At 39.7% G+C, this 121,896-nt stretch overlaps 9 protein-coding genes, 2 long non-coding RNA genes and 1 other non-coding gene across 21 annotated transcripts in view; 6 read left to right on the forward strand and 6 right to left on the reverse strand.

Moving 5' to 3' along the window:
• Positions 1 to 1,938, forward strand: part of LOC145553893 (uncharacterized) — a 6,193-nt gene extending 4,255 nt beyond the window's left edge. The window contains exons 2-3 of the long non-coding RNA XR_014089936.1: positions 922 to 1,242; positions 1,735 to 1,938. This is a non-coding gene — a long non-coding RNA (uncharacterized LOC145553893). The remainder of the gene's footprint in view (positions 1 to 921; positions 1,243 to 1,734) is intronic.
• A 110-nt stretch (positions 1,939 to 2,048) lies between these two features.
• On the forward strand, positions 2,049 to 3,734 carry LOC145553806 (uncharacterized). The gene is made up of 2 exons (XM_081612812.1): positions 2,049 to 2,393; positions 2,538 to 3,734. The coding sequence occupies exon 2, from the start codon at positions 2,745 to 2,747 to the stop codon at positions 3,297 to 3,299; it is 555 nt and encodes a 184-aa protein (XP_081468938.1). The 5' UTR covers positions 2,049 to 2,393; positions 2,538 to 2,744; the 3' UTR covers positions 3,300 to 3,734.
• A 6,082-nt stretch (positions 3,735 to 9,816) lies between these two features.
• On the reverse strand, positions 9,817 to 12,660 carry LOC145553846 (uncharacterized). The gene is made up of 3 exons (XM_081612866.1): positions 12,307 to 12,660; positions 11,682 to 11,771; positions 9,817 to 10,849 (listed from the first exon to the last, which is right to left on the reverse strand). The coding sequence occupies exons 1-3, from the start codon at positions 12,658 to 12,660 to the stop codon at positions 10,835 to 10,837; spliced, it is 459 nt and encodes a 152-aa protein (XP_081468992.1). The 3' UTR covers positions 9,817 to 10,834.
• An 8,594-nt stretch (positions 12,661 to 21,254) lies between these two features.
• On the reverse strand, positions 21,255 to 32,454 carry kifc1 (kinesin family member C1). 2 transcript variants are annotated; one of them, XM_081612914.1, is made up of 17 exons: positions 32,330 to 32,454; positions 31,254 to 31,343; positions 30,990 to 31,092; positions 30,836 to 30,889; positions 30,660 to 30,734; positions 30,131 to 30,308; positions 29,872 to 30,037; positions 26,929 to 27,096; positions 26,714 to 26,827; positions 26,532 to 26,618; positions 26,229 to 26,426; positions 23,659 to 23,823; positions 23,436 to 23,574; positions 22,377 to 22,516; positions 22,223 to 22,296; positions 21,993 to 22,068; positions 21,255 to 21,770 (listed from the first exon to the last, which is right to left on the reverse strand). In XM_081612914.1, exons 2-17 carry the CDS (start codon positions 31,335 to 31,337, stop codon positions 21,726 to 21,728), a joined length of 1,866 nt encoding a protein of 621 aa, XP_081469040.1. In that variant the 5' UTR covers positions 31,338 to 31,343; positions 32,330 to 32,454; the 3' UTR covers positions 21,255 to 21,725. The 2 variants fall into 2 exon arrangements, with proteins under 2 accessions (XP_081469040.1, XP_081469041.1); XM_081612915.1 differs by lacking the exon at positions 32,330 to 32,454 and adding an exon at positions 32,138 to 32,156.
• An 894-nt stretch (positions 32,455 to 33,348) lies between these two features.
• Positions 33,349 to 46,339, reverse strand: znf384a (zinc finger protein 384 a). 8 transcript variants are annotated; one of them, XM_081612905.1, is made up of 12 exons: positions 46,181 to 46,334; positions 45,382 to 45,439; positions 44,539 to 44,606; positions 43,637 to 43,955; positions 41,281 to 41,403; positions 40,978 to 41,141; positions 40,821 to 40,897; positions 40,519 to 40,743; positions 37,995 to 38,162; positions 36,853 to 36,931; positions 36,597 to 36,755; positions 33,349 to 35,746 (listed from the first exon to the last, which is right to left on the reverse strand). In XM_081612905.1, the coding sequence occupies exons 1-12, from the start codon at positions 46,331 to 46,333 to the stop codon at positions 35,345 to 35,347; spliced, it is 1,995 nt and encodes a 664-aa protein (XP_081469031.1). In that variant the 5' UTR covers position 46,334; the 3' UTR covers positions 33,349 to 35,344. The 8 variants fall into 8 exon arrangements, with proteins under 8 accessions (XP_081469031.1, XP_081469033.1, XP_081469037.1 ...); XM_081612907.1 differs by having other exon boundaries at positions 40,978 to 41,126; positions 46,181 to 46,333; XM_081612911.1 differs by lacking the exon at positions 45,382 to 45,439 and having other exon boundaries at positions 46,181 to 46,339.
• Positions 46,340 to 47,155: 816 nt separating this feature from the next.
• Positions 47,156 to 54,762, reverse strand: flot1a (flotillin 1a). The gene is made up of 13 exons (XM_081612918.1): positions 54,572 to 54,762; positions 54,051 to 54,114; positions 53,715 to 53,790; positions 53,189 to 53,279; positions 52,117 to 52,260; positions 51,893 to 52,012; positions 51,709 to 51,804; positions 51,359 to 51,511; positions 51,092 to 51,273; positions 50,887 to 50,932; positions 50,366 to 50,503; positions 49,840 to 50,004; positions 47,156 to 49,754 (listed from the first exon to the last, which is right to left on the reverse strand). The coding sequence occupies exons 2-13, from the start codon at positions 54,091 to 54,093 to the stop codon at positions 49,734 to 49,736; spliced, it is 1,275 nt and encodes a 424-aa protein (XP_081469044.1). The 5' UTR covers positions 54,094 to 54,114; positions 54,572 to 54,762; the 3' UTR covers positions 47,156 to 49,733.
• Positions 54,763 to 56,971: 2,209 nt separating this feature from the next.
• Positions 56,972 to 59,117, forward strand: LOC145553861 (tripartite motif-containing protein 16-like). Its single transcript, XM_081612917.1, has one exon. It carries the CDS (start codon positions 57,047 to 57,049, stop codon positions 58,766 to 58,768), a length of 1,722 nt encoding a protein of 573 aa, XP_081469043.1. The 5' UTR covers positions 56,972 to 57,046; the 3' UTR covers positions 58,769 to 59,117.
• Positions 59,118 to 60,051: 934 nt separating this feature from the next.
• Positions 60,052 to 67,357, forward strand: LOC103472951 (tubulin beta chain-like). Its single transcript, XM_008422830.3, has 5 exons — positions 60,052 to 60,217; positions 62,448 to 62,556; positions 63,977 to 64,087; positions 64,173 to 64,417; positions 65,274 to 67,357. The coding sequence occupies exons 1-5, from the start codon at positions 60,161 to 60,163 to the stop codon at positions 66,084 to 66,086; spliced, it is 1,335 nt and encodes a 444-aa protein (XP_008421052.1). The 5' UTR covers positions 60,052 to 60,160; the 3' UTR covers positions 66,087 to 67,357.
• trnai-aau (transfer RNA isoleucine (anticodon AAU)) lies at positions 62,706 to 62,779 on the reverse strand. The gene has a single exon. It is a non-coding gene; the product is annotated as a tRNA-Ile (tRNA).
• Positions 67,358 to 71,914: 4,557 nt separating the features above from the next.
• LOC103472979 (uncharacterized) lies at positions 71,915 to 103,673 on the forward strand. Its single transcript, XM_081612585.1, has 10 exons — positions 71,915 to 72,353; positions 78,120 to 78,181; positions 78,456 to 78,476; positions 78,554 to 78,829; positions 79,393 to 79,480; positions 80,487 to 80,713; positions 81,605 to 81,892; positions 83,821 to 83,999; positions 91,332 to 91,424; positions 94,095 to 103,673. Exons 2-10 carry the CDS (start codon positions 78,136 to 78,138, stop codon positions 94,527 to 94,529), a joined length of 1,653 nt encoding a protein of 550 aa, XP_081468711.1. The 5' UTR covers positions 71,915 to 72,353; positions 78,120 to 78,135; the 3' UTR covers positions 94,530 to 103,673.
• Positions 103,674 to 107,128: 3,455 nt separating this feature from the next.
• On the reverse strand, positions 107,129 to 108,096 carry LOC145553787 (uncharacterized). Its single transcript, XR_014089839.1, has 2 exons — positions 107,978 to 108,096; positions 107,129 to 107,688 (listed from the first exon to the last, which is right to left on the reverse strand). It is a non-coding gene; the product is annotated as an uncharacterized LOC145553787 (long non-coding RNA).
• Positions 108,097 to 108,353: 257 nt separating this feature from the next.
• tcf19l (transcription factor 19 (SC1), like) lies at positions 108,354 to 117,796 on the forward strand. 2 transcript variants are annotated; one of them, XM_008422831.3, is made up of 5 exons: positions 108,354 to 108,636; positions 110,292 to 110,461; positions 111,181 to 111,568; positions 112,083 to 112,575; positions 114,172 to 117,796. In XM_008422831.3, the coding sequence occupies exons 1-5, from the start codon at positions 108,354 to 108,356 to the stop codon at positions 114,512 to 114,514; spliced, it is 1,677 nt and encodes a 558-aa protein (XP_008421053.2). In that variant the 3' UTR covers positions 114,515 to 117,796. The 2 variants fall into 2 exon arrangements, with proteins under 2 accessions (XP_008421053.2, XP_008421054.2); XM_008422832.3 differs by having other exon boundaries at positions 111,208 to 111,568.
• Positions 117,797 to 121,896: the final 4,100 nt, after the last annotated feature.

Genomic DNA, 121,896 nt, shown 5'->3' on the forward strand with positions numbered 1-121,896 from the left:
GGATGTGTTTCAGTCCAGTAATTTGTAATAAATAAACTGGTTGATAGTAAACTGCTGTCTGAACCCGAGTAAATTCTGTTCTTTGGTTACACTTCCATTATTATTTTTGAGATACTTGCATTTACTTTATTTATATGCATATTAAAATTACCTTTTCTAAATACATTTCACTCAAATATCTAAACTTACTCCAATCTGCCTTATTAAAGTTTAATCTCTCCCCACTCTTTTTATACTAATTTCCAATTATTCCTACCCTTATAATTATAGGATAATGATCACTTCCTACTGTATTTCTTTATCAGTCTTGTGAAGTCTCCGAGAGAAGGTGAAGTCCTTCCCACTTCCTGCGTCACACGCACCTGTGTCCAATTAAATTAGCTGTTAATTGAAAAGAGGTGGGAGAGGAGCAGGAGTTCCTCAGACACAGACAGACAGCAGAACAGACAGTCGCGGCACCACAAACAGTCTCACAAAAAGGGTAAGTTTTTATTTAATGTAAAATGTGATGTTTGGAATAGAAGCGGGTTTAATGTGCAACTTTACCATTCAATGGGTGAGTTAATGTAACTTTGAAAGCAGAAAACTTTCGAATTTGTAACTGTGGAAACACCTGTTTGCTCCACGATACCTTGCTACCAAGTGGGCTGGTTAGCACATCCAGGGTAGCCCGCCAGCTGCTCACTTGGTAGCAAGCTACCCTGGATGTGACACATAACTGTTATGCTTAACAAATACTTACAGTATGTTTGTTGATGACAATTAAAAATTGTTTCAGACTTCTGTGAAATATTTGAAGTATATCTGCACAGGGGATAATAGAACCTGATCCAGCTGCTGTAAAAGAATGGCTACATTAAACAATTCTGTCAATTAAAAATTGATTTCATTTGTCATTGATTGATCAAATTCTTTTTCAAGAATGTCTTTTAGATGCCCCATCTGTTTCAACTGCACCTCGAAACTGGCTCTTCACCTGAAGACAGACCATTGTGTGGAGAACTTGGAGAGGCGGATCCTCGTCAACTACGGGTCAGGGCGACTTAACAGCCCTGTCCCGTAGAGGGGTGCGGCTATGCCGCATTCCGGCTTGACATCCACCTCTCCGAGTTGGCCAGGTCGCTCCTCAGTGACATTATTCAAGGCGTTAAGAGGCACGTCACTGAGGAGCGCCTGGCTGTCCTCCGTGCCGCCAGCCCTACAGTGCCCATGATCACCACCTGGGACATCGACAGACTTCAGGTACATTACACTGAATGAAAGGTTCTGAGTGAAACTCTAGAAACTGACTGCATGTTTGTTTGGATTAACAGGAACATGAAAAAAGATTTGACATGATCTAGTAATTATATTTAAATCCTATCTGTGCTAAATATTTAATATTTACATAATTAACGTTATGTTTTTGACTGTTTGGATGCAAAGTGGTAATTGTTTTGTAGATTTTCTTTTGATACTATACAATATTTATGTTCTTCAAACTACTTTTCATTCAAAACTTAATTCATGTCGACATGTGTCAAGTTTATTTTAAACTAGAAATGAAAAATAAACAAGTTAATATTGTAGTAGTTGGATTATCTGTGTGCTTAGATTTTCTAACTCCTCTTGTTTTTTGTGTCTGTCTTGTAAGATTTTAGTCTCCTTTCTTCTGCCAGCTAACCAGCAGCTGACTCTTTCTTTTCTCTTTTGTGAGTTCTCTATTTTGACCGGTTTTTTGTCCTCTGTCTTCAGCCGAGTATGTCCCAGCGGCAGTCATGTCATCGAGGAGCGTTCTCACCAGCAGCAGCTCTGAGAATTCCCTGGACATGTCTCCTCTTCAGGTTTGTGATAAAGACTCTTCCTACATCTCAGTTTGATTCTGTCAGAAGCTGTAGAGAAAATACACTGCTCAAAAAAATAAAGGGAACACTTAAACAACACAATGTAAATCAAACTTCTGTGAAATCAAACTGTCCACTTAGGAAGCAACACTGATTGACCCGACGAGGGTCTCTGTTAATCGGTGTTGCTTCCTAAGTGGACAGTTTGATTTCACAGAAGTTTGATTTACTTGGAGTTGTATTGTGGTGGTCCCTTTATTTTTTTTTTGAGCAGTATACTTTTTCAGTTTTTTCATAAGTTTGTGTGCAGTTTGTTCATGAACCAGTATATGTTGAGAAAAGTCGAGCTCATACCACTTCCCCATGCTGGAGATTTTTAGTTTAATAGTAATAATAAATAAAATTACACAGGGGACATCAAGACCCAACAGTAGAGTCAGACGGTAATAAAATTAATCTGGTTGTGTGTTATTGTCCTGCAAACTTTGCTTTAATTCTACTTTTTTCTATTTAATCATTTAATCACATTTAATCACTTGACATCCACCTCCCCTCAAAGCCCACTCCCAGGTGAGACTTGTGGATGCAAGTTGGCCCACTATGCAGCTGAAGGACTTGAACCACAACTTCAAGCGGTGGATCAGGCTCTTGGAGCAGGTATGTAAAAATCGATGACCACATTCAATGACCTACCTGTGTTCTCCTTTCCTGCAGGACTGACCTGCTTCTGGTATTGACTCCTTCCCTTCCGGTAGTCTGGCTGCCATTCCCCGCTGGTTGAGTGGCTGACGTCCGGGAGCGGTGGGTCCTGCTGGGGAATGGTCCCGGCAGGACCCGCCGCTCCCTGATGGAGGCGGTATCCCAGCGGGTGTGAGCGCTGGGAGACGGCAGCCATTGGGGAGCGAAGGGTCCTGCTGGGGAATGGTCCCCGCAGGACCCGCCTCTCCCTGTTGGCGGCCGTCTCCCAGCGAAGAATGGCAGCCAGACTACCAGAAGGGAACGAGTCAATACCAGAAGTGGTTCAGAAACTACCACCAGGGACTGAGAGCTTGGAGCCATGGGAGGTACCCACAGAGCCATAGGTCCAGGAGGGACCTGCCTCTGCTCCAGAGCCCGCCGTCCAGGAGGGACCTGCCTCTGCTCCAGAGCCCGCCGTCCAGGAGGGACCTTCCTCTGCTCCAGAGCCCGCCGTCCAGGAGGGACCTGCCTCTGCTCCAGAGCCCGCCGTCCAGGAGGGACCTGCCTCTGCTCCAGAGCCCGCCGTCCAGGAGGGACCTGCCTCTGCTCCAGAGCCCGCCGTCCAGGAGGGACCTTCCTCTGCTCCAGAGCCCGCCGTCCAGGAGGGACCTGCCTCTGCTCCAGAGCCCGCCGTCCAGGAGGGACCTGCCGCAAAACTCATGTCCCCTCCTCCTGTCCGATGACTGCAGTCCGTTAGAACTTTTTTTGTCCAGCGTCGACGACGACGGTAGACGGTAGAGGAGGCGGACGAGCAACTTGAAGTTCTACTTTAAGGAAGTAGAACTTCCTTGAACTTTGTACGAGTGGCTTTTGTAACCATTTGTTTTTTGTTTTTTTTTATCATGTGAATTTCCCCTGCACTTAATTTTTTTTTTATTCCACTTATTAGGTTTGAAGTCTTTTTTTTTTTTTTTTTTTTTACGTTTTTGCACCTTATTTTCTTTAATATTTTGCACTTTATTATAGTCCATCGAGTCTTTGTGTGTTTCATTTTTTCATACAAGTACTTGCATTTCCTTTTTTGCACTTGTATTATTTTGAGTCTTGTGTTTTTGTTAATACATGTACTTACCATGTCCTTTTTTTGCACTTTATTTATAAATAAAAAAATGTGTCAAAATCAAAACTCTATCATTTAAAATGGCAACAATCCGGGAGCATTGTGTCGTGTTGGGTAAGTGCCTTCCTTCCTTTCCAAGACTTTTTTTTTTGTACATGAAGGGTTCTCTGCTCTGAGCATGTGTACCTCGAACCGGGGACTCCCTGGCGGCAGTGGCGGAGCTAGACTTTTAAAGTTGGGGGGGGGGGCCAGGACTACCTCTGGGGGGGGGAAATTTTAAATGTGTGTGTGTGTGTGCACATATATATAATTTAAAAAAATAACTGAATATTTGGTTAGTTTTTAAGCCCCTCTGTCATTTGACATGTTATAATTAACACCTTTGACTGGCGCACATGGAGACATGATACGCAGAGTTCATCACAGAGGAAACTAAAATCAAATTAAAGATCCTTTCTGAATATCATCTCATGGACACTGAACTAAATGCGTCTTTCTGACCGGGAGCTGACAGCGTGTTGAGTTATGGACACCTTGGTTAGGAAGCTCTGATTGGACAGATAATTTGACGGGTAACAATATTTCGGGTCGCACCAGAATTATTTGCCTGATGGTGGTTCGGGCTTCTGATGAGTTTACATTTAATGAGTTTGGAGCACACAGAGAAAACCTAAAGAGAATGTGATCTACTTATTGTAGTTTATGTAGAGGAATAACAGCTGACTGTTGAGAGAGGAAAGAAATTAAAGTGCAGATCCGTTAGGCAGAAACAAGCGCAGAGCGCTGGGCAATAAATGCACGTAAATGCTCCAATTAATCACACATGAGATGACAAACGCCAAATATACAATATATAGTTACACTGCTTACGTTAATGGTGTTTTAAAAACAAAAGCAGTAAAAACTTAACCTAGTTAATATGTCAGATTCCCTCCTCACCCTCATCTTGATGAGAACAGAGAGCAGTTCGCTGGTTTCTGTCCAGACTGTGATCAGCTGACCACTTGGTGCGCAGACAGTTTCAACTTTACGCACAGAGAACATCGTGGAGCTCATTATTAATCAGACTAAGAACAACATCAGTCAGAGGATCATCTCTGATCTGGACGATTTAACGGACCAGAGGCTTTGGAGCTCCTAGCTCAGCTGATCCGCTTCTTCTGTTTTTTCTCCCGCAGAGGGAAGTGATGCAGGATCAGGAAACGATCAGAGTTCTGCCGTCTTCTAATCACGTCATTTTGTGAAATGTTACCTGATTTCAAAAACGTTCTAGCAGAGAAATAATAAATGGGGGGGCCAATCAGAAGACAGGGGGGCACTGGCCCCCTGGCCCCGCCTCTGGCTACGCCACCTGGGGGGGGGACATGTCCCCCGAAATATTGGAGAGAGACAGAGACACATTCGTCCCCCCCAATAATTTCACCGCAGTTGCGAAGAATTTTAAAATCTTCCACTCGCATGCTTTTATTTTGAAGGCGCACAACAGCGCATTCAGCAGAGCGCTTCCTCCCCCTCCCCCCTCTGAACGGCTCAGAGTAAAGGCAGCAGCAGAGGAGTCAGAAACTCCGTTTGAATCAAGTAAACTGTCTGTCAGGAATGTTGCCATGAATATCGCTCGTTTATAACATCTTGTTGTCAGTTTACTTTTATATATAGAACTAAATCTTTTTGGTTAAGCGGTTTTAATTCTGGAATAGTCACATGTTCAAAATGTTACTGCTTAAAAGTTAGCTAGTTTAGTCACAATGATTTAGAATGAGACTGAAACAGCAGCAAAATTAGCCTTTTTATTATTTAAAGTGAGCAACACCTGATCATACTCGACCACTTAACATGTATTTATATTGAATTATATTATATTATTTAGATATTTAGGAGAACAGCAGAGCTAGAATGATGTTGAAAGCTGATGAAGCTCTGGCGAGGTCTTCATCTAGTTTATTGAAATATGTATTAACTGTTTTTAATTTTTAAATAAACTAAACTATTTTATTATGAGAGGAGCAGGTCAGGGAAGACATAGGAGAGCCAGGTGGAGTTTCAGAGTGTGAAGATATAAAAATTATATTAATTTCAATAAAACCAGAAAGGAGAACAGATGAAGACTGATGTCAAGTTGATTTCTTTCAATGTTTCAATTTTTGTTTTCATTATTTCCACACTATAAGGGTAATGGTTAGGAGACGATAAGAAAAGTGCTGGAGGAGAGGTTTAAAAATAAAGTTGTGAACATTTTTGCTACACAGTAAATAGAGTTGAGATGTATAATAATGTATACATCTGAAAATGAAGTTGTTTAAATTCTCATTCTGTATGATAAAAACATACTTTTTATCTTTAGTTCACATTCTGACACTGTACATTACTGTAGTGTCTGTTGTAAATCCATGAATCCATGCAGGAACATCAGGCTGCAGAGAGTCAGAGGGAGGCAGAGACAGAAACACGTATCCGTAGATATTTTAGTTAAATGTTTGCGGCTGAAAATGACAGGAAAAAAACATTTTGGTTTTTTGAATCAGCTTTTATGGATCATGTTTGGTAAGTTACTGAATGCAGAGCTGGAAAGTGAGACTGAGTTAACAGTGAGGAGCTAAAGGTCTGTTAGACGTGAAAAGTATCATTTTAATTTATTTTGTAGATCAAACTGTTGCACTGATGTAGAGAGATGTTCAAGAAGAACAAAACTTGTTTTTTAGATTTTATTTTTGTTGGTCAAACTGATGTATTGAGTTTAAAACTGTCGAGTCCTATTTTAGCTGTTTTCTACTTTGGTTTTAGAAAGAGGTAGAACCAGTTCAGTTACCAGTCAATTTATATCAATGCATTTTGACCAATAATCAAATGTCTTTTGACCAATAAGATATATCAGAATCCGGTAGCCTGTCTGTGCTACCAGAGTATTTATCTTTCTAGTTGTGAGGAACATTCTAAAGCAGGGTGTCAAACTCCAGTCCTCGAGGGCCGGTGTGTCCTGCAACTTTTAGAAGTGCCTCTGCTGCACCACACCTGAATAGAATAATTAGGTCATTAGCAAGGCTCTGGAGAACTGAGGAGGTAATTAAGCCATTTGATTCAGGTGTTTTGTACCTGTGGCACATCTAAAAACTGCAGGACAGCGGCCCTTCAGGACTGGAGTTTGACACCCCTGTTCTAAAGTGAGTGTTCATCCTGGAATGATGGTCATTAAACTATGCATAACTTTAATCCAATTATTGGATTGTAGAATATTTGTTACTGAAACAAGGGGTCAAATTAGAGTAACGCATTACTGATGTGATGATGGAATAATTGTTTGACATTTCAAATCTTTTTTCACGTTCCTGTCAATCCAAACAAACATGCAGTCAGTTTCTAGAGCAGTGTTTCTCAACCCTGGTCCTCAGCGCCCCCCTGTCCTGCATGTCTTAGGTATTTCCCTTCTGCCACACACCTGAATTGTATCTCTGGGTGATTAACAGGCTTCTGCACCACTTGATGGTCATGCAATCATTTGAATCAGCTGTTCTGGAATAGAGGCACATCTAAAACATGCAGAGCAGGGGCATTGAGGACCAGGGTTGAGAAACACTGTTCTAGAGTTTCTGACTCAGAACCTTTCATTCAGTGAAATGGACCTTACCAAGCTCCGCCCAGAAACGCCCCTCGAAAGTCCCACGTGACTTCATGTCTCACATTAACAGCCTCGCAGAGCTAATAGCTTCTATGGAGGAAGGTGGGAGGTTCCGTCTGAGCAGGTGGAATCTAAGTAGCTGATTGATGGTTAAAAAGTTGAAATCAAGAACTGAAAAAGGAGAAGATGAAGATAAAGAGTTAAGAATACCTCGGACTTCTGGAAGTCGGCGTCGGGGGAATGTTCAAGACTCTATCGGGAAATCCCGAGGACTGGTGAACGAACTTTGGACGAAGACTACGGCGGGTAGACACAGCTGTGCTGTGAGTGGACCAGAGTGGGGAAATGGTGAAAGAGACGGGAGTTCTGAAACATCGAATAGTGAAAGGATGAGTTCAAAAAGAGGAAATTCTTCAGCAACGGCAGGTGGAGAAAAGAAGGGAAGAGTAGTGAAAAGCTGGGATGAGTCTGAAGAGGAAATGGAGAGGTAAGTGAGAGAGTTCAAAGTGATTGTTGGAGTTAATGAGGAGATCAGTCCAGTTAAACTTTCCACGATTCTGAAGAATCAAGTGGGGGATATCACTAATGCAAAAGTACTAAGAGATGGAAACTTAATGGTAAGTTGTAATACAGAGGAACAAAAAGACAGAGCATGTAGGATGAGAGAAATGGGAAAATATAGAGTGTGGTACAAGAAGGAAGTAAATGGAGGAAGGGAGTGATTTGGGGGATCCCAGTGGAGGTGTCAGATGAGGAAATCAAATCAAATCTCAAAGGAGGAAAAATAAAAAAATGTAAGAAGGCTTCAGACCTTTAAAAATGGAGAAAAAACCAACAGTGAAAGTATCCTGATAGAGTTTGATGAAGAAAAACTCCCAGAAAAAGTCTATTTAGGATATTTGTCCTACAATGTAAGAGAGTATGTCCCACGACCAATTAGATGTTTTAAATGTCAAATAGTTTTGGATGGATTATAAACGATGAGATAAGTAAGATGGGAATAATCATTATTTAATTAGTCCTGTGGTGAGTATTCCCGATACTCCATCTTGGTTAAGTGGAAAACCTGAATTTGATTTAAGCTTATTGGAAAAAGGCAGACAAATAGAAAAAAGAGGTGGAAAGGTATATAAATAAAGAATATGCTGAGTATTTACAAGTATATACAGATGCTTATGAAAATAAAAGAATAACAGACAGATTGACAGTTTATACAGGTGAGCTAATGGCTATATTAATGCCTCTAGAATAGAGTGAGGAAACGAGAAAAAGAAATACCAGTAGTTCCCTAGTCTGGTCCTCATGTACCCCTCCACTGCATGTTTTAAGTGTCCTGCTTGCAAACAGCTTACTTAAATGATTAAAAGGCTTCTGCAGCACTTGTTGGGAACCACTGGTTTAGACTGTTATTTCTCTCTTTTTCTTCTGTGGCATGTTGGCCTTTTCCTTTGGTACAAATATGGATTATCCAGTCCGATCAACCAGAAGTTCCAGGAAATTCTTTGAGATAACAAAGAAATGACTGTGTATATATCTGTACCAATTTTTTTTATTTCTTATTTTGTAAGGAGACCCGGTGTGACTACAGAGGTTTTCCTGGATGGGAGGCAGTTGACAGCTTGGCAGAGAACCTTTTGAGCCCCAACAGAACAATAACTGCATTGTCAACAACAGAGGTAGAAAATGTCTTGCAGCTGTATTCTAACCTGCATGCTATGGACAAGCAGCCCCCCAAATACACCTTAAAAAACAAGAAGAGCACGTTACCAGGACCATGGAGGGCTTCCCGGAAACAAAGTGGCTCTGCACCTGGTCAGCAAGCAGCTGAAAGGTAACCTGTCTGATATTTGACACAATGGATAACTTGTTTGCATATTCACTCATGGAAGCCAAATACATTTTTTTTTCTCAGCGTTGTAAAGTTTTAAGCTTAGGAGATTAATGTGGGTTTGCTGAGCTCATCAAAATGAGAAGTACTTTTCTACTGCACTTCATTGCTGCTCCAATCAAATCAGTGTTAATGAACTTTAGTGTTTTTCTACTATTTCAATGACCTGTTTGTCACACAGACTCTTCATAACCAGGCTGCCCAGAAACCTGTGACTCAGAGTGTCTGAGTGCATTTGCCTTAAGCTGTTGAAAGAATATCAGCAAGCAAGAAACCGGCCAAAAGACACCAAGGGGAAGGTTTTACCCATCCCGCAGTCTATTGTTCAAACATACTGCCACATTAAACAACTGCTTGAGGACCCCCAGCCCATACAGGACGAGACCAACTTGTTGTTAGTCACCATCAACAATACCACTGTGTGTGTTTGGTAAGAAGTTTTTTTATTTTCAACAGATATTGCACTTTAAAGATGGCTCGACTTTGAAAGGAAACAATTTCTGTTTTTATCTTTCAGGCTACATGAGCAGCAGAAGAGAACAGACAGGGACTCTCTTCTCCAAGGTGTGAAACTTCCTCCGAAGGTGTCCGTGGCTGACGCCTCCTTCCCAGAAGCGAGACGGCTCCCCTCCATTCCTGTGGAACACGGACATAAAAGCATGGAGTTTAAGGAACCTGAAAACAGTGAAGGCGAGGCACTGATCAGTCAACGGGTTGGTGGAAAAGCTGGCTTCACACAGCATTATCCTCCATCATACCAGGAAGGACACTTTTCACAGGCCCCAGTTCCTGCCAGCTTCTTGTATCCACAGACTGATCAGCCACCATCATCTGCTTGGTCCCACTGTGAGCAGAACCAGGTGCCACAAGCGCCATCCACTTCTTTGGGTTTCTGCTACGGTCCACCAGCTCCAGTTTTGACCTCATTTGGACAAGGACAATTCCTACCCAAACAACAGTCAAAAACATAACGTTAATTATGTAAATATTAAATATTTAGCACAGATAGGATTTAAATATAATTACTAGATCATGTCAAGTCTTTTTTCACGTTCCTGTCGATCCAAACAAACATGCAGTCAGTTTCTAGAGTTTCTGACTCGGAACCTTTCAGTGTAATGTAGCTCAAGTGCGTCGATGTCCCAGGTGGTCATCAAGGGCACAGCAGGAGTCGCGGCACGGAGGACCGCCAGGTGCATGATGGTTACGTGCCTCTTAACGTTTTGAAGCACGTCACTGAGCAGCGCACTGGCCAACTCCGAGTGGAACTTGGAGGAGAGGTGGATGTCAAGGCGGGATGCGGCATAGCTGCACCCCTCTACGGGACAGGGCTGTCCCCTGATGTTAACTCGCCCTGACCCATAGTTGACTAGGATCTTCTCCAAGTTCTCAACACCATGAGCCGTTTTCAGATGCCGAGCAAGTTTGCAGGTTAGGCGTTGGCATAATGGGCATCTATATGGAGACATTCTTGAAAAAGAATTTGATCAATCAATGACAAATGAAATCAATTTTTAATTGACAGAATTGTTTAATGTAGCCATTCTTTTACAGCAGCTGGATCAGGTTCTATTATCCCCTGTGCAGATATACTTCAAATCAGACTACCGGAAGGGAAGGAGTCAATACCAGAAGGAAGTCAGTCCTCAACCCCATGAGCCGTTTTAAGGTGCCCAGCCAGTTTGACGGTTAGGCGATGACATAACGGGGATCTAGAGGGAGACATTCTTGAAAAAGAATTTGATCAATCAATGACAAATGAAATTTAAGTACTTCCACAAGTGTAAGAGTAAGTTTAAATATTTTTATAATCAAACCAATATTAATAATTGGCCTAATTATAAGTTATTATTAAAGTATTTTACTCTAGGTTTTATCCAATTACTCAAAATGTTTAGATTTTATTCTTTAAACCTTTAAAATAAGGAATGGTCTGAACTATTTTTAGCCTGATGCAAGATAGAAACTTCCCCTTTCTTCAGGAAACCTGCTCTTCCCGTTTCATGACTCTCTTTCTGCCCGACTATGATTTTTTATGATTAAATAGAAAAAAGTAGAATTAAAGCAAAGTTTGCAGGACAATAACACACACAACCAGATTAATTTTATTACCGTCTGACTCTACTGTTGGGTCTTGATGTCCCCTGTGTAATTTTATTTATTATTACTATTAAACTAAAAATCTTCAGCATGGGGAAGTGGTATGAGCTCGACTTTTCTCAACATATTCTGGTTCATGAACAAACTGCACACAAACTTATGAAAATGGAAACTGAAAAAGTATACTGCTCAAAAAAATAAAGGGACCACCACAATATAACTCCAAGTAAATCAAACTTCTGTGAAATCAAACTGTCCACTTAGGAAGCAACACCGATTGACAACAGAGACCCTCGTCGGGTCAATCAGTGTTGCTTCCTAAGTGGACAGTTTGATTTCACAGAAGTTTGATTTACATTGTGTTGTTTAAGTGTTCCCTTTATTTTTTTGAGCAGTGTATTTTCTCTACAGCTTCTGACAGAATCAAACTGAGATGTAGGAAGAGTCTTTATCACAAACCTGAAGAGGAGACATGTCCAGGGAATTCTCAGAGCTGCTGCTGGTGAGAACGCTCCTCGATGACATGACTGCCAACTGGGACATACTCGGCTGAAGACAGGACAAAAAACCGGTCAAAATAGAGAACTCACAAAAGAGAAAAGAAAGAGTCAGCTGCTGGTTAGCTGGCAGAAGAAAGGCGACTAAAATCTTACAAGAAAGACACAAAAAACAAGAGTAGTCAAGGTGTGGAAGCTGAAGGAGAGCCACACATCCAAGTGTTAGAAAATCTAAGCACACAGATAATCCAACTACTACAATATTAACTTGTTTATTTTTCATTTCTAGTTTAAAATAAACTTGACACATGTCGACATGAATTAAGTTTTGAATGAAAAGTAGTTTGAACATAAATATTGTATAGTATCAAAAGAAAATCTACAAAACAATTACCACTTTGCATTAAAATCCAAACAGTCAAAAACATAACGTTAATTATGTAAATATTAAATATTTAGCACAGATAGGATTTAAATATAATTACTAGATCATGTCAAATCTTTTTTCACGTTCCTGTCAATCCAAACAAACATGCAGTCAGTTTCTAGAGTTTCTGACTCAGAACCTTTCATTCAGTGTAATGTACCTCAAGTGTGTCGTCGATGTCCCAGGTGGTCAGCAACGGCACAGCAGGAGTCGCGGCACGGAGGACAGCCAGGCGCTCCTCAGTGACGCGCCTTTTGACGCCTTGAATAAAGTCACTGAGGAGCGACCTGGCCAACTCCGAGTGGAACTTGGAGGAGAGGTGGATGTCAAGGCGGGATGCGGCATAGCTGCACCCCTCTACGGGACAGGGCTGTCCCCTGATGTTAACGCGCCCTGACCCGTAGTTGACGAGGATCCGCCTCTCCTCCAAGTTCTCCACACCATGAGCCGTTTTCAGATGCCCAGCCAGTTTGGGTGTAAGGTGATGACACAACGGGCATCTATAGGGAGACATTGTTGAAAAAAAATTTGACCAATCAATGACAAATGAAATCAATTTTTAATTGACAGAATTGTTTAATGTAGCCATTCTTGTACAGCAGCTGGATCAGGTTCTATTATCCCCTGTGCAGATATACTTAAAATATTTCACAGAAGTCTGAAAGAATTTGCATTTAGAAGGGGACAGTTTGAGACCAAAATTAGCAATGCGTTGGAGGACCCTCATTAACCTCACCTCATGTTCTTCAACCCAGCTTGAAAATATCATCTAAGAAGGCAACAACCTCCAACAATTTTTAATTGTCATCAACAAACATACTGTAAGTATTTGTTAAGCATAACAGTTATGTGTCACATCCAGGGTAGCTTGCTACCAAGTGAGCAGCTGGCGGGCTACCCTGGATGTGCTAACCAGCCCACTTGGTAGCAAGGTATCGTGGAGCAAACAGGTGTTTTCACACAGTTACGAATTCGAAAGTTTTCTGCTTTCAAAGTTACATTAACTCACCCATTGAATGGTAAAGTTGCACATTTTGCATTAAATAAAAACTTACCCTTTTGGTGAGTATATTGGTGGTGCCGCGACTCTGTTCTGCTGTCTGGGTTTGAGGAACTCCTGCTCCTCTCCGTGGGAAGGACTTCACCTTCTCTCGGAGACTTCACAAGACTGATAAAGAAATACAGTAGGAAGTGATCATTATCCTATAATTATAAGGGTAGGAATTGATAGGGATTTTTTGGTATTATCATTTTGTTGTTACTTTAGTTCATATTCAGTCTAATGTTAGTCAGTTTAAAGTGTTCTCTTTAGTGCGTGTATGAACTAACCTGGGGTTCTGCCTGTTCATCTTCATGTGAAACAGTTTGACCGAGATTTGAACCGAGGTCAGATGTTGAATTGTTTTACGACCTTTGCTGTTTTTAGGTAAAATGTTTTACGACCTCTGCTGTTTTTCCTCTGCTGTCTATCTTGCCTATCCTCCCTCTTTGAAGTTTGATAATAAAAGACAAGCTGTACCCAAAGATTTTCAGAACGCTCTGTGAACGGCTCGGAGGAGCAGTTGACAGAGTTTTTCTGCTTTTGCAAAAGCTTTGTCATGAAATTCATATACGTTGTCTGTGGTTCTTTTATGTAGGTTCTAGGAAAATACCTATCAGGAATAATTGGAAATTAGTATAAAAAGAGTGGGGAGAGATTAAACTTTAATAAGGCAGATTGGAGTAAGTTTAGATATTTGAGTGAAATGTATTTAGAAAAGGTAGATTTTAATATGCATATAAATAAAGTAAATGCAAGTATCTCAAAAATAATAATGGAAGTGTAACCAAAGAACAGAATTTACTCGGGTTCAGACAGCAGTTTACTATCAACCAGTTTATTTATTACAAATTACTGGACTGAAACACATCCAACTTTGTTTCAACACTTTGTCATAGTTTTCCTGGAAAACCCACAAAGAGAAAAGAAAAACAAAACATTTAGGTCATAAGGAATCCTTTCAGGGTCCTTGGTAATAAATTAAATTAAAAGAAGCTCGCCAGCAAAAAAAACAAAAAAAAAAACTTCATATAGAGCTCTATATTTGTGTGCGTGTCTGATGGGTACGAAACGATGAAAGAGGTTGTTCTGGCTGGGATGGCGACCCAGAATGACGATGGCAGCCGACGTCCACAGACACAGAAACCCCGCAGCCTCTCTCTCTTCCTCCGCAGGCACAGGAGCACCTTCCCAGTGTTCCCTTCCCCAATATCGGCCACAATAATGCACTAGCAGGAAAACATATCAGGCATAAAAAAGTCAAGGCTATGCAGAAGGGCAGCAGCTCCGCAGCAGCTCTGAAACTCTAAAGCCCGGGAGTTTCCCTAGTAACTGCAGTCGGAACGCTGCCGTAAAGTGATGTCGTACCTTGCTCTTAAAGGGACACTACCCATAAAGTAAAAACAATACAGAAAAGCAAATAACACAGAACAAACAAATAAAATACAGCTGGGTTACATCCTCCCCCACTTAAAATGTGACGTCCTCGTCACTACCAGTAGTCAGCGACTGAACTAACCCTGCAAGTTGTTGTTGCAAGGACACCAAAAAACTACAAACCAGTGTCTGCTGTGTCGGTGAACATGAACTGTGTGGTTGATAATGAACTTTAGAGCCGACCTGATAGTCACTAAGGTAGGCTGGTTGAACTCGCCGTCTTTGGGATCTTGAACGTGGACTAACTTCAGCCACTGACCCTGCCAAATCTGTTTGTCCTGAAATGAACTCAGAAGCATCGGGAATTCAGGGTATTTTGTGACTGTGGCATACTTTGCAAAGAAGTTCCTGCGACCTCCCCCTGTGGTTCCTGATCTGTATTCTCTACCACATTAGACATGTTGATCACACATTCCTCCTCCTAATTTGTCGCTGAAGAGTGAAGCAGGGGATTCGGGGCCACTCCGTCTCCAACATCTGGTCTCCAAGCTGCTGGTAGGAATCCGCAGGGGAGAAGCATGTCTCGATGCAGAACCCTCTCTCTGCCCTCTCCATCCTCCGGCGTGACAACATAGACTGGGATACTTTCGTCAGGCTGTTTGACAACAATATGAACAATGGCTTCCCACTTGTCAGAAATCTTGTGTTTCTTTCTTAGACTCAGATTCCTTATAAGAACTATGTCACCTATTTCCAAGGGCATGGCAGTCACTTTGGCATCCCAGCGCGTTTTGTTCAGCAACATTCTCTTCTCTGCATTTTTGGAGGCCAACTCATAAGCATGTTTAAGTCTTTTCTTTAGGTCTCTCACATACTGTGAATGCGTTTTGTGGTTGTAACCTTGAGGGTTGATGCCGAAACAAATGTCCATGGGGAGACGTGGTTCTCTGCCAAACATGAAAAGAAAAGGAGCTTCTCCAGTCACATCATTCCTGGTGTGCACCAGAGGCCTGACATATTTTCTCCATTCTTCTTTCCTTTTTGTCCTCCAGTGTCCCCAAAAGATCGATCAGAGTTCTGTTAAATCTTTCTACTGGATTGCCTCTTGGATGGTAGGGTGTAGTTCGAGATTTGGAAATTCCAGCAAGTTTGCAGAGTAGTGTCACAACTTCAGACTCAAAGCAGGCTCCCTGATCACTATGCAGCCTCCGGGGAAAACCATAGTGACTGATGAAGTTCCCCCACAACACTGCAGCAACAGTTTTTGCAGTCTGATCTCTGGTTGGATATGCCTGGGCATATTTGGTTTAGTGATCTGTTATCACCAAAATATTTCGAGTGTCTTTGGAGTCAGGTTCTAAAGATAAAAAATCCATGCAAACAAGTTCAAGAGGACCACTGACTTTGATGTTTACTCTAATTTAGATGCTCTCTGCACCCTTGCCTTTCTTCTCACACACCTTTCACAGATTTTACACATTGCCTTGATATACTTAGCCATTTTTGGCCAGAAAAATCTTGCTCTAGCAAGCTCGAGAGTTCTTTCTATGCCCATGTGCCCTGTCTCTGTATGGACACCTTCAAAAGCTCTTTCTCTGTGGCTGCTAGGCAGCACAAGCTGATTAAAAGCTTGACCTCTTTGGTTGCAAACTTTACGGTACAGTACTCCTTCTACCAAAACTAGTTTTGACCTCACGCAGAAGTAAAGATACTTCTGACTCCTCAACCATGTTTAGTGTCATAGTATCAGGTTCATTTTCTAGAAGATGGATAACTCTAGCCAAAGAATGATCCATTCTCTGCAAATGATACCAGTCCTCTCTAGACATTTCAGGCAATGCAGAGAGACCTGCATTGCCTGCATTGGTCTTCCAGGTCCTCTGGGACAACACCTTCATCGCACAAAAGTGGCTCAACTGCAGGTATCTCGCTATCCATTCCCTGCCTATCCCCTGCATCTGCAACATCAGTCACACCAAGGCACATGTACAAGCTGTTCACTACGTCTCTATCCAAAACCTTAAACTCATCAGAGGATGGGCTGGCACGATCCAATAGGGTCGTGATTCTCCTGTCTATCTCTTGAGACTCATCATCATCTTGAGGTGGCTCGTGGGGCCTCCTGGAGAGCCCGTCAGCATCAGCATTGTGTTGACCGGACTTGTAATTGTTGTTGCGCAACACCTCCCTCCCCTTCTCTCTCTCTTTACTTCCCCTTCTCAGAGGAGGGAGATGTGCAGCCAGCTCTCCATCTAACGGGTAATTTGAGTTTTCTAAATCTGATGGGATTTACCCTGTTCAGAACTGAGTAAACTCTGTTTAAGCTGGCATCGAGAAAGACTAGCCTGGTTTCTAACGACCTCCCCCTCCAGATGTTCTACTTTTTCCTCCCAGAATCAAACTTCATAGCTATTTTACAACCATCAAAGAACTTTAACGTGACTCATTAATTGAATGTCCACAACATCTTTTAGATTTTCTTAAATGCTAATTATTTTATTAGTAAGGCAATTTTGCAAGGGTCAGTACAGCTTAATTCAGTAGCAGAAATAATCAAATAAGTAAAATCAATAATCTAGACTATTTTTCCCTAATGCTGACACTGAGAACTAAAAAAGGGAAACTTTGAGAGAGACGGACAGAGTTTGGCATTTTGAACCCCAGAACTGGCCTGATGATGAAGAAGGTGTTGCAGCAGCAGGAGGTTCCCAGTACAGGAAGAGTACTGACTTAGAGCGGCAGGTCTCGGGCCTCAGGGTGACTTCCTCATGCGCGTAGCGGTCCTCAGCTTCTTGTCTTGCAGCTCTGTAGCTCCCTTCTCCTCGTCTCACGATCTTCCTGGTCCCACGGAAGGAACACACCAGTTCTTCCTCTTTGCCTTTGTTCTTTGCCTTTGTCTTTATCTTCATCTTTGCCTTGGTCTTTGTCTTTGGGGGTCTAAACCCAGCTGTTGAGAGAAGTGCGATTTGAAGCCACATGTTGCGGGGCTAACGGGTTGGTCCCCATGTGCAGAACAGTCTCCGGCTCTGTGGCCCCGGCTCTTCTTCAGCTGCAGAGTTCTTTGTCCATCTCCGTCTTGGCTCGAAGCTGCCTGAAGGATCCAACCAATGATTCCTCTTTTGCACCCACCTTATAAAGGGTTTATCCACCTTTTGGTGCGTTTGCATTGGCTAGCTTTGTTGCTGTGCCTGTCTCATTGGCTGACTGCTTGGACAGATGATCTCATATCCATCACCCTTGAGACCTCATGACCTGATGTCTGTTCCAATGTCCCCAAGTTGCTCAACAGTTCCTCCTACCTCTGTTTCCTGCCCAACCTTTTCTTAGGCAAGTTGAAGTTTAGCAATAAGGCCTTAGTCACCTCCGCTCTCCTATCAGTTCCTCTTTTCCCCTGACCTTTCACCTACCATCTACCTCCTACACAACATCAGTGACCTTTAATTACAGTTACAACATTTTACACCTTTTCAAGCTCAATGTCAAAATCACATTTATAACCTTTTTGATTTAACATTCATTTATAATGTTATAATAACCATAACTTATTAGTTACTCTTATTATAATCATAATGTGAGTTATTACAGACACTTCTGACAAGAAATCAAGAATATCCATTATTCTAATTATTTGAAACCATGTTACAGTTACTTGTTTCACCTTTAAGTAGTTCCACAAGTGTAAGAGCAAGTGTAAATATTCTTATAATCAAACCAACATCAACCACTGGTTAAACCAATATTAATTATTGGCCCAATTATAAGTCATTAATTTAAGTATTTTACTGTGGGTTTTATCCAATCTCTCAAAATGTTTAGATTTTATTCTTTAAAAACCTTTAATGCTTTAAAATAAGGAATGGTCTGAATTATTTTTAGCCTGATGCAAGATAGAAACTTCTTCTTTATTAAGGAAACCAGCTTTTCCTGTTTCATGACTCTCTTTCTGCCTGACTATGATTTTTTATGATTAAATAGAAAAAAGTAGAATTAAAGCAAAGTTTGCAGGACACAATAACAACACACACAACCAGATTCATTTTAATACAGTCTGACTCTATTGTTGGGTCTCGATGTCACCTATGTCATTAATTTTAAGGTAATTTTATTTATTATAACTATTAAACTAAAATCTCCAGCATGGGGAAGTGGGATGAGCTCGACTTTTCTCGACACTGTTCAGTGCATCACCTCCAACATAGAGAAGAGCAGCGGTACCAATAGAACCCCACCTGCCTATCAGATGGTTTCCCAGAACCAAAAGACGACCGTGGAACTTCAGCTTTCCAGAGCTTAAGGGCAGTACTAGTATCTAGTGACGAAAATATATGCTTTCCTTCACTTTAAATTTCTTTATATAATCCATTGATTTCCCTTTTTTTGTGTTTTTTGTGTTGCAGAATGAAGTCCAATCCTTTCTGGGTGTGCCGGGATGTGAGACTGTGGGCACCTTCCACGATTGGTGGACCAGTTTACAGCTGAAACGCCACTGAAGCCTCGCGGGCCTGTCAGGGTTTCCCATCGAGCTGCGCCGGCTCAACATCTGGACACACGCAGAAACTGATTTGACGTTGATATATAGAGAGACTGATATGATTAAATTTTATTACTATTATTACATTTTACTTAGAAAGCATCTTTACTTGTTTCCTCATCATAGTTCATTCATACCAGTATATTTTGACTGTGCTGCCTTGATCCTGATTTATTGGTTTGCTGTTTAGAATTAGTTGTATGTTCTGTGCCTTTCCATATTCATTACTTCTAAGCTTTTCTTGCCATTTCATTTAACATTGCATCCTTTCTGTGGTTCATTAACTTTTAAATATTACCTTAAAATTTCAAACAAGTTTTGTTTATCAACGTACTAATAGATCGTTTTACGCATTATTCCTTATTGCTTCATTGACATTAAAGGATAGTATCTTAACATTTCTAATTTTACATTTTATTAACGTTTCAGTAATATCTACCTTTTATTCATTTTACCTTTTATTAAATTTGGTTCCTGTTTTAGTTCTTAACTTTTAAAACATATATTAATCTAACATTTTATTGACTTTTTGCATGTTACCTAACACTTTATTGATTTTGCATTTTAGTAACTCTTACTCATTTTATTCATTTGAAAATATTAACCCAACACTTTATCTCTTTTGGCATTTTATTAAGTTTTGAAATACTATCCTGACCCTTCATTCAATTTGCATTGTAGTGCATTCTAACAATTCCCTCAATATAACTTTTAACCATTTCATGTGTCATTAAATTTAACATTCATCTCTTTTAACTTTTATTACTAAAGAAAAAACAGAAAACATTTTCGGATTTTGCTTTTTTTACAGTTCTTTAACCTTCTATGGCATAGTGTTGACCTGAGCTAATACCAACCAAAAACAAACAAATCTGGTTTTAAAATAAATAAATCAAAAATGAAATAATTTACGGTCCAAAATTAAGATTGATGTGTAATTGAAGATGACGAAGCTCTGACAAAACTGCAAAAAAATATTTTCTCCCACCACAAAAAAAAAAAACAGTCATGCCATGGTGGGTTGACCTATGTTCCTCCAAATTTAACACTCTAATATCTTTTAACAATTTTCTTTCTTTACATGTTCTTTATTAGCTTGTAAGGGGGACATTGTGATTGCGATCCACCGCCTAAGAGGCATAGGGGTGCCCTGTCCGTTTTTACCCCCAAAATTGACATGAAATGAAATGAATGAAAGACAACATCAATACTTGAAATGAAGCTATGTATATCAACATCTGCAAAAGCCTCGGTGGATGTTTTCCGGAAGGGACAGTGTCTACTCTAGGGTTTGTCTTCCCTTTTATGGGCTCTTTTAGAGCCCAACAGGGGGAATGTTGAGACGCTTTACCAAGGTCGAGAAAGAGTCACACGCTGTTAGACAAAGGCTAACATGTAAAAAGTTACATGTTTGATTCTGTGAGACACCAAGGTACATTTCTCACGAAAAAGAAACATTTCCCAGGCCACAGAGACATGGTGTGATTTCAGGGAGTGTCTTCAGTCCATATAATCAGCTGCCCTCCTCTTTCTCCTCAGACGCTACAGACTTTTTTAGAAACTCTTCTCGGATGTAATGGTAAAAGCGTCTCCTTTCAGCGCTGAAAGTGAATAAAATAAGTAAAGTCTGAATGATTTTCTTGGCTGATTTTATGCTCCGTGTGTCAATACAAATTATGATTCATCGATCGGGATTTCCATTCCCAACATCTCTGCAGGTTCTCCACTGATAATAACACTTTACTGCAGAGTGCATGAGAAAACCAGCCTAAAACCAGAGTCAAGTGGCACTTAGAGAGCTGCACGTCCCAGACTGAGCTGTTATCATGTCCTGAGCGAGACTGTCAGCTCCAGTCTGACAGAGAGACAGACATCTGTGAAACATCTGGAACAGCGTCAGACTCCATCACTACAGCTGTGAGGTTAGCCTGCTAGCCGCAGTTAGCTCACCAGGCTGAGGTAAAAGCAGCAGGTTCGGCTCACCGTTTCAGTCCCTGCAGCCCTCAGAGGTCCGGTATGGTTGAGCCGAGGGCAGAAACCGCTGCCAGGTCACCCAGAACCAGAACTTCCTGGCCTTTAAGGCCACTCCAGACAGGCGGGCCAGACTTTGGCCGACAGAAAATCACATATTTACAGTAAGCTTTAATAAAGACCCTGATAATCACAGAACATGGAAATTTAATATATAAAACTATCACCAAGAATTTTATTTTCACATATTTTTAAAGGAACTAGTCAGATCTTCCCACTGACAAATGTCCAGAGTAAAATTACAGCTGGGTAAAGAAGTACGGATTTCCGCTGCAGAATTAAAAAAAAAAAAAGAAATTCATCCCTCTTCTATTTTACACCTGTAAATCAAATATTGCAACTATTTATCTGTACCATTGAGTTTGTTGTGAAATATTTTAAAATCCGACATAAATCCTCAATTTACTTTTGTTTTGAAATCCGTTAAAGCCACTTTATTCTTGAAAGTAAAAACCTTTAATGTTGCAATTTATATTTAAAAATTCTTGAGTCATGTAGATCTCATACTTTGTCAAAAAGCTTAAAACAAGAGAAACGGAGTACAAACATCTTACAGATTGATTATAGTAATAGAAGAAATGACATGTTTATGTAAAAACTTCTACTTCTTGCTGGAAGTCGCCGTCCCAATAACGCAGTCGTTCACCTGGAAAAACAGCAAAACGAAAATTAAAAAAAGCTTTTATGGCAGAACTGAACATGAAGCTCTATTTAAACAGAAACTCATCAGGATGGTGATGAACATGATTCATCCAACTATGAATCACTGAATAATAAAAGCCCCAATATCAGCCATGTGTCAACAAACTGACTAAATGTTTTAGTGAAATAACGTCTGTGGTAAATAATTCAGACCAAACTGACTGACCTTGCTGGCAAACCTCAGAGAGTTGAGCGTTTCTCCAAAGCTGTCCGACTCTGGAGAAATGTTCACGAACATCAACCTGGAGCCGAAACAATAAAAGTGATCAGAAACCTGCTTTCAAAGTCACAACAACACGACCGATGTTCCTACAGTTAATCTGATTAATATCTTTTAAATAAATCCTTTTTTAAACAGATGAGTGACTTTTGCAGGGTCGATGATGAAGAACTCACGTTTTGCTGTTTCCTCCCAGGCAGTTCTGCAGCAGGTAGGTCAGCTTGGAGTTCCTGTATGGGACGTGGCTCTCCTGAAACGGTTAGTTTTTGTTTTAGAAGCAGAATGAAAACTGGCTCATGTTGTGAATAAATGACTTCGGGTCTCACACACCTTGTTGGCCAGAGAAGTGATGACGATGCCCAGGTTGGACAGGGAGCTGTTGATGGACGTCATCTCCTTGAAGCGCTCTCCCTGAGACTGACTGTTCACCAGTCGCTCGCTGCCGGCCAGGTCCACCAGGCAAAGAGTGGCTGTAACCATGGAAACAACGCGAGGAGGATCAGTCAGGAAACTATTTGGTTCAAAACATCAGAACAAGAGAAGCAGCTAAATTCAGGAGCCGATTTATAGTCTCTGTTTTTGTAAAGTTTTAATTTGTCAATATCAACATTTCTGTTTAGGATTAATACAGAAACGTATAAACTTTTTAAATGATTTCTCTTTTTATGGTATTTATATCAGGAGTAGAAATCAAAGGAGAGAAAAGCTTTAAAGTTAAAACTTAATCATCTTTTATCATCATTTAGCAGTAATAGTCATTGGCATGGTGGCTAGCATAACCAAATCAATCTTCCCATACTCAATATATTTATTGAGTATGGATACATTTTCTGGTCCAAGTACAAAACAATAATCATTTAAAATGTCTAAACTCCAACATCTCCAAAAGGATTCCAGCTTTTCCAAATGAAGGACGTCTGATAAAAAAGACTGAAGGCTTAAAACAGAGGAACCGTTTACATCCTTATTGTTCCTTCATCTACAAAACTTCTGGCTCTTTTCAGCCTTGATGAAGGGAAGAAATGTTCTGAGATGTGGTAGAAATATTCTCCTTCTTGCATCTCTGACCTAATTTTAGATCCTCAATGCTGAAAAACCTGTTCTCTGAAAAGCAGCTTCCCCACTAAAGAGTGTTTTTGCTACATCCTGGTAACATTTGTGATGTCACCATATGATGCATTCAATGACAGAAAAAATTAAATTTGAGCGTTTCCTGTCTAATCAAACTGAAACTCCACTCCCACTCCAGCAGTTTCTTGGTGAATCTCTGAAAATCTACAGTTTTGCTTGAAATAAGCAAAAAGAGCAGATTGTTCCCACCAATCAAAAGTAATATTTTAAGTACAAAAGGTGAACCCAACTCCACCACTTGGAGATAAAAACACTCACACTTGCATTTGATGTCCCTGCCAGCGTTCACTCCCTCGATCTGCAGCTGGAACACCGAGTGTGAGCGGGAGGAGAGATCGTTCACGGCCGTCTGGGCCGTGGAGCGGTTCTCTTTGGCCAAAGCGATCAAACCAAGAACCTGAAGGAAAAAGCAGAAGATTTTCTGTAAGCCTTTACGTTTTGGTCTCTGCTGTCGAACCAGGATCCTCAGACGGAGCCGTGCCTGGTCCTCGGTTTGGACCTTCTGGTAGGTCAGGTTGGTGACGGTCACGTCGTTGCTGGCCGTCTTACGGATCTCGTGTTCGGGCCTCTTGCTGGCCTTGCCGGTGTACAGCAGGTCCCGCAGGGTCTCGTTGTAGATTTCAACAAAACTCGCAGTGAAGGTGAACTGAGAACGAAACAGATTTAAAGAGCAGGAAGCTTTCATTAGAGATGAAAACACAAACCGCTTTCAGTCACTTTAGAGTTTGAGAACAATCTCAGTGAATTATGGATTTCAGAAACAACAAAAAGACAGAAAAGTGACTTGAGATTTCTGATGGGGATTCAAGTTATTGAGTATTGAGTTAATCTTAAGGTGATTGAGCTGATTGATGACAACGTGGCAACTTTCTCAAAAACTTGAGGGTTCCTTTGTATCAAGAGGGTCGGCAGTCTTTCCATAACATTTCTCATAATATGCCGAATAAAACAAATCATTACGTTTTAACATTATTTTCTCAGGTGTACTACATACTGAGCAAAAAGACAATTAAAGTTGCGGTTTCTCGAGAAGTTATTGTTCTCTGAGGCAAAGCAAAGCATTTCAATGCCACCATGGAAGGCATCCATTATTCTACACCTCAAAATAACTGCCTCTTCACCATTAATGCGCCTCGTACTGCTGCCCGTCCCCTCAACGTAGATTTAAACATGTTCGGCTCAATCCTGTGAGAGGTGCCATTACTTTTGTTGGGATTTCAAGTAACCATGGCGAAGTAAATGGTGAAAAACGAACCAAATTCAAATCAAAACAAATTCTAACTGACACCATTTTGTGTCAGACTCAAAACAGAAAATGTTGTGTCCGTCTCACTCATGACAGTTTTCAGAGGATTTATTACCATAGCAAACACTGAGGAGAGCAGAGATGTAGAGAACTACAGAGATGGAGGAAAACTCGGTTCCTACAGAGGAGGGCAGAGCTTCCAGATAGAGCTACAGTGACGCCATCTTGACAGAAAACATAACATAGAAAAAATGGCTCAAGAGCAAAAACAGCAAGTTCCATGTGACTCATGAAACTTGGTGCTCCTAAACAGACAATAACTTTGGGATGTCAAAATAAGAGCATCACATCTTATGTTTTTTTTGAACAATATTTGTTGTTAATCTGTTGCTAAGCGACAAGCAACAAGTGCCATGAGGTAAACATCCGTGTTTTACTTTTGCAAAATTTACCAACTGTAAATTTCTTGTGTCCAAGCAGATTAGCAATATTTCAAAAGAACTTAAGTTTTCTACACAATAAAATTACTTATTAATTTGATGTTAAGAGATTAGCACATTTCTCTGGTAATGAACTGCTGCGAAGTAAACATTTGTGTTCAATGTCTGTATAATATATAACAAATAAAACATTTTCACTTTTCTGTAAGATTCGTCCACCACAGAATTTTTAGTATAAGTTGTGTAGCATTTTAAATGAGCAGAAGAAATCTTATGTTTTTTTAACAATAATATTTGTTAACCTGTTGCTAAAAAGGTGAGTGCGTTTTCTGGTAACCAAGTGCCATGAAGGAAACATCTGACTTTTACTTTTGCAAAAGTAAAAATCAGAAGGCAGTTCATTAACATTAGTACAAACATTAGCAGGCAGTGCATTTTCCCCTGAAATAAGCTTTTTAGCCGCTTCCTTTATTTCAGAATAAAAAAAAGCTAAGGGAACATAGCAGCTTACTTTAGCATTGATGCTAACTCCTAGCATCAGGACGCTGGGTTCCAACCAAGGGGTTCTTCATTTTAGCAGGCCCCTTTTAAATTTCTTCAGAAACCTTCTAGTCGTTTAGTTATTATACAAAAAACCCTGGATTGGCAAATGTTAGTCCGTCACACACTTTGAGTGTGGTGGAAAATGAGCTGTACACAGAAATTGTAACACTTGCTTTTCCAAGAAAAAATAAATATAGAAATTGTGGTTTATCACAATATTATATAAAAAATTGAGAGAAATGCATTTTAAATGTTATCAGCTTAAACATATTAATTATAAATAAAACGGGAACATCTCAGGTTGCTGAATAGCAAAATTAAAAATGAACATATGCAAAACACTTAATTATCCATGATCAGAGATGTTCATACATAAGTACTTTAGTTTTTGAAGAAATGTTAAAATTTTGCACTATAAAGTGCATTCACTCAAGATTAACAACATGTTTTTCTCAAACATGTCATTTTTCTGACATTCCCTCTAATTTCTGTCTTTGCAGCAAATCAATCATTTTTGAATGAGAAGTTGTCTCTGTTCTGCCCTGCAGCTCAGCTTAATATGATCTTAAGGAGCTTATTGAGCGTTTATATTTCTAAACAGAACATAAAGTGCATTTGCATCCCAAACCAGACTGTTTGGACCGTTTCCCTTTCCCACTATGTTTTGGTCCCGCCATCTTTATTTTTGTATGAGCTGGCTTTGCTTAAGGTTGATCAGTGGCGCCCTCTGCAGGATGGTGGCCAAACTATAAAACTAAAAGGTGTAATTGGACTTCATTAGTTAATGTTAAAAACAACTGAATCAGGTGAAGCCAAGCTAACCTCCCAGCCTTGAGAGCTCAGCTTCTCCCCGGCTCTGAAGATCTGCTGCACGGCTCTGGGAATGACGCCCCTCATGTCGTCCACTTCCTCTCCCTCCATGGTGTAGGTTTTCCCACTTCCTGTCTGACCGTAGGCAAAGCAGCAAACGTTGTACCCATCCAGAGCCGACTGCACCAGCATGGAGATCTCATCAAAGATCTGAAAACAAAACCTTCCCATGAGGCCTTTCCTCTGCAGCTCAGAACAGGCAGAATCACAGCAGGTGTTGTTAACGAGGAGCTGATGTTTCCGCATGTTGCTCACCTCCTGCTGTGAAGCCAGAGGCCCGAACACCCGGTCGAAACTGAAGTGATAATTCTTCTGCGTCTCAGCCGTTTTACCCGTGTGAGACTAAAGGGCAGAAAAAAGAAAGTTCAGTTTAAACAATCTTATATTTTTGTGTTGGCATGGCGATAAGCAGCAGATCTTTGCTACATTATTCCCACCTCCTCAGTTTTGGCCAGCATTATAGACTTGTTGTCGCTGGCTGCCAGCTGGATGTGTTTACTCAGGCCTCCATCTTCTAGTGGACGAACTCTACAAAACACCCTGATGTTACCCTGAAACACAAAACGATTCTCTTTTCAGCTTTATTAAATTTAACCGGTGCAAACAGCAGTTAAATAAAACGGATTGGACCCAAATCTTTTATGCGACCCACCTTCAGCTCCTGGATGGTGTTGTGGAGCCGCCGCCGCTCCATCTCCCCGGCGTGAAGCTCGTCTCTCTGCTCCACCACAGTTTCCTTCAGGGAGACAATTTCTTCTTCTCTGTCCCTCAGGGTGGCCTGCAGTCGGGTCATCGTTGATTCCTGCACAGACAGCTTCATCTGCAGAGGAAACAAAACAAAAATCAGGCATGTCACGATAAACTGGCTCAAAATTATTGCAATAAACAATATTGTCAGTTTGAGACCATTTTCAAGTTTTGTAATGAAAATGACAAGTTAAAGCCGTTTCATTCTTCAAGACTGAAAAAAAGCTTTAATTTATAAATAACATTTAACATAACCAAAATGAATTAAAATACAATAAGACAAATAAGTTATGAAGTCTGTAATATCATTCAGCTTTGACAGGGAAAACAAGCAAAAGTGCCAGTTAGGACTTTAAAAACCATATTAAAAGGTAGTATGACCAACAATTGTTGTCCAAATGAAAATGATCTCATTAGGGGCATGCCATAGCAATGCATAGGGAAGAGCAGTGACTGACTTGCGAAGTCAGTCACTGCTTCCATGCATTGCATGGCAGGCACCTATTGTTTTACACCCAATAGAATGTCTGTTTATTTATTATTCTTCCGTCACCGTTAATGCGGCTCGTACCGCTGCGTGCCCACCCACAAAAGTGGTATCAAATCGTGCGGCTCGATGCCGAGAAGGGAGCTATTATTTCTATTGGGGATCGGAGTTACGACGGCGACGTAAAAAGCCAAAAACGAGCAAAATTTCCAACTGCCGAAACGCACAGTGTAACTGATACCAAAATAATTTTGAAATCGCTCTCATGGCCGCAAAACTTGTACTATTGGTATGAAAGTTGGTCATGAAATCACACCGAATGCCTGCTCCGGTAAAATGTTTTCGAAATTTCTCTAGGGCTTACGGTTTTCTGTCAAGGTGCTTCAGGGCAAAGTGATGGGACAGGACTAACTGACGCTCCTCCCCAGTGTTTTACATACATTTCTGAAAAATTTCTGAGCTCAGCGCACACCATTTTTCTCTCATCGCTGCAATTACTGTGAACGACCTACAGATATGATTCACGGGACTATCGGAGACGACAAATGGCCCTCTCATACGCTTCAAACGGTTTTTGGTTCGGTCTTACGGATCCTGAACGGGAAGGGGTCGTTCGGACTGCTTTCTTCATTAAAACTGACTGGGTGTCTCATAAAGTCAGATAAAGTCTCTCACACACACACAGCAGTTGGCTGAGGATTAGTCTCTATGGCAACAGAATACATAGAAAGGCTGCTGGTTTGGACTACAAAGACTCTGTAGTTCTAAACATGGTGGAACACATTAATACAGAGGCCTGAGCAGAAGGTCAGAACTACAACATGGTGGAACACTCAGTTATTATAGAGGAGGGCTGAGCTGGCAGTTAAGAACTACATAATAATGGAATTCTGAGTCACTACAGAAGGAGGGTGAACAGAATGTTGCAACTACAGACAGGGCAGAATTTTCTGGGCCTTACATAACTAGTTTAACCCAACCACTTACACATTGGGTTAGTTTGGTCATTTAAAATTAAGCTTACTGAAAATTTCAAAATAAAAGCCTGTATAAAGGAGCTCTCAGGCCTTTATTATGTTTTTCGCTCAGGTTAATGCAGAGAGCTACAGATATAAATTGCAGTACCATCAGAGACAAGAAATTGCCCTCTTATATGCTTCAAACGGTTGTCTGATCACTCTTGCGGATCCTGAACAGAAAGGAGCCGTTTGCACTGCTTTGTTCAGAAAATCTAACTGCTTCAAACAGTTAGAATTCAATCTCTCTCTTTGTGTCTCACTCACATGATAGTTGAGCAGCTCTTTAGAACTACAATGACTGAAGGTCAGAACTACAACATGGCGGAACTCTCAGATCCCACACATTAGGGCTGAGATGGCATTTAGAACTACTTGCCGTTTAGGACATTATATAGCTGGACTGTTACACATTGGATTAATGTGGCCATTAATCCAATGTGCAACAGTAATGAAGCTTACTAAACATTTCAAAATAAAAGCCTTGACATTTTTCACATCAGGTAATTGCTCTTTTGGGCTTCATGTGACTGGTTTAAACAAACTACTGTTACACAATGAATTGGTGTGGTAGTTAAAATGAAGCTTAGTGAAAGTTTCAAACTAAAAGTCTGCAAATTCCTCTCACGTTAGTGCACCGCCATAGGTGGTGCAATAATATCAGCCTTTTTTATGTTTTTTTTCCCCCTCAGGTTAGTGAACTGCCTTGCACAGCAAGGCAGTTCATTAACATTAGCACAAACATTAGCATTTCACTGCCCTTGAAATGGTTTTAATATTTTAAAATATTAAAAAGCACTAGCCTTTTACCTAAAGTTAGCTATTAGCTAATTTTCTCATTAATTAGATATATTTAGTATACTGAATGGAGCAAGTAAAATTAAAACATGGTTGTGTTGCTCCACATGCTGCTGCCAGCATTTAGGCTAACATTAGCATATTGGCTAATTTTAGCTTATGCATTAATTTTAACATAATGAATGGTACAAGTACAGATTAGTCAACGTGCTTCTGCCTCTCCACACGTTATTGACTACATTGCAGCTTTCTTTAGCATTAATGCAAATTTTTAGCATCATAACGCTGGGTCTAAGCCGACAGGCACACCTTGGCATGCCCCTTAAAATTTCTGCAGGAATTTTCTAGTTTTAATCTATTATGCGATTGCGACAGGCTTAAACTTAATTTCCGTATATTTTCAAAGTACCCATCATAAACAAAAATCATATCTTCTCAGTTCTCTAAACATTTGACCCTTTAAACTAGGAGTGGTTGTTATAGTAACGTATTCTTCAGGCGTTTGAACCGATCCAGAACCAGCAGGTCGGAGCAGGATCAGCTTTACCTTCAGAGTCTGCAGCTCCGTCTCCTGGCTGTCCCGCAGCGTCTCCATGACCTTGTATTTCTGCTCCAAATTGGAGAGCTCCTTCTGGAGGACGTTCTTCTCTCTCTGAGTTTCTTCAAGCTGATTCTGAACTCCAGACAACATCTGCAGCTCCGCCTCATACTCACTAAACCAGCCAGGAATCCAAAGTTAGCATCAAATCACATAAAAATAATAAATCTACACTGAACTCATATCCTCCAACATAATCTGCTCGTACCAGATTTTCCTCTTCTGTCCCTCGACTTCCTGCTCCAGCTCAGACACCGAGTCCTTCAGCGCCTCGTTCTCCTCGTTTACAGACCTGTACTTGGTCTGGTAGTTGCCGATCTTACCCTTCATGTCATTGACTTTCCCTTTCAGGTGCGATGTCTTGCGGCGGGTGGCTCCAGTCACACCTGCACAAGAATTTCAGACGTTTTTCACACTTTTTCAGTCAAAATTTTATTTGATTCATTGAATTTGGCAGCTTCAGCCTTACATTTATAAATTCCATTAATCAGTGAAGCATAAAAAAAGTTGGTATTGATTCTTAAAGTCATCTGAGCAAGATATTAAAGATATTTTTCAACTTTTTTCTTTTGCATCTACATTAAAAGAACTTCAATAATCCAGAATCAGCATCTTCAAACAAAACATCAAAGTTCTGGAATAGCAAATATATTGAATATTGCCAATATATTGATGAACCTAAAGACATTTTCCAGAGTTTTACCCATTAAAGTGGACGACAGTAAACAGTTTCTCACCAGGTTTTGCTCCAGCAGGTAGTTTAACGCTGGCGGCTTTGGGAGCAGTGGAAGCTGCAACCGGCCTCACGAACCCTGACAAAACAGAACCATAACATTATACTCTGGCATCTCCATCAGAACCGCCATTTGCTACAAACACCGGGTTATTGTGCAGAAACAACAGGACATCTGACCTCTGGAAGGGCCAGCAGCCACTGTGGCAGCTCCTGCACCTCTGAGTGGTCTGTCTGTTGATAAAAACCAAACAATTAAAACAAGACATTGAGATCTGTTCACTGCTGTTGGAGGTGGTTAGGTTCTGAACATGGAGATTCTTGAATAACGTACAGCGCAGAGCTCTGGCTGCTGCAGCAGCAGCGGGCCGCTTGTCACCCATGATGGTTGCAGCTGCCTGAGGTTTGTGGGGCTCCTGGTCTTTACGCATTCTCTTCTGCAAAAACATAAGACAGAAAGAACCATCACTAACACATATTCTGGTTCATGAACAAACTGCACACAAACTTTTGCATGAAAATGGAAACTGAAAAAGCATTTTCTCTACAGCTTCTGACAGAATCAAACTGAGATGTAGGAAGTGTTTTTATCACAAACCTGAAGAGGAGCCATGTCCAGGGCATTCTCAGAGCTGCTGCTGGTGAGAACTCTCTTCGACGACATGACTGGCAGTCTTGACATACTCAGCTGAAGACAGAGGACAACGAAACGGTCAAAATAGAGAAATCACAAAAGAAAAAAGAAAGATCACAACCAAGAAAGAGTCAGCTGCTGGTTAGCTGGCAGAAGAAAGGCGACTAAAATCTTACAAGAAAAACACAAAAAACAAGAGTAGTCAAGGTGTGGAAGATGAAGGAGAGCCACACATCCAAGTGTTAGAAAATCTAAGCACACAGATAATCCAACTACTACAATATTAACTTCATTCATTTCTAGTTTAAAATAAACTTGACACATGTCGACATGAATTAAGTTTTGAATGAAAAGTAGTAGTTTGAAGAACATAAACATTGTATAGTATCAAAAGAAAATCTACAAAACAATTACCACTTTTAGATTTTTGCTCAAATCTATGCATTAAAATCCAAATGTGAGTAAATAGTCAAAAACAACATTATATAACGTTAATCATGTAAATATTGAATATTTAGCACAGATAGGAATTAAATATAATTACTAGATCATGTCATAAATCTTTTTTTCACGTTCCTGTCAATCCAAACAAACATGCAGTCAGTTTCAAGAGTTTCTGACTCAGAACCTTTCATTCAGTGTAACTTAACACAAAGGTCTCGAATACTAAATTAGCATAAAACGAGAAAAACAAGCTTAATCTCAATAAATGTGTCCATTGCGAGGAGTTTTTAGGGTGTGTTACTAACAGAGGAGGGAGAAAAAGTTCTTCTATACATCAGGTTTTTTTCCCTTGTACGTGGGTCGACTCGCAGAAAAATAATTTAAATTTAATCTAAACAGATTACCTGGTCCCGTCTAATCGAGCTGATTTCTGTAACCAACGTCCGCGTTGCTACTGATGCGAGCTTCTTTTAGCTTAAAACTAAACTAACGCTAACTTGAGAAACTACGGTATGCAGAACTCGTTTAAGCGCGACTTCTAAACCACTATTGAACAGTTAAAATAGTCAAGAAATTATTTATTAAGAACGAAGTACCTGAAAACAAATCCGTATCTTCACTCAGTCTCCCTTTTGATCCGCTGTTTCCGTCCGTTTGAATTTGAAATGTAACTGCTTTGGTGAGCGCTTCGGATTCTCTGTCGTGATTGGCTGACACAGCGTAAACTCCGCCTCCTCTCATGTGTACGTTTGTTATGTTTAACTGCATGTCCTGATGGGGCGGGATGCACCCTGTTTGTACGGTAAACTCCGTGAAAAAGGCAAAACCTGGACACAGGTAGGAGTTAGATAATATTTCTCAAAATAATTTTTTAGAAAATAGTTTTCCTAGTCTGGATACGTGAATAACTTGAATAAACAAGGATAAAATGACAATGTTGACTGTAATATACGAAAGGCTGTTAAAAGCACCTTTGATTGTGTAACTTTTTTGGGTAGAGAAAACAAAAACCTAACAAGCATTTGCAAAAATATATATGCTAAAAAAAATAAGCGGACATGTTATCTCTTGAATGTTAAAAGTTGGTAACTCGACTAGAAACCTTTAACGTTGTTTGAATTATAAAAAAAATTGCCTAATCATAACTTGACCATTTAGCCAATATACAAGAAATTTAAATATTAATATATTTTAAATTTTTTAAATAAAAATTCTTAGGAATCCTGTCTGACCTGTTTCAAATATATAATTTAAATTTTCATCCAGAAAGTACAATTCGGTGCTTAAATTGGACACTTCTGTGAAAACGTTGGTATTTTGAATTTTGCTGACATCCAGTTATTAGCACGTAGCCAACCCATGAATTTACACATTATTACAGTTATTAAGAAAATATCCCAAGATACTTTCAATGCTCTTTCACACAAAAACCTGAAGAAAATATTTCATATTATTGCACTGAGTATGACACACCTTATGCAAATAAATAATTGACCATTTTTCATGTGAAAGTAAGAATCAAGCACAACTTAACTCTGAAATTCATCTACAAAAATAGCAAACCCTGCAGATTGGATTTCAGTTGAATAAATCAATCATGACCATCAGTCATAAACAGTTTTTACATTTTATTCTCCATAAGGGAAGAAGAAACAGTCTGTTCAGATGAGTAGGAGCTTTAACTGTGCATACAGTATGTAACATAGTACAGTTAATAACCGTTTACCAGGAGCATTGCTAGGTCATTTTTTTTCATAAAAAGACACAGAGACATACAAAGTTGAGTATACATGAAGACCGTTGGCGTGTTGTACAGGCTGCTTGAACATTTTGATTGGATCGACGGTTTGCAGTGTCCCAGGTCACCATTTAATCTAATCTGTTATACTGGCTTTATTTTACACAGCACCGCTAATTGATTTTGAAAAAAAAATAAAATATGATTGGTGAAACAATTTTCACTTCTTTCCTACATTACTGAAAACAACTACGCCTTCATTAGCCTAGAACAGAAAAGCATTAGTGATAATTAGTCAAAAGATTTTTAATAACTAAAGGGACTCAATTATTCAAAGTTAAATCATAAACGGCTGAGTTTAAAGAAAAGCTGTCAAGTCTCATTATAACTGCTAATTATTTTCAGTACCGGACCTGGGACACAGTCTGTGGTTTGGGTGCGTTTTCATATATTCTGTACACGAGACATACTTCCCTTTTACGGATGAAAAAGTCTTTTCTATCTATTTTATGTACAGCATACTGCAATACCATAATGCCTCAGAGTGGATATACTGTGGATAACATTTGCACTACAGTTATAATGAAAGTAATAATAATATGTATGAAAAGTTCTTAAAAAAGAAAAGGTCGATAACAGTACCTGTCAGCCGTGTTTATCACACAATCATTATTTCCCATCAACCCCCTGATGAGAGCGGGGCGTCGCCCACAGGAGGAAGATTAACCGCTCCGCTAAGAATAAGAAAACAAACGACTAAACACTTTCTTTCCGTCACGTTCATGCACTCACTCTGCTTTCTCTCTGTATGTTTCTCTGTCGGTAGAAAAATACAAACATGATTTATATATATATATATAAAAAAAAAGACAAACAATGACAAACATAGGCGTGAAGAACGAGCTTCATCAAGTGCTTTCTGTAGGACTCCTCCGTCCCGCTGTCCTCCGCTCGCTCTGCTGCAGATTCCTCAGGTTTAGTACATTCTTGTTGAACTCGGTTTGTTTTTGTTCAGGACTTCAGGCTCTGAAAACAAAATGGCTCCTTCATTCTTCTGATGTTTAATTGTGATTTGTAAAATGAATCTATTGAAATTTAGAAGGAAAAATAATTTGCTCCCTTATTTCACTGAAATCTTATTCATATTCTGTGTTCAGATTAAATAAGTGCTTCCATTTCCATTTCGTTAGGAATTTTGACCATTCATAAATGATTATTTGTCTTTACTCTTCCTTTTTTTGGCTTGTTGGAGTATTTCAAGAAGAATTTAATCTGCAAATTTACCCCTAAACTTCCAGAAAGTATTATTATTTTTCATTTCACAGATAATTTACTGTTTTCGTCTCACAGGTTGGTTTAAGACCAGATATTTGTGTTTTACAGCTAAACCAAAGCATTAAAGGTGAAACTTGAGGTGCAGATTAATTTTAAATTTATGATTTCAAAGCCAAAAGTGATTTTTCCAGATATTAAATGTGCAAACCCATTTCCACCAGCTGGAACCTGCTTTCCCACTCGTCTCGGAGGAACCTGAACGCAACACTGTAGACCATCTGTGAACCAACATGGAGCCTGAAGTTGATCCGGCTTTAAAGCTTCAGAATCAGATGAACCAAACTGAACTTCCATCTCCTGATTGTATTGCAATCTCACTCCGATGCCTTTTGAATCGTCCTTCAGAGCTACTTGACGATGAAAATAAAAACGCCGCTGGAGTCGGATGGCTGATGAGGATGGTAACAGTTTCTCCTTTCTTAGCCATGTTTCTAGTTTTGCTTTTAGAAGACTGTAAAGATGAGAGACGGTGAATCAAATGGAGCTTTTTACACTGCAGATTATTAGTCCTGTCCCAACCGGAGCCGCAGGACGCCGCCTACGAGTTCATGTGCTCCACCTGGATGGCTGACGTGGAGACGGTTAGACAGAGGTCTTTGTGGGTCACTGGCAGGTCGCCGACGCCGACGGGTTTATACTGGATCTCACTGGCCGACACCGTCTTGTACTGGTGCAGATCGAAGGGGCATGGAACGACGCCCTCAGGGGGTTGCTGGGTGGGCTGGTAGCTGCCTGGGGGTCCAGGGTTCTGGTTCTGGTTGGCGTTGTTTGGGTTGTTCTGGCTTTGGAGCTGACTCCCTCTGCCTCTGCCTCGACCGCGGCCCCGGCCCCGCCCCCCTCCTCCTGGCGTCAGGCCCTGGGCCTGCTGGGCGGCTACCGTCGCTGCCACCGTTAGCGGGTCGGGGTTGTGCTTCCTCATGTGTTTCATTAAATACGTCTCCTAGAAACAGGAAACATCAATTATTAGTTATACAGAATGTGTTCACTAGTTTAGCTACGTTTTGACCTGATACGGTTTAGAACAGAATTATAGTATTTATTAATTACTACAAATTATTTTTAGTTACTTATACATAATAAGCTTTCTATGCTAAGATTTTGATCAAATATTGCTTAGATTTAAGTTTTCTGCACATCTTTCATCTCATCTTTCCCAGAATTACATTCGCAGACTTCTCTGTACTTTCCTTGGACATTTTTAAAGTGCTCTAATAGTCTTTTACACAAACAATGCAAAATACCATTTTCCTTGTCAAAACATGTTAAAAAATATAGAAAACATTTTTTTTCATATTACAAGTGAAAAAATCTGCCAATGGAGACATTCATTTTTTTATCAATATTCAATAATTAAAAAGAAAAGTTACCTGTATATTAGTTTTGTCTTATTTCTAGAAACTTGATTAACTTGGTGAGATTTTGTTTCTGTGGTGATTTTATGGAAAATCTGTCTAATATTACCAGGTTTCAAATATGAAAACCCAAAGAACTACAAATTGGAAGACAGATGGAAGGAAGGCAGCAGGTGAAATAGATAAAAGATGGACAAACACATGATAGATGATTTAAGATCCATAGATGCAACTTTTACACAATGACACAGAATTATATACTGGACCCAAGAACTCCTTCATGATTGCAATTTGAAATATTGTGCAACTCTAGAAACATAAATCCTTCCTAACTCATAGCTCACACTGACAAAAGTTCATACAGGATTTCCAGCAATTATCTGGAAATATAAAGAAAGATGAATCAAATTTTTAGGTTTAGCCCTCCTCTCGTCTTACCGATGTGTAAGATCTGTTGCAGAGGCCGCAGGAGAACAGCTTGGCGTGTTTGACGGTGTGCGTCGACAGGTGAACCTCCAGACTGGCGGCATCTGTGTAACCACGGTTACAGTTGTGACACTTGAAGGGCTTGTCTTTGTTGTGCTGCCGACGGTGAGACTGGGGAAAAAAAATTCACACAAGACGGGTAAAGATTAAAAAAATGTCAGAAAGGATTTTATGAATGTGACAGAATGTCAGGAAACTGATTCCAGACCTGCAAGTTGGACAACTGAGTGAAAGCCTTTTCACAGCCAGGATGGTTACACTTGTATGGTCGGTCACCAGTGTGGATCCTGAGAGAAGAAAACATCAAATTAGTCCATTTAACTTTAATATATTTATTTTCCACAAAAGTAAAACTTAAGAGCAGACTCCATGAAGTCGTCCTGGATACCTCTGATGACTAAATGAAAACACTCCTCATGCAATATATCTTTTGTTTTTTCTTGTTTTTTTCTACTTTCTCTTCCACAAAACTATTTTTTATCGATCATTTATAATCACTTAACGTCGAATTAAGTATCTTAGGATTTGCATGAAGCTGAATTCCTTCCAAATTTGATGTAAATGTATAATTATTATAATAATTAAATAATCAACAACAAATCTCCACAGACCTGCTCCAAACATGCACAGGGTCCCACACTCTACCTACAGTAAAATTCAAGCATTTTAAATGTAAGATTTCTAACTTTTCATCACATTTTATAGATAAAAACAATACAAGTGAACTAAAAGAGATTGTTTCAGTTCACTATGTCATTTATTATGTTTATTAGTAATGTCTTGTAGATTGTAGATTAAAATATAACTAAATTTTATGTTTTGAAACTCCCAATTTCAATAACTCTGTTTAAAGTATAAAATATAAGCCAGCCTTTATTTCAATCACACTGATCAATAAGTAATTGAACCATTAGGAATAATAAATATTCATTACATTGTAACAATCCACCTTCCAAATTTAATGCTTAAAAACAATATACAAACTAAGTTACTGAAAAAGCATCTAAAAAATGTTTCCGTTAAGTTTTCTGTCAATTCAAAATTAGGAATAATTTAAGTAATTCTCCAAACAAGAGAAGTTCAGCCTGATTTAACTTTAGACACTGAGGAAAAAAAATTATTTTTATTAGTTGTATGAAAATATCAGGTTTTAACTGTTAACGGTTTTCAAAATTAGGCTTTAAATCAAACGTTAGATCGCACTTAAGTACCAAAACTGCCACTTTGAATATCTAACACTTTTAAGGACTTTATAGAGAAATCAAGCCTTGAAAACACCCAATGAAATTCAAGGATTTTAGCCGGTGTAAGTCCCGCCCCAGCCCCGCCCCGCCCGGCCCGGCCCAGTACCGTGTGTGCTGCTGTAGGTGACTGAGCTGCCTGAATGTTTTCTGGCAGTAGGAGCAGGTGTAGGGCTTGGCCCCCGTGTGGATGCGGATGTGCTGGGACAGGTAGCTGGAGTTGGCAAACGACTTGGAGCAGTGGGGGCACTTGTGGGGCTTGGCCTCAGTGTGGTTTCTAACACGGAAAGCCGGGATCGGAGGGGATGAAGGGGAAGGGATGGAGAGAGAGAAACACAGAGAGAGAGAGAGAAACAGCGAGAGACTTTTAAGCTACAGCATGACCAAACTTCCCGACGAACCGAAGATCAAATCATGCGGTAAAAGTTTAAAAGGATCTGCGATCAATACTTCTGATGGCAGATCGCTACGTTTGACAGTGTGCTCTTTGTGCTGCGTCTGAGTTGTGAAAACACAGAACAAACATACAGCAAGCACAGTCACGCTTTCCTTTCTCTCTCTCGCTCTCTCTCCATTTGGTGTGTCCTGCAGTGAGTGGGGTGTGTCTGTGATCGTGAAGGCGGGTGGCAGGCAGGTGGAGAACGTCATTCTGATTAAAACGGACCGACTACAGATGATATGGGAAACCCAGAGCAAAGCAGTGAGTGAAGTTGAAACATGAGTAAGAGAGGCGACGAGTTCAAACAGAAAATTAAACCATCTGTCGAAAGATGGCAGCATGAATGAGTGAAATGTGATTTTATTACTTGCAACCTCATGCATGATTAGTAAAATAACAATTAGTTGTTTTTAGTAGTTTAACTATATTAGTCATGCACTATGTCTTGTACACAGCTCAGTTATTTAGCGCACACAAAAATATGTTATATTTGTTTTATGTGACAATGAAGTAAACCTACTAAACATGGAGAATAAAGAATATTTTTCAGTAAAGAAATGAATGATTTCACTGTCTGAGCCATAAATATGCTTGTGCTTGTTGTTTTAGATTTTATGTTTATGAATATTAAGAACAATTGGATGTTTCCCATCTTGCTGTGCAGCAACCCCTGCAGAAGTTATTACATAAAGTTTCAGTTTTATTCATATTAAACAACAATCAGTACCAAAAATCCAATTGTCCTGTTCATCCATGATTTAGGAATAAAGAATTTAAGAAACTGACTTTCCAGCTTCCCATTATCACAACTTTTCCAGATGTTTTCCTCATATGGACATTAATTTAAAGTCTTTTAATTGAGAATGAATCTCAGTGGAGAATTGGTGATGTCTGAGGAAGTTATGTAATCAAAGAGATTTTAAGGGAAAACCTAATCAGGTTTAAGATTAAAGTCTTAAATATTCTTGGTATTTTTCAGAGGACAGGATTAAGGTCAGTGGGTTTAGTGTCAGCTTTGATATTTGTTGGTTTTGTTTATATTCTCTAATGCAGCTGTGCTAAAGAAAAGAAATTATTATAAAATAATAGAATCAGGTTTGAAACGTGGACATAACCAAAAACCAACTTCAACTGTCTTTACTCTGCAAAGCTTAAGATGAAAATATCATTAAAGCTTTATCAAAGTGCAGAGTTCAAATTGCTAATTACTAATAGGCATGAAATGTTGCCAAACATGTTTGAGACATTATAAAACCAAACTTTGCAGTCCTGAGTGATATTCAGAAGATGCAAAGATGTCAAAAATGCTTCAGGAACCAAAGTTTAGAAAGACAGGAGGGAAAAAATTTGACTTTATTGCAACTGATACTGTCACTGTAATATTTCCCAATATTTATTGCTATTAAGTGATTTTCTAATATTATGCAGCCAAAAATGAAAAAGAGTTTCTTTTACTTCTACAATTTAATTAAATGCTTAGTAAAACGCCCAAATATTTGAATATTATTTGCTTCAATACATTAACTCCACTAATTTTTTAAATAATATGAACTAGAGACGACTATCAAAGTTAGGAGATGTTTCTGCCGACCACTGTGGTCTTTTGTTGGTCTCTACATGACCTGAACATTTCAGCTGATCTGATACATCAGAGCATGTAAGATAGTCAGTTAATGTTAATTCCACTAAATGCAGAAGAAAAGAAGAGTTGCTGTTTACTCTGGATGATCATGCAAGAAACGTGATAAAATGCATGGATGAAATGAGAATTCAAACACACTTCCTCCAGTCCAGCATCACAAAATGTCTATTTTTTTTTTTATCTTTGATGCATTTACAGGATGCTCTTTGTGAGAAACTGAAAGGAGCAGACTGAGATTTCTTATTGGGAAACACAGACCTGATCGGGGACAGACCAAGGCATGCAAAGCAGGAACATACGACTGCTGCATGACGGCACAGTTTCCACCTCCATAACATGAACAATCCAGTCATAATTAGATCTATTATGACCTTTAAACATGATTTGACTGTGCATAAAGAGCTCAACACTGTCAACACTCGTCCAAACGACCCCCAGCTTACTGACTACCCCATTACTCTGAACAAAGGTTCATGCTCAAACTGAAAAAGGAGAGATAACGAGCACAAACAGTCAGAAGCTGCAGAGCCAGCCGGCCGGCCGGCCCAGTACCGTGTGTGCTGCTGGAGGTGACTGAGCTGCCTGAATGTTTTCTGGCAGTAGGTGCAGGAGTAGGGCTTGGCCCCGCTGTGGATGCGGATGTGCTGGGACAGGTAGCTGGAGTTGGCAAACGACTTGGAGCAGTGGGGGCACTTGTGGGGCTTGGCCTCAGTGTGGGACTTAGCGTGAATCTGCATGTCTGACTTGCTGAAGAACGTCACTGCACACATCCGACATCTGTGGAAAAAAAGGTTAAAAAATGTAAAAATCAGCTGCAAACTGATTAGGCTTCTCCAATCTGAACACCTCAGTACCTGTAGGACTTTGGTCCATCTTTACTGGTATGATCGTCCTCATCATTTGACAGATCATATGGGTCAGCGGAGTGATGCTGTGACACATAAAGAGTAAAATATGAGGGTTAAAGGGATATTATGATGCATTATTTACATGACAAAGTAAGCAGCTCACCTGTCCACCAGCAGCAAGATGGGCTAAAATTAAAGCATCACTTCCTGGAGGGAGAATCCCACCAACTCTGCCCATCATCTGTTTGCTCTTCCTGCCTCGCTTCGATGGCGTCGGCATGACAACGGCTGGAGCACCATCCTCTTTCTTATCTGGAAGAAAAGAAACTGGAGATTTCATTCACTCTACATTTGCATGTAAATCATCTAAATGTTTAATTACTAAATGAAATAACAAATATGAGATAAACTAGAACAAAAACAGAAAGGAAATCAATGCTAACGGCTGAACCCAGCTGGGTTTTACCTGTGTTTGAGGGGTGCACTGCAGACACGATCATGGTGGTGGCAGTGGGGTGTCCAGTTACAAACGACTGTGTGGAGGCAGTCGGAACCAGTGTGCCTTGTGGGGTGGTGATCACCAACCCCGCTGAGAGGAGAAACAAACTGTGAAACCGGCAGGCTAACATGTTTCACCACAGCTGAACATTTCTCACATATGGAGAAGAGACAGAAAATGTCTTTTTCTACCCTGCAGGCGTCCAGAGCTGAGACAGGCGGTTCGCTCTGAGGAAACAATACCTGATTCTGTTGATAGTTGAAGTGACAAGATCATTAAAAAAATAAATAAATACTACTTTTTCTTCACACAAATCTGTTCCAGATCTCAGATTAAGCTGTGAAGGAATGATCAGACAGTGATGATCCTTCTGATTGATAGATATTTTATTTACATCAGTGTATGGCATTTAGTGCGGCACAAAACGGATGATTCTTGTAAGTCAAACCCTAAACTACTGGAGAGATATAGCATCAGAAAACTCTTCTTTGAATGTTTCTAAACATTGAAACTGTGAGTTTAGAATTTAAAGAGTTCATCCGCCATTTTATTTTTGTTGTTAATTTCAGGATTTTATATGCAACTTATGTTTAATTCTGTCAAATTACAGAATTTTACAGGACAATAAATTGTCCAAGAAAAAAATTCAAGTAAAATGTATATTATGGAGGGAAGTGGAAGATATTTTAAATATCCAAAATAAAACATAACATCCAAAAACAGCAGAATGGAAATTAAAACCACACAAAGTGAAACCATAAATAAAATATATTTTGAAGTCTCTATAAAAGCAAAACTGTCCTTCAAAAAACATTTATCATCAAAATGGAAATAATCCAGCTCATTTTAATTTATTTTGAGATTAATCCATTAATTTCTTGCTGCGACTGATTTATTTATGTTAACACCGTTTTATACTTTGTCTTCATTTATAAATTTGGTAGCGTTGCCTTCGTTATCAAAACATTCTTATTTAAATTTTTCATTGCATTCCTATATTTTGCCACTGCAATGTAATAGTTATTTTTTTAATGTAAAGCACTTTGAATCACCAAACAATAAGCTATAAAAATAAAATGGCCTTGCTCATGAGCATAAATGTGACTATAAGCTGCTCCTTCTCTGAAATATTCTCCTAAAACTCTGTTTTAGTTCATGTTGTCTCTTGTTATACAGATGTTGTGAATTTTGGTCAGACCCAACAATATATTAGAAATATATAGTCACAGGAAGATCAATATGTGTAATATTAATAACAGAAACAACTGTTTGGTATACAGTGGGTCCTCTAAATATGAACTTTTTAAAATAAGGACACAGCAGGACAGCATTCGCTCCATGAGCTGCTGGTGCATCAGTGAACTTTCTGCTTCTAGTTTCACTCTGCATTTATTTTTTAAGTGCAAGCTTGGAGACAGTAACTCTCCTGTTTCTTAGCAGTTTTATCTGATGCTATTAATGTTGGAATTTGTGGTTGTGGCTTCAGTGCAGCTCTAGTATAAAAACTCACCACTTTATTTCCCTCTAGTCAAACTGGAAGTGGTTTCACGAATAATCTTAAAAACTATAAAAACTTAAATAAAAAAAAAATATTAAAGAAACCTTACTTATCTCCATTATGTCAAAAAAGTAACTGTCCCAGATAAAAGACATGATGTCTTTATTATTCATCGTTTCATCATTATTTCACTGTAGAAGGATCCTATCAATACTATAATCCAGAATTAATGATGATGATACACAGAATGACACAAACTGGCTGTTCAAATTAATTAAATTTCTATTAACGGGTTTAACTCAATTTGCTGCCTATTCTATTTCACGTATCAAAACGACGTATAAATTCAGTCGATTGTTCTGAATGTAGTCAAAGCCAACACTGATAAAAGCCTCAAAACTATAAAAGTCACAAAAAGTGTTGGGATTTAATAATTATAATTATGGATGGACATTTATCTTATCGTTTGAAATTTACTGTGATAAATGTCTTATCGTGATAAGAAATCTGATTTATTGTTGCAATAAATTCCATTTAATTAGATTTAAAACCTCCCAAAATTATGTTTTAGTTTTTCCACTGTTTTTAATGAATGTGTGCAGTTTAGTGATAGAAATGCAGTCACACACATACAATTACCTAAAAAAATTATTTATAAATAACTAATTTTTATTATGGCAACAGCACCACAAAATATTGTGATAAAACTTTAAGTTCATATCGCCCAATCCTAATAATAATATAGCTCATTTTCTAATATCATTCTGCCTTTTAATGTCACAAAAAAATCTCATTATCATTAATTTCATTCATTATTTTTCTGACCTGCAGTCATGATCCCAGTGGAGGGAACAGGAACAACCGTGACGTTCTGGGAGGTGTGCGACTGGTGTAGATGTCCCCCTACTCCACTCAAGTTCCCGCTGTTTCCCCCTCCTCCGCCGGAAGTATTCCCTCCTCCTTCCTGTTTGGGGACCACCCGCACCCCTGTCCCTGGATCCACCGAACCCGGGATGGCGAGCACAGCTGTGGGGTAGTGAGGGGACGAGGTGGAAGACGCAGAAGAGTGAGAGAAGGGAGGCGCGTTGGCCTTGTCTGGACCCAGCTGCTCCTTTGCCTTGTTGAGGAACATGGCGTTCTCAATCTAGACAGCGGTGTAAAGTGTAAAGGGTGGAGAAATAAAAGATGGGAGGTTGAAAGTAAAATGGTGCATGAGGGAGACAGAGTGGGAGAATAGTGAAGGAAGAAGAATAAAGAAGGATGTACAATGACACAAAAATGGGGTAAAAGATATTTGAAAAAGGCAGAAAACGAAAAAAGTGTTAAGTATCAGGATGACAAGAATGATTGAGACGAAAAAAAGAATGGATGAGGTTTTGAAATGTGACAGGACAAGAGGAGAGTGAAATGAATGAGTGAACAGTGGGATTAGTGAAGAGAAAGAAGAGAACAAAATGATGGGAGAAAAGAGAATACGAAGGCATGGTGAGATGCAAAAAGTAAAAGAAAAACAGAAACAAGGAGAAAATAAAGAGATAAAAGAGGAGAGGGACAGGAGTGATCATGTGATCAAGCAAATGCATCACCAGACATTTAAAAAAAAAAAACTTCACTGTGCGCTTAAATTCATCAACAGAATCCTTACAGCAGCTCTATAAACAGTCAGTGATAATCCCATTAAAGCCATGATCATTTCAAGACATTTCCAACAATAAGGTTGTCTCTACCTGTCCTTGTACAGTGGGGACGGGAGACCAAAAGTATGATGAGTTGAAATGGGAATCGTCCATTATTTCTGTAATTAAAAAGCAACACACTTAGAAAACACCTGTCCTTCCCCTCTTCACTGATGTCTTTTCTTTCTGTTACATAAACAGAGACCATGCATGGCTGTATTTTGTCATCTCAGCTTGTTTCCTTTCAATACATCCTCTTCTCTAAACCCTGACACACTCAACGCTTAAGGCTTCCAGAAAGCCTTGGATTTAAGGTGTGTCTTGAAGAAAGAAAATGGAAACGCTCCATGTTTTTTGTTTTTTTTTTAAATCAAACTGTAATGTTTTAAACTGAGGATGTGAAAGGAATCAGGCAGAGATGTTCATCCCAGGCAGGGATGGAGACAGAAAAGCAAGCATGAAGATTAGCCTGTTGTCATGTTTACCAGCACAGCCCATGCACTTTAATCTCTTTCAAAAAATGTGTTGCTGTGACCAAAAATACAAGCCTGAACAAGTTGTGATTGAAATTAAATTTGCATGTTTGTAAAAGCGCACATTTTTTTAAATTGGTAAAAACAATCTTATCTTATCCACTAATTTTTTTATTTTTGCAACTTATGACATCATTGCCCAGTGTCGCTATGCATTTGCATGTTATTTTGCACATAATTCCTGCAGGGAAGTTAGTTTTGGAATTGAGATGCCATGCATAGTCATTTATTGCCTCCATTCGCACCTCACAAAAAGGCATGCAAGCAGTTAACATGTTAGTAAAGCTCAACTTGTTGGTTATAAAAGAAATAACTTGTGAAGCCCATGAAAAATAGACCCCACCAAAACAAACCCTGGCACCTTTCATGCAGCACAGCTCAGGGTATGTTTGCTTTTCATGTGACTCCTCCAATCTCTGCTGCAGCCAATGAATAATGAGGGGAAGAAAAAAAATCCACAAAGTCAAATTAATTCATCCCTCACATGCTCTATTTAACCCACACCTCCGCTTTAAAAACAGATGGGCCGTCGCATCGGTGCACTAAAGTCAACGTTTCAGTGCTCTGAGAGCCATTTTTAACGACAGGGCACAAGCTGGCTCTAAAACTGTGGTGCAGCTAGCGGCGGGCTAACGTTAGCAGTGACTGAGGAAGGCTTGCAGAAATAAAATCGGTTATAAGCCGTCATAAAATCGGATGGCATGTTGGGAGGCTCGGGTGTGTTTTGCTGCAAAGCTAAGCGGGCTGCCGTCCGCAGCTGAGGCTGTTGTCTGAGCGCCGCACAAACATGGCTAACGCTAACTTTGCCTCCATTAATTTTCTCCTTTTGTTCGTTGGCTTGTTCACTCAAGCTAAAACTGGAGGCCTGCGTGTGTTCAAACGCTTAACCTGCGGACACAAACATCCTCAGTCCCTAACGCCTCCATTCCTCACTCCCTGCTCATCTCGCTCAGAGAAAATAAAAAAAGAAAAAAAAAAAGTGTCGAATAAAAAAAAAAAAAAAAAAAAAAACAAGACAGGAAAAAAAAAACGTCGACGCCGTAGCCTCTGTTGGAGACGCAGCTTCATGCAGACTTCCGGCGACGGGGACGACGGTGCTCTCAGACACACTGAAAATAACAATGCATTTACAACCGAATTACAACCCCAGAGTTAATTACCGGTGAACTGGACTCCCTTTCAACCCCCCCGAAGCTTCCTCGGGACGGGACAGTTGAGAAACTTTGTCCAAATCCACCCTTCAAAGCTCTCAGATATGCCTTTTTTTTCCTTCGGTTTTTTTTCTCTTTTTTTCCCTCCAGTTCTTTTCTCATTCGCAAAGCCGCACAATTCAACGGTGTCGTTTCCGGTCACCTCTTTCAAAATAAAAACCGCAACCTTAATCTACATTCAATTCATGTAATCCATCTTAATGGTCCTTACCCATATGTTCAGTGTTTAATTTTTTAAAATCTTAAATAATTCGTGTTTATGAACAAATATTTTGAATAAGTGACCTAGTTTAACAGTAGAATAAATTATTTTCACAACAAAATGGTCACTTCCGTTATTAAACTGATTCTAGCTTGTTATTTTGACAAAACTGATAAATGTTTAGACTGTTTCCGGTCTGTCTTTATTCCGTTTTTCTGCAGGACTTCGTGTAATATTGTAATATATGACCTGAGTAATATTGTAATATATATAACCTAATATGTCGTTTAGCGTTGAAGGGTTCAGTGTTTTAAAAAATATTGAACCACTCCTTATTTCTTTCTTGATGGATTATTTAATGCTATCTATGCAAAACTGACACTACATTCCTTGTTTAGCTCACTAAAAACTGATCTATTATGCATCAGATAATAAATCAGATCAGAACAAAAAAATCAGATCGATTTTTTGTTCTTTTAAGTTAATTGACCAACAGTGATCCTTGTATCAGAACATCTATTTGTGTTTTTATGGTGAACGCTTTAATTAAATTATAAACCACAAAAATATTAATGATAAATAATAATATTTGAGTTTAACAGAGTTATGGAGTTGAGCTGAAAACAATGGAAAGTAGAATATTCAAATATAGAAAAGTTAATGAAAATAAAATCTTCGAAATAAAACAAAAGCTTTAAGAGACTGACTTGAGACTAGAATGATTCCCTTTGGAAATTTATTGAGCATATTGGATACAGAACAGTACATTTTATTAAAACACAAAACGCCAGCAATGCCCGACAGTGATATTATTCACCAAGGTGTAAATATCAACACTGCCAAAGCTTCATATACAAGAGAACTTTAGTAAACTCACTATAGATTTAATACATTTATAATCATAGAGCTTATCTTTGTTAAGGTTAGTAGAGTTATCTATAGTTAACCTGTGAAACAGATGATGCTACATGGACACTGTTTTATCAAATATATTCTGCATAAATTACATATAATCCACATGTAGTGTCTCTTCTATATGACTCAGTTGTGAACACAGTAGATGAACATTTCCATGGTGACAGTCGTCTGCTGTGTCCCAGCTACAAACATACACCGTCTCTAAGTATACAAGACAATACAATACAATACAATTCAAGTGTAATAGGTGGTGATGCATGCATAAAAACAGCAGTGGTTGTCTTCAGATACATAAATTATAGCACTCAAAAGCCATTTCAGTACATATGGCTGCAGTGTAACCAGCAGTGCAGAGTTTATACACAACTAAAGAAGCAGCAGGGTCAGAGGGGAAAGAGAAGACACTTGGAATACATTTTACCTACAGCTAAATAAATTATACATAAATGACACAAATAAATACTGTAAAATGGCTAGAAGCTTCTTCACAGGTTAAGCTCACCTGTGAAGCATTGAAATCATAAACCAATGAAGTGTTTCATGCAACCGGTCCAATCCTTGAGGTAGAGGCTGACAGTGAGACAGGTTTGTGATTTAAGGCATGTTAGGATATTTTTTGTGATTAAAGTGATTATTCAAAGTGAATTTAGTGTTTTCTAGATATAGAGGCATTACAAAAATAAGTTTTAACTAACCCCATTTGGATAAATAAAGTCTTTTTGAATTTGAAGGTATTTTTAAAAAATATGCATGCAACCATCCTGAAAAAACTATTAATCATAGTGTAAATTACAGAATCACTAAAGGAACCAATCAAGACTACCGGTTCTCATAACGTTGCATCATATCTGGACCAGATTTATCAGATTTTTCCTCCTCTTGTTCAGAGTCTGGGATTCAGATCTCTGCTAATTTAAAATACAGTTAATTTTAGAATCCCAAAGTAGTGTTTTAACTTCTAAAATGTCATATTTTTCTCCAGAATTCAACTGTTTGAAAGATCCTATAGAACTTTACCAAAAAATCCCAATAGGAACCCACCATGTTAGGCTTAGACTTTGTCAAACCCGAAACCTGCTGAAAGCTTGAGATTGTCAAGTAAAAAATTAACCCGTTTAATTGATGCACTTCAACCACAATCCTAGAGTCTAAAAATCATGCTTCATGTAATTTGCAATGGTTTGTGTTTCATTTTCAGAAGTGCTCTGAGGACAGCATGTTTTCAGTGCAATTACTGGTTCGCGTTAAGCAAATCTCTCCTAACGAATCATGCTTGAAAATTAAACAAATGAAGTGCAGAAAACACAAAAAACATAAACATAACAAACTTAATCTTAGTTTATATTATTACCTGTCATTTTTAAATAGTTTATGCTGTTTAAAAAACTAAAATGTGTAAAAAAAAAATCATTGTCAGACTGTCAGAAACAGGTTATGAAAATATGAATGTAATGGTGTTTCCTGTTAGTATTAGACGGTCATGCTAAGATGCACTTGAGGTTTGGCAGCAAGGCAGCGGACACTGGCAGTGTCAGAGACATTGGAGGTAAACACAGAGGGAGGCGTGGCATGAAAGCACAAACAGCAGGCAGAAGATGTACAAAAATCATTAAAAAAATGAGCTACACGTTGAGTGTGTTTAATCTATCAGGGAGGGCATTTCTAAAATTAATAAGATGCATTAAATCTATTGGTATTACAGTAAGTAATGTGAGACTGACGACAATAAAGCCTGCGTAAGTATTGATGGGAAATATATAGTAAGAAACAGTAACAATATTCATGTGAAATTAAAGCAGTAAAAGAAATTCTGCGCAAAAGTTTGAGTTACCTTTCATTTCTGTGGGTTTTATTTCCAGGCAAACGGACTCTAATATTCATTTTCAGTCCAATTTCTAAACATTTTCAGGTGAAAATTTTTCATTTTTTGGCTACTTAATTCTGAACAATAAATCATTCTGGGGTTATTAGTAAATAATTTGTTTTAGTCATTTTGAACATTGCACCATTTTGCAAAGCAAATAAAGCATTTTTTAAATAATTTTAGTGCATAAGTGAAAAAATTTTAATAAAAACAACAATTTGACAGCCTTAAACTTATGAAAACATTATTTAAAAACACAAAATAAAGCTAATTCTGCTGCTAGAAACAAGACCACAAAAAAGGTCTGGTACCTTGGAAACAAGATATGAAGAAGTGAAAGGTACTTTAAGACTTTTGCTATAACTGTAGTACCACTTGTTTAAATATTTAACTCAGATAATGAACGACATCAATAACAAACCAGCGGAGGGAAAGAAGCGACACAGAGGGTCAAAGGTGAGAAAGCAGAAGGCAGACAGAGAACAGATATATCAAGAAGCTCATTGGTCTGATTCCCTTCAGCCTGTTCGAGAAGTCACCTGGAAGAAAACAACAACAGGTTAAAAGCCTGTGACACCTCCATGTAACACAGAAGAAGAAGAAGCTTCCAGGTGAGTGGGCTACCTGAGAGATGTTGACTCCGGTCAGCTTCTCCACGGCTTCGGGGAGGCGGGTCATGATCTCCAGAACCTCCCCTGACAGCTTGGCTGCACCCACATCTCCTCCTCCACTGGACACCATGGTCACTTTGTTGGCTTCACACAGAGGCCTGCTGATCTCTTCTGCCATCTGGTGGAGAGGAGATGTCACAACATTTTAAAATAAAACACTTTTAAGCAGTTTCTGAACTTATCAAACTTCCAACATGCAAAATAAAAATGGGAAGAAATTAGTGACCCTGAATAGCAGTTTAGAGGTAGTGTTTTATCTCTCTGAATTTGCTTTTCCATAATAATTTTCTTATTTAAATGATAAAAATAGCGTCTTAAAAAAACCACACTAATTCACATGTGACCTGAACTGCAATTAAATTTAGCAAACATTGGCTCTAAAATAAAATAAAACAAAGAACATACCTGCAGATTGACACATGATATCCATGATAAATTTAGGTGACAAATAACAGAATTAGTGTAAACATGTCTCTCACCAGAGGCAGTTTCTCCAGCAGCATGTCCACCATGGCTCCATCCTTGTATTCCCTGAAGGCTTCGGCCTTCTTTGCCATCTGCTCCGCCTCAGCGCGACCTTTGGCCTCCACTGCAAACGCCTCAGCCTCACCTTTAACCTGGACAAGTCAACATAAGAGGCTTACTGGTGCAGAGGTTAACAGAAAACATGATTAACACATAGATTAGGAAGGAAAACCGGTCCATCAGTCCACTTGTCAAACAATTTATTTGTAGAAAACATTCATTGCTGTGTTTCTCCTGATGCAGAACAACTCATCTTATTTCTGAAAACTGAAAGACACTTTGCAGATTTCAGAAATAGCTTTTATTAGACAAACCAAACAAAGAATCTAAAACTGATATTTGGTTTTCAGGTGGAGCCTCAGGTTTTATAAGTTTACTTGGAAAGAAAAGAGGGAGGCAGTGGATATTTATCTGATGAGAATCTGCATCTTCTCAGCTCGATTTCACCGTTCCTGTCTGGTGATCGATGACTCACCCTGATGGACTCAGCTTCAGCCTCTGCCTCCATGATCATCTTCATTCTGCAGAGACAATGAAAGAAACCGTCAGAGAGGCTAAGTCAGAACATTTACCATATTATTGATCATTTATTGTCATAAATGTTATACTGTATAATGATAAGAATTTTGATTTATTGTGACAATTAACAATTAGAGTGTCAGAGTAAAACTCCATCATACCTCTGCGCCTCAGCCAGTTTCTCCAGGCGGTACCGCTCGGCCTCGGCCGGTTTCTTCACCTTGGCCTCCAGCTCCTTCTCCCTGCGGGTGATCTCCTGCTCCTGCAGCATGATCTGCTGCGTGCGCTCCACCACCTGGACCTGCATCTTCTCCTCCTCAATTCGCTGCTTCGTCTTTGCAACCTGGGAACCAGAAAAACAACATCAGTCCGTCCGTACGGAGTAAACCGTGCCACCGGTTTCAATGTGACACACATCAGCTGCGTACCTGCAGCTGAAAAGCCATCTCTGACTCCGCCTTCTTGGTGTTCACTTCGATGTCGTAGGCCGCCTTCTTCAGCTCGTAGTCTCGTTGGGCCTTCGCCATGTCGATCTCGTTCCTGTACTGAGCTGAGATTTTCTCCTGCATGGCGTGGGCTTCCTGAGGAGAGGAGCAGAAATGAAGAGTCAGAATTAGGGCTGAAACAGTTAATCAGATTAGTCACGATGAATCGATTATTGAGACAATTGTCAGCTAGTTTAGTAATCAATTAATTGTTAACTGGAGTATAAAGGCTCTTAAAAAAGGCCATTTGCAGGCACGATGAACGAGGTTTGCAGATGTATGACACGTCTGACCCTGATCACTGCGTCTCTCTTGTTCAGAGCCTCTCCGATCCGAGCGTCCTTCTGGACCTGGGCGGTTCGAGCTTTTCCCAGCGAGTGCAGATAATCCTGAGGACCAACAGCAGCGGAGAAAACACTGAATACATCTGAACTTCCCCTGATTCATGTTTTTCTGTATGGAACTGAAGTTAGAAACCTGATCATCGTGGACATCCTTGAGAGTGTAGCTGACCACGCTGATCCCCATGTTGACCAGATCGGAGGAGGCCACCTTAAAAACCTGCTCTGAGAACTTCTTCCTGTCCTTGTAGATCTCCTAAAAACAGCAGATCATAGAAGCATCCTTTATAGAGTCACATCAGCATCAGACAAGCTAAAATAAAACCCAGAATCTCTAAGACGGGGTGTGGGTTTCCTTACCTCTACAGTCAGGTGGGCGATGATGGCCCGCTGGTGTCCCTCCAGCGTCTCCAGGGCGATGTGAGCGATTTCAGCCTCAGACTTCCCCATGAACATCTGACAGGCTGCAGCCAGCATCTGCTTGTTCTGGCCCTGGATCTTCATCTGCAGGGAACAGCAGCATGTTTATCACTGCAGGAGGAGAATCTTTAAATATAAACTGAATTATCACAGTGAGATTCATCAGCTTAAAGTCACAGATTTCACTCCCTGATGCAGAAGCTGCAATTATACAACTATCTCATCTTTTATTAACCAAGTGTTACTTTGATGGACAGCTCTAGTAATTCCCTGTCAGACTGATTGACTCATTGATTACTGGTTGTAGACATTATATCATAATTTTTGTCCCTGAGTAAAGATTTAATATAAACTTTACTAAATGCTGATGATAAATTGATGTTTCCAGAATGTTTAACACAATTCAGCCTGATTTACTTGGTGGAGGCCTAAACAATCACCTGGATCAATAACTGCCTGACAAACAGACCACAGTTTGTGAGACTGAAGGGTTGTGTGACTGACCAGGTGGTTAGCAGAGCAGGACCACAGGGGACTGTTCTCTGACCACTCAGTTTCACTCTGTACACCTCAAACTTCAGATTAAGTCGAGTTGGTGGATCACTTTGTGTTATGGGGGAGCAATAATCTTATACGTGAACTAAATATTATGATAGATTTCAAGAGAAACAGGATTAGGTCAAACACTATTTCCAATTTCCAATCTAATTTTTAAAGACTTTTTAGGCACAAGTGGCCTTAGAAAAAGTAGTTGGCTCCAACATTCAGATGGCAACAATCCACACTAAGACACCATTATCACTGCTATAAATAAACAACATTAAATATATATGAAAATGCTTTGACAAAAGTGTCATAATACAAACCCTTCTACTAGATATAAATACATTAAACTCTTTAACGTGTTTATATTACCTTTCCAGTGATTAACAGAAGCTACCTTTAACTAAGATTTTATTTTTGTTTAACCAGAGTAAAGTAACATGGAGCTGTTAGAAGCTAACAGACTGACCTGAGCGATGCCGGTAACAGAGATGGGAACCCCATGGCGGGTGTAGACCTTATCGCTCTTCACATTCAGAGTCAGAGTGTTCAGAGAAATCCTGCAGAGCAGACAGAGGCGCAGAGGAGAAATGGTTCTAATGGAGCCCATTAATGGAGTTTAGTTCCGGTTTGTTTCCGTCAGACGATGTTAGCAGGAAGGGAAAACCAGCTACTACTCCGAAAATTGAAATTGAATCTTATGGTTGTACTGACTGAGATTAATGAACAGGTAGAGGCGAGTGGTGTCTGTTTACATCCCAATTTAAAAAACATTGAACAGTTAAAATAGAGAATATTCTATTTATAATGGTATAAATAAAAATAAACCACAGACTTTTGTAAATAAAGTACAACTTACAATAAAGAATTTGCCTTTTTGATTTTGTTTATTTTGCTTAACAAAAATAAATGTTTATTTTGTTTCTTTGTTTTGTTTTTTTTTTTTTTTTTACAAAAATTGAAGTTGCAGTAATCATGCTAAGTTGTTTCTTTACCTCTGTATCTGTTGAATGCACGGGAAGACAAACACTCGGCCTCCAGCGATCATCACCGGAGGAGAACGACAGAAACCTGAGAGGAAAAGACCAGACAGAGCAATAATTACAGATATGGACATATATAATTCAACTACAGGTCTATGTCTTCCACACATTTTAATACTTATGTATCAGGTACTCTGATATTTTTACTTTAACAAAGAAGTGGCATCACAAAGCTTTTTATTCAATTACAACAAATAAACAATAAAAATTTCCCTGACAAGACCCATAAGCAATTGAATTTCTAGTACATGTAGTGAATATCCATGCAGAAACAGATGGGCTCGTTACCTGACACCACCATGGCTTCGTTGGGACCACAGGTGTAGAACATGTTTGTTGATCCTTTTTATGACTAAAAAACAAATGTAATAAAGCTGATTGAATTAAAAATGATGAAAATGAACATGCCTTTCTTTAAATGTGTCTAAACAAAAGCTAATATTATAACGTCAGATGAAAATGTACATTTGTTTTTGCTTGTATATTTGTTCAATAAAGGCTTCAGAAATGATTTCTAGATCATGCTGTCTGAGAAGAATCCTGCAGGGAGGAGCTGTGGTGGGAGGCAGAACAGACCAAATCTAATTTACGGCAAATGTTGCGCAGTAAAAGCAGAAAGAAGCGCAAAAGAAAAGAAGATACTCATCACATTACAGTCGTAGGCAAATAAAGAGCAAATATTTTACCATTTTGATTTATTTCTAAACGCAACATGCAAGTAACACGCTGTTTATCCGCTAACTCCTTCTTTTTTCCTACATTTGTATGTTTACAATTATTAAATGATGCAAGTATGAACAAAGACCTACCGCTTGGTGAAAAAACCCTGTTATTTAGGTGCAGAAGAGTTAAACGGGTCAGTAAATGTTACTTTGATCTGGTTAGAATCGATGTATTTTAATCGCAGTAAATGTTTACTTCAGGTAAAGCCGATGATGATGGACTGAGTCAGTGATGACTGCAGCTCAACGTCTTTAGCAAGCCCAGCCACCGACTGCGCGCGTCCGCCATCTAGTGGCCTGGTGGGGAACTGACTATACAAGATGGAGTTTTCTCCAACAGTTTTACATCACACAAATTGATTTGTTTTACTAATATTTTAGTTGTGCCTTTCTCCTTTTTAAGCAGTAATTATTTCCTAATAGAAATGTATCTATAATATGTTTTTCTAGTATTATTTGTACATATGTTTTTTTTTTGGAAAATCTCAATATTCAGTCTGTTTCTTTTGTATAGCTATTCAGTTATTCCCTTCAGTAGTTTTTCATTATTGATTTTTTTAAGTAGAGCACTTTTTTAAGTAAAAACAATTGCATGTTCCTTGAGATTTTAGGAAAACACCTTCTTTGTACTGCATTGCATGCTTTCTTATTTATTTATTTATTTTAAGTGTCTTCATGTTTCTATGTGGGCTGCACAGTGGTGCAGTTGGTAGAGCTGTTGCCTTGCAGCAAGAAGGTTCTGGGTTTGATTCCCGGCCTGGGGTCTTTCTGCATGGAGTTTGCATGTTCTCCCTGTGCATGCGTGGGTTTTCTCCGGGTACTCCAGTTTCCTCCGACAGTCCAAAAACATGACAGTCAGGTTAATTGGCCTCTAGGTGTGAGTGTGTGTGTGCATGGTTGTTTGTCCTGTGTATCTCTGTGTTGCCCTGCGACAGACTGGCGACCTGTCCAGGGTGTACCCCACCTCTTGCCCGAAATGCTAGCTGGAGATGGGCACCAGCACCCCTCCCGACCCCACCGAGGGACAAGGGTGCAAGAAAATGGATGGATAGATGGATGTTTCTATGCATTGTTTTGTGATGCTGTAGAATTGTGCAATATGTCTGTGCTGTGTAACCCCTCTGTCCAGAGCAAATTTCTCCCATGGATGTCAGAAAGAGAAATTGAAACATGATTTTTATTCATGAAGGGGCCTAAAAATATCTGGAAAGAAATTCACGAATGGTACTATAAGTAGACGATATCTGCGTTAAAATACAAATGTATTAGCTGGGGTGTGGGGGATTAAGGCATAACAAAAAAGTGCAATCTGGAACATTTATATGTTCACACATGTTGATGTCTAAGTACCTGCAGCTTTAAAATATCTCACTTCAGGAACTGTAAAAGAAAAGTGCTTTAAAAAAATGCAGAGTTAAAAGAAGAGTATTTATAAGAAAAGTCCCAGTATTTTTCTCTTTTGGTTGATTGATACTATTTTCATTTATTTGCAATTTTTTAGGTTTTGTTTGGCTCTAGTGGCCTTTATTTGAAGGTAGTTTGACAGGAAGGAGGGTTATGAGAGAGGGGGAAGACATGTGGCAGATGTCACCAGGCTGGGAATTGAACCTGCAACCACCAGCATGGGGACTAAAGCCTCAATACATGGGTTGTGCTTTGCCCCTGCACCACCACAGCACCCCCATTTTCATTTATTTAGTGGTTTTAAATCATTTGTTTCATTACAGTCTATAAATGTTTAGTTTGTTTGTGATACTGTCTGAAAATACATTATTTATTGTTAGTACAGACAACTTTCTATTTTATTCTATTCTATTCTATCTACCCTTGTATCATTTACCAGCTGGCGAGACACTGGGAGTGGATGCTAGACGGGGTTTATACAGGAATGTGGACACTTGATGCACCATTCAGATCCAGCGATAATGATGAGGAACACCAATAACAAGGCAAGCTTAACTGCACTGAACATTTCAGCCACAAAGCAACTCAAAGTGATTTTTATGATCAAACATAAAACACCAAGCAAAGATCTACATTGCACTTGCATAAATAACAAAAGTAATGAAAATTTGGACCGCACACTCAAATAAATGTTGATATTTATATTCAGGTAACATAACTGACCCAGAAACATAACTTGTTTTTTATGCCTAAACAAAGATGTTGACACTAACAATCCTCAGAGCATTTCTTAACTCCTAAAAAATACATGTAACGTGATCTTGTTGTTGTATAATTTCATGATTTTCTAATAATGTTGCTACTCCACCTTAATTTCTCCTATTTATTTTGGAAAATGTCTATGCTAACATTGTTGCTTTTTCTTTATTACTTACTGGTGTTGTTCATCTCTAATTAAAACAGGACAACCAGACTTATTTTTTTTGCCATTCATTCGGTTAATCATCTTTCATACTTTCCCTAAGCCTGAGATTCCTGTTCTTCCTGCTCTTAAACACGTCTTAAAGCTGATAAGAACCAACATCGGCTGACGGTAAAAGCAACCCATTTTCTTTTTCAGTAAATGAAATTCACACAGTCATTGTGACGGACAGAAAAATGGAGCAGAATCAGCTGGACCGAGAAACCTTCTCCTGTTCCATCTGTCTGGATCTACTGAAGGATCCAGTAACTACTACCTGTGGACACAGTTACTGTATGAGCTGTATTAAAACCCACTGGGATGAAGAGGATCAGAGACAAATTCACAGCTGCCCTCAGTGCAGGGAGACATTTAGACCAAGGCCTGTGCTAAAGAAGAACACCATGCTAGCAGCTTTAGTTGAGCAGTTGAAGAAGACTGGACTCCCAGCTGCTCCTGCTGACCACTGCTATGCTGGACCGGAAGATGTGGCCTGTAATGTCTGCACTGGAAGAAAACTGAAAGCCATCAAGTCCTGTTTTTCCTGTGTGGCCTCTTACTGTGAGAAACACCTTCAGCCTCATTATGATTCAGGCCTTTTAAAGAAACACAAGCTGGTGGAGCCATTCAAGAACCTCCAGGAGAACATCTGCTCGCGTCATAATGATATGATGAAGATTTTCTGCCGCACAGATCAGAAGTGTATCTGTAGTCTCTGTTTAATGGAGGAACATAAAGGCCATGACACAGTGTCAGCTGCAGCAGAAAGGTCTGAGAAGGAGAAGAAACTCCAGGAGAGACGAGGAAACATCCAGCAGAGAATCCAAGACAGAGAGAAAGATGTGAATCTGCTTCAACAGGAGGTGGAGGCCATCAATCACTCTGCTGATAAAACAGTGGAGGACAGTGAGGAGATCTTCACTGAGCTCATCCGTCTCCTCCAGAAAAGAAGCTCTGAGGTGAAGCAGCAGATCAGATCCCAGCAGGAAACTGAAGTGAGTCGAGTCAAAGATGTTCAGGAGAAGCTGGAGCAGGAGATCAGTGAGCTGAAGAGGAAAGATGCTGAGCTGGAGCAGCTCTCACACACAGAAGATCACAACCAGTTTCTCCACAACTACCCCTCACTGCCAGCACTCAGTGAGTCGACACACTCATCCAGCATCAAGATCCGTCCTCTGGGATACTTTGAAGACGCGACAGCAGCTGTGTTAGAGTTCAAAGGTAAACTGCAGCAACTTCTGAGAGACACATGGACAAACATCTTACATAGCCTTAACGATGTGGATGATTTACTGTCAGTACCAGAACCAAAGAGCAGAGCAGGATTCTTAATATATGCATGTGAAATCACCCTGGATCCGAATACAGCACACAAAAAGCTGGTTCTAAAAAAGGGGAACAAGAAGGCGATGGTGATAGGTGATCAGCGCTATTCTAGCCACCCAGACAGATTCATTAATCAGCCTCAAGTTCTGAGTAAAGAGAGTCTGACTGGACGTTGTTACTGGGAGGTGGAGTGCAGAGGGATAGTTCGTATAGCAGTCGCATACAGGAACATCAGGAGAACAGGAGATGAAGCTGAATTTGGAAATAATGACAAATCTTGGGCTTTAGATTTTTTCAATCATAAATTTGGCCATGACAACATTTGGACCTCCATCTCAAGTGCTAGATCTTTCAGAATAGGAGTGTACCTGGATAACACAGCAGGTATTCTGTCCTTCTACAACGTCTCCTCTGGAAAAGAAGGAGATGCTGCAACCATGACTCTCATCCACAGAGTGCAGACCACATTCACCCAGCCACTGTACACTGGAGTCTATATTGAGAGGTTTTTGGCTGGTAAAGAAGCCTCTGCAGAGTTCTGTAAACCCAGATATAATTTCTCTCCGACTGTTAATTGGGGTTCTTTGTTCTGATGTCTCTGCTGTTCTGCCCTTCTGTATTTCTCTGGGTTAAATGTAGTTCTCTGTGTTCCAGGGCCCATAAAAGATATCACTCCTGATGTTTTCTTTTATTCTAATATGACACAAATCTATCTCTCAACATGAAAATATAAACTTCTCTGGGTTCTAATAGGTTTGCTTTAATATTTGTATTTATGTATCTGGATGATCTGGTTTCTGATTGTGTGTGGAATTTACTCTTGTTGAAATCAGTCAAGAATAAAGTGAATTGAACTTGCTTTTGTTTTGCTTTTATTGTGATCCAAAGAAGAAACTGAAACTAATATAAATTTAGAACCGATGCCGTTTTCTTCTCAATTATTTAGATTTTGATCAGAAAAATTACTATTTGCAGTTATTTCTGTCTGGCCTCATAAAAAATCTTAAGGAAATTTGGAACACGTTCTCTTCGTTATTGCAATAAATTTCGAGTTGTGTCATCTAAAGTCAGACACATTTCCTTCAGAATGCCTCATATGATGCTGGAGAAGATCAGATACACACCTGATATTTACAGGGACAACAAAATCAACACTCTAGCCTTAGTTAAAGTTGATCGCATTTAGCTTTAAGATCAAGTTCCCGGATTGTTCAAACATATTTACGGACTCATGTTCTCTGTCAGTTTTTCGGAAAAAAAAAAAAAGTTGTAATATTAATTTTTTGATCACATAGTTGTTTATATTTAATAAATTACTAATATAAAACCACAGTGTTATGGACAACAGATCGAGTTTTAACAGAACGCCATTAACAGAGCCGACCCATGTTTGCTCATCTTCTCTCTCGCTCCCTTGTGTTTACACTTCACCGCCATCTGGTGACGCTTTTAATGAACTGCAGCTGTGTCTCAGCTTTGCCTCCTGATGTACAGTAAATCACTAATATCGGTTTCGTGGAAAAAAAAAATCTTTCGTCTCAGTCTCCGAAATTTCCATCCGGATTATACACCGACGGGATGCTAAGGAGCAGACCCTTTTATTCCAACAGGGCAGCGATGACAAAACCATAGACATGAATAGATATGGACAACACTATAGACATTATAAATATATCTTTAAATATAAATATATATTGTTTTTATTTACGGCTATGGACAAAACCGCTTCATTCTTTAAGCCCTTGCCTAAGTGATAAGGAAACCCCTTACAAAACCGTTTCCACCAATCATCACTAAGGCACGCAACAACATCAGCCAATCAAAAAAGAGGATTCGGTATAGCTCCCTCCCATAGCTTAAAGCCCGCCTGTTGGAATCGGATCTTTCAACACTCTCCTTTCTCCGCCGGTCCGGTTCGGTTAGTAGGTCAACCTCAGCCCAGCATTTTTTTTGTAGTTCACCTTCATCACTCCCTAACACAAACCATGAGGGAAATTGTTCATATTCAGGCTGGTCAGTGCGGAAATCAGATTGGTGCAAAGGTAGGAAAAAGTTATAAAGAAGTCGGGATTAAGTTTTTTTTTCCTCTTTGATAAACTGAACTTGAAATGTTTTCGAAATGACTTTTTTGTCTAAACGGTTTCTGAAACATAATATTGAATGGGAAAGAATGAAAAAAATACATGTATATTTGTGTTATTTAGATTTTACTTTAATTTGAATATTTTCTGTTGTCTAAATAAATAATAAACTATTCAGTGTTTAATTGGGTAATGTGACCTATTTCCAATGAAAAGGGTCACATTACCTATACTGAGGAATAACTGGAGTAATTAGTGGTCAGAATGTACAGTGAAGTCTATTAAGTATTAATTTGTCACCATATCACAACTCAATAATATACGTTCTAGATGTAATTTTATTCATTCTAATAAACCAGTTTATCAAAAGTACTTAAGTTTTGCAATTTCTAATTCTCGGTGGCCTCCATTGTTTTTGTCCACCTCAACACAGGGGAATTTAAAATTTAAAACAATGTGAAAGCATCAATAGCAGCCATGGCGTGATGATTAATGGGTTTGGTCAGACTTTTGGAGACTCACAGGGCCAGCTGCTGTCTTGGCCTGCTGGTGAGGCTTTGTCACTGAGAAAAAAAACCCCAACAAGAGGGTGAAAAGAAGAAATTTGCTGAGGCAGAGCAGAGGAATGTGACAGGAGGAGGGTGGGGGGCTAACAAGTGGTCCAGTGTCTGCCCTGAAAGACGGATGAGGTCATTTGAATGGCTGCCTTTCCACTCAGTTGATCAGATGCACATATTCAGAAAAGAAAAACCAGTTGACATATCAGTAACTCCTGTTTTCTCTGTTGGTGCGTTAGGCTGCATGAAAATGTCTTTTAGTTTCACATTAAATGCAATATTTTTATAAATCTGAGCAATAATAGCTTAATTCTCCATGTCTGCCCCATTTAAAGCCTCATTGAACCGAGTTTCCTTTGCTGCAGGAACAGGCGTGGCAGCAGCAGCATATGGCCCGAGTCAGCAGCTCTGATCACTGTATTTACAGCAGACTTAGTGAGTCTGAGGTCATGAATGTTTCACAGTGGATTAACTCTGCTTGAAACCACTCACTAACACAATCCAACCAAAATCCCCTCAGCCTTCATATTCCCCCGGCTCCCGTCATCAAAAATACATTGAAGCAAAGGTTAAAAGATCGAAGAAAGCTGCCAGTAATTTACCCTTCGCTATTTTTTCTTTGGTTTTCAGAAATCCATTTGAATGACTCCATTCAAATAATCTAAAGCTAACATTAATAAGTTTAAATATGAGTTAAAAGTAGCTAAAATTGAAAGGAAATGTTGCTGTAAGCTGCTTTTGGGGAAGCTATTTTGCCCTCTTCTCTTAAGACGCCCACAGATACAGCCCTTACTTGAGATTAAGGTCAGCTGGCTGATCTGCTGTGACAGTGTGTGCTCTTACCACAGTTTGGCACCGACATGTCAGCCACTAAAGATGGAGAGCGGACTGAATCCTCTGACAAAGCCCTGCTGATCCCTCCAACTACGACCCAATCCTGGTTCCTAAAGATGCAGCCTTGACCCGAAGCAGAGTTCAGAGTGGAACCAGTTAAATCCTGTCATTTCCCATCCCACCCTTCCTTCTGCAGAGCCTTAATATACAAGTCGAGTCAGTTAATTAGAACCCGTCTGAGTCCTGTACTGGTAAACAGGTTGGAGTCGATGCCGTGCTATCGGCTACATCAGAACTGGAGGGCATGTCTTTAAAGATGAACACTGAGGGTTTTAAGGATTCTCCGAAGAAGAAGTTGGCTTTTTCAAATTTAATAACTTGCAGACAAAATTGTAAAATAATCTCCTCCTGCTGTGATTTTGGTCAAAGTGAGAGTTCTGTATGATTTTAATAATCTTTGAAAGCAATAACATTGTACATTTCAGTACCTGCTTTAAATGTGAGCTGTTTTTACAGCTTGAACTTCAACATGATTGGATACAATTGACACAAATTAAAGGTTTTCAGGCTGTAAATAGCATCTGACCAGAAACATACAGACCTGTTTCTGTTTTTCAGGTGGTCTTGTGATGCTGTGATATATTTGAACATCCGCATGTTCTTTAGGTCCTCAGAACAGAACACAGACAGAACAGAGCTTTGTCCTTTTCTTTAATTGACTCAAACTGAAACCTTAAGACACATCCTAATTCCAGGATTTAATCAGATAATTCTGGTTCATGTATTTTTTCTGTCTTTAGTTCTGGGAGGTGATCAGTGACGAACACGGCATCGACCCAACAGGAACTTATCATGGAGACAGCGACCTTCAGCTGGACCGGATCAGCGTTTACTACAACGAAGCAACAGGTCACTTCTTCCTGATCCTGAGTTTATTTGTCCAAACTGATGGTTATGTTTAAGAAAAACTTACATGATGTTGACAAAAATGCTCATATTCAAAATCAACATGCATAATGGAGCATTTTTTAATTTTGTGAAGGACTTTATGTTTGAATTGGCCAGCATGGGGATTGAACCCATGACCTTGGTGTTATTAACACCACGCTCTGACCAGCTGAGCTAACCGGCCACACAGAATATTGAGTTTCCAACAACTTAAGAAAACTTAAATGATCTTAACACGATTTGAGAAAAGTGCTCATATTATTTTAAAGTTTTTCAAAATCAATATGCATAATGGTTTAATTTAAAGCCTTCTGCTATTTTGAAGTGTTTATATTGGCCAGTATGGGAATTGAACCCATGACCTTGGCTTTATTAGCATCACGCACTGACCAGCTCAGCTAACCGGCCACACAGAATATTGAGTTTCCATGGATTTAAGAAAACTTACATGATTTTTACCACAATTTTTCAGAACAGTGCTAATTTTCTTCCAAATCTATGTGCATAATGTTTCTTTCCCAGCCGTTTCCTTCTATGGAGTTTCTACTTTATTCTCCAGCCCTTCTTTATTTTGAAGTGTTGATTGTCTGAAAGGCTAAGGCCTTTCAGACAAGTTGGTCATTTGAGTTGGTACATTTGAGTTGGTCAGTATGGGGATAGAATCCATGATCTCAGTGTTATTAGCACCAGCTGAGCTAACCAGCTGTTCATATTGTTGAGTTTTCATCTATTTAAAATAACTGGGTCCTCTAGTGAAGAAACTGGGTCACTGCAGCATTTTCCTAAATTCTCATGAATACCGGTACTCAAATATATTTAAAGAGAAACATTATTGTTGTGCTCATTTGCATAAAATTAAATTAATTATGAACATAAAAAAGTCTCGGTTTTTCACAGGACTCATTAAGAGTAGTAAAAATGAGATCTATTTTGTCTTTGCCTTACAACCTAAACAAGTATAAAGTATGTATATTTATTTGTTTTTAAAAATAGTTTATGTAAATAATTTAATTTTGTGTGCTATCCAATCCTTAAAACTACTTTACTATTTAATTTTGCATAAAGTTAACAAAACGTAGCAGTATGCTTCAAAAGCAAAAAAGTCTCACTGCATGAAAATAATTATTAAATCTCAGTGAAAGTATTATTTATGCATTAAATAATACTTAAAGTGCCTTTTGGTTTACATCATTGTTTACCACTTTCAACTCTGAATTCTGCAAGTCCGGTAATTTGGCTCCATCTAGTGGGGATGCATGATATTACATTGTTTTTTCATTTGCTGCTATTGTTGCTGTTAAAACACAACACTGCATAAAATTAAGTCTCATAAAGCAGATTTTTAATATGTTTTGGTGTGTGTGTGTTTGTGTGTGTGCAGGTGGGAAGTATGTACCCAGAGCCATCCTGGTGGACCTGGAACCGGGTACCATGGACTCGGTCCGATCAGGACCGTTTGGCCAAATCTTCAGACCCGACAACTTTGTCTTTGGTAATTAATTAGAAGAACGGTTGTTAGCTTCATTTTTCTTTCATTCCATAGCTTTTCTTATAAAATCTTAATAATTTGTTTTTAGGTCAGAGTGGAGCTGGGAACAACTGGGCCAAAGGTCACTACACGGAGGGCGCAGAGCTGGTGGACTCGGTCCTGGACGTGGTCCGGAAGGAGGCGGAGAGCTGCGAGTGCCTGCAGGGCTTCCAACTCACACACTCCCTGGGAGGAGGCACCGGCTCCGGCATGGGGACCCTGCTGATCAGCAAGATCAGGGAGGAATACCCCGACCGCATCATGAACACCTTCAGCGTGGTTCCCTCCCCTAAGGTAACACACAGCGCTCTAATAGCAGCTGCAGCAATCAGATCTTATATTTTACCACATGAAACTCTGTCTCTTTCCTGATTGTATCATTATTATTCATGTTCCTATTAAATCAATATGTGTATTCTCAGTATTCTTCCTCGCTGTTATTTCTCTCTGATGGTTTAAAGCAAGAATCATCTGTTGAATTAATCGTCTCATTATTTCTGATCCTGTCAGTTTATTCTCTATATGTTGATTATAACATCGATTGAAGTGAGGACGCATTTATTATATAAACATCTGAACATTTTTTTCACATACACTGATGGAATTAAGGCAGTTTTTACATTCTGAGGATAGATTTAATATTTTAAAGGTTAATATGATGTCAAGGAAAAATCCTGATGGATTACAGAACTTTCTGCATCTTTAAATCAGACAGCAGAAAAAAAATTACCCTGAAATGTCCTTTCTGTCTTTAAAAAACACTTTGTGTTGTTCTACACTGCAAAAACACAAAGTCTTGTCTAATATTTTAGTCTAGTTTCTAGTGAAAATATCTTACACTTTATTTCAAGTACACTTGAAATAAAACAAAACTTATAAGTATTTTTTCATCAAGATTTAAGAGTTTTAGGTCAATAATTCCTTGATATTTAGGGAAAAGTTGTAGTTCCATTGACAGATTTTTTCAGATGTTACAAGACATTTTTTCCATGAAAAATAAGTGAAAATTGCTTTATTTCGAGCCATAGCAAAAAAAGGCACGTTTTTCCCTTTATTAAGTAAAGAGGGAATAAAGTCTGACTCTGAGGAAACTTAAAGGGGAAGTGACGTAGAGTAATTGGTCGTCATGGCGCCCGTGTCTCTGTCTCAGGTGTCCGACACGGTGGTGGAGCCGTACAACGCCACGCTGTCCGTCCACCAGCTGGTGGAAAACACCGACGAGACGTACTGCATCGACAACGAAGCTCTGTACGACATCTGCTTCCGCACGCTGAAGCTGACCACGCCCACCTACGGAGACCTGAACCACCTGGTGTCGGCAACCATGAGCGGCGTCACCACCTGCCTGCGCTTCCCCGGCCAGCTCAACGCCGACCTGCGGAAGCTGGCCGTCAACATGGTGCCCTTCCCCCGCCTGCACTTCTTCATGCCGGGCTTCGCCCCGCTGACGAGCCGCGGCAGCCAGCAGTACCGCGCCCTCACCGTGCCCGAGCTCACCCAGCAGGTGTTCGACTCCAAGAACATGATGGCGGCGTGCGACCCGCGCCACGGCCGCTACCTGACGGTGGCCGCCGTCTTCCGCGGCCGCATGTCCATGAAGGAGGTGGACGAGCAGATGCTGAACGTGCAGAACAAGAACAGCAGCTACTTTGTGGAGTGGATCCCCAACAATGTGAAGACGGCCGTCTGCGACATCCCGCCGCGCGGCCTCAAGATGGCCGTCACCTTCATCGGCAACAGCACGGCCATCCAGGAGCTGTTCAAGCGCATCTCAGAGCAGTTCACCGCCATGTTCCGCCGCAAGGCCTTCCTGCACTGGTACACGGGCGAAGGAATGGACGAGATGGAGTTCACCGAGGCCGAGAGCAACATGAACGACCTGGTGTCCGAGTACCAGCAGTACCAGGACGCCACGGCCGAGGAGGAGGGCGAGTTCGAGGAGGAGGCCGAGGAGGACGCCTGACGGAAAAACACAGGGTGGAGGTGAAAGGAAAGGGTGATAATGAAAGATATGTTCAAAAAATGTGAAGGAATTTAGCAGGTCGGAGGAGGTCAGAGGTCAACGGAAGAGGATTAGGGTCACTGGGGGAAACAAAACAGGAATTCTGACTCTAATCTCTTACATTTTATTCTCAGAAATCAATCTATCAAATTTATTTGTGTAGCACATTTCAGCAAAAAGACAAGAAATCTGACTTTTTTCCACAGAAATCTTACTTTCTTTGTTTCTCTGAATTCTGATAAATTCTCTTTTTTTTCCCAGAAATCTGACTTTAATCTTTTGAGACCTAAAAGTCATATTTTTTTTCTTCTGTGATGTTAATCCTCTGCTGTAAAGGTCTGAATTGGTGGATGGGCCAAAATTAGGAGAATCGTGCCAACTCGACCATTTTTATATTTCCAATCCAGTTCGATCAAATCACAGACACCAAACTGTTATAAACTAAAACGCACAAATCTGAAACTGTCCAGTTTCATCATGTTACATTTAGGATGAAGATAAAAAAATATCTGACAAATTCAGAAAGCCATCTGATCAAAAAACATGTCTGCCTGATTTATCATTAATCATGTTACTTTGTCTATCGTACAGTTTTATCATTCAGTCGTTATTCTAAAAGTTTGAAGGATTTTCTCCACTTCTAAAATCACGAATGTTGTGAATTTGAAGTTAACTGAACCCCAGCAGGAGAAACGTTTCTCTTTCAGGACTCACTGACTTCAGAGTGAAACCATAAAGGTTTGATAAACTTAAAGGATCTCTGTCCTTATCTGCGGTTCTGATTCTATCGGGTCAAAAAGGTCCTCAGCCTTAAAATGAGCCTCAGAGATAAGAAGCGGAGCTCTTATCAACGTTCTGACATTTTTATCACGTTTGCAGATCCGTGTTCAGCTCGTTTGGGTTTAGAAGTTCAACATGATCAGAATTCAAAGAGGAAGTCGTTCTTTTTATTGATCAGATCGTCACAGTTGGTTCTGGTTTTGTGAAAGATAAAAAGTTCTGTTAGCATCTCTGGACATCAGATATTGCTTTTATTCCGTTTTTTCTGTACTGTTTACTCTGAGCCACTACAGTATTAATTTAGATCATGCTTATTGTTTATGTTCAGTATTAAAATCCAACCATGTTTATTTCTGTCTTTGTTCTTTTCCCCCCAAATTCTTTTGGATCTGATTTGGGATCTTTACTGTGAAATATTTGGGAGAAATAAAAATGCATTTGTTGGGAACAAACTTCCTGTACTGTCATGATGATCAAACTTCTTAATAATGACTATAAACTTTATTTAGAAAGGGACTTTGTTCCATTTGAAGCTCTGCACTTCTTTATTACATCCAAGGGTGTAGGAACAAGTTTATCATTGGGGGGACACATATCGGAAACTTGAAAGATCCGTAAATAGCTTGAGCAAAAAATGTCAAAACAATGGTGTCATCAACGTGTTACTCTAATCTGACCCCTTGTAACGAGTAATCTAACGTGTTACTATTTACAATCCAATAATCAGATTAAAATTACGTATCCAAGTTACGTATTTGTGATTATTTTTAGAAAACATATTGTTGCTTTCTTCTTTTTCCTTGGGGAGATATGTGTCATATGTAACACCAGCGACACAAATGTAAACGATGGAGGGAAAAGAGATGCACATTTTCTAGCTGATGAATTTTTCATTGAGTGATCAAATTACTCTTTCAAAGTAACTATGCCATCCATGGCAATAAACTACACTTTATATCATATGTGTTTAGACCTGTCACAATAACAAATTTTGATTTTTGATAAATATTATTGTTTTTACAATTTTTAAGTAATAAATGTTAATGGAAAAATTATAATGCAAGAACACAATCTGAAACGTATGATTCAGATGTCAGGAATGGTGGGTGAAAGTGGTGAGGAGAAACCTCCACATTTGGTCCGGCCCCCTGAACAATACCAGAGAGCATTCAGATTTTTTTATATATATTGTATTTTCTGGTTTATATGTGGATTTTTCTTCAACCACCAGGGAAAGTTTGCAGGACACACTTTAGCAGGAAGTGTGTCCTGCAAACTGGGTGTTTTGTTTTACATGGCGGTAGAGCAGAACGCTGCATTCCAGGTCTAATTCTTCGAAGGGCTCCACCCCAAATCCAGCATTCTGACTAAATACGAGTCATAGGGAAGGTAAATAAGGCAGGTGATTCCTTGAGTTTTCTAAATTGAGGGAACCAAACCTTTTTGGAATCCTAAAGACCTTTATTGGAAATTAAGAGGCAGAGTGACCACAAAGTTGATTTGTTGGATTCTGTGAAGACGTTTGCAGTCTGAAGAGGTTATGCCACCCAATTCAAGAAGAATGGGTCTAAGTGGTTCCAGCACGCAATCTCCTCCTCAGGGTGAATTGTTTGGAATTAAATGCTGAACATAAATCTTTTGCTGATAAATTACAGGTCTTAATATGTTTCATTTTTCTTTGGTGTGTTTGAATAAATAAATGTCAATTTTTTTCTTAAAAGGATCAATCAATTAATTAATTTTATTTATTACGGACTCTTTCACACTAAAAGCAGCTCTAAGTATCATGAAGTTGAGGTGAGGTGGTGAGAGAAAACGCAGAAGAAGCCCAGAGTGTAGATAGGTGAATGACGATGAATATTTAATGATGAGAAGCTCACAACAGTCCAGGAACTGGCAGCAGGGCAGAAACAGAGGCTAAGCTCATACCGGTAGCAACAGAGCAGCTGGAACTAGAGCTGACGTCGACTCAGGACAAACAGTTCAACTGAGTAGACTGACTAAAGGTCAACAACGAACGGTATACGACAAGTATCTGACAAAGAACAGGGACAACAGGTGGGCTTAAATACACAGAGGGTAACTAGAGAGACTAGACATATCTGGGAACAATCAAGACGGCACAGAGGCTCACAGGGGAAAACAGATTCAGACACTAAGGGCTGTACGAACAATTGGCCCTCAAGTTTCTCTGACAAACTGTTCCACAAACAGGAGCCATAATACTGGATGGATAATAAATGACTAAAACTATATGATCACGTAAAAGGTTAAAATAAGATTCATAAATATATATGTATAAAAAAACAAGGAAAATGACAAAACAAACCCTAATTGATTTCTATTTGCTTTTTCTCTTTCTCTCTGTCTGAGCCTCGCGCGGTGCATCTGACCTCTGACCTCAACTCCTCCCATCTGTCCTCCCATGGACCAGATGATGTCCCTCCTACAAAACCAGCCGATGAAAATGATCGAGAAGATCTGGAGGATCAAGAAGACAGAAAAGACCTCCATCACCTCCAGGGGACAACTGTCAGTCTCCTGTTGGGCATTTGGACTGAAAACTGCGTGAGACTGAGCTTTAACAACCTCCACTGGTCTGCTGTCCAGTATCAGGAAGAAAAGCTAAACATGCTTCAGAGCTGTGAGAGAAGACGACTCTGAACTGTTGACGCTTGTTTCATCTGTGGACAACATGGACATTTCCTGAGGGATGATCTGGACAAACCAAAGATCCAACGACAAAACCAGTTGGACTGACAGGAAGCCGGAGGAAAGAGACGGGGGAGGATTTGGCTGCAGCAACGCCGAGACCGAGTGGGGGAGAGGGGCGAGAAGGAAGGAACAACATGAATCCACATCAACCACTGTGAAGGACGACCTGTCTGTAATGTCCATCTAGATCACGACTTTTAATCTGAAACAACAGAGCAACAGAGTGAGCAGCAAAACTTCACTCTACCAAGTATCAAGTTCTTCAACTTTTGACACCAAAGAGGATAATGTCCAGAGCAACAGCTAGTTTGGATGTTTCTGAAAGCCTCTCCACTCAAAGAACTATTGCTGGTCCACTGTCGAGTGACCGAAGCAGAGAGTGAAGATTTATACTTTTATGACAGGAGGTAACAAATTCTCCTGAGCAGGCGTTCAGTGTTCCTGCTTCTACGCTTTACCTATTTTCCAGATGGAAAATCTGCACTTCCTTGTTGGGTTTTGAACGGACACTTAAATATACCTTCACTGCACTAATGTAATTGTTTTGCTTTGTTGGGCTTCCTAGAAAACACATGAAATTGGGTAGCTTAATTATAATCATTCTTAGTTGTTTGACTCCTAAGGATGTTTAAGAGTTTAGAAATTTATTCTTCTAGACACAAGAGAAGTCAATTTAAAATGAACTTTAATGTGTGTAAAAGACTCATGTGTTGTCTCTGCCTGGCAGAGCTTTCCATCCAGAATTGCTTCATGATTGATTGTCCTACAAGCTCTCTGTATTGTGCATAATTCATAAATAAACCTGATTGAGTGATTTTACCTGAACAGTGCTTGGTAAGGTTTTTTTTCCACAACAATGGACAAAAACATTAAAGGCTCTCAGGTAAAAGCCGTGGCAGTTTTAGCTAATGTTGGACCCATGAGCCAATGCTAACATTAGCATATCAGCCTGCAGAGACTTTTATGCTTCATCTTTTCAAAGAAAAATGAACCTGTAACCATATATGCGAGTAGTAAAGGCACATGAAAATATACTGAAGACGAATGACTCACCTTTAAAGAAGCTCTGTTTCTTCCAATGGAAGCTTCCCGCACTTTACTGCGCATGCGCACCGCTGAGCCGAAGCATTCACTCCAGTGACAAAAATAGTCAAATCCAGTTTACTCAAAATAACGCAGTCTTGTACTTTTCTCAGGCCAAACACGTACATTGCTCACATTGCTTGAGTTGAATAAACAATTTAGTGAGAATTGAGTAAAGCATACAGACCTAAATTAAGTAAGAATAGGTATTGCCTTTTAGAGTGTTACATCAGCTAATTTGCATCAGCAGTCCCTTGACAAGTCACAAAAATAGATATAGGCTACAATAATAGAGTAAAACAGAAAATATAACCTTACAGGCTTTATTCTAGTCGCACTACACAGACAAATGCACACTCATACAGTTAATAATTATATATCTGATAAGTGTTTAACAGATTATTCAAGTTGAATTAAAAAAATCTCAGAACTTAAGTGTTTATGAATCAGACAACTTTTTATAGCAACAGATTTATTTTAAACAATTGAGATAAAATGTTCATTTTTTTAAGAATCTCAAAGTTGAAGTTACTTTGGGGGCAAATTGTTTTGCAACCTAAAACACAAAATGATGTTGTGATTTTATTGAACCCGTTCGGATGAATTAATGATGCAATATTTTAATGAAACAAAGGTGGAAGTTTTCCAAACTTCCAGGGCAATTTTTCAGTTTATTTGGTTTAGAAATGGTTCCAATTTAATCTGACGAACAAAATGAAACTTTTCTGTAAAAAAACTCTACTAACTAAATTTAATATCATTAATGTGCTCTTGCCCTTCATGAGTAAAATGTAAATAGATGTTTGTAGCCGTACCTACTATGAAATCAAAATAATAAAAATAATACTTTATGCTTAGCACTCTTGAAAAATACTGAAAATTTTCATGCTACAAAACAACAAAAGTGCAAACTGGAGAGCCAAAATTGATCCAAGGATGACAAATGGACATCTGATTTAGAAAGGCCTTGTCTGTTCTGACTGATTAGCTTCAAATGGAAAATCTGGGGGGAAAAAATCCTTGAGCCTTGTTTATTTTATGGGAATTATTTGGAGGGGAAATCTGTTTTCTCCATTTAGTTTTATTTTTGCTGCCAACAAGAATCATTTCTCCACATCCAGCTGAATAAACAGCTATTAGAAAGATTTACTGCGCTGAGCAGAGCTGGTCAATGTTGGACTTAATGAAATCTTAGAAAAAGAAAACAGAAAACTGAATCAGAAGATCAGCAACTTCATCCTGCGTGGTGGTGAACGTTCATCCAAATAGTTCTAAATAAGAGGGTCAAAGGGCACTGAACCAGCTGTGACGTCAGAGGAGGTTTCCCCCCCTTCCTCTGGGTCGGAACCCGGAACGTCAGTCTGCAGAAACCTGGAATGGTGAACCGCAGAGCTTCTTCTTCTTCTTCTTATAGCTCCGACGATTCTTTCCGAACTTTCCCGACCGCGCCCGATCTCGCTGCCTCCGCACGCCCGACATCTACCGAAATCTTCGTCTTCATCCCGATCTTCCGCTCGGTTGAAGTGAGCTGTGTTCGGGTTGGGGGAGGTGGGGTGGACGGCATTCATGAAATAAAGAAAAAAAAAGGGTTTTCCATCATTCCTGAGCCCCTCCCAGCCCTCTGATCACCGGACCGAGGCTTTTATAAAGGTAATTACCATCATCTGTTTATGAATTCATATTCCAGCAGTAGATTTGGTCTCCAACAGGGAGGCGGTGGGTTAAATTCTGCAGCTTTTCTTGGCTGCTTTTGGAGTATTTGCTTGTGTTGAGCGGTGCCATATGGGATTCAGGGCGTGTAAACCGGCAGCAGCAACATTTCTGGGAATCTTCTCACAAGAAAAGATCACTTCAGACAGACATTCATGCGGAACTTTACATTTATACAGAAATAGACAAAAAAAAAAAAACATAAAATGGTTACAGAAACCCAAGCAACGCTCACACAAAACCTCGTTAATTTCATTTAATTAGACATTTTTTTAAATGAAACTCATTTTAAATCTTCCATTTGGTTTTAAAGTGGTATAAATCCGTGTTTTTCCTCCACGTTGTCATGTATGTCGGGGTTTACCCAGGCGCCCTCCCCTCCAGGCGCCCTCCCCTCCATGGGGGGTTTCTGGTCCACCCTGCTGGAAGCGGTTACGCAATGCACTACGGCACTCATTAAATCTGCTGACTAAGTGGCTTATTTGTCACATCGAACCGTCATTTAGAGCTGAATGTGAGCGAAGATGGATGACTGACAGGTTTTACAACACCTCCGAGAGAAATAACGAACTGAAATACGTGTTTATGTTCGCAAATTGGGTAGAAATTGCAGACCTTATTGATTCTATTGTGTGTTAATATGTTGTGAATGCTCTTGTTTTGGCTGATGTGTGAAGCTGGATGTGCAAACCTTCAGCCAGCATGTGTCTCTTAGAAATTGAAAATCCGAGTAGGAGGCGGAGGTGGAGGAGAGAGAGAGAGAGAGAGAGAGAGAGAGAGAGAGAGAGAGAGAGAGAGAGAGAGAGAGAGAGCACGCTTCACCCCTGAACATTAAAAAATGCAACCTTGCATTCTTCATTCATGCCCTCCTCTCTTCCGCTCCCATTTCCTCCATCTTCCATCTCCAGTCCAGATGCTGGTCACGACACACCCTGAGCTGCAGCCGCTGCTGCCGCTGCTGGTCCTGGATCTGTGCTTTACACTGAGAGCATGGGAATGGAGGAAAAACATGGAAAATAGGGAACAACTGGCTGAAAACTATTCAAATCCCTCGAACTTTCTCCACGTTTTGTTTTGTAAATTCACAAAACTGTGTTTATATTTAGTAAAAGAGAAAAATGCAAAGTAGGTCATAATTGCGAAGTTCAAGGAATGTGATGTTTGCTTCTATTTTTATTTATTTATCTTAAAAAATACAAAAAGCTCCACAACAATCTACATTTATTTAGCTGCCTTTCATCTGTTCACCACCTTAAACTGTGATTTTGTTGCTGTTTCTTCTTTGGAATAAAGCTCAAGCTGATCAGATAGACGGTGAGAATAGTTTTTAAATTTAATTAATTCCATGGATTTTCATTTGGACTTTGACTAGGTGTGACTGTGTTTAGATCCAGTTTTATATTTAGTATTATTGTCCTGTTATAAGGTTAAACTCTCCTACAGGATTCCCCATAGCAGAACATTTTCATTTCTAGAGATTTCTGGACTAAATTATTGGGTAATGTCTGAAAGCAAAATGGTTTTATTTAGATGCATCAGAGTAAAAGAAGTTGAAGTTGATATGTAAAAAAATGTTGAAAGTCTACCTTTCGTTTCCCGAGAATCACATAACATCCCAATAAAATCAAAGACAAATTATGTATCTTTTTTAAAGAAATACAGATTTTTTTTCAAAGTCAACACATCTTAGCCTTTTTCATTGAAAACTGGACAAATAAATGAATCAGAGAACCATTTCCTGAGCCTCCTTGATGCTTTTGGAACAACAGCTAATAATTCTGCAGGACTGAAGCCAATCAGATTAGCTGCAACGATAGAAAGTGCTTAGCGCAAGGAGAAAGCATGTCGGAGCGTGAGTGGCTGTAGAGGATATTTAATATTAGTGGAGCTTATCAGCGAACCCAGAAACATCACACAGAGTGTCCTCTGAAGGACTCAGGGGGATAATTAACCCCAAATGAGGGATTTAGGAGAATAAAGCTGGGTTTGAGGAGCAAGATAAGGAATAAAGACAGAAGCAGAGAGCTGAGGCTGAAACGGGAGGCGGAGGAGGAGAGGCACTTGAACGCATCGTCCAGGAAGGACTGATGAGATCAGACAGAGGGATGTGACCTCATTGGCTGTTTGGGCCAGGAGGCCGCTGCCTGTCACACACACACACACACACACACACACACACACACACACACACACACACACACACACACACACACACACACACACACACACACACACACACACACACACACACACACCTCTGATCAGGTCATCTAGTGATACACACTGTAAACTGTGAAGCTGTATTTAATGGAAAAAGATGAGTGCATTTAACTTTAATCAAGGTTTTGCTAATAATCAATTAAACTAAATCCTGTGTATTTTTGGGTGCAAAGTGAATTACAGTGTTGACTTTAATAGAATAAATTATGTAAAACTGACTTTACATCATGTTATAATCTTATTCTCTCATCAAAAACATACCAGCAGAGTTGCCTTCATTCTTTCATGCATTCTTTCATGCATCCTTGAATCTCCATGGCAACCATACAGCTGTACAAAATGCCTGGGTGGACCGAGCGCCGCCACTCAACTCCTTCAGACTAGCCAGCAGCAATTAGCAAACACCTGGCAAAACTTAAAATATGCTGAGCTTGTTATAGGAGCTACTTCTCAGAGCAACGCTGGTAAAACGTTGTTAAAGGGTCAATAGAGGAGCGATGTGGTTATGACTTCCTGAAGGCGGAGTTTCAGAAAGAGCAGGAGTTTCTTAAAGAGACAGAGGCCAAATTTCAAGGCGTTAAATATCAAAGTCAAATTTCTTTTTACTCATATTTGTTACATACAGAATTTTTTATAACAACAAAATAGTTACGTGATTGTTCTATATAATGGCAGTATATACATAACACTACCCCTTTAACTTTTTAAAAAAAATATTTGCACTAAAATCTTGATTTAAGTTGAGGGTCTGTGGAGACATTTTAAAAACAAAGTTAATTTGAGCTAATGTGAAAGGGTATGTGACCTGAGGATTGGCTAGCAAGGTATCCCACAATGCACTGTGCCACCAGCAGCAGCAGCAGCTACAAATTAAACCACTTTATTTGTCACAAAAATTAGTTTTAAGGTGAAAATGTAGATTCCACAGCTTCTTCTTTCATTCATTTTCATTTTGTTTTTCTGAAATAAAATTGAGCAAATTATCACTGTTCTGTATATTATCTGATAAAGTTTGAGTAAAGAATAACATAAAAAGCAGGAGCTGGGAAATGTTTCAATCAAGTAATTTTCTTTTTATATATTTAAGTTAAAACATGTTCCTTCAGAAAGCTTTGGGTTAATTTAAATATACAAAATGATTATGAGTTACAGCATACACAGATTTATTGAAAATTGCACAAATGAAATCTACTTAAGCAGCTAATTTAATAAAAATCAAAACATTCGGAGGCAACGTGTTTGCATATATTTCTTAAGAAAAGGGAAATAATGAGGTTTTGCAGTGCAGCAGGATGACAGGAGAACAATAGGCGTGTTTAGTCTCTGGGTTTCAGACGGAAATCAAACCTGCGGCTGAAGGAAGGCAGGTTAAAGCGTCCAGGAGCTTCAGTGGAAAGTGCTGCTGCTCATCTGGCTGTAATTAAATCAGAACCACTTGAACACACATCCATCTTTATTTTCCTGCATGCTGCCTCCTCCCGCTCGCTGTGCCTCCTCCAGCTTTGTTTAAACCTCCTCTCTGACTTCCACTCAATACATGTCCAATCTGTACGCCGTTTTTTTGCACATTTTCACATTTTCATAATCAGCGTTGACTTCTCATTTTCCCCTCAGACATACAGTTTTCTTTGTCAAAGATGTCAAACTTTTGATTCACATCCTTTCAAGCTCCCCAGCATGAAATCTCTTACAGGCAGTAAGGTAATGGCTCTGTGGAACATTAATGTAAAACGTATTCAACCTGCTTCACAGGGCGGCGATTAGAGAAATAAGCCAAGATTGCTGTGTTGCACCAAAGTGCTAAGAAGAAACTGAACAATATCAGCCTGTTCGTTCTGCAGAGACTCTTGAGAAAGCAGCTTTTAAAGCCTCTCTGCTCTGAAAAATGCCTTTAAAAGACTTTTTATTGACATTTTCCACTGAACTCTATAACCTTTGTGTGTTTTTCAAACTTCTGAGACCATGTCGGCCCTCAAAAAATATCCCACTCTACATTTACTTTTATTATAACATTATGGTAAAACACTTTTTTTTCTTCCAGGAGAAATGGGAAAATAGGAGCTGAATAACTGATCATCATTTGGGATCAATACTTATAGTTTTACCAGAATGTGGACAAAATATCAGGGATGAAGCAGGAAGTTTAACTTCTAAAATGTAAAACAAATGTTTGACGGAGTGAAACGTTGATTTAGATCCAGGAGGATCTGCTGGAATGATCTTAGTTGAAAATATTATTATTCAGTAGCAACATAAAGATGTTGGCTTATTTGTTATGTTTTTATGACTGGCAGCACAACTACTGCTACAATCCCTTTAAAATAAATTATAATGTATTTTTGGTAAAATCCTGGTTTCCAGGAAATTCCTATTACAAATCCAGAATTTTCTGATTCCGACTGAACCAGGGTTTATTTCTCTTTCGTTTAAATTCTGGCTAAATTAATTTGTCTTACAATACAAAGCAGGCACTGATCCTGGACATGAAGAAGCTGTCCTGCAGCTTTTAGATGGTACAACAAACCTTGATCAAAAGGTTAAATGATCTCCAGGTTCACAGAAAATGACTGAAGTATTTGAAACAGGTGTGATGAAGCAGAGAATCAACTGAAAGATGTCAGAAATAAATCCTGCAGGACTGGAGTTTGACTCCTTTTGGCTAGAAAGATCATTTTCTTTAATATTATTTGTTCTTTTCTGTGATGGTCTGTATTTGCTAGATGAATTTTCTCCATTGTAGCAGGATTGAAGTGAAGTGAATGGATGGAAGCCCTGCAGTTCACCTTTTAATCAGCTCAGCTCTGACTCATTCTGAGTTCACTGAAGTTAGAGATTTTGTTGCCAGCGGCTCTTGGCCTCAATGTCAGATGTTTGTTCAGGAAAATCATTTCATCCCATAAAGATTTTATTTCTCTTTTTGCATGAATAAAATAAGGCCATGAAAGAAATTTTAATATCAAACAAAGATAGCCTGAGTAAATATTAAAATAATTTTTCAAATGCAAACCAACCCAACTCTACGTAAAAAGTTATTTTTTCCTGAACCTGTCAGGATGTGTCACTTTGCCTGCTCTACTTTGCAGAATAGTTTTAATTCAGCCATATTTGAAGATTTGTAGGTACGTCTTCATTAAATACATAATTTTACATCATTTCAAACAAACTAAGACCGTCGGACTTTGACTAGGCCAATCTGTTTTATTCAAGTAATTTAGTTATTTTTCAGCTTAAAGTCACAAATTGATGACAGTAGGTTTTTCTTTAACATTTTCTGCTCAGTCGTCTTTTTTCATGCTAATGTAAATATACGTTTCTGCTGCACAGAGCATTTTTAAATTGAACCAACTGACGCTCCGGTTGTTACATGAACTGATTAGTACATCTGACGAAGCAGAGTTTGTGTTTTCTGAAGGTCTCGTTGGAGCCGTACTGATGCTAAAGAAGTTTCATTTGCTGTTAATTGTCTGCGTCTTTCTGTTTTTGCAGAGAGAGGCAGTCCAAGATGAAAGCAGTCGTAGCGGCGGTACTTAGCGCCGTGTTCTGCACCGGTAAGCACAAACAGAATCAGGAGCCCAGTTCAGATAAATGAACGTTTGGAACCGACTTCCTTCAAAACCAAACTTAATGATTTACATTAGAAAAAAACTCAAAGCTCATTTATGTTGCAATCTGTTTCATTTCTTCTTGTTTTGTTATGAAACATTGTAATCAGCCTATTTTTAGACAACATTTACATTTCAAATGTTTTCATGTTTAATGTGGAAGCTGTTTGGTTTTCAGAACAAAGGAGTTGATTTTCTGTTTTCTTTCTCTCTCTTCCAGTTGTGTCAGCATCTTCCAGAGGTAACGTTACTCGTTTGGATGATAATGTTTGAATAAAAGAAACTTTTTGAAAGCTAACCGCTTCCTGTTTGCATCAGTCAAAGAGGAAAGGAGGACGGCCTTCTTCGGCGAGGACGTCCACATCGAAGTGTCGTCGTGGAGCGACCCGGAGGTCGTGTTCCGACCCAGGACCAACAGCTCCTACGAGGTTCCTCTGCTCCAGGCGGGCCGGGTGATGAACCCGAACAAGACCGAGCTCAACTCTCTGGGCCACCTGGTGCTGAAGGACGTGCAGGAGGAAGACGAGGGGCTGTACATCATCAGAAGCGGCAGAAATGCCAGCATTTCCAAAAACCTGGTCCTCAGCGTGAGGGGTAAGGACTGAAACTCTGCTGCTCCTCCAAAAACTGGACATTTTCTGCTAGTGTTTTACTCATTAGATACTAAATTATAAACCTATTTTTTGTGGAAAAACACCAGATTTTGCGAAATAACAGTTTCTTCAAGGAATCAGCTCATGTCTGTGAAAAATGAAACTATTATTCAAGTTAATGATGTCTAAACTTTGCTGGAAGCTAATTCATCGCCTTCGATCCTCCCTGTGAACTCAACAGCATCCCGGAAAGTTCACATAAATAAAGAAACTATTATAATTAACACTATACTTATACAAAAAGAAAAGTTATAAATGACTTAATTACCAACTGCATCAAGTAATTATCTAGAAAATAATCAACAGCTTTTTATGTCTTAAAAGGAATGTAATCAAAACTGATTATGTGGCAACGATTCTTTATTTAATTCCTGGATATTTCTATAAGAATCTATTCGTTCATGAGTCGTTAGTCTAGCTGACCTTTAGCACAATATGACTGATTTTCAGCTTTTCTCCACTGTAAACGTTTCCCTTTCTCTTTAATCTTGTGTTGTCGATCAGACTGCGTTTTGGAGCAGGTTGTAAAGTATGGAGAAACGTACATCATCCACCTGAACCAAATCGAAGGTCCGATCACGCTGGAGTTCAGGTACGCCAAGCAGAACTCATCTCTAACAAACATGGAGTCAAGTTGGGACATTTTTACACATTAAGATGCTTAAGAACCAGAGAACTGCAGCTCAAGTCCTCCAGCACACCTGAATCAGATGTTGCTGTTAAAGTTTATCACAATATATTTGGTGCTATTGTGATAAAAGTGACAATCAGAACTATTTATTTCTAATTTTTTAGGTAACTAAGGCTGTGAATGCTTGATACAAATGCACTATTTACATTTTAATCTACTTTGTGTTGGTTTATTACAGGGGTCCCCAAGCTACGGCCCGCCTCCACATTTGGTTCGGCCCCCTGAACAATGCCAGAGAGCATTCAGATTTTTTTTCATATATTGTATTTTCCGGTTTATATGTGAATTTTTCTTCAACCACCAGGGGGCTCTTTAGCAGGAAGTGTGTCCTGTAAACTGTGGGTGTTTTGTTTTGCATGGCGCATTGCTGCCATCTGTTGGACTTTTAGGGAACTGCTTGACATTTATGTTATTTAATCAGTACGGTTGTTTGCTAGCGGTAGAGGAGATGAACACACGTGTTTGTTATGAACGCCGCATTCCAGGTCGAATTATTCAAAGAAATGCCTGTAAGTAGCAGCTTATAGTTGTGTAGCAGCTTATAACATAAAGGCTCAAAACGAGCCTTTATGTTAACATATGAGGAATTCATATGTTAAAGTTACTTTCCCTCAATGGAATATATACTAGTCAGTCCCAGTGACCGTTTACCTAACGGTTTTTGCTCATGTGCTTTCTGGGTAAAAATCAATCGAGAAACGCGCACCCCCTCCCACCCGTCAACAAGCCCAGGTGATAAACGTGTTACACTTTTTCTCTTACAAACTGACTCCGGCCCCCCACCAGAGAAGGGAAAAGTTATGTGGCCCTCACAGGAAAAAGTTTGGGGACCACTGGTTTATTACCTAAAACACTGATGGAGTGTTTGCTGGTTGAACATCCTCCTCTCTGTGGTTTCTGGTTTCAGGCCCAGCCTGGTCAGAGTCAATCAGACGGTGGTCCCTCACACCTCGGAGCCCCCGCCGGTTCTTCTCTACAACCAGAGCGCCGTGTTGGGGGACGACTACGCCGGGCGCCTCAGCGTGTCGGACAGGCAGGTGGTGCTGCACTCGGTCAGGATGACGGATGAAGGCAGCTTCACGATTCTGGACCGGGACGGTCACACCAAGACGAGGAGCTGCCTGAATGTCAGAGGTCAGGAGAAATCTGACGCAGCCGAAGCTTTCAACGATAAAATCTGATTCCTCTTGTCCAAAAATGTCTGATATTTAAATGTTGACATTTAAGAATCAAAGGCATGCTGCTTTGTAGATAACTCAGCAAATCATCAAATCGGTACGTTTGTTTACATATTTATAGGCTCTAATTCAACTGATTATCATCTTCCTGCTCATAAACTCATAGCAATAATTAGAAGGATGAAGAAACAAATTTATTCGCAAGTTTTAAAAACTATGCACCAGGAGACAGTCATGAATATGGAGAGAAAACAGCCGATGTTTGACGTTCCTGAGGACTGAGCTGGTTACAGAAGAACAGCAGGTTCAGAGGTCAAAAGGTCAACGCAACTACAGAGTGTTTGTATGTAGAAAGAGTTGAAGAATGACACACAGCTACAAACAGATTGTTAACTCGTACAGAAAATGTTTCCTGAAGGCAGAAAGAGGTAATTTATCCCACTGGATGCTGTGATGGTCAATCAATATCTGCGCTGGAGCAACAGAAACAAGCAGAGACTTTATGGTTCCTTCCAACTGGTGGTAACATTTCTCCTTTTTCAACCAGTTTTCAGCTTAAAACTAATAAAATCAAATTACATTCTGGAAAATTATACAAGTTTGAGGCATCTGATTTTATTTATCTTTTTCCTACGTAACAACTAAATGAATTAAGACCATATTATTTATTATTTATTCATTCTGACTTACTGACATCTCCATGAGGGAAATATTAAATTAGTGTGAATTGTTTTGCACCTATCATGATGTTGTCCCTCATCTCCAGTGTGTGTCTGTGTCAGATTATTTAAATCTCCAGTAAACTCATCATGTTTATTTCCTCGTTTTCTCCTCTTTGCTGCTCCAGATCACCAGAGTTTCCTGCATTTTGCCTACGGAGAGAACCTGAAGATGAAGCTCTTCCTGCACTACTCCAACCTCAACGTGGTCTACAGGTCCAAACTGGACAACCAGGACCGGGTCATCGTGAACCAGGGGGTTCTGGTGGCGCCGCTGGACCCGCAGCTGGAGGGCCGGCTCACTGTGGACGGGTCGGAGCTCGTCATGAAGAAGATGCAGCCGGCCGACACGGGGCTCTTCAAGGTCACCGACCTGGCTGGCTTCACTGTGGCTCACGTCTACATAACCGTGGAAGGTAATAAAAACTCTTTAATGTTACATTTATTTAAATCTACAGAATCCTTAATGATGACGGACGGATCTGAAAGCATCAGCTGCTTCATTACTGCAGGAAAACAGAGTTTATGTTCATGAACCTGACAGACTGCACTGAAAAAACACAAAATGTTACCAAATAATTTGGTCTGGTACTAATGTAAATATAATAGCACATGTGGAATAAGACAAAACTAACTTAGAAGTAACTTTAGCATGACAAGAGCTTGTTTTATGTCAATAATCCCTTAATAAAGGTGAAAAAGTAGCAATAATTGAAGATATTTTCCACTTACAAATTATTTTACTAATGGCAAGTACTTTAAAAAATATATATATAAGGAATTATTGACTTAAAGAAGGTCCTATATTGTACTGAAAAGTTACTTGTGAGCTAAATTATCTTATTTCAAGTGTATTAAGATATTTGGACTAGAAACCAAACCAAAATACTTTGTGTTTTTTCTGTGTGTTCAGGTAAAACAATCAAAAATGCTCTTTAATTCACCTTTTTTTTTGTTTTTACAGTTTGGTCTTGTTGAAAATTGACACCCTTCACTTTGTTCGCATTTAATTTTAGGATTGTAATTATGGTTCAGAAACTATGAATGAGGACGAGCCATTAAAAACTTTGTATGCTTTCAAAATTTCACTGATAGAAACAAATAAATACTGGATTAAAATCATGAGACAATGAAAAGTTTTGTAAATTATATTTCAGTGACATCCTGCATCTCTCCATAGTTTAACCCTCCTGACCCAGCAGAGGTCAGGAGGGTCACGGATGACCTCTGGGTCCTGTTATGGACTCCCTGGGTAGAGGTTAGGTCGTCATGGAGACAGGAGGCTCTCCTGATTATACATGTCAGCTGTGACCCAGTCGCTGCAGGATCCAGACCCGGTTTGAACCGTTTGAGGAGCTGCTGTTTGTTTTCAGGCTCCATGGAAGCCCAGGCGTTCCCTCTCTCCCGACTCTCTAATCCATCTGATTTTAGATGATAATCACAGCAGTGGGGTCATGTGACTTTTCAGCACGTGCAGATTTATTACGTTTCCACCCTCCGTCTGGGTGTTTGCTTTCTTTTTGTCGGTAACTGGAACCCCGGCGAGTCGGAACGTCCTTCGTTTTTAGTTTCTCTGCCTTCAAGGACAAATCAGCCATAAATACGACAGATTACAATCCGGCTACAGAGGTTATGCCGTATTGATTAAAAAGGAAAAAAAAAGAACAAAACATTTGTCTCACATCTGCTGCGTAACTCCTTGTCATTTCGTCCCTCCTGCCTTCGGGGGAATCTTCTGTTTGCATTTATATATATTTAGCAGAGCCATCTGTAAGCACACCTCCATCTGTGGCTCTGAGATGCTAACCGTCCGCTGCTGCTCCTCGTTAAAGGCCCTCGTAAATGCAAAAATCAATCTCGTAACAGATGTAACCGAATCTGGGGGCCTTGCATTAAAATTCATCTCCACATGCGTCCCAGGTGACCTCTGGATCAGATGCCACCTTCCTGCTCTCCATGCAAATAGAATCAAATCTGATTTATGACCTCAGAACCACCTCAGGAGGCTCCTTAGGTTTTGTTTCATGTCCTAAAGAATCATGTAGAAGACTAACAAGTAGAAAATGTTAAAATTTAGCTGCTGCTTAGTGAAGTTTTGACTTTTTCTTTAGACCAGTGGTGTCCAACATGTGGACCAGGGGCCATTTGAGGGTCTTGGAATAATGTTGTGCGGCCCAATTTTACTCAAGTAAGAGTAAAAAGTGAAGCATAGAAAAAATAGTCCTAAATGTTACTCAAGTAAACTTATCTAGTTATTACCCAGAGATCAAATCCCATTTGAAACCAGATTTCCTCTAATTCAGGCCTGTAGACTCATCGTTTCCTTCGTCTCTCTCGTTTCCAGCCTACAAGATGGCTCCTCTGGCTGTTGCCATCCTGTCCATGCTGGGTCTGATCGCCTTCATGCTGCTGGTGTGCCTGCTGTCCTGCGTCTATAAAATACATAAAAGAAACGAGAAGAGCAAGAAGCTGACGCTCATCGCTCAGCAGGCCGGCAAGAAAGACGGGGAAGCTTTCCGACAGGTAATTTTCTGAAGCTCGGTTTATTTTTGCAGCAGTTTTTTCGTAAAGTGAGGAATGTTGGAGACAGTGAGTTGGTTCTGGTCCAGCTGGTTATCCAGACGGAGTGAGGTGCGTGACAGTTTGAGGGGATTAAAGGTAGAGGAAGGCTCTGCTCCTGCTGTGGGAGTCAAGATGGCCGGCTTCGTCTCCTGCAGAGCCGGTCCTGATGAGAGCCAAATTCAGCAGAACATAACGACTGAAGAGGAGCCAGGGAAGAGTTATCCTGCCTCCAGCCTCCTCGGCTCCTGCTGAACTGGACTGCAGAGGCACACGAAGCTCGGGAGAACGGCCTTGAATTCACGCCCAGGCAGGTTCAGCGGTTGGAGATTTTTTACCAGGCTGCAGTCTGAACACGGCTTACAGCCATCTGCCAAAGAGACATCCTGGTGGCTACACTCCCTGGATGTCTCTTCATAACGGAGAGATGGTGAAGACGGGAGGAAAGTGTGAGCAGTGAAGCCATTGTTGGGTTTTAGAGGGTGGACTGAACAACAACCACTTCAGTCTGTCAACAAGAACAGTTAGAAAGCTGGATGCTGTTGTGATTATGTTTGGATTTTTATCACTTCTGAGTTCTTGTTATCTAAAATGTTCTGTATTGAAAGATGCCATATAAGTTCCTTTCATAATGTTTTTACCTGGCAACTCAGTTAGCTTGACTCTGTTTGCTCCTTAGGTTTTGTTTCATGTCCTAAAGAATCAGGTAGAAGACTAACAAGTAGAAAATGTTAAAATTTAGCTGCTGCTTAGTGAAGTTTTGACTTTTCCTTTAGACCAGTGGTGTCCAACATGTGGACCAGGGGCCATTTGCAGGTCTTGGAATAATGTTGTGCGGTCCAATTTTACTCAAGTAAGAGTAAAAAGTAAAGCATAGAAAAAATACTCCTAAATGTTACTCAAGTAAACTTATCTAGTTATTACCCAGAGATATGATGCAGGTATGATACTGACGATTCATAAGTACTTCATACAACCACACTTTAAAGAAACCAATCTATATTTTTAAGTCTCAGAAGTCAAGTATAACCTCATATTTAATATTGAGTTATGAGCACAGTATTTATTTTAAACTGCCTATATTTTCTTCCTTCATCCAGTTTCTGAGAAAATCAGCACATTTCTGCTCCGAGCTTCATGATTAGCTGACAAATTAACATGGATTTATTCATTTTTGACAAGAGTTCGACACCCACCAGGAAACATTTGATTCTTAGTTTGCTCAATTGTTCATGACTGATTGCTAATCAGCCTTCAGAGCAGGTGTTTATTCGTTAAATGACAACCTACGTACCACAAAAGAGCCTTTTTAAGGCCATTACCATGTTTTATGCTTCTTTAAATGTTAATCTTGAATAAAAAGGAGTTATTATTTTTTCCTTTGTTGTCCTGCTTTATGCAGGCTGATTAACTGATTTGGTAATTTGGAGTTGATGCTGATTATTCACCAAAATAACATCTGAAATTCAAATAAATGGCTCACCTGTTAAAGAGCACCTAAACATCAGGGGCATAAATTAATCATTTTTCAGCACAACAACGGTATTATTCAAACATTATAGGCTTAATAAAAAACAGTGCAACTGTTGAATACAAAGGAATAAAATTCAATATCTATAGAGATTAATCTTAAGAGTAAATCCATTTAAAATCTCAACACCAAAACTCAGCATTTTGACATAATTACCAATTAGTGGGAACTGTTCTCCAAAGCTTTTTGTTTAATTTTGAGTGCCGTTTGAAGTTGATGTTCCCCTCATTCCTCAAGCAGTCTTCACAGCAAATGTTGCTTGAAAGTAATTGAATCTTCAGAGCAATTAAAAAGCCACTGCAGGCAGAAGACTCTCTCATCGTAAACAACAGCAGCCGCAGAGACTGATTGCTTCGCAGGGACGATTAGGTTATGCCAAGTGTTTGCAATAATGATATGCCACATTACAAGCTGAGATTATTTATGTCACACTTCAGGTCACCATTGTTCTGGGATCCAAGTTAATAAATGCTTCATACTTTACGTACGAGAGTCCTGACAGACATCCAACCATGGAAACCCAACAGAATGAAGCAGATTTAGTGACATCAGTGTTTCTGTTATTATTGTCACTTCCTCACAACTTCCTGTATTTGTTTTTATGATGGGAACAGCTGTATGTGCTAATACAGTTTCATTTGTTCCTTATTGCAGCTGTTTTAACACAGTTTAAGTTACTTCATGCCCAACATATATTTCCTTTTTAATTCTATTTAAAAATAACATTTTTACTAGCTATACGACATATTTCATTGCTTTCCTTTAGCTTTGATGTGTTGTGTTTTTTTACTTTGCTGTCCTAATTTCTAAGCGTAATATTTTAAATGTGTAGGGAAGAAAAGGAAATGCTGAATTAAACTGTTTTATGGTTTGTTTAATACATTTCGATTCCCAAAAGATGTATGTTTTTAAAGTTAATGTCGGTGTTAGCATGTCGGCTAACACGTAGCTTACTGTGCACCAATTGGCTTGAAAGCTAAGCTAGAGAACAACACCACAAACCTTGTTTTTGTGTTATTAATGGAAAAACAATGAGGTTTTCTTATTAGTGTCAGTAATCAGGCTAACTACTATTAGCAATACAAGCTAATAGCTAAAGTTTTTAATATTTCCTGAATTCAGACGCTATATTCACTGACCTCTATTAACAATATAATGATGAATGAGTTATTTAGTGAGGTTCTAGTTAACAAAGTCGAAATATACCATTAAAACTGTTTCTATTGTATTTTATATGCTTGTTTGTCATGTTGGACATTGAAGGTCTAGTTAGGAAAACCTCTAACTTTCCAAAACAATTTTTTTCTACTTCAAACTCTGAAATTACAGCTTCTTAGAATAAGAATCAGCTTAATATTAAAAATATCTACACACAAATAAGAAATTTGACTTTGATATCACTTTGTTTTCAATGTAAAGACGTGGAAAATAGAACTGGACACTAACGTACATAATATATTTAGTTTTTTATGTTAAATAATCTGATAGAATACAGTGGCAAAATTAAGGTTTTCTTTCTTTCCAGGTTGTCAAATATTTAGCTGCAGCATTAACTTCCAGGTTCTTGGCTCTCAAGCAAGATCTTAGCTCTTTTTAAAGTAATTTCGTTAAGTTTCTTTACTGTGATCTGGCATTTTAAGCTGTTCTGTTAAGAAGTAATTTCAGTTCTTCAGCTAACTGACGTTTCACCTTCAGCCATCTTTTCTGCTTCGGCTTCTTCAGCAGATTTTATTGAGTTCATTCAGCTCAGAAAATGTAATTTCTCTGGTGTCACAGTTGTTCATGTCCCATTCCTAAAGTTTCTCCTGTGACTCATGTGATTTTCTTCCAGGCATCATAGTTTACGTATATTAAAGTAGTCATTTGAAAACGTACCTTTAGTTTACTCCCCACATGCTCACTCATGCACTTCTGCTTGTGTAACTTGTGTGTCTTCAGTGAATGTTTAAAGTTTATTAATCTGACATGATGAATTTGCTGATATTATCTTTAGAAAAGAGGCTTTCTTTCACTCAGATGGATGTTTCTGATGTCCAGGCTAATGTTGTTGCATATTCATTACTTTCCCGCTCCGACATTAAGGAGCTTCAAACGGCGCCTCTTCTTGGTGAGAGATTTGTGTTGTGGCCTCCTCTGGTTTCCTCTCCTCCTCCTTCGTTTTGATATTCAGAGTCGTGCTGCTGTTGTGCCAAACAAGTTCCTTAAACCAACTTTTTATCCTGTGACAAACTTTCTGGTGGCTGTCCCAGAAATGTGTGTGTTCAGTATCTTTGAGCCTGTTTGCGATAACATAAAGCCATTAAAGACACTGAGCACTTAATGACTCCTGCAGAGCCAAGAGAAACTGCAGCCCTCAGACGTAACGATGGAGCAGATGTTGATTGAAGACCTAATTTGACAAAAAGTCAATGAATTACGTGAAGCAGATCTGGCACTTGAAACAAAGCGCCTCTGTTATCCTGATGGACTCGTCAGGATTCATGTGACCATCAGCTCTTCATGCACACATAACCAGCAGTGAGGGGCAGAAAACAAAGTTAGAAATCAATATGAAATAAATTATTTAATGATTGTGAGGAGTTTATGCATCGCCGTTTTAATGGGTGAAGACATTCGAGTTGCTTCTTTGGAATAACGTAGCTGCTTCTATAAAGACCTGCGGTTTAGTGGAGCCGTTTAGGATAAAACAGCTTCTTATTGTGGCTGAATATTATTAATCTGATGAAAGAATTGTTCTAAATGGAAGAATTTTGTTTGTAGTAGGAATAAAATCTTGAAAAGTCAATTATGAGAGTTATTACATCATCTCTCTGGACCATTTTTAGTTGGAGTTTTATGAAAAATCTGCATTTCTTTTAAAGAGAATCCATTGATGTTCCTGATTAGTGGCTTTTCCACTGTGAATGTTAAACTTTAAAGGAAAATATAGAACAATGATTTTGATGAGAAACTATTAGTTCAGCAGATTTTTTCATTTATGACACAGACAACATGTCTGTGTTGTCTGATTATTTCACTTGTCTTCATACAAGTGAAATAATCTGCTAGAGATTTATTAGACCAACTGATGGCAGGTTTGATGGTTAGAAAACCGAGAACCAGGTCTGACGGCAAAGCAGAAAACTAAACAAGTTATCGATTTGTTCAGACTTTTTTTATTAATTTGTCAGTCAGCAGATTAATGAGTTTAATTTAAAACCATTTGGAAGGTTTTAGCTCTTGAGGGGAAGTTTTTCTTAGCAAAACAGGTTTTAAAAAAGAAACACAGAAATGAATGTGGGCGTCAGTGTAGCAGAAGTTAAATGTGTCCTTTTAGAAAAGGTTTCTCCTCTAAATGCAATCAAGACCAGCAGGAAACGCATTTACTTCACATTCAACCCAGAGTCAAGGTCTGCAGAGAGAAGAAAATGCTTTCCAGCTTGAGGTTTGTGCACCAACCAAAAGCATAAAGGGAGAAGCGCGAGATAGGATTGTGTGAGGAACGTCAGTGAGAAATGTTCTTATTAGTTTTTAGAAATGCAAAACCTGGAGGGAGAGGATGAGGAATAAGATGAAGGAGTTCAAGCTGCAGGAATTTACTCTGAAAGGGTCATAAAGAACGGCAGGAGAGGGAAGTGTTGAGTTTCTGATGGGACACCAGGGATGTGAGGGAATATGAAGCTCAGCCAGAGATGGATCAACAAAGTTAACGGGAGTTTCTACATTTTTACTGTTTTGTTTTGAAAAAAGAAGCTTTTCATATTTGAATAGAGTTTCTGACCCGCGATCCGGACCAGAAGGTGGTGGTAATACTCCGTAAAGCCTGGTTCAACTTTTTATTTCTTTTCCAACCATTAAAGTCAAACCATTAAAGTTTTACACATCCACAGACTGTGAAAATATCAGGAAGTATAGTTTCAACTGTAGAATTATTTTTCACACTTGTCTCTAATTAAGCATCAGAAGAATATTTAACTTTTTCTTTCCCTCACTGCTCAATTAAAAACCAACAATCTGCAGTTTTTCAGAAACAGTAACAATAACCAATAAGCTCCAGTAATCATCTGGTTTTGCACACATTTCTGTCCTCAGTGTTGTAAAAAGATAAATCGTGATGTCAATGTGTATAAGCTCTGATTTAAGCTTATTGTTGTTTTAACAGGGGAAACTGTTTGTGCTGTTTGTCCTTTTGTGTGGTTGTTTGTTAATATTGTACAATTATTAAATGTTAAGAAGTAAAAAAGTAAAATCTGCAGCTTTAAAGGTTATATAAAGACTCCCTCGTTGGGGAAATTAGAGTTAATAAATAGCATGTCAGGATTTTTTAACTTGTTTGAAACCAACTTTGGTGCATTTTCCTCAACTTCGGTTTCTATAGTTGGACAAAATCAATGTTTCTGGCTTATTGTTTAAAAGCTGAGGCAACAAAACAACATTTAGCAAGAGATTAAATACATACAAAAGTATAATTATTCTCACTGTTGAAATCATTGTTGAGGCCACAGATCTTTATGTTTGGTTGTTTTGAACCAATATGTCACATTTTTTAAAGTCTGTCCTTGTTTTTACCTCCATATCCAACCAAACAAAAACATTTTACAGCTTTGAAGCTTCAAATCTGTATTAATTTCGACTATTTTAGCTTAATTTATGTCCTAAAGCAGGCGTGTCCAACTGTGTTCAACTTTTAAATGCATCAGTTCTCCAACACACCTGAATAAAACGGCTGCATTCCCTCATCTGCAGTCTGGAGACGGGCAGGAAAGTGACATGAAAACCAAAAGACTAATCAGATGGAAAGTGGAGCATCTGTGGATAGAAGAACAGCTGAGAGAGGAGAATAATTAAGATAGAAGATGAGATCAGACTGGGAGGAACTGGAACCAGAAGAGACGAAGATAAACAGGATCTATGAAACATGAAGGAATGAACTGATTTAACTACACATAAAAGAAGGAAAATGATCAGATTGATTAGCATTATGATCATAACACAAACCAAAACCCAAACATCCGTGGATGTGACAAATGTTTCCTGATAGTTTCATGTTTTAAAAGTTAAAGCTGCAGGTTTTTCACAGTTTTTATTGTCTGTGTGTGTTTGTGAATTCCTGTGATCTGTGTGTGTGTGTTTCAGTGTGATCTGTGTGTGTGTGTGTTTTGTGGTTCAGTGTGATCTGTGATCTGTGTGTGTGTGGTTCAGTGTGATCTGTGATCTGTGTGTGTGTGTGTGGTTCAGTGTGATCTGTGTGTGTTTAGTGTGATCTGTGTGTGTGTGTGTGGTTCAGTGTGATCTGTGATCTGTGTGTGTGTGTGTGGTTCAGTGTGATCTGTGTGTGGTTCAGTGTGATCTGTGAGTGTGTGTGTGGTTCAGTGTGATCTGTGTGTGTGTGGTTCAGTGTGATCTGTGATCTGTGTGTGTGTGTGTGGTTCAGTGTGATCTGTGATCTGTGTGTTTTGGGGTTCAGTGTGATCTGTGATCTGTGTGTTTTGGGGTTCAGTGTGATCTGTGATCTGTGTGTTTTGGGGTTCAGTGTGATCTGTGATCTGTGTGTTTTGGGGTTCAGTGTGATCTGTGTGTTTTGGGGTTCAGTGTGATCTGTGTGTGTGTGTTCAGTGTGATCTGTGTGTTTTGGGGTTCAGTGTGATCTGTGTGTGTGTGTTTAGTGTGATCTGTGATCTCTGTGTCCTCATGTTTGCTGATAGTTTTGGTGACTCTGATTGAAGCTCATTTTCCCGCTGCAGCAGCGTCGATCCTCACGCTGTGTGAATGTGTGTTTTCTGCAGGTGGTCCATGAGGCCTACAGCAGGTTCACTGAAGAGTCTCTGATGACGTCGGTGTGTGATAAACCCTCAGAGACCACCGAGGTCACCATCAAGGTAAAACCTGCGACAGAAGCTGATAAAAACACTTTAAACTGACAGTAAATGCTGCTGAGGATTTCATATTTTACTCTTTTCTGAGTTTTACTTTCTACCATCGGTTAAGTTTTGTTCTTGGATCATTTTTGACATTTTCTTCTGTAAAACTTCATTTTCTTCTCTGTTCTCCTCCCAGTTGTTCTTTATTTCCTGCAAACGTCTCTGTAGACGTATTTATTCTGCTGCTGTTCCATCATAATTCCTTTTGGAAGATGTTTTTATAGTGTTTGAGTTTCCTGGTTTTGGTTCTGACGCCTATATAATTGTTTATAAGAACCTTTTTCCTAATTGGTTACCTCTGATGAGTGTTGCAGACTAATTCCTCATCTCCTCTGCAACATGGTAATAAATCAGTAATAATCCACTTTAATCTTTCTAACTGACGTAAAACGAGAAAACTGATTCAATTTCAGACAGTGAGGAAAAAAAGGTGTCTTTTTTTTATTTGGTTCTTTTTTAAGTTGGACTTCAAAACATCTTTGTTTTGAAGTCCAACTTAAAATGTGTGAAAGTCGCAGTTTTAACAAACCATTTTGAACAAATTGACCAAATTTAATCAGTAATTAAACACTCAGATGTGTTTTTATGGGACTGTTGGTCCTTCAGGTTTATTACACCGAATTTATGAGTAATTATTATATATGGATCTGTAAACACAATAAACAAAAATGGATCCTGAATTGCACATTTTTTTTACGTAAGCCATTAAAAACAGGCAGACAACGTGTCTGTTAGAGTCTCTGTGTTGCAGGATGATCTGCTCATAAATGGCTGTTTTGTGCATCATCACATTAATGTGCTGCAGGTTTTGTTGGAGCTGATCTTTAAGGTCAACAGCGTGAGAACAATCCTGAACGGTCGGTTTAAAGCAGCTGATAGTCCAAACTGAACATACGTGTAAATCTAACCGTCTGTGACATGAAGGCGGTAAAACTGAGCCATGTGTGATGGTAATGGTTTCACTATTAAAGAAATGTTTCTCTTTTTTGAGAGCGTAAAAAAACAATTTCTATTCTGTCTTAATGACCGTGTCACGCTGAAGTGGTAGAAAAAGGCAAATACTCTGTAAAAACATACAAAATGAGAAATGACCTGGAATAAAAGCTCAATTTAAAAAACAAATGACATAAAAGGTTGAGCAAATCTAGCAATAATTAGTATAGATAATATGCCAAAGTAAAGATATTCTCCTTATTAAGATGAATTAATGATGATAATGAGAAACCGGCTGCTGCTGCTGATCTGTTTCCTGAGTTTCTCAGAAATGTTTCCTCCTGAAATATATCAATTAAAATCCACTAATAAACGCAGAACCAGCATGAATCATCCCTGGGATTAGTCAGCACAAACCACCTGCAATAAAATGCCACCAAAGTGCCGAGCGTAATTAAAAAGCAATCAACCTTAGTCGCTGCTCTCAGCAGTGAAGTGGATTAAAGTTTAAAGCAAAGACCTTCTGTCAGGATGAACGAGGAGCAGCGAGCGTCGAGGTTCAGGGAGCGTCTCCACTCGGCTGATTGGAGTCACGCCGCTCCGGCTTTGGGGATCGGGTTGAAACTGTCGCTTCTTTTCCAAATTGTGCTTCAGTTATTAATCAGAAATCTGCTTTATGCTTCAGACTATTTGCATTTACATGTAGCAGGACAGGCAGGAAACAGACAGAATGTTTTCATGCTGATTCAGGATGAGTTGCTCATTTTTCTTTTCTAAACTAAGAAAAACTGTATGACTCTTTTCTCTGACCTTATAACCAGATCTGGATAAAATCTTTTGCATGTATTTTGACTTATAAACTTTTATAAACTTTATGATAATCCCTCCAAAACATTTACTTTGTTCTTCAGACACTTGAAACTAATTTGATGCTATAATTGGGATCATTGTCTATTTGGTGAACATATTTCTGCATTAGCATTAGATTTCTGCCTAATTTCTTCAGATATTGCTGCAATATTTTAGCATAATGTTCTTTCCTCATTATTCTATCCATATTGAGAATAGTAAAACACCCACAGCATGATGCTGCCACCCTCGTACTTCACAGTTAGGCTTCCATGTTTCTCCCTCTTTCTCTCCAACAACGCTCATTATCAGAACAGTTTTTAACATATGATTAATGTTCTGTGTTATGTTTCATAGTCTGCTTGATGTGTTTAGGTGCTCTGTTTGCAGCAGCATATAATAAAATGTACTATTATTATTATTATTATTATGAAAAATACTTACAATTTGATCCTTCACGTCTCTCCAGAAGTGAAGGTTTTTGATTTTGAGTCCATTTTCAAACTTTCATCTGTTTTTTATGTTGATTTAGGAGAAATGGCTTCTTCTTCTTCTCTGCTTGGTCTTTCAGTCCATGTCAGTTCAGGACTTGTTTCATTTTGGATAAAAACACTGGATATTTACTGATGTTATAAATTAACTTAAGTCATAAAGCAATAGCAACGTCATCCAGGTTCTGATCAATTGTATAAAAACACATTAATCTTGATGTATCTAAACATCTCAATATGAAGGAAATTAATTCTAATAATTCCTTCATCATTATTCTGATATTTTATTAAACATTTTAGTCATATCTGACCTAAAACACGTCCTCTACTCTCTTTATTTCTTTTTCCCCTGTAGGGTCTGGAGGTGTCCAAACCAGGCCGATATCAGACTCTCCCCTCTGACAACTTCCTGGAAATGAGCGACTCTGGAGTCGAGTTCAGCCACTCTGGACTCCCGCTGGACAGCGACACCGAGGCGGTGATGACCTACGCCTCCCACAAGCCCCTCCTGAACGCCGCCTCCCCTCCAGCCGTGACGGACGCCGTCATGATGTCCGACAGCCTGGAAGCCACGGCGGCCCTGGACGGAGACCTGAGCGCCGTCCGAACCCCGGACTCCGTCCTGAGCGCCAGCCCCGCCTCCAACCCGCGCTCGGCCTCGGCCGCCACGCCTGACGGCAGCCTGCAGGGGGCCGCGTCCCCGGCGACGGTATCCAGGGGCACCGCGGGGTCCGACTCAGCCAAGACAGAGGGCGGGGCGGAGGGAGAAGAAGATGGTCAGAAGGAGTAATCAGGAAATGTTTCTGGAACCTTTTATCATCCGAACACGGACAGATCCTTCGTCCCAACATCTGAAACATCACAGATAGAACAGAAGACGGACGTAGATGTGCTGGAGATGCACAACACAGAGTTTAATTCACTCTGCACTTAAAAAATGAAAGGCTACAACCTAATCCAGTGCATAAAATGCATGCAGTTCCGGAAAACACAAAAGAAGATATCTTAGATCAGACGTAGACGTTAGAGTAGACTACATGCATGTTTTAGCAAATGAAATGCACTTAAATCATATCAAATCAGCTCAATTCCTGTCAAACCGGTTCAATAATGAGAAAATGATGAACGTTTGAGGGCAGTGGCAGACAGGCGGCGTGTTTCAGACAGGCTTTGAGCTGCAGCGTGTTTCCTCTCAGAAAATCACAGCGATGAGAGCGTTTCAATCCGCTCCGTTATTAACAGCACAAGCATGTCAGAAAACATCCCCACATCTCAGATGAAGCTGCTTGTTTCAGCATCATCTCACCGCGATGAGCTACCCGACGTGTTATGTCTCAAAAAACAACAACAAAAACATCCTTGCAAGATGAAACCGGTTCAAGTAGACGCAGCGGCAACACCTCCTGAAACTGCTGCTGCTTGTTTCAAATATTAGGTGTCAAATCTGCAACATTTGAAGGATTTGTCAGAGGAAACCTGTCAAAACGTTCCGCTTTATCTCACTCAGCAGTCAAAAGTACCGTCTCTGTTTTTGTTTGCTGCTTCTAGTTATCGTTCACTCGGTTCCAGGAAGGGAAAGAATTCAGGGGAAACTGACTGACTGGCATTTGTGTGACTTTCAGAGCAGCTCTTGAGAGCATAATTGGATTCCAGGTCTCTTTGCAGACCAACCAATTCATGGACGCCATGGAGCGCGGGCCGGTGATAAAAGAGCTGAAAGAGACGGGAAAAGGGTACGATTCAGGGAACAGATGAATGACATCCATGATTCAAAGCCTATTTTCATCTCAGCCCAGAACCCACCTCACAGAGCTCTCATTATTGGAGCCCAGTTGTTTGGCAGAATGAAGTAACTGGAAATATAAAGTTGGATCAGGGCGTGATAACGACGCAGCCTTTAGCTTCAGTCCCATGAGCGGCTGGGTGTCAGAGAGGGTTGTGCGTGTGGAGGAGAGAGGCGGCGGAGTTTCACTCGGTTCAGCCAAAATCATCAAACACTGGATAGAAACGAGAGTCTGAGAGCAAACCTTCAGCTGACAGAAAGTTATTAATGAATAACCATGATAAACGTCAGGCCTGGTTCTGCTCCAGGATGTAACTGATGTAAAACACAAAAGAAACTTTCCTTAAAACAGCAGTAAACTTTAAATTTATATAGAATTTACAGTAGATGCTGATTTATAGATGCTTAAAAAGAAAACCTGTTCAGTGAGACATATTTTTAATAAAATGTTCCGACCTGTGGTGGAAAAATGACAGTTAAAAGAAAGATTTATCAAATGTCTAAAAAAACACCTTTCAACGTCTCTGTTAGGGCTGAACTTAGACAGGTCAGTTAGGCTATCCATCCATCCATCCATCCATCCATCCATCCATCCATCCATCCATCCATCCATCCATCCATCCATCCATCCATTTTCTTACACCCTTGGCCCTCAGTGGGGTCGGGAGGGTTGCTGGTTCCTCTCCAGCTAACGTTCTGGGCGAGAGGCGGGGTCACCCTGGACAGGTCACCAGTCTGTCGCAGGGCAACACAGAGACACACAGGACACACAACCATGCGCACACACACTCACACCTAGGGGCAATTTGGAAAGACCAATTAACCTGACAGTCATGTTTTTGGACTGTGGGAGGAAACCGGAGTACCCGGAGAAAACCCACCATGCACAGAGAGAACATGCAAACTCCATGCAGAAAGACCGGGGCCGGGAATCGAACCCAGAGCCTTCTTGCTGCAAGGCAACAGTTCTACCAACTGCGCCACTGTGCAGCCCTCAGTTAGGCTAAAAAAGTAAAAATGTAAATTTTTCTAAGTTTTCTAAAAACATATGGAATCCAATTTTACTCAGAATTTGTAAAATTGTAAAATTAGCTTTAAGTCTAAAATTAAACTCCAAATGATTGTTTCTGTCCAACTTTGATCACAAAATCCAAAATGGCTGCCAGCAACACAAAACCTTATACAGTAATAACTCAGTCATACCAACAGTGGAGTCCTTTCTGTTCGGGGTTCTTTATTCACCTTTTGTGAGGATTTTGCTCCAATTTATTTGAAGAAAATTTGCCCATTTATTGATATTTTTGTAGCGCATGTTTAAAATATTTGAACAGAAAAGTGCAGCATGGGAAGCTGAAATATGAAATGCTGTTTGATGTTGTTGGTTGGCATTTGCAAAGCAGCCAATCCAGGAGCACCATTCAGTTTCCTTGGTGTTGATTGGTTGAACTCCTAAGAGTGGAGATTATGAAGAATGTAGACGTTTCTGTGGTAGTAGAGCCAAGATCATTTTAAATATTGATGCATCTTAAGGAGTGTTTGGTGTTTGAATTATTAAAATAGGCAATAGATGTTTTTAAAGAGTCCAAAGTATTTGTGGATTTCAACTATTTGATGGTGGTTGTGGTCAGCAGGCTCTTGTTCGTAAAAAAAGAAAAGGTTTATAAGATTTAAATACAAAAAAATACATTGACATTTGCATGTATTGCTAACAATACTTAGCAATGTCACTGAGCTCAACTATTATCTTATCATTTGTAATTGGAGCCTGGCTAAGTTTGGTGTGATGTCGTTCCCAGATCTAATGGTTTGTTTTATCTGCACCTTCTGGTTTAAAACCTGATTTTCAGATTAAATAGTTAAAGATCCATGACTCAGCACCTGTTTCAATAAGGCTGCTATGCAAGCAAAGCTCAGTGACAACTAAACTAATAAATAGCTTCCTAGCCATTTTGATGTTTGGTAAATCATTAAGTAGCATCTGGTCAGGATGCCTCCTGGACGCCTCCCTGGTGAGGTGTTCCGGGCACGTCCCACCGGGAGGAGGCCTCGGGGAAGACCCAGGACACGCTGGAGGGACTATGTCTCTCGGCTGGCCTGGGAACGCCTTGGGGTTCCTGGAGGAACTGGAAGTGGCTGGGGAGGGAAGTCTGGGCCTCCCTTCTGAAGCTGCTGCCCCCGCAACCCGACCCCGGATAAGCGGAAGAAAATGGATGGATGGATATTAAGTAGCACACATTGTACAGCTGTTGTGTAGCTGGATGTGACGTCACTCCCAGATTTTCTGGTATGTTTCAGGTTTGACTGAAAGCCAGAACTTCTGCCTTCCAAGTTAGATCAAATTCAATATGGCTGCCACATAAAGAGCAGTGTTAGCTGTAGCTTTAAGCAGTTAAGCATTTCTGACAGTTTGTATCTGAATGAATTGGTGCATCTGTCTTAGTTTGGTGTTTAAACATGAAAAGATGCAAAGATTTGGGTTGTTTTGGTTTGTGTTGCTCATAGTGATTGCTCCTCTCACTGACCACAACAATTAGCAAATCCCTCTGGTTCTTAACTTGTAACTAGAACATTCTAAGCTAGGAAGAAATGGAGTCGTACCCAAATCAACATCTGAGGAAAATGGAAAGCGGCCCAATCTCTCACAGGCCTAACATCTGTGTTTGACTAATTAGTTTCCCTTTCTTGCTGTAGAAGAAGCTAATTCAGGTCACAGAAAACTAATTTCCACCTCTGAATGTGAGCAGGACATGAAACTCGCCGCTGTGCTTCCTCTCCTCCACACGTCCAGCCGCTGAGCTCCTCTGCTTTTAGTCAAGCTTCATTTCAGCATCCATCACATCTGCTGACACACACAGGCCGCAACAAGACCTTTAGGTCCCAACAGTTTCATTTATTCATCAGCGTTGCTGTTACCACTGACATCTGTTAGCAGTATGGCTACCTCAAGCTGTCACTGAACTGATGTCAGCCTGGACAGGCTGCAGGATTCACCCACAGCAGCACAACAGGCACCAAAGTTTTATTATCAGAAGAGAAAAGCACAAATTCAGCATGTGATTCTTTTTAGATATGAATAAGTTTCACATTTTTATTGATGAGGGTAAAAAACATGAAGCAGCTATTGTAAATATAGTTCAGTGATCTGCAAAAAATGACTAGTTCCCTTCTTCTTCTTCTTCTTCTTCTTCAGGAAAATTCATTTGAATCGTTCAGTATTGTATGTAAAACGACTTGCATATCCAACTCAAATGGGAAAATGATCCATTTGATGGGAGTTTTATGAGAAAAAGCTAAAAACTCACAGGAGGGCGACTGGAAGCTCCAGAAATGGACTCTGTAAATCTGTAAATATCAGCTGGATGTAAATGAGCTATGATGCATCAATTTGGTGGACTAATAGCAGGATAACCACTGAATATTTAATCTAATGCAATATTAATGATAAAGGCACTGAAGCATCACGAACGCTTTCCTCCTGCAAGAAAACCCAGACGTAGCACATCAGAACATCGGCCTACTGTTAGTCGTCTGTTTTCACTGCTGTAAATACGACGCTCTGTGACCTGCATGTGGATAATCTTAGAATACTCACACGTTTCTTACTACGAGGCTTATGCAAGATTTTTTACCGCTTTGATCCTTGAACCACGTATCCACAGTAGGTAGGAAACTTTGCCTTCAGCTGGGAAGTCTGTGGTGTTTACATGTTGGAGTCTGGGTGAAATCCTTTCATCAGCTCGGCCTCAGCTGGAGGCGAGCCGTCTGCTGCGGCTGCAGGCCGCGTCGACACATCGCAGGTGCTGATGGTTTGAGCCGGAGCCGCTCAGGCTCTGCCTCAAACGCAAAACCTTGACAAACAAAACCTGGAAGCTGGAGCACGAATCCAATGTTTGGGGAAAATAACACTTTTACAGCATCTGCATCAGTTGGGGATTTTACCACAGAATGTTAATTGGATAAAGTGATTAGAATAACCATCAAATTATGGACAAATTAATCCAACAAACCCCAACAAATAGGTTTTATAGTACAAAAAATAATCATAAAATTATGTCCCACTTTAGAAATGTTGGGTTTTTCACGTGCCAACATAATAAGTTGCATTTAAATAATTTTTGTAATGCCTTTAACGCCTCGAACATACAGAATAAAACATTCTTAAGGTTCATCTTCGGCAGTGGAGATGCAGGATTTCATGTCCAGGTTTTAGCTGATCATCTGTGCCAGTCTGCAGGATTCCTCTGGATCCCTCAGGATCCCCTGCAGGTGGCAAACGATTTTTTTCAACCACGCCGACTGTGCATGAGCATATGGCGGCTTGTGGCTGCTGCAGACTGAAACGTATAGCATGAACCAAAACGGCATTTTTCTAATGTGGATCTGAAAATGATTACACTTGTAAACTGGAGGACATTCATTTTTATTCTTCATTTTTAAAGAGTAAAAATCTTTAAAGATAAAAATATTTATTTATTTATTTATTTTTTAAATTGTGTGACATTGTACCGCTAGAGGGAGCTCTAAGAAAATTATTTACTCTATAAAAGGTTTTAAATTGATGAGTTAAACTTAAATGATACGTAAAAACTGTTCTAACATCTGAATGGACTAATTCTATGAAGAATAACTGCATAAATCAGGCACAACATTATGACCACTGGCAGCTGATGTAAATAACACTGGGTGTCTTTTCATCATGGCTCCTGCTGGTGGTTTGGATACTTTAGGCTCCAAGTGGAGGCAAAAAATGGGCAAGTGTTAGGATTTAAGTTTCGCAAGAACTAAAAAAACATGTAAAAATATTCTTGGATGTTTTGGTGGTATTATTCAACATTGGTCTAATGAATAATTAGTAATAAACTGGCGGCAGGGTAATAGCTACAGTTACTGCTGCAGACTGGTGCAGAAGGCTGCCCTAAACCATCTGACAGGAAGCTTGAGGAGGTTAACCTGCATCTGTGAGATGTGCTGGACAAACACGTCTGATCCAGGAAGGCCGAGCCTCAGCTCCATGATTCAGAGGCTCTGCTGCGTCCTGGTGGTACCAGAGCACATCCAGAGGTTCAGCAGAGTTCAGGAATCGATTGGCTGCAGCTGGAGGATCAATGAAGCAGCTGGTCATAATGTTATGACTGCTGTTGATTGCTTTAGTCCTGCGAGATTCTCCTTTTCTGTAGGTGACATTTTAACAGTCGGCTTCTTTATGTTGTTACAAAGATAAAGAAAATGAAAAATGCACATAAACGGGATCATGGGAGCCACTAAGCGACATCAGAAGGTTTTCATTTTACCTGATTAAGGTCCAATAAAGAGCTGATAGCTTGAAACGACGCCTTAGTGCAATAAATTGGCCACAACTAGAATCCTGCAGATGTCAGAGCTTTGCTTTGTTTTCAGTGCATCTGTCCACAGTGGGACATAAAACGACCTTTCTAGAAATAGATGTTCATGTTTTTATTGCAGTACTTATAGCTAATTCTACAGAAGGCATTCAGACCATTTGTTTACGCATCATTCAGCAAATTCAAAAGAGGAGCTAGGTAATTCCTTATTGATTATTTTTGTTTTTTAAGTTATTACCTCCAGATAATACATGTAAAACTATTATTATCAAATAAAGAACTACATTTAATTGGATTTTCTTAAACATTAGTGAGTCTAAAACAGGAACAACATTAATCAGGTCTCAGAAGACAAACAGGAGACATTTTCCTTTTCCTCCATCTGCCCCGGTGTGACATGCATCTCCTTTAAATGCCCCATGGGTGCAGATACTTACCCCCTCTGCATGAACCGGCAGATGGACTGAAGTGACAGATATTTGAAAGCTGTATTTAAAGCAGGTTTGAGGATTTCAGTCTCTTCATCTTCACATTTCAAAGGCCTCTGTGTTCACTCCTATCTTTGAAAAATGCTAAATTTCTCCTTTTTGAAGTGAAAATGAAACATTTCATTGTGATCAAAATCCAGATTCTCACTGCGAGGCCACTTTGATGCTTCATGAGGTGAAAGTTTCTCCGTTCCTCCTGGAGTAATGACTAAGTTCAGGCGATCCCGGCTGACGGAGACTTTATGAAAGGATTTGTGTTTGTGTCATTCACCTCGCTCTCGTGTTTTCTGTTTCATTACACGTCTGAGCTGCGGTTCACAAAGCTCCTCAGAGCAGAAGTGCTGATCCGTGCTCCGGCGGAGGGAGATTTAATAAAATGCTCTTTCAGCCATGATTCCCTCTAATGTTAATCTGTTATTCTCTGAAATTCCAAAGAATAATAATAAAAAAATGGGAATCGATGTCTGCAGCGACTGGCAGTTTGCTAATACCTTTGATCCAAACAGGAAATTACTGTGAGATCAGTTACCTTCTCTCCACTGGAGCTTGAATCAACAGCCTTTTCTGAATCGTGACAGATAATTGGAGAAACTAATTGCCAGGCGCTTATCTTTGTGACAGTGTTTTATAGTAATTACCTTTTCCGAGTAATGAACACATAAAGCGACGCCACGCCTCCTCCTGATTGATCCCTCGGCTTGAACCTCGTTTCTAACCTCACCTTCATCCTCCCGGCACCACAGAATGTTTTTATACGACGAAAACTAGAAATTATTTTGATATGATTTGTGTTTAAAACAATGATGTCATCCCAATATTTTTTAGAAAAGTACCACACGTTTTAATGGATGAACGTTTCAGTGTTTTTGTAGCAATGCATTCGAACTCTAGCTGTGTTTAATATTCCTTCTTACTCCAATATTGCAGCCTAACCCTGCTGTCCTGTGTGTTTGTAGAGTTAGCGTAGCTGCAGCATGTTGGCCTGTAAGATTGCTTGTGGGACGACGGGCCAGAAAGCAAGTTATGATCACATGAATCACGTTTTCTTCGCTGGTTTCTCATCAGCCTCCTGAAAATCAGCTGATCGCTGCTGGGCCTCAGCAGCAGTAACAGGATCTTATTTCTCTTTTTGCATAAAGTAGATATTAAACTACTTTTTTGTTTTTAAAACATCTAGTTTCCCATTCACTGCTGTTCCAGCTGAAATGAGTGATAATTATACGGAATCTGAAAACAGAAGACTTCCTGTCATTTTTGTTTTTCTGCTTTTTAAATTTTGTTTTGTTATCTTTGTTAAAAATATGCGCATAAACGGATCACATTTAGTACCCGACCCTGCCTTGCTTTCACTGATGATTTTATCTGTTTTTATTGCTCTCGGTTGATGTGCTTTTTTGTTTTTTCTGCTTCTAATGGAGTGGCATTATTCTGTTTTATTATGCAGCCATTGGGTTAACTCGCCCTGTTTTCATTAAATCAGAACCACATCAGTTTTGACCGTCAGTGGGAAACTAAAAGCATGTGAGAAATCTTTTTTTTTTAGGAAACCTGAGCAGATATGACTGATAAAAAGCTTTCTTTTTCTAAATTTAAGAATGCAAACTACTGGTTTTTTCTTGTGTTTGGGAAATTTCCCAGTTCAGGGCTTCATTCATCCAAGAATTGTCTTAACTCCCATTTCATGCAGAAGTATAGATGGTTTCTCATGGATCACAAAATGTGGAATACATTTTGCTTCAAAGCATTATTCATGTAAACACTCAGACACAATAACATGACCACTAGAAACCTCTATGAAGCTCAAAGCTTCCAAATCTATACAATGTTTTTCTTTAAATTGTGTTCATTTATTATTTATGTGGCATGTTATGATTAAAGCACTAAGATGACAACAGAGGAGGTGAAATGTTTTGATGAATTATTGAATATAAACATAAAGAGTCTGTTTGAATTTAGCTGTTTTGGACAACAGATTAAAACCTGTTTAAACTTAGAGAATATTATTAGTATCTGAATCTTTTAAATCTGTTAATTCAACTAATAACTGTTAACATAAGAATGTTGCATGCATAGATTTGATTGATTTTGAAGACGTTGCTGTTAAGCAGCTTTACTGTTACTGAACATCCTTTATGATGATCAAGACATTCAATGTTTGGGTTAATGCATATGAACGTTTGTTGACTTCACTGAAAACATGATAAAACTATTTATTTTATGGCACTGTTTTTGGTCGTGTTGCTTTGTTTTTATATGCAAGTCTTGCTCCATCCTGTTACTTTTATTCTTGATTAAAACAAATGAAAGACTTAAATAAAAAAGTTTATTTGTCTTTTATCTTTCCACAGATTATCCATTTATTTGATCCAAAGAATAAATCACAAGAAAAATGTCTTGTAAAATAATCTGCCAGTAGAAGTAGTCCTTTTTTATCATCAATATTTAATAATTATTGCCTTAAAACGAACCCCTATATCTTGCTGACAAGATACTTGTAAGTTAGTTTTGTCTTATTTTAAATGTAATAACATATTTTCATTTGAAACTATCAAAACTCTTGGTAAGATTAAATTTTTTGCCGTGTTGAACTGGATGTGGCTCCAACTGTGGTTTACTGGAGTCATAAAGCCTTAAAGATGAACTTTAATCATTTCCAGAATGATAGCTGTCGTCCGTTGTTTTATTTTATTTAGATTGGTTTCTGATGAGGGCTGCACAGTGGTGCAGTTGGTAGAGCTGTTGCCTTGCAGCAAGAATGTTCTGGGTTCGATTCCCGGCCTGGGGTCTTTCTGGATGGAGTTTGCATGTTCTCCCTGTGCATGTTGGGTTTTCTCCAGGTACTCCGGTTTCCTCCCACAGTCCAAAAACATGACTGTCAGGTTAATTGGCCTCTCTAAATTCTCCCTAGGTGTGAGTGTGTGTGTGCATGGTTGTGTGTCCTGTGTGTCTCTGTGTTGCCCTGCGACAGACTGGTGACCTGTCCAGGGTGACCCTGCCTCTCGCCCGGAACGTTAGCTGGAGATGGGCACCAGCAACCCTCCCGACCCCACTGAGGGAAAAGGGTGTAAAGAAAATGGATGGATGTTTCTGATGAGTTGCTCTGTTATGGTCTTTCTGCCTGCTTCATCTGGTCAGACAGGTTCTGTTTAAGGTTTTTTTTTAATTCTTGATCCAACAAGTTTGTCGGTAATCAGATCTGGGTGTGGTGAGTGAATTTGAGCTTAGCTTTCCAAAAAATGTGGTCAATCAGTTAAGTCATAATTTAACAAAGGGGGAAGAATCACTTTTTCCACACAGAGACAAACTGGTCTGGAAAATCCTCACTGGAAAACTGCTTTTAAATGCTTCTGCATCTGTTGTTAAAATGCATTTAATGGTCTAAAAGATTTAAGTGTGATAAAAAGCAGCAGCACATGTAAGGTGGTCAGTGCTTCTTCACAGTGTTGTACTTTAATTTTCCAGAGAATTAAATATCTCCCTCTACAAAGTCCAATATTTCAAGCAGCTGCATTTTAAAGCTTAAACCGTTTCTTGTTACAATAATGAATAAATTCGTACATCAGTATTTACAGTATGCTGACTTTGCTGTTTTCCTCTTCAGGCAATTTTCATCCAAAGTGTTTTCCCTTCATTGCGAATGTTTTACTATTCATTGATCTTGCCCTTTTCACACCTTCTGAACACTTTAATGCATTTAAAGTGAATGAGGTTTTATTATTGGCCCTGCATTTGTTAAAAAGCTCCCATGCACCAATAACTCTGAGCTCAATCCAGGTTTGTTTTTTTACTGGACCTTAAATAATTCCCTGATCTTATTATTCATGAGAATTTGTCAGGAAGCAGAAAAACCTTAAAGCTGCTTTATGGGGAACAGAAACAGGCGCCTCTAAGAGCCTTTTACTGCTCGGCTTTATGGCCGCCATAACCACACATGCTCTCCTGTCCCTGTGAAAGTCTTTGTCACCATCTGCCGCTCCAGCAGAGCCGCATCCTTTTAGCTGAATGAGACAAAGTGTGGATGCAGGAATGAGCTGTGAAGCATCACCTCCAGACGATGAATCATATCTGCACGTCTATCTGCTCTGAGCGGGAGACGAAACAGAGCGATTCAGAGGTCAGAGTGAGAGATGACGCGATATCCAGCTCATGATGATGTGCTGATAATACAAACACTGAATGTGACACAGATCCACTGCAGCGGAGCAAAAACTGACAGCAGGGAAACATGGAGCATTAGAAAAGCTTTGGGGCTCCGCAAAATACTTTCTTATAGTTCTTTTTGCAAACATACAGGTCTATTATAGCTGCTATCCATCTATCTATGCATTATTTATTATAATTTACCTTCTTTGTAGGATTAAAAAAAAAATCCAAATCAGAGCTAATTATGAAAAAGCAAAAATAATCTGCTGGGAAATGAATAATATTCTACTAGATAACAACTAAAATGTTAACAATTTATGATCAAAATGTGACAAAAGTTGATCTTTGTTATGAAATAATCTGCCAGTAGGACTGCTTTTTAAAAATCAATATTCAGGAATTATTTGTTGCTGAAAAGTTACTTGTAAGTTAGTTTTCTTATTTGAAGTGTATTAAGATATTTGAACTAGAAATTAGACCAAATGTGCTTGGTGAGATTTTGTGTTTTTGCAGTGTAAAAAAGACTTTCATGTGACCTAGATTAAAGAATAGTGATAGTAGAACGGCCCAGTCAAAGTCCAGGGAATCTGTGACGCAACTTGAAAACCAATGAGTATAAACACTTTATATCTAATCTGATTAAACTTGAACTCATTTGCCAAAAGTAATGGGCGGTTTTTATCTGGTGGAGTAGATTACAGCATATTGTAAACTTAAACTGTAATGTAAGTGAAACTGGTTCTACAAAGCTATAACTGCATGCCACACTTTTCAGATATCTATCCAAGCTTTCTTTAAAAGTGACCACTGCAACTTTATGTTTGCACTTCTTATAAAACTTCGCAAAAACACGTTAAAGTTTATGGCTCTACTGAGACAAAACGTTAAATAGTTAAAGATTTATGACCAGGTCTGTTTCCAGCCGTCAGCGAAACAAAGAAAGCAGGTCTGGCTCCAGTCCCAGTAGGACAAACCGGCCCTCCTGCTCCCGCTAAAGCCGCCATGGCTCTCAGCCAACCGGGGAGAATCAGGAAGTGACGCCGCTCGTAGCGCACGGAAGACCCGGGACTGGCGCGCCAAATTTCAAAGCACTTCCTCCCGGACGAAGGCGACAGCCCGCACTGAAGCTCGCACGGAAACCTCCAGGGAACGACGGAGACGCGAAAATAACCCGTAAAAGCTGAAGTTAGCGGCGGTGTGAGCGTTGAGGCGGCTGCTGGAGGAGCGGATGCGGGGATTGGAGCTGCAGGTCGCGGAGGAAAACGCTGCGCCGCTCCGCTCTGTCATTGTTGTAAGTGGAGCCTCTGACTTTCATCCTAACAAGGAACTAACGACAGCGAGCTGCAGCCTCCCTGCTGCTGCTAAATTCACTCCAGGCAGCCCCATCTGGGTGAAAACGGTCTGGTAGCGCAGGATTAAGGCAGGTTGTGTTGAAATACACTGACTTAAAGTTCATATTTAGATAATAATTATAGTTATTGAGTTCTGCTTTGTGTCCTGATCCCGTGATTTGGCAGCTGGAACACGATGCACACTTCTGCTTCTTAAAGGAGCAAATTCTGATCATGCAGATGCAGATCAATAACCTGGACCATCAAAGTTCAGATCGTTTATGTCAGTAATTAAGCTACTATTAGCTTAATATTAGCTTTTAATTAATATTAATGAGTACAGCTCAGAAAATGATTTTTAATACATTATATGTTAATGTTACAATCATTTGGAAGATTGCTGTATTGACAGTCCCTGACTGGATCTAAATATATTCATGGAAAGTTGAGTGGAAGGATAAATAAGAGTGAAAAGCCTCGGGAATAACTACAGCCTTGATAATATCTTTTAGAGAGTGAAGATTCCCGGGGCAGAATCCAAGCTGCTGGAGGTCCAGAAGTTTCTCGTTGATAAGAACCGAAGTGATGCTGGTTTCATTTCTTCTTTATTAGCCGCGGTGGAACTGTGTCTGAGTGTCCAGCTGACCGGTCCGACCTGAACCTCTCTGAGAATCTACAGAGTATTATCAACACAAAGACAAAATACAGTAGAGCCAAAAAAACTCAGATAAAAGTTGCTGTCACACCAACCTGTTCCTGTCGCTTGTGCAACATTTTTTACCAGACTTCTTCCTTCCACTCAACATTCCAATAATATGCTTGTAGCATTCTGGGGACAGCCTGCTTCTTTTACTGCTCAGACCTGTTGATCAAGGTGTTGATGTTCATGATTTTTTATTTTTGCTGACTCTCATGTTTATTACAAGTTAAATATTATTGGTCCTGAACAGATAAAACATGTTTTAATTTGATGTTTTTCTTTGTTTTCTTGCAGATCGATCATCAGCTCTTCCCTCTCTGGCTTGAACCTCCAGTGATTTTCTGTCTTTTAAAGCAGATTTCAAAGTAAAAGTCCCAGCTGCAGGGTTGGGAGCAGGTTTTGGCGTTTAATCCATCCGTCTTGGCGCTGCATTAGCGATGCTGTGACTCACCTGCCGTCCACGTTCACGCGCCTCTTAGTGTTTGAACTGGCAGCTTGGCAGTCCCCTCTCCGCAGGGGATTTGGTCTGTGTGAGCCGGGCTCATAAGCAGAGCAGGAGCTCATTTTCACCCTCTTCCACTCGGCTCCAGCTCCTCATTACTCATTCATTTATGCGCAGCGTGGCGGCCGCTCTGCATGCTAATGGAAGCACCTGTTGCTGAGCGCCGCTGCACCTGCCTGTGACCTTCACGTTTCTATCCACCGGCTCGGCTTTCTGCGCCGACTCTCAGCTTGGCTGCTCTCCACTTACTCACAGGTGTGTCTGAAAATGGATCTGGGCCGGCTGTAGCTCAGGGCCGGTCACAGATCAGGGGGCGGCCTCAGCCATGCTGAACGGGGCGCAGCCGTGCTTCCAGCTGCTGCGGATCGGCCTGTCCACAGGCGACTCCGCGCGGGACCTCTACACGTTCCGGCCGGCGCTGAACCGCTCCGTGTTCCGCCTGGGCCGGGCCGCCGAGCTGTGCGACGTCACGCTGGACTCGGCTTCGGTGTCGCGCATCCACGCAGAGCTGCACGCCGAGAAGGAGGCGAGCGAAGGCGACGAGGACGAGGAGGCGCCGCCGCAGGAGGAGGGCTGGAGGGTTCACATCAAAGACAGGAGCAGCCACGGTGAGAATAAAACACACCTGCAGCGTCTCAGTCAAGACCAGACATGACACAGGAAGACACACCCACTGACAGGAAATGCCTCAGAGGGAGACAGGAACCTTCACAGTACAGCAGCTACTAACTTAGTAATCCATTAAGCTGATAAAATAAATGGCCACATTTTCCATCTAAGCCTTTTTACACAACATTCAATTCTCAAGTATTCCAATAAACCAATAATTGCATTTTATTGCAATATTTGTTGCATAAAAAGTTCAGACCTTTCTGTCTGGCTGCAGGATTTGGCTGATTTGTTATTTGTTAGCACAATGTGCTTAATATGAGATTTTCTTTGCAGAATTTGAACCAGGTGAAGCTAAAACTGCCACGTGAAGTTCTGTGATGAACAGATTTACAGGCAAAAAAGTTTTTCTAACTTAAATTAAATATTTTTTGTGCAGTTTTGGCTTATTTACTGCTCTGCCTGAGTCTGTGTTCTCCAGTTAATGTTGCTTGTGCGTCAGATTTTTGGATGTACCGGAAACGTGCAAATATAAAGGTTCCACCCAAAACTTTTTACTTTTTTATCATTAAATCATTGCATTTTTTTCTACAAATATGCTAATTTATAATTTATTTTCAATGTATCTTCAGAAAAGTCACAATTGTTTTATTTATTGGTTTACAGATTTATTTTCTTTCTTCAGTTAATGACTGAAAACCCAAAGTTAAAGGTTCACTTGACCAAAAATAAAAACATTTAAAGCTCTTCAGTCTGTCGGCGCTGGAAGCTTGGATCAGGGTTTTCAGGTCTTAAAATGGATCTGGATTGAATATCAAAAAATTTATAATCTTGTTTTTAACAATCATGCCAAGTATTTTTTTGTGTAAAAAATTATTTTTTATAAAAAAACCCTAAGACCGTTTTGAGCAAACAAGCTGGTTTATTACAAGTTTGAAAATAAATCGGACATTTTTCAGTTTGATTCAAACTGAATGCAAAGCTGCATCTAAAAAATAAAACATCAAACATAATAAATTTGACACGAACATTGCATTGTAGGAGCAATAATAAGATGTTTCAGTGGAGCTGATTGCTGCCCTGAGCAGAGGACAGCCTCCTGTTCGGATCCGTGTTCAGGCGGCTCTGCTGCTTTCTCAGGTGTTTATGGGATGTAGAGAGAAATCTGGAGGTAAAGTCTGGGCCTGCCGGACTGTGACGGATGGACTCTGCATCTAAACTGCACCTTATTGTCTAATTTTTCTGGTAATTTCACAGTCCGTTTCCCCACATTTCCCCTTTTCGCCGTCAGCCTCGTGTTTTAGTATTCCCGCCACATTCCTCCTGCTGTCACGGCCGTTTGATTGGCTTGTAGCCTTCCAGCTTTTCATTTCTGCTTCCATTTCACAGCCTGTTTTACATTTCCCTCAAAGTCTCCGAGCTGTAAACACATCCAGTCAACAAACTGCTTTATTTTCCGGGCTCCGCTCGTTCCGTTATTCCCTCCTTTTGTCAGATGCTGGAATATTAAAAGGTTTTGTGGATTTCTGGCTCCAGGTGACGTTCACTCTGGAACTGCAAAACTGTTGCTCACTGTTGGTTTGACTTCAAACAGTTTCCGTCCCGTAAACGGTGAATATTTGATCAGATTTAGATTTTCCCGTCTGTTTTCCAGGAACCTGGGTGAACGACGTTCTGCTGCAGCCGGGCGTCCTGTGGGAGCTGTCAGACGGCGACACGCTCACCTTCGGAGATCAGTCAGCTCCAGGAAGTCCAGAGTTCTACTTCCTCTTCCAGAAGGTCAAAGTTCGACCCCTGGACTTTGATGCCATCACAATTCCGAAGGTAACAAACCGATGCGAAACCGATGAGACGGAAACTTATAAGTCATGTTTTCACGTCTTGGTGCTATAAAATAGTTTTCTTTGACAATTTTGACGTTTTTTTAATAAATAAGTTTCTTATACTCTCTTCTCTTTTAAACAAACTATGATAATCATCGGTCTGTTTTATCATTAATCAGCAGAAACCTAGTTTCAGCAGTAACTAATGTCCAACATAAGGCTCGGGGGCCATTTGCAGCCCATGAAATGATTTTGTGCGGCCCGACTGCAGTTCAACATTAGTCCAAATTTGGCTCATCATCTCAGAAAGTTGAAATAGATGGAATCTTTTTTTTTGTCTCTGACAAATTAAAATGTTAAAATATAGAGTCTGGGCTCTAGACTCATTTTCTCCACTGGTTAGACTGGTCCGCAGATTGGATTGGAATTTTAAAAGTAAAACATTTTCTACTTTTAAGACTCCAATCTTACACACACTTATTAGCATGAATGTAATAATAATTTTAGGGCTTTTAAGGGTTTTTACATATGATAATTTCCCAAACATGGAATAAAAAAGTAACATAACTGCAGTGGTTTTGAAGATCCCACAGCAACATGCTTCCACCGCCGTGCTTGAGAGTCGGTCCAGAGTTCTGAGCTTTCAAAGCTTCATCTGAGACTTCTTATCATTTTGGCCAAGCAGCTCAAACTTTGTACGTCACTCTGTTGTTTTTTCAGGCAGGAACATTTTCCTCTGACTTGCAGAACCGCATCAGGACCAACTTGGACCGCAAATCAGCCGACAACCTGGACCTCTCCAAGATGTCCATCAACCGGGCCACGGTCATCCTGAACTCCATCGGCAGCCTGAGTAAGATGAAGGGCCGGGCCTGGACCTTTCAGAGGAGCCACAGCCACGAGGGGGCCGTGTCCGACCCGGGGACCCCGTCCTCCTCCTCTCCGCTGGGCTTCTCCTCGCTGCTTCCCTCCGCCACGCGCCCGGCGTTTTCCCCCAGCGCCGCCGCTCCTCTGAAGCCCCTGCAGACGGCGTCCAGGAGCAGGAGGAAGTCTGCTCACACCGTGCTGCTGGAGGACGACAGCTCCGACGAGCCCCGAGGGCGAGGAGGTGAACGGCAGCAACAGAACCTCGTGGTTCTTTATTTATTTTCAACAAGATACATGAATGCAAACATAAACACACACAGAAAACACAGTGTTTTAAGAACAGCAGTGAGATGTTTACACATTTTCACCCCCCATCCTTTTATATTATTCATCAATATACCAAAAAATATCAAAAATACATGTAACAGTAAATGTTATATCAATATCTTGCATGGAAAACTATTTTATTAAACAAATATTTTATGCTATATATATTAAATTATGTTTTCTATGCCAGATATTGCTTTAATACATAGGATCCTGTAATGATGACAAACTTTGCTGGATGATAAATTGTCCTAGTAATTATTAAATTGCAAATATTGATGTTTTGAGACCATTTACAAGTAATATGTTGATAATGGCATATAATGCACATTCACTCTCTAAATAGTGGGTTTGAGTTTATGAGCTTAAAAAAAGAAATATGTTTTGTAACTGCTTTTTAATTTGTGATGTTCTTGTTTTTGGTCCAGCTGTGACAGGAGTGGTGGAGGACGGACCGAGATCCAGACCCAAGAAGAGACGGAGACTCTACAAATCTGAGTCTGAAGGTTTCAGCTCTCCTCCGCCTCCGCCGCTGCAGCCCAAGCTCCACGGCGACATCCGGCGTCCGCTGGAGACCAAGCCCTTCCCGGTGGGCATCCGGACCATCGGCAGCTTCCACGGCGCCATGACCAACAGCCGGCTGAACCAGCAGCTGCTGCAGGCGTCCTTCACCAGCGTGGTTCCCCACAGACAGGAAGTGGACACCGCGCACCGCGTCAAGACCGTGGTGAACGGAACCATCGCCGCTTTCCGCCAGCAGAAACCGGTGGCGCAGCGAGGCAGGCGGAGGGCCAACAGCTCGCCGGTGTTCTCCCCCCTGGTGGTGGGAGGAGAGAACTACAGCCTGGCTTCGCCCACAGTGAGGATTCGAACCGACGACAGAGGAAGGATGCAGTTCAACCGATTCCACCACCAAACAGCGTAAGATGTTTTTAATGAAGTGGTCAGAGGAGATGATAAAAAACAGAACAAATATGTAGATTAATAATATATTTAACTAAATGAGGGCTATATATGTGTTAAAATAAAGTGTATTAAGGCATAAATCACATAACTGTAAAAATATTTAAGTAACAAAAGAGGTACTTACCAAGAAGTACATTATAAAAAATGTCAGTGCTTCAGTTTTACTGGAATTTAATACAATAAAACATCTGATTCATAGCATGTAACCAGCATGTAACTGCAATATTCAAAATCTTCTAGTTTTTTATAACAGAGAGCTGAGTGTCATCAGCGTAGTGATGTTAGTAAACCAGCCAATCAGTGGTTAGGATTTGTTAGTGAGTCACAGTTTTCTAAATACGTTTTAAACTTTTTAAAATCTGTTTAATTTCATACATTAACTGTTCGCCTGCAATTCCAGCTACAACATCTGCAGATATCACTGAATTTGCCTTGAACTATTTTCAAAAATAATAAGCAGTTTATTGAAAATATATGTCTAGAAATAATATATCCTTTTGGTAACAGTTGCAGCTCAAAAAGCAGGATTTCTTAGTCAAAATCAGAAAATGTTTCATCTTCTCAAAGCCAACAGGCTGGAACCTTTTACACCACAAGCTGCCTTCAGATAAATTAAAAACAGGATTAAAAATAAAATTCATAATTTATCTCATCAGATTATTTTTTTTAGAATAAAAACGTAAATGTCATGTTTGGCTCATGCAGGGATGGCTGTGACAATTATGGCAGCAGATGAAAGCACTTTGCGGCAAATTAAAGTTTTTATTTTGGTATTTAGCGTCACCATGGCAACACAAACTCCTATCAGATGGATGGTTGGTAATCACCAGCCTCTCCTCTGCTTTGTTTGCGCACAGTAATGATGGAGCCGGTATCTGAAAATAGACGGTTCCTTTCCCCAAAATGACATCCAGCTCTGTGATTCTCTGCAGCGTAAAACACCATAAATAATAAATTAACGGCTGAAACTGTCATGTTTGTACATAGAAATTGTTGACGTTTTATTTAGATAACGTCCAATTTTTTAAAAACTTGTGTTCTTTTAAAACGTCAACGAGAAAACCTTAGATGAGACCCTGAAACGTTTATTTCTGTTCATTTTGATTGTTATTTTTCACGGGCAAAGAAAACTAAAACTTCAGTTTAATCCACTTTTTCCATAGTATTACTTATGGGAAAATGTCTTTCTCCACTGGCATTTTATTTTTATGAATATTCTGAAATTATTAACGTAAAAGAAGCTCCAGTATCATGTTGAATAGTTACTCGTACGTTTCTTTTCTTATTTCATGATATTTACACTAGAAACTAAACCAGAATCACTCTGTAAGGTTTTGTGTTGTTAAAGGCATCAGTGACGTCACTCAGTCTTTTTCATGTTAAATTAAAAGTCCATTTTATAAGTCTTGTTATAATCATAAAAACTGACTGAATTAAGAACCAAAATGAGGAATTTAATCAGGTTTATTAAGTTTTAAGGTTTTTCCTGTACTTAATTGCAGTTTTTTCTTCTTTTCATGATTTCTGTGTTTTTTCCTTTCCTCCCTAAAGTAAACGCCGCGGCCGGCCCAGAAAACACCCGCTGCCCCCTCGACCCTCGCTGCCCTCTCCCTCCTCCTCCTCTTCCTCCTCCACCTCTTCTGCCTCCTCTTCCTCCGGCTCATCCTCGTCTTCCTCCGAGGACGAGGACGACGATGAAGATGAGGATGGCGGTGTGGCGGCGGGGCCGGTGGAGCCGTGCGCGGCGCTGCGCTGCCGGCTGCCGCAGCAGGACACGGTGCAGTGGATCCAGTGCGACGTGTGCGACGCCTGGTACCACATCGACTGTCTGCATGTGGACCGGAAGAAACTGCTGATGGATCCCAACGCCGACTTCCACTGCGGCTGCCGCTGAGGCGACCCGCGGGGCCCGCGGAGCATTTTCACCCATACATGTTTAATTCTTTTAGTGCTAAAAACATGAAATGAAAACTAGAGCAGCAGCTTTCCGAGCCTCAGTGCCGCTCTGGAGCTTCAGAGGAAAACTAATGAAATGTCTCTGCCTGGAGAGCCGGGATCAGGACGGGAACGCTCGATGAAACGTTTAAGCCCCTTCCTGCTGCATTCAGGAAGATTAATGAAATGTTTTTTAACAGAATAAACTTTCCTCCGATCTCCCCCGTTTGCTGACGCAGCCGCCCCACAGATGATCAGACTTCCCTGGGTGGGAGCGGCGGCGGCGGCGTGGGCGGCGGAGCAATTAAAACCCGTCAGCAGGCTGCTGCAGCTGCTGAGACGAGATCTCAGGACGATCATCTGATGTTTGAAAGCACTTCTGCAGGAGCAGCTGCAGGATTTAAGGAGGATTGGGTTTTTATTAAAATGCATAGCTGCAGCTGGTCAGAGAATATCTCCTAACCACTGAAATGATATGAAATATGAACTCCTGATGGGGGGAAGCAGATGCTCCGCTCTGGGCCTGATGGGCTGGTTGGGTGTTTATGCCACAGATGATTTTATGATCTTTTCAGCTCACCTTTTCATGGATTCCTCACACTACTGAAACTTCAAGCCAAAGTTGGTCGGTTTATCCTGAATGTACTCAACTTTTCACAATCTTCCTTCTTAATTTCTCTTCTGCTGAACCCATGTGGGACAATATAGCAGGTTTAAAAGATAAAATGGGAGAAAATGTTGGAAAAAAAAATCCTTTGTTGATTTTGAAAGGAGGAAAACTTTAAAAAAAAAATCTATTTTTGTTTGGAATGCAGGTTAAGTTGCTTCGTTTCCACTCAGAGTTTCTGTTTTGCGTTTTATTGTTGCTGTTTATTCTCAGCTTTAACCAGACAATAAGCAGCCGTCTGTAGTTCATCAAAGGTAAACTTAATGAACTTTATAGAACCGGTTTGCAAGTTTAAATTCAGTAAATTTATTCTGAAAATCTGTTATTTAGTTGCTCAAACGTTCCAGTTTCTTAAAATACATCAGAAAAATTATTTTTTAAAATCGGTTTCTATTAACTCTCTGACCTCATTGCAAACGTTAAGGTGCTGTTCAGCTTTTTGCTCCGATGTTGTTGAAACTTGTTGGGTTTTCTGTTTTTTTTTTTTGTTACTCATCTGTTTGGTTTTTCACAGTTTAATTCATCTTGCTTGTTGGGTTTAGATTCTGAAAGATAAAAATATTTAAAAGCATCACTTCAGCTGCTCAGCTTCACATAAAGGGAGCAACATCTTCACCTCGCTGAGCGTTAAACCAGCCTTTTTTCCACTTTCATGTGGTAAACCCGACTGTTGTAGATGTTTTACAAATGAGGTTTTTTTTTTTTATTTTGCTCCAACACGTGTTAAAAGTCGAAGCTTGACTTGCTGGGAAGTTGAAACGGGTGCAACGTCAGCCACAGGAACCACAAATGTGAAAACTGTGTAAAGCTTTGTGTTGTAAATTATTCAGAGCAGAAACGCCAGGAAGAAACCCTGCAGCTTTGCAAAACAAATTCAAACTTTTACTTGACTTTGAATTAGTACTGAAAATCCTCCTCAGTCTGAATTCCCTGAACTGTTATGGAGTATTTTTATTCAACAAACTACACGGGATTTTAGTTTTTTTTTCTGGGCTTTGAATGTTTTTTTTTTGTTTGTTTTTTTTTTGTCGTATGCATTTGGTTATCAGGAAAATGTGAAATCTTACTGGTGTCGACAAATATTGAGATATGAAGTTTGCACACGCTGGGAAAATGCCGGGTTTCTGTGATGTAAAGAATCAAAACAAATCATTTTACAGCTACTCCCACCTGTTAATGTCAGGTTTAAACCGTGTAATTCAGCTAAAATACATATGAATCTGAGGGAATTGTTAAAAATCTAAATAATCTACAGTAGCCTCGTTTTATTTATTATTTATATTAATGACTCTGCAGTTTCTTCCCACTTTGTCCTGAAAGGTTTTCCAAATGTCTGATTGTGATGACATCACCTGTCTGCAAACTTCTTCATGTGAGCCAGCTTGAAGAATTTCATGTCAGGTTCAGGTCTGGACTTTGACTAGGACATTCCTCTGATTGAAACTATAACTCACTCTGATGTTTAAAAATGGGTTAGCTCCACTTTTAGCTCCTTTCTTGCAGACACCTGAAGGGTTTTGGGGTTGAAACTAATCAGTTTCATTCAATTTTGCAAAAAGAGTTCAGTCTACAGAATCCATCAGCATGATACTGCCACCACTGTGTTTGCTGTTTATTGTGTTTTGTAATTTTGGTCCAGAACTTGTAGTTCAGCCATGTTACAGCAGATTTCGGTCCGTCCTGAATGGTTTCTGTGGAAGGAAGTCTTTGTTTCCTGCAGAACACAACCAGGATTTTCTAATTCCTGCTGATCCTTCAGTATAAATCCATTTTTTTATGTCAACTTGTCTTTGTAAGGTTATACTGATACTTAGTTAGATCCTTTAGATTTAATTTTTAATCTCTGCAGTTTTTACTTTAACTTAAGGATGCAGATGTCAGGATAAATCCTACTGAAATTAATGTTGGATTGGTCAAAATTACCATTATTTGTGCTTCAACAAAGTTCTAGTTCAGGTTATTCCAACTTTTAGTTTTTCCATTTGTTTAAAGTTGAGATGATTTCATTTGATCTAATTCTTCTACATCACAAAAAATCTGATATTTTAACAGAGTGCGTTTACTTTTCACATATTCTGTATCTTTAATTCACATATTCTGTATCTTTAAACCATTAAAACACTTCATAACTGTTTCATGAAAAAGGAGAACTGCTCGTCTTTAGTAGCAGCAGATCATAAATCTACAGATCTGGAATTTTTTTTTTAATTATCACTCCTCCTGTCATCTTTGGAGACTTTGACAGTTTGTAGCCCGCAGACATTTTGATGATAACTTTGCTTTCGGTCATGTCTTTGTGTGTCCAGCGTCAGATTTTTGTCTCCTGATGAAGCTTGCTCTTGTGAGGTGACCGCTCTATTAATGAGCTGCGAATCAAACGGATTGTTTAGTAAATCACTTTGCTTTGATCCGGATCTTCACAGCGCTCTGCTTTTAATTGGCACATTAAAAACGCCGAACATCTCAGAGCAGTTTGACTTTGTTGGTTTTCTGAGGTTTGTACAGAATCGTAAATCTCCGATATGCCACAAGCGTCAGAGTTATCAGAGAAATAAAGATTATTCAGAAGATTTATCTCTGCATTATCTGTTTTTTTTTATCTTCTGAGGCTGAACTGTTTTCTTCTACAGAACCATCTTTGGAGGCTGTGATCAAAAGCACATCTCATTTATTATAGATTCTCATCCAGCTCCAGTCAAGATTGATCAAACCTTGATTTCACCGTTTTTGTTTTCTTTTTGTTTTTTCCTTTTTAAACCATTAACCGCAGCCAGAGATGTAATGTTTCTGCTGATTATTTTCTTTGAAGCGATTACAGAGAAGCATGATCCAACAAGCACAGACAACATCCTCATATTCAAGGCCCATTATCTCAACATTTTTTTTCTTTTACTTCAGACTGGATAATGTCCTGGTTCCCCATGCATGAAGTTACATTCACTCACAAAATTAGAGTTGAACACCATCACCTCAGGCACACATGCAGATATGGAGGTTTAATAATTCACACCCATAATGTAGAGCAATGTCACATCCTGCGTTTAGATGTTCTGGGAAGAAGCTGACATTTAATATCCCTCCAGGGTTACATGGTTTTATCAGCTGAGAGTCTGACGATAGTTTATAGCCATCCCACATGGGCAAAAACGTGCCTGAAGGACAAGAAAATAGTCATTTTTTTAAACTAAAACATGAAAATCATTACTATGTTAATAAACACATCACATTTTATTCATAAGTCTTGGTGTCAATAAATCCTATGTGTGGCTCTTATCTGAGTTCACCAGAGAGAGCAGGACTAAGATAGTGTTTTAAGCTAAGTTTAAAACTTCAAAGACACGCATCAAAATTACATTTGTTTGGAAAGCGGTTCGCTTTCTCATTGCCCGGTGGAAATTTCCAAACCCTTTTAGTAATATGTTCCTCTCCTCGCCTGTGGGGGCGCTGCGAGCAGAACTACTGAAGGAAACGACACGAAATCCTCCGAGGAAGACACTGAGCGCAACTTTTTACTTTTTTATTTATTTATTTTTCTCCAAAGAACTTTATTTAAATTATATTAGTATACATCAAAACAACATAATGAAGTATACAACACAATACAACAGCCAAGCAAAACAGCCAGGGGGTGATTAGATAAGAACATGCAGAGATGTACATATTGAAATTGTCCTTAGAGCCTTTTCATTTGTAGAGTCTGCTATTGATTTGATATATAGTTCCATATCTTTAATGAAAAGAGAGAAACAAGGTGTTTTATTAGCAAATTTGCATTTATGAATATAAAATTTAGCAAAGAGTATTAACAGGTTTATTATAAAGAAATATTTATAGATTCCTATGGAATCTATAGAAACAAAATAAAACATTCATAAGGAAACATTCTGTAAAATATGGTCATTAATAAACCTGCTGACCAGAACCTTTGTGTAAAAGGGCAGAGCCAAAACAGATGTGTCACAGTTTCTGGATGGCCCTCACAGAAACTGCAATTAGTGTTTATGTCTCTTTTAAATTTGACCATATAGTGCTTAGCAGGGTAAATTTTATGGAGAATTTTAAATCACACTTCCTTCACCTTGTTTACAATTAAGTATTTATGGGGGATCATCCAAACTGTTTTCCAGTGAATATCTGGGATATAACGGCTCCAGTAAAATGTTATAACTGGACGAGAAACAATCATTTCTTGGGACAACCTGCGTATTTATTCTCTCATTGCTTTTCCTAAACTCCAGTGAAAAACAGATTTTTCCCACAGATGATTCGGCTGGATCAGAGATACCAGATGGAACAAACAGAGTATAATTAGTGTTTTTAAACAACATTAAGGTGCCCAAAGGTATAGCATTAACCACCATGGAGAATTCCTGGATACTAACTGGAAAATTATATATTGAGCAGAATTCATTATAATTGATTAATCGTCCTTCCTTATTAATCAGCTGAGCCACCAGTAAAATCCCATTTTGAACCCAAGTTTCAAGATAGAGTGACCTATTTTTAAACAAAATATCTCTGTTGTTCCAGATGAGGTATTTGGAGCGCAACTTTCTTCTTCACGAGACGTAAACTAAAATGGCGTGGTGTCCGCTTGTAAACGGACAGGAAACGGATTGTATATTTTGCCGAAGACAAAAGAGAAATCCTGTAACCGTTAAAAAATGACGCGGTTGACACAGGGCGGTGTGAAAGTGAACAGCAGTAGCTGCAAATATAACAAATGTTGCAATTTTGGTCCAATCAACCCGAATCTACCGGACTATGAGGTGTGAAAACATAACAGTGTACTTCATTCAGGAGGTCCAGACCTGTGCAAGTCTTATTGATCTTAGGTCAAAGTTCATGATTCATCATAAAAAAGAGAGACTGGCACCATGGGAGATTTCCAAACACCTGGCTTAACACAGCAGCTTAGAAAAAATAACACCGTTTGGACGTTTAGAGACAGTTTTTGGTGTTACAAAGTCGATGCCTCCCCTCCTGTGCTGTGTAGACGATGTTGGCCTCCCTGCTTTTAGCTCAAAAGCTTCAGCGCTACGTTTAGCGAGCTACAACTGGGTAATTTGAAGAAATGACAACCTGGGAGCATTTCTGTGGATGTTGGTGTCATAAAAGCGGCTGCAAAGTGGATAAAGTGTCTCTAACACGGAGCAGCATGGCTGGGCTAACAGGCCTGTGGCTTCAGGGCCAGTTGGAAGGAATCCTGGATCAGCAGCGATCCTGGACGAGGAAGGCGGTTCACTCTTCTGAGGTAGGGTGGTTTTTATTTTCTGTGTACTTTGATATAATCTGTAGTGCTATTTAAAGGTCAGATTGGTGATGTTTTAGAGTTTTTGTGGGACAAGAGCTGGTATTTTTATGACAAAAGGTGATGTTTGGATTAAAGATTTTGTTTGCAACATCAAACTGTTTCTGTTTGCTGCCTTCTGAATAGTTTTAATTTGTATTAACATATTTTATTTCGTAGTTTTTATTTGCACATAATTCAAATGAAATCTAGTAGTTATGCTGCACTTAAGGACGTAGCAAACAATAAATGCTGCTTTGGTTCAGGAGGAGGAGAATCTGTTGGAAAGGTTTTCATATATTCACCTCATCTCATAGTGAGAGTCAAATTTTTGCTCTGCAGCTTCACACGTAGGTATTAGTTTCTAAAATTAGAATGAGGGCAGATTATTTGGTTATCAGGCTCCTTTTTTGCAGGCTCAGCTCCCAGGTTGTTGTTGTTACTCGTCTTCCTGATGGAGCAGAGATACTGAGCCTGGTTCTGTTGGTTTCTTCCTGTTTCCACTTGCTCTGGATGAGAAATCACAGCTAATTTGAACAATCACCTGGTCTTTCTTTTAATTGTACCACTTCATACTTTACCAAATTAGTCTTTAATAATATTGCCCTGCGTCAAGACGGCTCTTGGTTTGAGTCCTGGCCAGATTGTCTGCATGGTTGCATGTTTTTCCAATGCATCCATAGATTCTCTATTGGGACTCTGGTTGTGTGTCTCTGTGTTATAAAATTAAAACAAGTGAGGTAGGGTGTACTCTACAGCTCCCCCAATGACCACCGACCCCAAGCAGGCAGGAACAATGGATAGATGGACATTTGGAGGTGAATTCCAATATGTGATTGTAGTTTATCTTTATTTGGACAAAGTTAGAGTCTTTATAATTGGATATTGCTTCAGTTGTTGGTTCTACAAATGTGGTTATTTTGATATTTAATACCAATAAATTGATGGTTTTCCAACTTCCTGCCACCTCCGTGACCCATAACTCATACTGCATCTGAACTTCCAGGGCAAAACATCCAGAAAATAATGAACAGTAGTTATATCTGAGGGAATGCAGACCCTCCCTTACATGCTTGTAACATAATGATCTGGATGTTTCCTGCAGCCTGCATGTGACACTTTGATTCTTTAACCCGGCAAACCCCAAACCACCTAAGAAACATGTTTGCGAAGGCAGTTTTTCTTGATTTGCTCATTCTTTATATTTTTGTATTCAGTTCCTTAACTGTTCCTTAGAACTCCACTTAATGATTTTTGCAGATTTTGTTAACGGTAAGCGTGCCAGAACCAGAACACCACCTTCCACTCCGAAGCCAAAACAAAAGCACCATGAACCCTAAAGACAATACAGTCCAGATGCATCAGTCGGTCTTGTCGTGTGGTT

Source organism: Poecilia reticulata, chromosome 11 (assembly GCF_904066995.2).
Source record: "Poecilia reticulata chromosome 11, P_reticulata-male-v2, whole genome shotgun sequence".
Taxonomy (NCBI): domain Eukaryota; kingdom Metazoa; phylum Chordata; class Actinopteri; order Cyprinodontiformes; family Poeciliidae; genus Poecilia; species Poecilia reticulata.

Excerpts from the sequence above, each read along its gene's own strand:
- LOC145553806 (XM_081612812.1), top strand. The coding sequence starts at position 2,745 with ATGGTCCCCGCAGGACCCGCCTCTCCCTGTTGGCGGCCGTCTCCCAGC.
- LOC145553846 (XM_081612866.1), bottom strand. The coding sequence starts at position 12,660 with ATGTCTCCCTATAGATGCCCGTTGTGTCATCACCTTACACCCAAACTG. Across the intron at positions 11,772-12,306 it reads ACATCGACGACACACTTGAG|CCGAGTATGTCCCAGTTGGC; the intron begins GTACATTACACT and ends TCCTGTCTTCAG.
- kifc1 (XM_081612914.1), bottom strand. The coding sequence starts at position 31,337 with ATGTCAAGACTGCCAGTCATGTCGTCGAAGAGAGTTCTCACCAGCAGC. Across the intron at positions 30,735-30,835 it reads GGCTGCTGGCCCTTCCAGAG|GGTTCGTGAGGCCGGTTGCA; the intron begins GTCAGATGTCCT and ends CTGTTTTGTCAG. Across the intron at positions 26,828-26,928 it reads ACACCATCCAGGAGCTGAAG|GGTAACATCAGGGTGTTTTG; the intron begins GTGGGTCGCATA and ends TTTGTGTTTCAG.
- znf384a (XM_081612905.1), bottom strand. The coding sequence starts at position 46,333 with ATGAGAAAAGAACTGGAGGGAAAAAAAGAGAAAAAAAACCGAAGGAAA. Across the intron at positions 41,404-43,636 it reads CACTGGGATCATGACTGCAG|CGGGGTTGGTGATCACCACC; the intron begins GTCAGAAAAATA and ends TTCTCCTCTCAG. Across the intron at positions 36,932-37,994 it reads CACCTACAGCAGCACACACG|GATCCACACTGGTGACCGAC; the intron begins GTACTGGGCCGG and ends TTCTTCTCTCAG.
- flot1a (XM_081612918.1), bottom strand. The coding sequence starts at position 54,093 with ATGTTCTACACCTGTGGTCCCAACGAAGCCATGGTGGTGTCAG. Across the intron at positions 53,280-53,714 it reads TGCATTCAACAGATACAGAG|GATTTCTCTGAACACTCTGA; the intron begins GTAAAGAAACAA and ends TCTGCTCTGCAG. Across the intron at positions 50,005-50,365 it reads TGCTGGAGAAACTGCCTCTG|ATGGCAGAAGAGATCAGCAG; the intron begins GTGAGAGACATG and ends CCTCTCCACCAG.
- LOC145553861 (XM_081612917.1), top strand. The coding sequence starts at position 57,047 with ATGGAGCAGAATCAGCTGGACCGAGAAACCTTCTCCTGTTCCATCTGT.
- LOC103472951 (XM_008422830.3), top strand. The coding sequence starts at position 60,161 with ATGAGGGAAATTGTTCATATTCAGGCTGGTCAGTGCGGAAATCAGATT. Across the intron at positions 64,088-64,172 it reads ACCCGACAACTTTGTCTTTG|GTCAGAGTGGAGCTGGGAAC; the intron begins GTAATTAATTAG and ends ATTTGTTTTTAG. Across the intron at positions 64,418-65,273 it reads GCGTGGTTCCCTCCCCTAAG|GTGTCCGACACGGTGGTGGA; the intron begins GTAACACACAGC and ends TCTCTGTCTCAG.
- LOC103472979 (XM_081612585.1), top strand. The coding sequence starts at position 78,136 with ATGAAAGCAGTCGTAGCGGCGGTACTTAGCGCCGTGTTCTGCACCG. Across the intron at positions 78,477-78,553 it reads TGTGTCAGCATCTTCCAGAG|TCAAAGAGGAAAGGAGGACG; the intron begins GTAACGTTACTC and ends TGTTTGCATCAG. Across the intron at positions 78,830-79,392 it reads CCTGGTCCTCAGCGTGAGGG|ACTGCGTTTTGGAGCAGGTT; the intron begins GTAAGGACTGAA and ends GTTGTCGATCAG.
- tcf19l (XM_008422831.3), top strand. The coding sequence starts at position 108,354 with ATGCTGAACGGGGCGCAGCCGTGCTTCCAGCTGCTGCGGATCGGCCTG. Across the intron at positions 108,637-110,291 it reads CAAAGACAGGAGCAGCCACG|GAACCTGGGTGAACGACGTT; the intron begins GTGAGAATAAAA and ends TCTGTTTTCCAG. Across the intron at positions 111,569-112,082 it reads CGAGCCCCGAGGGCGAGGAG|CTGTGACAGGAGTGGTGGAG; the intron begins GTGAACGGCAGC and ends TTTTTGGTCCAG.